Source organism: Phyllobates terribilis, unplaced genomic scaffold (genome assembly GCF_046119375.1).
Source record: "Phyllobates terribilis strain yellow unplaced genomic scaffold, ASM4611937v1 Scaffold_11__3_contigs__length_659146591, whole genome shotgun sequence".
Lineage (NCBI taxonomy): Eukaryota > Metazoa > Chordata > Amphibia > Anura > Dendrobatidae > Phyllobates > Phyllobates terribilis.
The window spans coordinates 480,928,748-481,072,926 of record NW_027362771.1 but is presented as its reverse complement, the minus strand read 5'-3'; the positions used below and the strand labels follow the sequence as shown (position 1 = coordinate 481,072,926).

Below are 144,179 nucleotides of genomic sequence, written 5' to 3'. Positions count from 1 at the left end.
GCCTTCCCCAGTTGTTTGATGCCTTCCCCAGTTTGATGCCTTCCCCAGTTTGATGCCTTCCCCAGTTTGAAGCCTTCCACAGTTTAATGCCTTCCCCAGCTGTTTGGTGCCTTCCCCAGTTTGATGCCTTCCCCAGTTTGATTCCTTCCCCAGTTTGATGCCTTCCCCAGTTGTTTGATGCCTTCCCCAGTTTGATTCCTTCCCCAGTTTGATGCCTTCCCAAGTTTGATGCCTTCCCCAGTTTTTTGATGCCTTCCAAAGTTTGATGCCTTCCCCAGTTTGATGCCTTCACCAATTTGATGCCTTCCCCAGTTGTTTGATGCCGTCGCCAGTTTGTTGCCTTCCCCAGTTTGATGCCTTCTCCAGTTTGATGCCTTCCCCAGTTGTTTGATGCCTTCCCCAGTTTGATGTCTTCCCCATTTTGTTGCCTTCCCCAGTTTGATGCCTTCCCCAGTTGTTTGAAGCCTTCCCCAGTTTGATGCTATCCCCAGTTGTTTGATTCCTTCCCCAGTTTGATGCCTTCCCCAGTTTGATGCCTTCCCCAGTTGCTTGATGCCTTCCCCAGTTTGATGCCTTCCCCAGTTTGATGCCTTCCCAAGTTTGATGCCTTTCCCAGTTGTTTCCTGCCTTTCCCAGTTTGATGCCTTCCCCACTTTGATGCTTTCCCCAGTTTGATGCCTTCCATAGTTGTTTGATGCCTTCCCCAGTTTGATGCCTTCCCCAGTTGTTTGATGCCTTCCCCAGTTTGATGCCTTCCTCAGTTTGATGCCTTCCCCAGTTTGATGCCTTCCCCAGTTGTTTGATGCCTTCCCCAGTTGTTTGATGCCTTCTCCAGTTTGATGCCTTCCCCAGTTTGATGCCTTCCCCAGTTTGATGCCTTCCCCAGTTGTTTGGTGCCTTCCCCAGTTTGATGCCCTCCCCAGTTTGATGCCTTCCCCAGTTGGATGCCTTTCCCAGTTGTTTGATGCCATCCCCAGTTGTTTGATGCCTTCCCCAATTTGATGCCTTCCCCAGTAGTTTGGTGCCTTCCCCAGTTTGATGCCCTCCCCAGTTTCATTCCTTCCCCAGTCTGATGCCTTCAGAGTTTGATGCCTTCCGCAGTTTGATGTCTTACCCAGTTTGATGCCTTCCCCAGTTTCATGCCTTCCCCAGTTTCATGCCTTCCCCAGTTGTTTGATGCCTTCCCCAGTTTGACGCCTTCCCTATTTTCGTGCCTTCCCCAGTTTGATGCCTTCCCCAGTTGTTTGATGCCTTCCCCAGTTTGATGCCTTCCCCATTTGTTTCATGCCTTTCCCAGTTTGATGCCTTCCGCAGTTTGATGCCTTCCCCAGTTGTTTTATGCCTTCCCCAGTTTGATGCCTTCCCCAGTTTGATGCCTTACCCAGTTGTTTCATGCCTTCCCCAGTTTGATGCCTTCCCAAGTTTGATTCCTTCCCCAGTTTGATGCCTTCCCCAATTTGATGCCTTCCACAGTTGTTTGATGCCTTCCCAAGTTTGATGCCTTTCCCAGTTGTTTGATGCCTTCCCCAGTTTGATGCCTTCCTCAGTTTGATGCCTTCCCCAGTTTGATGCCTTCCCCAGTTGTTTGATGCCTTCCCCAGTTTGATGCCTTCCCCAGTTGTTTGATGCCTTCCCCAGTTTGATGCCCTCCCCAGTTTGATTCCTTCCCCATTCTGATGCCTTCCCAGTTTGTTGTCTTACCCAGTTTGATGCCTTCCGCAGTTTGATGCCTTCCCCAGTTGTTTGATGCCTTCCCCAGATGTTTGATGCCTTCTCCAGTTTGATGCCTTCCCCAGTTTGATGCCTTCCCCAGTTTGATGCCTTCCCCAGTTGTTTGGTGCCTTCGCCAGTTTGATGCCCTCCCCAGTTTGATGCATTCCCCAGTTTGATGCCTTCCCCAGTTGTTTGATGCCTTCCCCAGTTGTTTGATGTCTTCCCCAGTTTGATGCCTTCCCCAGTTTGATGCCTTCCCCAGTTTGATGTCTTCCGCAGTTGTTTGGTGCCTTCCCCAGTTTGATGCCCTCCTCAGTTTGATTACTTCCCCAGTCTGATACCTTCCCAGCTTGATGCCTTCCGCAGTTTGATGTCTTACCCAGTTTGATGCCTTCCCCAGTTTGATGCCTTCCCCAGTTTCATGCCTTCCCCAGTTTCATGCCTTCCCCAGTTGTTTGATGCCTTCCCCAGTTTGACGCCTTCCCTAGTTTCGTGCCTTCCCCAGTTTGATGCCTTCCCCAGTTGTTTGATGCCTTCCCCAGGTTGATACCTTCCCCATTTGTTTCATGCCTTCCCCAGTTTGATGCCTTCCGCAGTTTGATGCCTTCCCCAGTTGTTTTATGCCTTCCCCAGTTTGATGCCTTCCCCAGTTTGATGCCTTCCCCAGTTTAATGCCTTTCCCAGTTTGATGCCTTCCCCAGTTGTTTGATGCCTTCCCCAGTCTGATGTCTTCCCCAGTTTGATGCCTTCCCCAGTTTGATGCCTTCCCCAGTTGTTTGATGCCTTCCCCAATTTGATGACTTCCCCAGTTTGATGCCTTCCCCAGTTTGATGCCTTCCCCAGTTGTTTGATGCCTTCCCCAGTTTGATGCCTTCCCCAGTTTGATGCCTTCCCCAGTTTGAAGCCTTCCACAGTTTAATGCCTTCCCCAGCAGTTTGGTGCCTTCCCCAGTTTGATGCCTTCCCCAGTTTGATTCCTTCCCCAGTTTGATGCCTTCCCCAGTTGTTTGATGCCTTCCCCAGTTTGATTCCTTCCCCAGTTTGATGCCTTCCCAAGTTTGATGCCTTCCCCAGTTTTTTGATACCTTCCAAAGTTTGATGCCTTCCCCAATTTGATGCCTTCCCCACTTGTTTGATGCCGTCGCCAGTTTGTTGCCTTCCCCAGTTTGATGCCTTCTCCAGTTTGATGCCTTCCCCAGTTGTTTGATGCCTTCCCCAGTTTGATGTCTTCCACATTTTGTTGCCTTCCCCAGTTTGATGCCTTCCCCAGTTGTTTGAAGCCTTCCCCAGTTTGATGCCTTCCCCAGTTGTTTGATGCCTTCCCCAGTTTGATGCCTTCCCCAGTTTGATGCCTTCCCCAGTTGTTTGATGCCTTCCCCAGTTTGATGCCTTCCCCAGTTTGATGCCTTCCCCAGTTTGATGCCTTTCCCAGTTGTTTCCTGCCTTTCCCAGTTTGATGCCTTCCCCACTTTGATGCTTTCCGCAGTTTGATGCCTTCCATAGTTGTTTGATGCCTTCCCCAGTTTGATGCCTTCCCCAGTTGTTTGATGCCTTCCCCAGTTTGATGCCTTCCTCAGTTTGATGCCTTCCCCAGTTTGATGCCTTCCCCAGTTGTTTGATGCCTTCCCCAGTTGTTTGATGCCTTCCCCAGTTTGATGCCTTCCCCAGTTTGATGCCTTCCCCAGTTGTTTGGTGCCTTCCCCAGTTTGATGCCCTCCCCAGTTTGATGCCCTCCCCAGTTTGATGCCTTTCCCAGTTGTTTGATGCCTTCCCCAGTTGTTTGATGCCTTCCCCAATTTGATGCCTTCCCCAGTTGTTTGGTGCCTTCCCCAGTTTGATGCCCTCCCCAGTTTCATTCCTTCCCCAGTCTGATGCCTTCAGAGTTTGATGCCTTCCGTAGTTTGATGTCTTACCCAGTTTGATGCCTTCCCCAGTTTGATGCCTTCCCCAGTTTCATGCCTTCCCCAGTTGTTTGATGCCTTCCCCAGTTTGACGCCTTCCCTAGTTTCGTGCCTTCCCCAGTTTGATGCCTTCCCCAGTTGTTTGATGCCTTCCCCAGTTTGATGCCTTCCCCATTTGTTTCATGCCTTTCCCAGTTTGATGCCTTCCGCAGTTTGATGCCTTCCCCAGTTGTTTTATGCCTTCCCCAGTTTGATGCCTTCCCCAGTTTGATGCCTTACCCAGTTGTTTCATGCCTTCCCCAGTTTGATGCCTTCCCAAGTTTGATTCCTTCCCCAGTTTGATGCCTTCCCCAGTTTGATGCCTTCCACAGTTGTTTGATGCCTTCCCAAGTTTGATGCCTTTCCCAGTTGTTTGATGCCTTCCCCAGTTTGATGCCTTCCTCAGTTTGATGCCTTCCCCAGTTTGATGCCTTCCCCAGTTGTTTGATGCCTTCCCCAGTTTGATGCCTTCCCCAGTTTGATGCCTTCCCCAGTTGTTTGATGCCTTCCCCAGTTTGATGCCCTCCCCAGTTTGATTCCTTCCCCAGTCTGATGCCTTCCCAGTTTGTTGTCTTACCCAGTTTGATGCCTTCCCCTGTTTGATACCTTCCCCTGTTTGATGCCTTCCCCAGTTTGATGCCTTCCCCATTTGTTTCATGCCTTCCCCAGTTTGATGCCTTCCGCAGTTTGATGCCTTCCCCAGTTGTTTTATGCCTTCCCCAGTTTGATGCCTTCCCCAGTTTGATGCCTTCCCCAGTTTGATGCCTTCCCCAGTTTGATGCCTTCCCCAGTTGTTTGATGCCTTCCCCAGTTTGATTCCTTCCCCAGTTTGATGCCTTCCCCAGTTTGATGCCTTCACCAATTTGATGCCTTCCCCACTTGTTTGATGCCGTCGCCAGTTTGATGCCTTCCCCAGTTTGATGCCTTCCCCAGTTGTTTGATGCCTTCCCCAGTTTGATGCCTTCCCCAGTTTGATGCCTTTCCCAGTTGTTTCCTGCCTTTCCCAGTTTGATGCCTTCCCCACTTTGATGCTTTCCCCAGTTTGATGCCTTCCATAGTTGTTTGATGCCTTCCCCAGTTTGATGCCTTCCCCAGTTGTTTGATGCCTTCCCCAGTTTGATGCCTTCCTCAGTTTGATGCCTTCCCCAGTTTGATGCCTTCCCCAGTTGTTTGATGCCTTCTCCAGTTTGATGCCTTCCCCAGTTTGATGCCTTCCCCAGTTTGATGCCTTCCCCAGTTGTTTGGTGCCTTCCCCAGTTTGATGCCCTCCCCAGTTTGATGCCTTCCCCAGTTTGATGCCTTCCCCAGTTGTTTGATGCCTTCCCCAGTTGTTTGATGCCTTCCCCAGTTTGATGCCTTCCCCAGTTTGATGCCTTCCCCAGTTGTTTGGTGCCTTCCCCAGTTTGATGCCCTCCCCAGTTTGATTCCTTCCCCAGTCTGATGCCTTCCCAGTTTGATGCCTTCCGCAGTTTGATGTCTTACCCAGTTTGATGCCTTCCCCAGTTTCATGCCTTCCCCAGTTTCATGCCTTCCCCAGTTTCATGCCTTCCCCAGTTGTTTGATGCCTTCCCCAGTTTGACGCCTTCCCTAGTTTCATGCATTCCCCAGTTTGATGCCTTCCCCAGTTGTTTGATGCCTTCCCCAGTTTGATGCCTTCCCCATTTGTTTCATGCCTTCCCCAGTTTGATGCCTTCCGCAGTTTGATGCCTTCCCCAGTTGTTTTATGCCTTCCCCAGTTTGATGCCCTCCCCAGTTCGATGCCTTCCCCAGTTTGATGCCTTCCCCAGTTGTTTGATGCCTTCCCCAGTTGTTTGATGCCTTCCCCAGTTTGATGCCTTCCCCAGTTGTTTGGTGCCTTCCCCAGTTTGATGCCCTCCCCAGTTTGATTCCTTCCCCAGTCTGATGCATTCCCAGTTTGATGCCTTCCCCAGTTAGATGTCTTACCCAGTTTGATGCCTTCCCCAGTTTCATGCCTTCCCCAGTTTCATGCCTTCCCCAGTTTCATGCCTTCCCCAGTTGTTTGATGCCTTCCCCAGTTTGATGCCCTCCCCAGTTTGATTCCTTCCCCAGTCTGATGCCTTCCCAGTTTGATGCCTTCCCCAGTTTGATGTCTTACCCAGTTTGATGCCTTCCCCTGCTTGATGCCTTCCCCTGTTTGATGCCTTCCCCAGTTTGATGCCTTCCCCAGTTTGATGCCTACCCCAGTTGTTTGATGCCTTCCCCAGTTTGACGCCTTCCCTAGTTCCATGCCTTCCCCAGTTTGATGCCTTCCCCAGTTGTTTGATGCCTTCCCCAGTTTGATGCCTTCCCCTGGTTGATGCCTTCCCCAGTTTGATGCCTTCCCCATTTGTTTCATGCCTTCCCCAGTTTGATGCCTTCCGCAGTTTGATGCATTCCCCATTTTGATGCCTTCCCCAGTTTGATGCCTTCCCCAGTTGTTTGATGCCTTCCCCAGTTTGATGCCTTCCCCAGTTTGATGCCTTCCCCAGTTGTTTGATGCCTTCCCCAGTTGTTTGATGCCTTCCCCAGTTTGGTACCTTCCCCAGTTTGATGCCTTCCCCAGTTTCATGCCTTCCCCAGTTTCATGCCTTCCCCAGTTGTTTGATGCCTTCCCCAGTTTGATACCTTCCCAGTTTGATGCCTTCCCCAGTTTGATGCCTTCCGCAGTATGATGCCTTCCCCATTTTGATGCCTTCCCCAGTTTGATGCCTTCCCCATTTGATTGATGCCTTCCCCAGTTTGATGCCTTCCCCAGTTGTTTGATGCCTTCCCCAGTTTGATGCCTTCCCCAGTTTGATGCCTTCCCCAGTTTGATGCCTTCCCCAGTTGTTTGATGCCTTCCCCAGTTTGATGCCTTCCCCAGTTTTTGATGCCTTCCCCAGTTTGATGCTTTCCCCAGTTTGATGCCTTCCCCAGTTTGATGCCTTCCCCAGTTGTTTGATGCCTTCCTCAGTTTGATGCCTTCCCCAGTTTGATGCCTTCCCCAGTTGTTTGATGCCTTCCCCAGTTTGATGCCTTCCCCAGTTTTTGATGCCTTCCCCAGTTTGATGCCTTCCCCAGTTTGATGCCTTCCCCAGTTTTTAATCCCTTCCCCAGTTTGATGCCTTCCCCAGTTTGATGCCTTCCCCAGTTTTTGATGCCTTCCCCAGTTTTACGCCTCCCCCAGTTTGACGCCTCCCCAGTTTTACGCCTTCCCCAGTTTTACGCCTCCCCCAGTTTTACACCTACCCCAGTTTTACGCCTTCCCCCGTTTTACACCTTCCCCAGTTTTACGCCTTCCCCCGTTTGTCGCCTTCCCCAGTTTTACGCCTTCCCAAGTTTTACGCCTTCCCCAGTTTTACACCTTCCCCGGTTTTACACCTTCCCCAGTTTGTCGCCTTCCCCAGTTTGTCGCCTTCTTTTCTTGGTAAAAACTGTCATATTGTCTAGATAATACAATTAATGACAGTCATTCTTTAATTAAGACATGCATCTTAACCCCTTAACGACTTATGATGGGCTATGTCTATGAATATGCTTTCTGCCCTTGATGTGGACTTGATGGCTGTGTTATTCAGCCATCATACGCCTCTAAGAGCCCGCTCGCAGTTGTTAACCAGTTAAATGCCGCCATCAATCTGTGACATTGGTATTTAATGCATACCGGTATGGGACGCACCGTTCTATCTCCTCATCTGCGTTCGGGCAACGCAAATAGTGAAGATCCCTGTGTCTATCATCACTATACTCCTCTGAAAGCCAACCTGCAGCTGGCATTCATAAGAAAATGTGATTTATGCTACAGTGCTGGCCAAAAGTATTGGCACCCCTGTAATTCTGTCAGATAATACTCAGTTTCTTCCTGAAAATGATTGCAATCTCAAATTCTTTGGTATTATTCTCTTCATTTAATTTGTCTTCAATGAAAAAAACACAAAAAGAATTGTCCTAAAGTCAAATTAGATATAATTCCACACCAAACCTAAAAAAGGGGGTGGACAAAAGTATTGGCACCCTTTGAAAAATCATGTGATGCTTCTCTAATTCGTGTAATTAACAGCACCTGTAACTTACCTGTGGCACCTAACAGGTGTTGGCAATAACTAAATCACACTTGCAGCCAGTTAACATGGATTAAAGTTGACTCAACCTCTGTCCTGTGTCCTTGTGTGTACCACATTGAGCATGGAGAAAAGAAAGAAGACCAAAGAACTGTCTGAGGACTTGAGAAACCAAATTATGAGGAAGCATGAGCAATCTCAAGGCTACAAGTCCATCTCCAAAGACCTGAATGTTCCTGTGTCTTCCGTGCGCAGTGTCATCAAGAAGTTTAAAGCCCATGGCACTGTGGCTAACCTCCCTAGATGTGGACGGAAAAGAAAAATTGACGAGAGATTTCAATGCAAGATTGTGCGGATGGTGGATAAAGAACCTCGACTAACATCCAAACAAGTTCAAGCTGCCCTGCAGTCCGAGGGTACAACAGTGTCAACCCGTACTATCCGTCGACGTCTGAATGAAAAGGGACTGTATGGTAGGATACCCAGGAAGACCCCACTTCTTACCCCGAGACATAAAAAAGCCAGGCTGGAGTTTGCCAAAAATTACCTGAGAAAGCCTAAAACGTTTTGGAAGAATGTTCTCTGGTCAGATGAGACAAAAGTAGAGCTTTTTGGGAAAAAGCATCAACATAGAGTGTACAGGAAAAAAAAAGGCATTCAAAGAAAAGAACACGGTCCCTACAGTCAAACATGGCGGAGGTTCCCTGATGTTTTGGGGTTGCTTTGCTGCCTCTGGCACTGGACTGCTTGACCGTGTGCATGGCATTATGAAGTCTGAAGACTACCAACAAATTTTGCAGCATAATGTAGGGCCCAGTGTGAGAAAGCTGGGTCTCCCTCAGAGGTCATGGGTCTTCCAGTAGGACAATGACCCAAAACACACTTCCAAAAGCACTATAAAATGGTTTTAGAGAAAGCACTGGAGACTTCTAAGGTGGCCAGCAATGAGTCCAGACCTAAATCCCATAGAACACCTGTGGAGAGATCTCAAAATGGCAGTTTGGAGAAGGCACCCTTCAAATATCAGGGACCTGGAGCAGTTTGCCAAAGAAGAATGGTCTACAATTCCAGCAGAGCATTGTAAGAAACTCATTGATGGTTACCGGAAGAGGTTGTTCGCAGTTATTTTGGCTAAAGGTTGTGCAACCAAGTATTAGGCTGAGGGTGCCAGTACTTTTGTCCGGCCCTTTTTTGGAGTTTTGTGTGAAATGATCAATGATTTGATTTTTGCTTCATTCTCTTTTGTGCTTTTTCCTTGCAAGCAAATTAAATGAAGAGAATAATACCAAAGAATTTGTGATTGCAATCATTTTCAGGAAGAAACTGAGTATTATCTGACAGAATTGCAGGGGTGCCAATACTTTTGGCCAGCACTGTATATGCAGCAATGCTGTGGCATTGCTGTATGTAGCACAAGCGATCAGATGTAAAGTCCCTAAGGGAATACAGTGAAAAGTAAAAAAAATGTTTTAAAAAATTTGAAATAAATAAAAAATATATAAAAATTCAATTCACCTCCTTTTCCCCCTCAAAATTAAGAAATAAAAAAGCAAAAAATGACAAATATTTGAATCGCTGCATTCGTAAAAGGGAAAAAAAATAAAATGCCAGTATAAAAGGTTTTGGCTGTTGCAGGAACAGAACAAAATGTAATAACCGGCAATTAAAACATAGTATATACTCCAAAATGATATCAATATAAACAACGGTTTGGGGTGAAAAAAGCGAGTCCTTACACAGCCCTATGTCCCGAAAACCGAAATGTTATGGCTTACGGAAAGTGACAACACATTAATTTATTTATTTTTTTTACATATTTCTGATTTTTTTTCACTACATAATTAAAACAAAAACGATGCACGTTTGGTATCTGCGTAATTGAACTGACCTAGAGAATCATATTGTCAGGTCAGTTTTATCGTAAAATCAACGCTGTAAAAACAATTGCAGAACTGCAGTTTTTTGCTATTTGCCACACTTTGCATTTTTTTCCTGCTTTCGAGTACATCATATGATCAAATAGTGCCATTTAAAAGTACAACACGTCCCGAAAAAACAAGCTCTCATACGGCTAGACTGAGGCGAAAATAAAAAAGTTATGGCTGTTGAAATAAGGGGAGGAATAAACAAAAGCGCCAAAACTAAAAATCGTCCGGTTCTTAAGGTGTTAAAGGGGTTTTCCAGTAATGTGTGAAAATAGCAAATGGAGCTTTACTCCCCCCTGCCACTCGAGTCCCAGCTCTTCACTGCTGCCTCTGATCTGTAGTCACAGGCTTCAGGGATGACGTCATGACTCCAGTTCTGCAGCCAATCGCTTGACGCAGTGGCCCATGCCGGCAGAGCTTCTAAGCTCAGTGATTGGCTGTATCAGCGATGTGTGCTGTACTTGAGCCATCACCGTTGCAGCCGGTCAAAAAAGACTGCAGCTGGTCAAAAAAGACTGCAGCTGGCAGCGGTGAAGATCCAGTGCTGAAGCAGCAGGGAGAAAATAAAGCTCTGTGTGTGGTTTTTTTCAACCAATGGTAACCTCCTATACAGTTAAAAAAACATTCCTATAAAACCCCTTTAACCTGACTCCATAGAAAATGTCTACATCTGGGTACTGTTGTCACCTCCTGAATCACAAAATATGCCAAGTGTGAACAACTCTTGTCCCCAAATGAGGACTTGCTGGAGAACAGTTGACCTCAGCAATCAGCAGGTTTTTTTTTCTGGACGAAGTAGCAGCCTCCCCAGGACACGTGTGGTATTACATGGTGCTCTTTCAGAAGAATGGCTTACCATGTATTACATGTTATCTTGAAGTTTTCCAGAACAAGATATTGGATGACAGGTGATGATTTATTACCTACCAGCCATTGTCTTCTTTATCACTCGCTAGTTCTTATAAACATTTGGATGATTTCACATTTTTGTTGGAAGCCCTATAAGGAACCTCCATCGCATCCCATATAGGACGAGTGCTCAGTCAACAACTATTTGGCCATTGTTCACATGACGTAAGCCGATGTTATATACAGCAATATGCAGCAGGACACACAAGATCCAGGGAAATATCCGATTGCCAGAAATGGGGTCAGGAAGGAATTTTTTTCCCCCCCTGAAGTAGAACTCTCCGGGGGGTTTCTTCGCCTTCCTCTGGATCTTTTGGTCGCAGTAGCTGTCAGCTGATCCCCATTGACCACAGCTGGATCTGTGTTCTCCACTGGGGCCAATTTGAGAGTCACTGTGACCATAGTTAAATTTTTTAAAGGGCCAGTAAAGTTTTCATTACAATGTTGCTGTAGCGCTGGCGTCCCTGCCCTCTGCTAGGCAGGGACGCTGCTCCCCTCACCGCTCTGCTGTCAGCGCGCGCTCCGTCCCGGCGTCCTCTCTCCGCTCTGCTGTCAGCGCGCGCTCCGTCCCGGCGTCCTCCTCCTGCTCTGCTGTCAGCGCGCGCTCCGTCCCGGCGTCCTCCTCCTGCTCTGCTCTCAGCGCGCGCTCCTTCCCGGCCCCTGTGCTTAGGGCGCGCGCGCGCGCGCTCCCCTCCTCTTAAAGGGGCCGCGCGCGCCGCCCTAAAGAGTCCCCGGCCAATGGCCGGAGGACTTCATCATATATAAGGCACCTCCTCCAAAATGGAGGTGCCCGAGCAATGTTGTTTGCACCTGTGTCTCACCTGTGCTTCAGCCCTCAGGTCCCGTTGCCAGTTTCCTGCCAGTTACCTGCCAGTTACCTGCCTGATTCCTGCCTGAATACTTGTTACCTGTCTGCCAGTCTGAGGTCCGACGGTCTGCCTTACTACTCCTGTCAGTCTGTCTAAAGGGCCAGCCTGCCCGCTCACCTGGGAGCGCATATCAGCTACCTGCCTGCTTGCCTGAGGTCCGACGGTCTGCCTTACTACTCCGGTCAGTCTGTCTATGGACCAGCTTGCCCGCTCACCTGGGAGCGCTTCTCCGTTATCTGCCTGCTTGCCAGCCCGGAGGCTCCGTTGTCACGTGCTGTGACCACCAGCTATCTCAGAGACTCTTGCCCGCTCACCTGGGAGCGCATCTCCGTTACCTGCCTGCTTGCCAGCCCGGAGGTCCCGTTGTCACGTGCGGTGACCACCAGCTATTCCAGAGACTCTTGCCCGCTCACCTGGGAGCGCTTCTCCGTTACCTACCTGCTTGCCAGCCCGGAGGTTCCGCCGTCACGTGCCGTGACCACCTGTTATTCCAGAGACTCTCGCTTGCTCACCTGGGAGCACACATCTACCATCTGCCTGCTAGCCTACCCGGAGGCTCTGCCATCACAGGTCGTACCTACCCTTTACCCAGAGACTGCCCTGATCACTTGCCGTATCTCCCTGTCCGTTCATCCAGAGACTGCCACCCGCTCCCTTACAAGGGCCGCCCCCTTGTATAGTAGCTCAGAGGTTCCGCCTCCCAGACCCGTTACAGTTTGCTCGGGCCATGGAACCCGGTGGCACCCAAGCTCCCTCGCTCACGGACCTGTGTCATGAACTGTCCCGTCAAAGGTCCCAACAGGAGTCCATCCTGGGTCACCTGCGGAATGTCAATACTCGCCTGGATACTCTGACAACACCACCTGCAACTACGGCCAGTACCATGGTATCCTTTTCCGGACCCCGGCTCTCTGCACCTCCTCGCTTCGGAGGCGACTCCGTCCTGGCTCGGGGCTTCATAAATCAGTGCACCCTGCATTTTGAACTATTGTCCCACCAGTTTAACTCCGACCGAGCCAAAATTGCATTCATCATGTCCCATCTCACCGGGGAGGCTCTGGCCTGGCTAAATCCTCTATGGGAGAGAGGAGACCCCCTGGTGTCCGACTTGCCTGCCTTTCTCACGGCTTTCCGGAAAGCCTTCGACGAACCCGGACGGAGGACCTCATCCGCATCATCTCTGCTACGCCTCCGTCAGGGAAGCCTCACCGTGGGTCAATATGCCATACGGTTCCGTACCCTTGCCTCGGAGCTGGCCTGGGATAACGAAGCTCTGGTATCCGTCTTCTGGGAGGGTCTGTCCGGCCGTATTAAAGATGAACTTGCTGGTCGGGACATTCCTACCACTCTCGATGACCTAATAACTCTTGCCACCCGGATTGACCTACGGTTCCAGGAACGTGCCAAAGAGGTCACCCGTGAAAAGGGGCTTCCACGTCTGGTTCCTACTTTTCTGAAACCCGTCACTCCTTCCGTTTCTCCCCAGGTACACTCTCCTGAGCCTATGCAGGTCGACCAGACCAAGATGGTCAAATCCCGTCAGGACTTTCGCCGTGCCGAGGGGAGCTGCTTCTACTGTGGCAGTAAGGAGCATCGGATCCGTGCCTGCCCGGAGAGGTCGGGAGAACGCCTGTGTCTAGGTTCGCTCAGAGGACTTGATCTAGACAAAAATAAATCCTCTCCATCCCTGCTGCTGTCTGTCTCAATCATCTGCGGGGAGAATCGTTATTCCGAACTAGCCCAACTTGACTCTGGAGCAGCCGGAAATCTTATTTCACTGTCCCTGGTGGAGAAATACCGCATCCCCACCAAACCTCTGGCTGTACCCTTGTCTGTTGTTGCCGTGGATGGGGGCCTCTTATCTCGCCCCATCCAATTCATCACCGAATCCATTACTCTGCAAGTGGGTATGCTGCATTCAGAGAGTATCTCCCTTCACGTTCTGCCTGGACTCTCTCACGCCCTCTTGCTAGGTCTGCCTTGGCTCCAGAGACATGCACCCGTGCTTGACTGGCAAACCGGAGAAGTCCTTCGCTGGGGACAAGACTGTCATAAAACCTGTCTGGTTCCCGTCCATTCCGTCCGTCCCTCTCCTATCCCAGCTAATCTACCTGGACTTCCGATTCCTTATTGGTCTTGTGCTGATGTCTTTGATATGGAGGAGGCAGAGACATTACCACCTCATAGACCATGTGACTGCCCCATCGATCCCGCCAGAGTAATGCAGGTGGCTCCCGTGAGTCTAAATTGTCTCCCTCCTGGTAAGACGTTCGTATCGGTACCTGATCGGGAGAGGATCCTACACTGGGGTCATTCGTCTAAACTAGCTGGCCACGCCGGTCAGAAAAAGACCCTCCAGCTTATTACCCGGCACTACTGGTGGCCTAACCTGCACAAGGATGTTATGGACTTTGTTTCTGCCTGTGTGTCCTGCGCCCGCAACAAGGTTCCGAGACACCTGTCGGCCGGCCGCCTTCTTCCTCTGCCAGCACCTGCTGCCCCCTGGCAGCATATAGCGATGGACTTCGTAACTGATCTGCCCGTCTCTGCCGGTTGTACGGTCATTTGGGTGGTCGCTGACCGCTTTTCCAAGATGGCTCACTTCATTCCCCTGCCAGGTCTTCCGTCTGCACCCGAGCTGGCTAGAGTCTTTATCCGCCACATCTTCCGTCTTCATGGCCTGCCCCGTCACATCGTGTCGGATCGAGGAGTACAGTTCACTTCTCGTTTCTGGAGAGCCACTTGTAAATTGCTAGACGTCACTCTGGACTTCTCCTCCGCTTACCACCCACAGTCTAATGGTCAAGTGGAGCGGATCAATCAGAACCTGACCAGTTACCTCCGGCACTTCGTTAATGCTCACCATTCTGACTGGGTGGATCTCCTGCCATGGGCCGAATTCTCGTACAACAATCACGAGAGCGAGTCTTCCTCCATATGGGAGAGTACCCGGTCCGCACTCCTTCTGTCATCCGAGCGTATGAAAAGGCACGCTGACAAAGGACGTCTGGATCCTCCTCAATTCCGTCCTGGGGATAAAGTCTGGCTCTCGTCCAAATATGTCCGGCTCAAGATCCCTTCCTATAAGTTGGGGCCTCGGTTCATCGGCCCACTGGAGGTTATCAGTCAGATCAACCCGGTGGCCTATAAATTGAAACTCCCGGCCAACTTACGGATCCCTAACTCCTTCCATGTATCTCTCCTCAAACCTGTGGTACTTAACTCTTTTTCTAAGTCTACAGGTACGCCTCTTGCTCCGGTTTCTGCTGAGGACGAGTTTGAGGTAGAGAACATTCTTGCCACCAAAAGGGTAAGAGGAAAGACCTTTTTCTTGGTAGATTGGAGGGGGTTTGGTCCTGAGGAGAGAACGTGGGAGCCCCGGGAGAATATCCATGCCCCTCTCATCCTAGCTAAATTTCTGTCTGGCCTAAAAAAGGGGGGGCCTAAAGGGGGGGGTACTGTAGCGCTGGCGTCCCTGCCCTCTGCTAGGCAGGGACGCTGCTCCCCTCACCGCTCTGCTGTCAGCGCGCGCTCCGTCCCGGCGTCCTCTCTCCGCTCTGCTGTCAGCGCGCGCTCCGTCCCGGCGTCCTCCTCCTGCTCTGCTGTCAGCGCGCGCTCCGTCCCGGCGTCCTCCTCCTGCTCTGCTCTCAGCGCGCGCTCCTTCCCGGCCCCTGTGCTTAGGGCGCGCGCGCGCTCCCCTCCTCTTAAAGGGGCCGCGCGCGCCGCCCTAAAGAGTCCCCGGCCAATGGCCGGAGGACTTCATCATATATAAGGCACCTCCTCCAAAATGGAGGTGCCCGAGCAATGTTGTTTGCACCTGTGTCTCACCTGTGCTTCAGCCCTCAGGTCCCGTTGCCAGTTTCCTGCCAGTTTCCTGCCAGTTACCTGCCAGTTACCTGCCTGATTCCTGCCTGAATACTTGTTACCTGTCTGCCAGTCTGAGGTCCGACGGTCTGCCTTACTACTCCTGTCAGTCTGTCTAAAGGGCCAGCCTGCCCGCTCACCTGGGAGCGCATATCAGTTACCTGCCTGCTTGCCTGAGGTCCGACGGTCTGCCTTACTACTCCGGTCAGTCTGTCTATGGACCAGCTTGCCCGCTCACCTGGGAGCGCTTCTCCGTTATCTGCCTGCTTGCCAGCCCGGAGGCTCCGTTGTCACGTGCTGTGACCACCAGCTATCTCAGAGACTCTTGCCCGCTCACCTGGGAGCGCATCTCCGTTACCTGCCTGCTTGCCAGCCCGGAGGTCCCGTTGTCACGTGCGGTGACCACCAGCTATTCCAGAGACTCTTGCCCGCTCACCTGGGAGCGCTTCTCCGTTACCTACCTGCTTGCCAGCCCGGAGGTTCCGCCGTCACGTGCCGTGACCACCTGTTATTCCAGAGACTCTCGCTTGCTCACCTGGGAGCACACATCTACCATCTGCCTGCTAGCCTACCCGGAGGCTCTGCCATCACAGGTCGTACCTACCCTTTACCCAGAGACTGCCCTGATCACTTGCCGTATCTCCCTGTCCGTTCATCCAGAGACTGCCACCCGCTCCCTTACAAGGGCCGCCCCCTTGTATAGTAGCTCAGAGGTTCCGCCTCCCAGACCCGTTACAGTTGCCTATTGCTATTCCAATAAAAAAAAAATTATATATACTGTATATATTGTGCTTGTGTGGTTTTTGCCTGGATTTCACTTTACACAGTGACAATGATGGGAGTAATCACTACTGTCCTGAATATTCCACAACTAGAGATGGAAATATAAGGGGCTCCATCCACAGAGCGCTGATGTCACAATGGCAACTTCAAAATTACATTACACTTGTTATGGGGTTCAGTCTGTGCTGGGGGCACTAACATTGTATACAGTATGTCCTACACAACATACAACAGAAAGAAGACTGAAGACCAGGACACAGAGCCGCAGAATACAGGAGACACAGGGTCTTATGTAAAAGTGAAAAACAGAGTAAAGATGTTCAACAAGTAGCCAGGGGGCACCAGGACCCAACCAGGAGGGGCCTCACTCATCAATGGCCACTATTTGCACGAAATGGGCCACATAAACCAGCCACATTTACCAACCGTTCAGCAGCCACTTGTTTACATTTGTCCAGCACCTCCGTTGGTCCTTGCAATTATTAGGCCACCACTGAAATTCTTTCCTGGCTATACACACAGACACATTTGTACAAATCATGCCACCATCACCGTACACAACCAGAGTCCTGTTACAGACCAGTGGCCTTTACAAAGTCTAAGTAGGTTTAAACAAGGGTATTGTCTCTTTAACCATGTGCTTGCAACTTGGAACATTCAGGCACAGAGATGCACATGCAGGGAACCCCCTCAAAAAAGGAGGGTGGTACTCTGACATTCCTAAGCAATAAGTTCCCACACAATTAGAGGGGCAAACTGGTAGCCCTTCCTGCAGCACGGTGTATGTCCAGTGGTGGCCATTCAGTCTAAGTTGGCTCTTCAGATTGCATAATGATAAACAATCTGAGGGCCACATCATTTCAGGAAAAAGATCTCACAAGGGCACCGCACCTTGAATTGTGAAGAACACAATAATGTTTTCCATTCAATTCTATTGTGTTAGATTCAGGATATATTAAAAAAAGAGTCTGGTCCCTAGATGCTATAAAATGAGGTCACTACAACCTCAGGTGAAAAACAACACATGACGAATTACAGCGGATCATCATTTATTTACCAAAAATAGACTTAAATGCAGAAACAGTGTGTCAAAAATTAAAGGGGTTTTCCAGTGAAAACAAGCTCCTACAGGAACCTTTATCCCCTTTAGAATGGTGCGGTGTTGCATATTCTCAAGTGCTGCTCCATTCAACCATATGAGGCTGCCATGCAATGCGCTCAACTTTTTGGGCAGCCCCATAGAGAATAAAGAGAGTGGCGATCGGACATCTGACCTGCTTCTCCATTTTGTAAAGAGGATAAAAAATTCCCTATTCTTCCAATCGTGCAGGAACCAGGGCTAGGCTAACGAGTGACCAGTAAGTAATCACCTATCCTGGTAATAACTGGGTTGTCCTGTGAAAATAATTTACCTCATGAATCAATAGCTTGTAGAACCACCTTTACCAACAATAATTTGAAATAATCATTTTCTATATGACTTTATCAGTTTCGCAAATCATTCCAAAGGATTTTTGTCCTATTCCTCTTTACAATATTGCTTAAAGTGATTGTCCCAATAGACAAAAAGTGCTGTTTAATCACTATGTAATGGAAAAGTAAGCATTTTCACAATTGGATGTGTTTACAAAAATGTTGCCGTGCACAGATAAACTTACAATGGTGCCCCTGCTATATCCTGTGTAACGGTCTCTGCTTGACCATGTAGTGGCGCTATAGCTGCTGGTCGGCATATGCTGCTTGTAATGATCCCACAGAAGGAGGGAAGATAAGTGAATATTCTCTACTGATGCCGCTGGCAGAGGCTGTGCCATATTTATGCTGTTATTTCTGTCTGCAGGTTCCTCTCATCTCAGTAGCATTCCTACATGGAATATCAAAGGACCTTTGAATTCACCTAAATAAATCACACCAGTGCACAGTAGCCAGACATACGTGCTGTTTTTATCTCTTTATTTGTCCAGCCACCAGGTGCATAATGACAGTGGTCGCAGAGGGTGTAACCGTGACCGGGCCCGTACTGGAGAGGGACCCATCGATGGCAACACCCACCTCAGCTGGATGTGCTGTCCACGGACGCACATTCAACTGAAGAGTATTGCAGTGCAGGTGTAAGGTGCCCCTGCTGGCTCTGGCACCCTACAGACAAGGTGTATGTGCTGCTGTGTATGTGGTGCTTTCCACTTACTTCAGACCAGCCGGTCGCATCTGTCTCCAGGCATTTCTCTTCTGGAACCAGGGCAGCAATAAATTCAGAGGACACGAGGTTCAGAACAATAACTGGGACTTTACTTGGGGAAGAGGAATATGTACAATATTTACAGGCAGATATAATGGATAAGGCCCAACGGGTTGTCAATCATCTTTCCCACAGGTACTTGATACAACTTCAACCCTGGTTCCCAATTTAGGTGAAGCGTCTCAATTGCCTTATTCTCTAGCCCTAGAGAGTCTTCCTCACCAATGATAGCATATCCGGATCCTAGTTCTCCCCACATCTTAGGTTTGAGTCCTGACTTCTTTTGCACCCTGCAGACAGAATGTGCCCTCGGGTCCTCAATGACTCTCTTGAGTTTCCCAGGCCAGCTAAGGGGAGGGATTCTTCTCCTTGGTGATCCACTGTCGAAGGTATGGGGCTCACGTCTGCCCTAGCAGCCAATACACCGAGGCTGCCTTTACTGTACCAAGTACTATCTCTCACTGAATTAATCACTTCCTGCTTCTGGAAACTAACCAGAGATTTTCCTAACAAGCCCATCCTCTATGGGCTGTCCTCAGACACAAATAACTCTCTCTCACTGTCCTAAATGCCTGCAATCCTGCTGGCAAACTTAACCTGTCATCTGCATTCGGGACAGTGGCATCTTGTGGCTGGCTACCAATAGTACAGCCCACAAGGAAACATATCAGAGACAGAGCATTTATTCACATCCTGTGCTCAACCATAGCACTGGGTTCCCTCCCCCTCTACTGCGCTGGATTATCACAGCTAACCCCTTAACTGGACCTAACTGCAGCCCAGAGAGATCTAACTGTCGGGAACATACTCTTTAACCTTTTTAGTGCCAGAGGGAAGCTACTTCCTTCCCCACTACTACACAGGGACCATCCAGCTGCCTGCGCTGCCAAAGATACTGCCTGCAAATCAGATGCCGGCAGCTGACATTGGCGTCATAGCAGGCACGCCGATGTCAGCTGCCGGCCTCTTTGCTGGCTAAAGACGAAGATGCCGCACGTCGAGGGATCGGAGGAAGGTGAGAAGAATATTTTGTTTTTAAGCAGATGTTAGAACCCTCCTGTTAGTTTTTGCTATCTTGTGTTTTGCGGTCACTTGACCAGCTGCCTATATATTCCAGCTCCGCCCTTCTGGCTTTGCTGGACTTCAGTGTTGTTTTGACTGTCTCTCTAGCCTGGTGCTTTTGTGCCTATCTCTCTCTAGTTTGCTTGGTCCTCTGGGACCTCTAGTACTTTTTGTCAGTTTATCTTTTGCTCTGCAACAACTTCTGTTAGGAAGTGTCCCATTTTTGTCCCAGTCCTTAGTTCCTTTAGGGACCCCTCCCTTTCTCTATAGGTCTAAATTCAGACTAGCCAAGGACGAAGGCGGGTCTGTTCACAAGGAACAGGTTGCCCGCTACAACGTAGGGGCTCAGCTTAGTCTTACTGTAGGGACAGCTCTCCCCTTCTTTCCTTAGCCTATGTTGCAGATCATAACAGCAGAAGCTGAGGGGAGGGCATACCAGAAAGGAGCCCAGGATGAGGGATATATATACCAGGATGCAGGACATACTGTATATACAAGAAAGGGACAAAGGATGGGGAATATATATACCAGGATGGGGGACATATAAACCGGAAAGGGGCACTAATTATACATCTCACGAATATCTATCTATCTAACCATATCTATCTATCTATATCTTTGTACATCTAATAACAAAACAAGGAGAGCCAAAAATGCATGAGTCAAGAAAGCATGCAAAAACCCATACAAAATCGCAAAGAAAAACTCGTGAGTTGAGGAGCCGGATTCATGTGGAAATTAACCTGCCTGACAGGCTGAACAAACACTGATTGTGGGAACATACCCTAAAAGTGTAGTAATACTCTGACAACATTGCTCCCAGCAACGACCTGGGAATCAGAGATGCGTCCAGGCGTCCTCCCCAAGCTGTTCCCATTCCATTTGAGCGCTGTTTCCATCGATTTCAGTGATTTTCCTGCCACCCCAAGCCTTTTGTTAGGATCTTCTGGACAAATGCTTGAGTTTCCCATTGACTTCCATTATACTCGGTACTCGAGTCGATTCCGTCCGAGAGTCGAAACTGCTCATTTCGAGTACCGAGAACTCAAGAATTTTAGTGCTCGCTCATCACTAATAGAAACCACTGATACTTGCTGTTCTCTGCACATGGCCTGTGCAGACTCTTCTCAGAGAGAGATTCTTGCCTGTCTTGCCTGAGGAGTGATGGGAGAGGGAGTGTCACATGACGGTTACTCCTCCATCATTGCTTTCAACCAGGGCCAGCTCCAGGTTTTCGCGGGCCCCGGGCGAAAGAGTCCCAGTGGGCCCCTTTAACACATATCACCATTCATGATGCACAGAGAGTAGAGAGAAGCACAGAGAAATATAGGTATACAACACAGGGCCCAGCCTGTCCCGTCATCCTTCACATATGCAATGACTCGCCCCCTGGGCCGCGGGGCACCCGGAACCGGGCTTCTGTGTGATGCTGGGGGTAGTAGTGGCAACCCGATCCCGTGGCTCAGGGTGGTCAGACCAAAATGTGGCAGTCTATTTATCAGTGTTTTGAATGTCCGACTATGCCACCCGTGGATTGCGGTCAGGGATGACCGCCGCTGCGAGGCAGACCACTGAGGCTGATGTTGGTGTGTAGCACAGGGGTAGGACAACTCCCCACGGGAAGAGTGTAGCCTCAGGGCAGTGTAGGTGAATGCTGGGGGTGATAGTGCAGGCCGCAATAGTAAGAGTTCAGAGTCCGCTTCAAACAGTCCAGGGTCTTTATTGCAGATGTTATTACTGACCCAACAGGAGTACCGGTTAGGAGTGGGCCTGGGTATCTGAGAGCATTCGGGCGAGCCCCACTGGTCACGGTGAGTGTGTAGGCCTACCGTTCTCTCTCTATGCTCTTGCTGACTATCCCCCTTTTCGTGGTGTAATAGCCCACGTCCCTGAGCTGGCCGTGTACTTTACCTGTATGGCTTGCGACTCGGGCCTTGGGTACCTTTGCTTCTCCTTGCTGTACTGGTCCCTCTGTGTGGCGAAGCCTCCAGGCTTCTTAGGCCAAGGGACCTGAAATCCCTCACGCGTTGGTTCTCTGCTGCTGGGCTTGCAACCCTGACAGCCTCGGACCCCAATGTCCGGTGGTGATTCTCTCAGCCAGGACCGGCTCTCGTCGCCTCTGTCCCTGGCTCGCAGTCTCTCCTCTGCCTCACGGACTCCTCAGCTGTCCCTTCCTCTAAGGAACCCTTCTGGTCACTTCAGAAGTGGGTCCTGGTCTCTCTAACCCTGCCCCAGTTCCAGCTTTTATAGGGGCAGCCTGCTCCCCCTACTGGCCTGGGACAGGAGGTGCTGCATGCTAATGGTCCCTGACCAGGGGACCTCCCTCCTGCTCTCAGACACAGCCTTTAATATTTGTGGCATCCAGGCCTGGGGTGACACACAAACATGCACACACACACACAGTACGCAGACATGCGCGCACGCACAGTACGCAGACATACGCGCACACACAGTACTCAGACATGCACACACACAGTATGCAGACATGCACACAAACAGTACGCAGACATGCACACACACAGTACGCAGACTTGCACACACACAGTATGCAGACATGCACACACACAGTACGCAGACATGCACATGACACGCCCCCTGGGCCGTGGGGCACTCGGAACCGGGCTTCAGTGTAATGATGGGGGTAGTAGTGGCAACCCGATCCCGTGGCTCAGGGTGGTCAGACCAGATGCTGTGGCAGTCTATTTGTAGGTTTTAAATGTCCGACTACGCCACCCGTGGATTGCGGCTATTATGAACCGCCGCTGCAGGGCAGTCCACTGAGGCTGATGGTGTGTGCAGCAGAGATAGTATAACTCCCCACGGGAAGAGTGTAGCCTCAGGGCAGTACAATAGGATGCTGGCGGTGATGGTGCAGACGCAGCAAAAATCACACAGAGTCAGTGATGCAGTCCAGGGTCTTTTACTCACAGTTGTTATCCGAGTCACATCTGCCGGCAATGACTGCCCAAGCCGTGCTGCGTCCACCAGGTGAGGAGCTCGGTCAACCCCCAGGCAATTCAGGAGTATGGCACAGGACCCCCTTTTCTCCTTTCTCTGGCCTCTCGTGCCCCCACCAGTGACCACACTTCTGTCCAGCTGCCTCGGGCCTTCTCTTGGTGAAACCTGTCGCCGGTTTCCTTGACCCTATGTGGTGCCTTCCTAGTGGGTGTAGCAGGGGGGGTCGCACCAAGTGATGATCACGACCTCCGGTCTTTGGCTGAGGGATAATTTACCTCCACCAACTTGGGAATCCGGTACCCTTATTCTGCCTGACCCTTCATCCGATATCTCGTGGGTTTTTAGGGTCCCTTCTGCCTTCTTGTTTCTGGAGCCTTTCTACTCCTCTGTCTCTTCTCCTTCCTTCCTTCTCCTTCTTCTCTTCTCCTCTCTGGCCCCGGCCTCTCTCTCTAGGCCTGCCACGTGGAGCTGAGCTCAGGCCGAGCCTGTCAGCTCCCTGTCAGCCCTCTCTGGCTGATCTTCTTCTCTGACTGAACACACTCCTAAGATGGCCCCCACCTTTTATCTGCTTTACTGTGTCTGAGCTCAGGTGACCTGCAACCAATGAGCTCCTTCCTATGCTCCAGAAACCGTCCCCTTCTGCTCCTACATCACTGGGTTCTCTCCCCCCTCCCCACTCCAGCCAGGGACATAGTCAGTGTGCCTACAATAAATGGGAGCATCTGCGAACTGTCCCCCGGAAATGAGGAGTGTGTGTATGCAGCTAACTGAGCCCTGGTCCATACTCCATCCTTACCCGGGAGTGGAATATCACACCTCTGGTTGAGGTGCAATACCCCTGTAGCAACCGAACCCTCGGGGCGCTACACACACACAGAGTATGCAGACATACACACACACAGTACGCAGACATGCACATGCACACGCACACACAGTACGCAGACATGCACACATACAGTACGCAGACATGCACACGCACACACACAGTACGCAGACATACACACGCACAGTACGCAGATATGCGCACAGTATGCAGATATGCACACAGTACGCAGACATGCATACATACAGTACGCAGACATGTACACGCACACAGTACGCAGATATGCCAGCACACAGTACGCAGACATGCGCAGGCACACACAGTAAGCAGACATGTGCACACACACACAGTACGCAGACATGCACACATACACACCGTACGCAGACATGCACACATACACACCGCACGCAGACATACACACAACAGTACGCAGACATACACACGCACACACAGTACGCAGACATGCACACACACAGTATGCAGACATGCACACACACAGTATGCAGACATGCACACACACAGTATGCAGACATGCGCACAAACACAGTACGCAGACATGCACACATATATTACACAGACACGCACATACACAGATACGTTAACATACAGGCATACATACAGTACAGACCAAAAGTTTGGACACACCTTCTGATTTAAAGATTTTTCTGTATTTTCATGACTATGAAAATTGTACATTCACACTGAAGGCATCAAAACTATGAATTAACACATGTGGAATTATATACTTAACAAAAAAGTGTGAAACAACTGAAAATATGTCTTATATTCTAGGTTCCTCAAAGTAGCCACCTTTTGCTTTGATGACTGCTTTGCAAACTGTTGGCATTCTCTTGATGAGCTTCAAGAGGTAGTCACCGGAAATGGTATTCCAACAATCTTGAAGGAGTTCCCAGAGATGCTTAGCACTTGTTGGCCCTTTTGCCTTTACTCTGCGGTCCAGCTCACCCCAAACCATCTTGATTGGATTCAGGTCTGGTGACTGTGGAGTCAGGTCATCTGGCGTAGCACCCCATCACTCTCCTCCTTGGTCTAATAGCCCTTACACAGCCTGGAGGTGTGTTTGGGGTCATTATCCTGTTGAAAAATAAATGATGGTCCAACTAAACGCAAACTGGATGGAATAGCATGCCGCTGCAAGATGCTGTGGTAACCATGCTGATTCAGTATGCCTTCAATTTTGAATAAATCCCCAACAGTGTCACCAGCAAAGCACCCCCACACCATCACACCTCCTCCTCCATGCTTCACGGTGGGAACCAGGCATGTAGAGTCCATCCGTTCACCTTTTCTACGTCGCACAAAGACACAGTGGTTGGAACCAAAGATTTCAAATTTGGACTCATCAGACCAAAGCAAAGATTTCCACTGGTCTAATGTCCATTTCTTGTGTTCTTTAGCCCAAACAAGTTTCTTCTGCTTGTTGCCTGTCCTTAGCAGTGGTTTCCTAGTAGCTATTTTACCATGAAGGCCTGCTGCACAAAGTCTCCTCTTAACAGCTGTTGAAGAGATGTGTCTGCTGCTAGAACTCTGTGTGGCATTGACCTGGTCTCTAATCTGAGCTGCTGTTAACCTGCGATTTCTGAGACTGGTGACTCAGATAAACTTATCCTCTGAAGCAGAGGTGACTCTTGGTCTTCCTTTCCTGGGGCGGTCCTCATGTGAGCCAGTTTCTTTGTAGCGCTTGATGGTTTTTGCAACTGCACTTGGGGAACTTTCAAAGTTTTCCCAATTTTTCGGACTGACTGACCTTCATTTCTTTAAGTAATGATGGCCACTCATTTTTCTTGACTTAGAATTTGTATTATGGCAAGAAAAAAGCATCTAACAGTCTATTCAGTAGGACTATCAGATGTGTATCCACCAGACTTCTGCACAACACAACTGATGGTCCCAACCCCATTTTTAAGGCAAGAAATCCCACTTATTAAACCTGACAGGGCACACCTGTGAAGTGAAAACCATTTCCGGTGACTACCTCTTGAAGCTCATCAAGAGAATGCCAAGAGTGTGCAAAGCAGTCATCAAAGCAAAAGGTGGCTACTTTGAAGAACCTAGAATATAAGACATATTTTCAGTTGTTTCACACTTTTTTGTTAAGTATATAATTCCACATGTGTTAATTCATAGTTTTGATGCCTTCAGTGTGAATGTACAATTTTCATAGTCAAGAAAATACAGAAAAATCTTTAAATGAGAAGGTGTGTCCAAACTTTTGGTCTGTACTGTACATATTTGAACACATTCTGTAAAACAGATATAAATATATATACCCAGTCATACACACAAGACACATTAGAAATATATTTAATATGGGGATTGGGAAATCTGGTGACAAGCCTCACTTACCTGCCCCCAGCCTGTGTCCCGTCCAGCAAATCAGGCATGTGACTGTGCAGGTCCGCCGGCGTGTCTTTTGCTGTCAGACACATGTCCCTGGACCATCAGGGGGGCCCACTCGCTGTCGGGGCCCAGACCCCCTTGGGGCAGCAGTCGGTATCAGGGCAGCAGTCAGTATCGGGGCAGCAGTCGGTATTGGGGCAGCAGTGAGCAGCATCTCCGCAGGGCGCAGGAACTCCGGTGTTAGAATCCCGGCACTTCATCGGGGCTACCCTCCTGCTCTGCTGCTCTAGCATTGGAGGCCCCCTCCTGCTGCGCCGCCTCAGCATCAGGGCTCCCTCCTGCTGTGCCGCCTCTGCATCAGGGCCCCCCTCCTGCTCCGCTGGCAGTGCTTGAATGCCAGCACATGGCCATGCGCATTGCGCTGTGCGGCTGTGTCTGATAGTAATGACGCGGCAGGGGTGACACAACACACGAGGACAATTAAAGGTGCAGTGTCACGCCTGCCGCGTCATTATCATTACTACCAGACACGGCCACGCAGTGCACTGCACGCGGCCATGTCTGAAGTGCCGCCATTCTTGCTGCAGCGCCAGCGCAGCAGGAGGGGGGCCCCGATGAAGAGGCGGCGCAGCAGGAGGGGGGCCCCGATGAAGAGGTGATGCAGCAGGAGGGGGCCCCCGATGAAGAGGCGGTGCACCAGGAGGGGGCCCCCGATGAAGAGGCAGCGCAGCAGGAGGGGGCCCCCGATGAAGAGGTGGTGCAGCAGGAGGGAGTCCCGATGCAGGGGCAGCGGGGGTACACGGTGCAGGCGACTGCTATGGGGCCACCCTGGCTCATGGGCCCCATAGCAGTTGCGTGGCCTGCTGCCATTGGCAGTACACCACTGCCTCGGACCCACCATCAGTATTTGGTCACTATTCGGTCAGTATTTTTTCCTCAGGACTGGGAGACAAAACCAGGAGTGGGTGATAAATGCAGAATTGGTGACTTGTTTCTATTATACCTTTTCTCTGATTGTTCCTCACCTGGTTTTGGCCCCCACTCCTGAGAAAAAATACTGACCAAATACTGATAGTGGGGCCGTGGTCTTAAAGCGTAAGTAGCAACCAACTAGGGATCTGCTCTTCATATACCCTGCTGTGCCATCTGACAGGTCTGTCAAAATCAAGCTTTCACTTTTGGCCATTAGTCCTGAAGTCGGGCCAGGACTTTCATATTACTCTTGTCTTAGACTGACCTACATTCATTGCTTGAACTTGCTTGTCTTCATATTTAGGCTGTGGTCAGACGGCCGTATGTTCTCTAATGCGAGAGAATCTGGACAATTATGCTAATGATACTTATCAGAGTTTGAGCCTAGTGTCAGTTTACTGTGATCCGATTCTTTCACATGAGAGTATCGCAGCACAGGCGTGGAGAAGACGGAGAACTTAATTTCTCCATCTTCTCCATTGTCTTTCTCCACATAAATCGAACTACACTTGGATGATATCCGAATGCAGTCTGATGTTTTACATGCACCCATAGACTTGTATGGATGTACTCGCAGCATACTGAAATTCATGCTGCAAATTAGCATGAGAAAAAAAGTGCTATCGGCACTGCCCCATAGTATAACATTGGCCATGTGCTATCCGATAAAACATTGGATAGCACTCAACCATGTTATACACTCATGTGAGCGAAACCTTAAAGTGGAAAAAAAAAAAAATTCCCACAATATTGGCAAAATTGGTTGTCCAGAATAAATTTATATTTCATCATAGCCTTGCATATATTTAAAATTATAAACAAAATGATTACAAGTGATGCCTCTACCCTGCTGACACACTGCTAGATTTTTATTTTATGATACACTATCACTAAAGCAACCTTCAGACTACAATACAGAGAGTGATAGGGCAGGTAAACCATGGCTCCCTGTTCTTCCGCAGAGTTTTATTGTATCAGCATGCTCTGCATGCCGATACAGTTAAAGGTGATGATCTGTCAACATGTTTTTGCTATGTGTCCTTAGGAGAGCATGAGGTAGCAGCTGAGACACTAAATTCTCCAATGTGTCTTTTATTAGGCTGTGTGCTGTACTTTACTAACATGAAGGTTTTATTACTAGATTATCACTGCCCTGACCACAGAGCACAGGAGCACTGGTCTGACCACGTCCCCTCCTATGATAAGCAGCTTACTGTCAATAGACAATTTACATATAGAGCCTGGTGTGGACAGGGTTAGCTTTCTGAGCTCTGTTTTATGCTACATATAAGATGTCTGATTGTATCACAACTGCTACACCCAGTAATCTAAGTGATACTTCATTGGAATCAAGATCTCTTTTCCATCCTTATGCTGTTCTTAGATGAGGTAGCAAAAACCAGCTGACAGATTCCCTTTAAGAGTGATAGTTGCTCTGAATTGATCACACCGCATGAGGGGGCCAAGGGTGACCACCCCCTCTTGCCCCACTGCAGCTACACTAGTGAGCCTGAAAGATCAGAGAGAAGCTCTGGAAAGGGCACACAAAATAGGGAAATATAGTCTGGTAAGGGGTAGGTATAATCATTCGTAGCACTCACCTAAAGGTGTTGTGTGCAGACACAACACCTTTAAAGGCGTGGAAAGCCGTTGCTGCCCCGTGGCTGGAGGAAATGGTTCTTTCAGAGATATATGGCAAAAATGGAAGCTGACACGTTTAGGCGAGCTGCGATGCGGGAATAAAAAGCATTGGGATTCCAAAATGGTTTTTATCAATACCAACGCGTTTCTGCGCCAGATCGGCGCCTTTCTCGAGGTATAAAAACCAAGTGAGCAGGGTACAGCAATTGTAGGCATTAAATAGGAGAAAATGGCTCCAAAAAGCATAAAGAACACCCCTAAAAAGGGAGAGGGAGGAAGTAAGAGAAAAAAAAAGTTTTGACACAGAGAAGGTAAAGTGGTTAATAAAGTGAGAAGAAAAAAAAATAGGGAAGGAAAGGCGTGCAGGGAATAAAGTTGAAACTTGATCGAGCAGGTTGATATGTAAGATATAAAGAAAAGCGATAAGATATGAATTGTGAAGGAAGATAAATATAGAGTAATTAAAAAATTATAAAAAATATTAGATTAGATCTTGTTCTCAATGTGGGATGGACTTACCTGATGTCAGAATATTTAGGTGTGTAGCTATATGGGAATCCAATGTGAAGTGGAGAACAGAAAAGGGAAGAAAGGAAAAAAAAAAACAACTTTGTTTGTGTTCAGAGGAAGTGCTCCAGAGTTTCTGAATGGGGTTATAAATAGTGGAGACTGTGTGCAAAAATAAAATTAGTGTAACTGTGGTGAAAGTAATTAAAAATATAAAAGTACAGGAAGATATATCTAGTAAAAATTGCGACAAAGCTGCTCAATATCAAAAAGGCGTACAGAAGTAGTGTATAAAATAACAATATAAGATATATAAAAATAAGGCTACTATATTTTTCTGTGATGGGTTGTGTACCCCCCTCATAAAACCAAAGAGTTTTTGCACTAGTATGCATAAATGAAAACAATTAGAGTATATAATATAATAATAAAATGAGAATATTGTGTGTTAAAAGATAATACATAAAAAAGGCTCTAGCAAAAATAATCCAGAAACTTGTCAAACTCATATGAAAACTTCTGTGATCTCATTAGGTCCATGAGGCTTTAAGGTATACAACCTATAGATCCAATAAATGTCCTTCTTTTTGAGGATCTCCATCCGGTTTCGGGGCTTCAGGGGGAGTAAACTCAATTGGGACAACAACAGACATCATATATTGCTCCATACAGTATAATGGGCCCCATATATTGCTCCATACAGAATAATGGGCCCCATATAATACTGCATACAGAATAATGGGCCCCATATAATGCTGCATACAGAATAATGGGCCCCATATAATGCTGCATGCAGAATAATGGCCCCCATATAATGCTCCATACAGAATAATGACCCCCATATAATGCACCATACAGAATATTGGACCCCATATGATGATGCATACAGAATAATGGGCCCCATATAATGTGGCATACAGAATAATTGACCCCATATAATGCTGCATATGGAATAATGGACCCCATATAATGCTGCTTACAGAATAATGGGCCCCATATAATGCTCCATACAGAGTAATGGACCCCATATAATGCTGCATACAGAATAATGGACCCCATTAATGCTGCATACAGAATAATGAGCCCCATATAATACTGCTTACAGAATAATGGGCCCCATATAATGCTCCATACAGAATAATGGGCCCCATATAATGCTCCATACAGAATAATGGGCCCCATATAATGCTGCATAGAGAATAATGGACCCCATTAATGCTGCATACAGAATAATGAGCCCCATATAATACTGCTTACAGAATAATGGGCCCCATATAATGCTCCATACAGAATAATGGGCCCCATATAATGCTCCATACAGAATAATGGGCCCCATATAATGCTGCATACAGAATAATGGCCCCCATATAATGCTGCATACAGAATAATGAGCCCCATATAATGCTCCATACAGAATAATGAGCCCATATAATGCTCCATACAGAATAATGGGCCCCATATAATGCTCCATACAGAATGGGCCCCATATATTGCTCCATACAGAATAATTGAGCCCATATAATGCTGCATACAGAATAACGGGCCCCATATAATGCTCAATACAGAATAATGAACCCATATATTGCTCCATACAGAATAATGGGCCCCATATAATGCTCCATACAGAATGGGCCCCATATATTGTTCCATACAGAATAATGGACCCATATATTGCTCCATACAGAATAATGGGCCCCATATAATGATCTATACAGAATAATGGATCACATATAATGCTCCATACAGAATAATGGACCCCATATAATGCTCCATACAGAATAATGGGCCCCATATAATGCTCCATACAGAATAATGGGCCCCATATATAACTCCACACAGTACGGGCCCCATATAATGCTCCATTCAGTATGGGCCCCATATATTGCTCCATACAGTTTGGGCCCCATATATTGCTCCATTCAGTATGGGCCCCATATATTGCTCCATTCAGTATGGGCCCCATATATAGCCACCTACAGTATGGACTCCATATATTGCCCCATTCAGTATGGGCCCCATATATAGCCACCTACAGTATGGACCCCATATATAGCTGTGGCGCCCCTGAGAGTTCGACCGCCACAGGGATGCTGCACTTCTCTAATGGAGTGTGGTGTTCCTCCTCTGAGGTAAGGCCAGTGTGATAGTTGTGACCCAACCTTTGCATCCAACACCACATTTCTCCACCAGAGGGAGCTGGTATGCACTAGGTGCTGCTCCCCTGGTTATAGGGAGACTGGGGAACCAAGAGTTAGGGGAACCAGTTAGTGGGTGAGGGTGGAGGACTTACAAGTTAGTTACACTTTAGATTTCATATTTAATAGAAAGCCATCTTTGATCTTGGTGTGCTGTCTAATACTGTGTGTAATGTGACCTCCCTCCCGGAGCGCAGATCCTGTGTGGGCCTGCGCCGGCAAGGGACAGAGCCCTCGTACCCTGGCCTTGGGACGAGAGGTAGGTTGTAGACAAGGGATGTCTCAACCCAGCCGAGGACCAGGATCAAGAAGGCCCGGAGCTTAAGAGTGTGGCTCCACAGCAAATGGATCCCAGGCAGGATGCAGACGGAGCAGTGTACGCCACCTGTCCTCGCCAACCTGATATATTCAGAGGGACTCCGGCTGCAAGAGGGGTACCGGCCCCCGACACCCGACCTTGTTACTCTACGTCCTGGACGGGAAAGCCCGGTTTGGCCCAGAGGATCCCACCGGGCTGCCCCCGTGCCCTTGTTCTGAGAGGAGTTCAGAGGGAGACCGGGCCTATTTGCACACACACGGACAGGAAAGGAATTGGTCTGTAGTTCAGGAACACTCTGCTGTGGGGTCGCGACTGAATGCTGGACTTACTCGGACTTACTCGGAGGTTGTCGGACACCCGTCCCTGGTGAGCGCAGGACTCCGTGAGGAGCAGCGAGTCGCCTTCCTTTGCCATCTAAGTGAGTAAAGCCTTGGAAGTTCACCCCTATGGCCTCCGGACTGTTATTTCTGCGCCACACCGCGAGACGCGGCATCCTTTCCCCTCTACTACTACCCCTATCCTCCTGTCTCTCTGCCCTGAGGCCTTGCTCCGCCTGTGGGGAGTAGTAAGAACTTTGGCCGCGGTAACACCATGCCTCAGCGGACTGCAGCGGCGCTGGTGGCCCTTCACCAGGCACCACGGGTGGCATAGTCGTTAACCAACCACTCACCCCGGATAAGCCCTCACCATCTCCTTTTTAATGTGACGGCCCTGAGCACGGGTCGGGTCCGGGCCACGGCTGCATCCCATCTCTCCATCACAGGACCCGACCCCGAGTTCCCCAACACCCAGGATGAATTAAAAGGGCTTATACCGGACGTACTGAGGCGTCACATAGCCACATACAGTATGTGCCCTATATATTGCCACATATAGTATGGGCCCCATATATAGCTCCATATAGTATGGGCCTGTGATCCAGTGGTGTCTGTCTTTTTAGGCGTGCATAAAAGTGCAGTCAGCCACAGTTTTGTGCACTTCTGAAAAGGACACTGCTGAGCCAGACGGAGTCCAGACTAACTCTGGTGCCTCATTATAGTGAATGGATCCCTCAGGAGTTTCATCAGAATCACGTCATTTGGAGATTTAGATGGAAACCCCGATGTAAGTGCTCAGCGTAAAGCGCAGGATAAACGTGATACAAAATGTTATGTAAAATGTTCTCAACAAAAGCTTCAAATCAATCCACAAAAAAAGCAAGTCCCCACTCAGGTCCGTCATCTGTCAATGGAAATATAGGGGGCTTCCACGTTACTGGTAGTACAAAGTCTTTGTACTACAGAATTATATGTCCCAAATCCTAGTGCCTAAACCACATTTAGTGTCCATGTTTTTGGCAGCGTTATAATTGCCAAAATAGGATCACTTGAGGGGGATTCTGCTCTTCTAGCACGTTGGGTCTCTGTATATGGAGTCGGCAAACTATTCTAGGAAAATCTGCGCACCAGGAGGCAAATAGCGCTTCTTCCGTTCATACAGTACAGCCACATATGGGGTATTTCCACGTTCAGCAGAAATTGTGTGACAAATTTTCATGCCATTTTTACCCATTTCCCCTTGTGAAAATGTAAAATCTGGGGCAAAAACAAATTTTTTTTGTGGTAAAAATATAATTATTCTTTCTTCATGTTATAAATCAGGGGCGGACCTACCGCTCGTGCAGCCCGTTCATTGAACGGGGGCCCCGAGGGAGAGGAGGCCCCTCCAGCCTCCAGCAGGGCCGCCATCAGGGCATGACTGTCCTGACTCCAGTATGGGGCCCGGCCGGTTGGGGCCCCCTCGGAGCCCCGTTGGGGCCCCCCTCTAGTGCGTCTTCTCATGGGGCCCCCGCAGGGTCGGCGTCAGCACCCGGTACACCAGGGCAAATGCCAGGGCCCTGAGCAGGCGGGGGGGCCCCTCACGGTCGGGCACCCCGCGCGCTATGGGACCCGTGAGCAGAGGAGAGCAGTGTCAGCGCCCGCTCCCCCCGCTTGCTCAGGGCCCCGGCACCCGGCACAATGCTTACCCCTCCCCGTGACTCCGCAGCAGCTCCTGCATCCTCCGCGGCTGCTGCACTGTGACTTCTCAGGTCAGAGGGCGCGGTGACGTCTTTACACCGTGCTCTCTCCTGAGCAGTCACAGCGCAGAGCGGGATGAGGCCGGCGACGCTGGAGTCCGGAGCAGCTGCAGCAGGTGAGACGTGAGGAGAATATTTGATTTTTTTTATTATTGTATGGAGGCCTGTGGCAGTATAAGGGAGGGGGGTGAGGTGGGGGTGTGTGACATCCTGCATGGGGCATTATAAGGGGGTGTGACATCCTGCATGGGGCATTATAAGGGGGGTGACATCCTGCATGGGGCATTATAAGGGGGGGGGTGACATCCTGCATGGGGCATTATAAGGGAGGGGGGGTGACATCCTGCATGGGGCATTATAAGGGAGGGGGTGTGTGTGACATCCTGCATGGGGCATTATAAGGGAGGGGGGGTGTGTGACATCCTGCATGGGGCATTATAAGGGAGGGGGGGTGACATCCTGCATGGGGCATTATAAGGGAGGGGCGTGTGTGTGACTTCCTGCATGGGGCATTATAAGGGAGGGAGGTGTGTGTGACATCCTGCATGGGGCATTATAAGGGAGGGGTGGCTGTGTGACATCCTGCATGGGGCATTATAAGGGAGGGGGTGTGTGTGACATCCTGCATGGGGCATTATAAGGGGGGGTGACATCCTATATGGGGGGGGACAGCCTGCATGGGGCATTATGTGGGGGGAACAGCCTTTGTGGGGCATTATGTGTGGGGAACAGCCTGCATGGAGCGTTATATGGGGGCCAGTATTCTGTATGGAGCGTTATATGGGGGCCAGTATCCTGCATGGAGCGTTATATTGGGGCCAGTATCCTGCATGGAGCGTTATATGGGGGCCAGTATTCTGTATGGAGCGCTATATGGGGGCCAGTATCCTGTATGGAGCGTTATATGGGGGCCAGTATTCCGTATGGAGCGTTATATGGGGGCCAGTATCCTGTATGGAGTGTTATATGGGGGCCAGTATTCCGTATGGAGCGTTATATGGGGGCCAGTATTCTGTATGGAGCATTTTATGGGGGGCAGTATTCTGTATGGAGCATTATATGGGGGCCAGTATCCTGTATGGAGCGTTATATGGGGGCCAGTATTCAGTATGGAGCGTTATATGGGGGCCAGTATTCTGTATGGAGCATTATATGGAGGCCAGTATCCTGCATGAAGCATTATATGGGGGTCAGTATCCTGTATGCAGCGTTATATGGGGGACAGTATCCTGTATGGAGCGTTATATGGGGACCAGTATCCTGTATGGAGCATTTTATGGGGGCCAGTATTCTGTATGGAGCATTTTATGGGGGCCAGTCTCCTGTATGGAGCATTTTATGGGGGCCAGTATACTGTGTGGAGAGATTTGCTGGTTTCTGAGCTATTGTGGAATTTACAATAGATATCACTCATGTAATGTAAGAAGTGAAATCTTTGCATTGTACTATATATATATTTCTCTTCGGTATCTGTGCATCATGAATCGTGGTATGTGTTAAAGGGGCCCACTGAGACTCTTTCGCCCGGGGCCCACAAAAACCTGGAGCCGGCCCTGGGCCCCCGGCCCCATGCTGAGCGCTAAGCGCCGGGACATCTCAGCGCTGCTTTCCTCTGTGTAGCAGTGCAGCGCTGCTGCGGCAGTGCCTTCATGATTCCCCTGACTCCCGGTCATGTGACGGCGCCGTCACATGGCCAGAAGTCAGGAGAACCTGGTGGCAGCGACGTGGACGAGCGCCAGGATTCTGCAGGGATCGCATGGGGGTAAGTATAACAAGTCTTATTTTTTTTAAATACAATTAATTAACTAGTAGTGGGGGGAATCAGAGATGCACGGGGGGAAGAGAGATGCACGGGGGGCGATGAGATGCACGGGGGTGGTGAGATGCACGGGGGGCGATGAGATGCACGGGGGGGTGAGATGCACGGGGAGATGAGATGCATGGGGGGGTGACAGCTGCACATGGGGGGATGAGAGCTGCACATGGGGGGATGAGAGCTGCACATGGGGGGGATGAGAGATGCACGGGGGGGATGAGATGCACATGGGGGGATGAGAGATGCACGGGGGGGTGAGAGATGCACATGGGGGGGATGAGAGCTGCACATGGGGGGGTGAGAGATGCACATGGGGGTTATGTTTACATAACTTTGCTGCCCTATGAAGGGCGGGGGGGGGGCAAAAATTTCTTGCACAGGGGCCCACTACAGTCTGTGTCCGCCCCTGGTATAAATTTCTATGAGGCACCTGTGGTGTTAACATGCTCACTGCACCCTTAGATGAATTAATTGAGAGGTGTAGCTTGTAAAATGGGGTCACTTATGGGGGGTTTCTGCTGTTCTGGCACCTCAGGGGCTCTGCCAATGTGACATGGCACCCGCAAACCATTCCAGCTAAATCTGAACTCCAATATGGCGCTTCTTCACTTCTGAGCTTTTCACTGTGCCTCAAAAGTAGTTTTTGACCACATATAGATGCTCACCACACATCTAGATACATTCTTTGAGGGATCTAGTTTCCAAAACAAAATGGGGTCACTTGTTATAGGGCCAGCTCCAGATTTTCCTGGGCCCCAGGCGAAAGAGTCTCATTGGGCCCCTTTAACACATGCCACGATTCATGATGAACAGATACGGCAGAGAAATATAGATATAGTACAATGCCAAAGATTTCACTTCTTATATTACATGAGCGATATCTATTGTAAATTCTAGAATAGCTCAAAAACCAGAGGACAGTGCAGACCGGACAGTATAGTCCTCCATACAATATTATTATGGCACCACTAAGTCCTCCATACAGTATTATGAGCCCCATATAATGCTCCATACAGAATAATGGACCCCATATAATGCTCCATACAGAATAATGAACTCCATATAATGCTCCATGCAGGCTGGGCCCCATATTTTGCTCCATACAGAATACTGGCCCCCATAAAATGCCCCATGCAGGATGGCCCCATATTATGCTCCATGCAGGCTGGGCCCCATATAATGCCCCATGCAGGCTGGGTCCCAAATAATAAGTGGCGCCCCTGGGGGTTCGATCGCCACAGAGGTACTGCATCTCTTTAATGGGATGTGGTATCTCTCCTTCGAGGTAAGGATGGTGCAGCTGTCAGGACCCCACCTCTGCATCCAACACTACACTTCTCCCACCTGTAGGTGGGGCTATAGGCACCAGTGTGCTGCCCCTGCCGGGATAAGAGGAGATGGGGGAACCAAAAGCTAGGGGGAACCATGTAATGGGTGAGGGTGGAGGACGCACATGTAGGTTACACTTAATAATTCATATTTAATAAACGGCCATCTTGGGCTTATGGTCTTTTGATTGTCATCTCCATCACTGAATGTGGCTTTCTGTGTGAACCTGCAGCTGATGGGGACACGGTCCTTGTACTCTGGCCTTGAGTCGAGGAGCGGGCAAGAGTTAACGGCTGTCTCTACCCAGTCAAGGTCCCTACCCAAGAAGGCCTGGAGCAGAGGAGTCTAGCTCCACCGCAAAAGGATCCCAGGGAGATGCAGACGGAGCGGTATACGCCACCTGTCCTCGCTTTTCTGGCCTAGTCAGAGGGATTCCGGCTGCAAGAGGGGTAACGGCCCCCGACACCTGACTTTGCTACTCCACGTCCTAGTCAGGAAAGCCCGGAAGGCTCAGTGGATCCCACCGGGTAATGGACGGAGCGGAGTTGCCACCCGTACCCTTGTTCTGTGCGTAGTCCAGAGGGAGACCCGGCCTTTCTACACACACACACACGGACAGGAGAGGACTTAGTTTGAAGTCTAGGAACACTCTGGTGCGGGGTCCTGACTAAAGCACCTGAACGACTCGGAGGTTGTCAGACCTGGTGGCCGCAGAGCCCCGTGAGGAGCAGGGAGAAGCCTTGCAGCTGCATGCTCTATCGTGAGTAAAAACCCTGGAAGTCGACCCCTATGGCCTCCGGTCTCTTTATTTCTGCACCGCACAGGACCAGAACTCCTCCACAACTCCCTCCATTCGCGTCTCTGCCCTGAGTCCTGCTCCGCCTGTGGGGAGTAGCACCAACTACAGCTGCCACTACATCCCGCCTCAGAGGACTGCAGCAGCGCTGGTGGCCATCACCAGGTACCACAGGTGGCGTAGTCGATAGCAACCACTCAACCCTGATAGCCCATTACTTTTATGTAACGGCCCTGGGCACGGAACGGGTCCTGGCCACGACTGCCTCCCCAACATCTGACCCGGCTCCGAGTGCCCCAATTCCCAGGGAGGGCTGCGAGTGTCACAGGAGCATATACCAGGATGGGGGGGGGAGCATGGACCAGGATGTGGGAGCATATACCAGGATGAGGGACCAGGATGGGCCCCATATAATGCCCCATGCCCCATATATTGCCCCATGCAAGCTGGGCCCCATATATTGCCCCGTGCAGGCTGGGCCCCATATATTGCCCCGTGCAGGCTGGGCCCCATATATTGACCCAGCAGGCTGGGCCCCATATTATGCTGCATGCAGGCTGAGTCCCATGCCTCCTGGGCCCCATATAATGCCCCACGCCTCCTGGGCCCCATATATTGCCCCATGCCTCCTGGGCCCCATATATTGCCCCATGCAGGCTGGGCCCCATATATTGCCCCGTGCAGGCTGGGCCCCATATTATGCTGCATGCAGGCTGAGTCCCATGCCTCCTGGGCCCCATATATTGCCCCATGCAGGCTGGGCCCCATATATTGCCCCGTGCAGGCTGGGCCCCATATTATGCTGCATGCAGGCTGAGTCCCATGCCTCCTGGGCCCCATATATTGCCCCATGCCTCCTGGGCCCCATATATTGCCCCATGCCTCCTGGGCCCCATGTAATGCCCCATGCCTCCTGGGCAGTAGACATGTGGGAAATGTTATTTATTAACTATTTTGTGTGATATTTCTCTCTCATTTAAGGGCATAAAAATTCAAAGTTTGAAAATTGTGACATTTTCTAAATTTTCGCCAAATTTCTGATATTTTCACAAATAAACGCAAGTCATATCAAATAAATTTTACCACTATCATGAAGTATAATATGTCACTAAATAACATTCTCAGAATCAGTGGGATCCGTTCCAGAGTTATTATCTCATAAAGTGACACTGGTTAAATTTAAAAAATGAGGCCTGGTCATTTAACCCATGAAAAACACCAGTTACTTATTCAAATCTGTGAAAATTGGCTATTTTCCCACTTTGATGCCTATTCTGATGCCCAGAACCCATTTAGGTCAGGATAGAGTAACCTGAATTTGATGCGGGCCGTCACTAGGTACAGGTGCATCTCACTAAATTAGAATATCATGAAAAAGTTAATTTATTTCAGTTCTTCAATACAAAAAGTGAAACTCATATATTATATAGAGTCATTACAAACAGAGTGATCTATTTCAAGTGTTTATTTCTGTTAATGTTGATGATTATGGATTACAGCCAATGAAAACACAAAAGTCATTATCTCAGTAAATTAGAATAATTAACAAAAAACACCTGCAAAGGCTTCCTAAGCGTTTAAAAATGTCCCTTAGTCTGTTTCAGTAGGCTCCACAATCGTGGGGAAGACTGCTGACTTGACAGATGTCCAGAAGGCAGTCATTGACACACTCCACAATGTCCCAGAGTTCCAATTTTCATTTGGAAATCAAGGTCCCAGAGTCTGGAGGAAGAGTGGAGAGGCCACAATTCAAGCTACTTGAGGTCTAGTGTGAAGTTTCCACAATCAGTGATGGTTTGGGGAGCCATGTCATCTGCTGGTGTAGGTCCACTGTGTTTTATCAAGACCAAAGTCAGAGCAGCCATCTACCATGACATTTTAGAGCACTTCATGCTTCCCTCTGCTGACAAGGTTTTTGGAGATGGAAATTTCATTCTCCAGCAGGACTTGGCACCTGTCCACACTGCCAAAAGTACCAATACCTGGTTTAAAAACAACAGTATCACTGTGCTTGATTGGCCAGCAAACTCGCTTGACTTTAACCCCATAGAGAATCTATGGGGTATTTTCCAGAGGAAGATGAGACACCAGACCCAACAATGCAGACGAGCTGAAGGCTGCTATCAAAGCAACCTGGGCTTCCATAACACCTCAGCAGTGCCACAGGCTGATCGTCTCCATGCCACGCCAAATTGATGCAGTAATTGATGCAAAAGGAGCCTGACCAAGTATTGAGTGCATTTACTGAACATACATTTCAGTAGGCCAACATTTCGGATTTTAAAAATATTTTTCAAACTGTTGTTAGAAAGTATTTTAAATTACTGAGATAATGACTTTTGTGTTTTCATTGGCTGTAAGCCATAATCATCAACATTAACAGAAATAAACACTTGAAATAGATCACTCTGTTTGTAATGACTCTATATAATATATGAGTTTCACTTTTTGTATTGAAGAACTGAAATAAATTAACTTTTTGATGATATTCTAATTTAGTGAGATGCACCTGTATGTAATTGACTCGCCCCCTGGGCCGTGGGGCACGCGGATCCGGGCGATAGGGGAACGATGGGGGTAGTAGTAGTGGCGGCCCGGTCCCACGGCTCAGGGTGGTCAGGCCAATGGTAGTCTGCTATGCGCTCCAAGTAATGTCCGACTACGCCACCCGTGGATTGCGGTTATTAGGAACCGCCGCTGCAAGGCAGTCCGCTGGGGCTGATGATGGGTGCAGCTGAGGTGATGTGACTCCCCACGGGAAGAGTGCAGCCCCAGGGCAGTGTAGTGGATGTTGGGAGTGATGGTAGTGCGGGTCCCGGTGCTGATAGTGCTGGAGGCGCGAAGGAGCACACAGACAACAAGTTACAGTCCAGGGTCTTTACTCACAGTTCGTTTGTTCCAGGTCACTTCGGCCAGCAGTGACCGCCCGAGCCGTGCTGCGTCCACCAGGTGAGGGGCTCGGTAAACTCCCAGGCAGTTCAGGAGCATGGCACAGGACCCCCTTTTATCCTTCCTCTTGGCCTGCCTCACCAGTGACCCACTTTTGTCCAGCTGCCGCGGACCTGTGCGGTTAAACGTGGGCCCCGTCCTCCGCTGTCCTATATGGTGCCTTCCTAGCAGGTTTGATGAGGTGTCGCACCAATATATGATCACGACGACCGGTCTTTGGCTGAGGGTTGTTTCTCCTCCACCAACTTGGGATCCGGTACCCTTAATCTGCCTGACCCTGCACCCTGGATTCTCGTGGGTTCTTAGGGTCCCTTCCACCTTCTTGTTCCTGAGCCCTTCTGTTTCTCTGTCTCTCCTTCTTTGCAGTTCCTTTCTGTTTCTGTTCCTTTCTCTTGGAGCTGAGATGAGCCAGAATCTCAGCTCCCCTTCACCTCCTCCTCGGCCTCTTCTCCAGGCCCACTTCTCCTTCTCCTCTCAGGCCCCGGCCTCTTCCCTAGGCCTGCCTCTGGAGCAGCACTCAGCCTGAGCTGCTGCTCCCTGTCTTCTCCTTTCCACAGACGAACCTAGATCTAAGATGGTGCCCACCTTTTATACCTCCCTCTAGCCATGAGCCCAGGTGACCAGCAACCAATGGGCTCCTACCTACACTCAGGAACCGCCCCCTATCTGCCCCTACAGCACTGGGTGTTCCACCCCTCCCTCCCCACTCCAGCAGGGACATGGTCGGTCGTGCCTGCACTTATGTCTAGTGGGAGCACCGTTGAGCTGTCCCTCGGAAATGGGGTGTGTGTGCTGTATGCAGCTAACTGAGCCCTGGTCCATACTCCATCCTTACCTGGGAGTGGAATATCATACCTCTGGTCTGAGGTGCAATACCCCTGTAGCGGCCGAACCCTCGGGGCGCTACATAATGGTGGAGTGAGATCAGTGGCTCAACGTCATTTAACCCCTGAAAAACACCAGTTACTTATTCAAATCTGTGAAAATTGGCTATTTGCCCACTTTGATGCCCAGAACCCATTTGTGCCAGGATAAAGTGACCTGAATTTGATCACTATGTATGTAATGGTGGAGTGAGATCAGTGGACCTACATCATTTAACCTGTGAAAAACACCAGTTACTTATTCAAATCTGCAAAAATTGGCTATTTGCCCACTTTGATGAATGTTCTAATGCCCAGAACCCCTTTGGGCCAGATAGAGTGATCTGAATTTGATGTGGGCCATCACTATTTATGTAATGGTGACATGATATCAGTGGCGCAACGTCATTTAACCCTTTCAATACTGCCCTTTAGTGCCCATTTTGATGCCCATTTTTGAGTCAGTTTTATAAATTTTGTAGCTGCTTTTAAACATATTCATATCAGGGCACCTCACTGCATTGTATTTTATTATTGCATTTTTTTTTTTTTGTTGTTAAACCTGTAAAGAACAGAAAAAAAGAAATTGCCTAATAAGACACTGACGAATAAGAAACCATCATTAGCCCCGAATAAGAAGCTGGACAAATAGGAAACCTACTGCAGGTTAGTAGAGTTATGAATTTGCCTGGCCGCTGTACTGAAAGGGTATGGTTTGAGTGCTTTATCCCCTTCCTGACATTGCACGTAACACTATGTCCAATCTCATGCCCCCGTATTTGATGGGGGCTCATGTGTTGAGTCTGCATCACTTGCAGGGGAAGCACTGGTCTCTGTGCGCCATGTAGTCATACAACACACACTGACAGTGTGCTCTCCTGCCTGCTCATTACTGCTGATGATCTGAGCCAGAAACAGAGAGTGCACTGTCATTGTGCACATCGCACAGCATGCAGGGACTAGCTCAGTCCCTGAAACGAGTGCCAATCATAGGCGGATTATGAGGACAGAACGCCCTCATTATAATGTTTTCTGCAGAGGCAGGGGCAGGGGGATGGCACTGTACCGTTAGACGCTGGCCGGCCGCATCAGGGAGACAGACACGCCCCCTGCACGCTGTGTGCTGCGTCTCCAGGACTGATGTCACACAGCGGCGCCTGGAGCTGCTTCTCTTAAGCTTGCCGGAGAGGAGTTCCTGCATCAGTGGATGGCGGTAAATAGTAAATACGAGGTCGGGCCCTGGGCAGGATGTCTGGAATCACAGTGAGGAGGGGGCTGCAGGACGCTGTTCCCCTCCTGATCAGTTCACAGGGATCCCTTAGTGTCAGGTCGGCGGCTGCTCTGCTGGGGCTCTGTGTGACTTATTGCCAGAGTCTGACCTTTGCTGCAGATCAGGTCGCGCTGTCAGTGCCAGGTCATCGGCTCCAGTGTCACCAGATCTGCAGGAAAATTCACAGTCCTGCAATAAATCACACTGAGCCACAGCAGAGACCACAGACATCAGCATAGAGGATCCTGCACTGACTGATCAGGTGTGATCAGTGCAGTATATATCCCTGTACAAAAAATGTCATCCAGTATACAGATTAATGTACGGTATACTGTGGTACAGACATCAGATGGGATATAACAATGTGTATAGTATATAACATCTGATATCTGTATCACAGTATTTCGTACTAGCTATTGAACCCATTCTACGCCCAGGTGGTGAGCTTTTTTTTTGGTATATGCTCTCCCATCCTGGCCCCATATCCTGGTATATGCTTCCCCGTCCTGGTATATGCTCCCCCATCCTGGTATATGCTCCCCCATCCTGGTATATGCTCCCCCATCCTGGTATATGCTCCCACATCCTGGTCCATGCCCCCCCCCCCATCCTGGTATATGCTCCTGTGACGCTCGCAGCCCTGCCCTGGGAAGATGGGGGTACTCGGAGCCCAGTCAGATGTTGGGGAGACAGTCGTGGCCTGGACCCGTTCCGTGCCCAGGGCCGTCACATTAAAAGTAATGGGCTTTCAGGGTTGAGTGGTATTTATCAACTACGCCACCTGTGGTGTCTGGTGATGCGTCACCAGCGCTGCTAGCAGTCCTCTGAGGCTGGATGTAGTGGCAGCAGGCGATGTTATAACTCCCCACAGGCGGAGCAGGGCCTCAGGGCAGATGTGACAGGAGCAGGGTCGGACTGGGGTGTCTGGGGCCCACAGGGAGAACTGACTCTAGGGGCCCACCTACAGCCATATGCAAATATCTGTTATCCGCTATCCCTGTTATAGTGGAGCATTGACTGGCGGCTCCTGCACATTTACTGTGCGACACTAACTGGGATGTAGAATTACTGTAGTTTGCATTAAAGGGGTTCTTTGGTTAAAATAAGTTATCACTGATCCATGGGCTCTACAGGATAGGTGATAACTTATTGATCGTTTGGGTCCGAACATTAGAAAACGCACCTATCGGAAGAATGGGGAAGTTTTATCCCTGACAGGATCACGTGGGCCCAGGGTGGGATCTTTTCCATGTGGCCACTGCTTGGCTTGCGCTAATGTCCTTCGTTGTTCATCATTTGCATCGTCTGACGGCTCCCGCACATTCCAAATCTCAAAATACATCTCCTGCAGCACTACACATGTGGTCTACTATGCCACATGTGGCTGTAATAAAATCTATGTAGGTCTTACTACAAGAGAGATGAGGGTTCGTGTGCGGGAGCATATAAGGGACATTGGCGCGGCCAAGTCTGTTGCAGATCCCCGGGAGCTCAGGACGCTACTGCGACACTTCAAAACAGCTCATGGCTGTGATCCACGCACCCTCATGGTGCGTGGCATAGATGTGGTGCGCCTGGGCTCTCGGGGGGGTAATTCCAAACTCTGTCTTGCACAGAAAGAGGCCAGGTGGATCACGGTCCTCGACACCCTGGCCCCGCGTGGCCTCAATGAAAGCCTGACTTTCTCATCTTTCCTGTGATCGGATGCCCTCCTTTCTCTGGCGCTCTCCCTCGGCTTTTTTGATCCTCTAGTCTGTGCTTCCGGGTCTTAGCTTGATTTTAAATTAGTTTCTGGTTTTAATTTATTATTTTTTCCCTATACTTCCAGACCCTATCCTATTTCCTTGTCAAGCTCTGCATCATCCTTATGGACCAGTGTTACCACAAGGACTTTCTTCAATTGGAGTGAAGAATCCCTGAAAGATATTGCTGCCATCCCCCTTCATGTGATGAAAATTATGTGTACTTTGTTAATACCTCTAAAATTGCTTACATTTAAATTATATATGCTATCAAGATTGCTGTCACATGGGAGGTTTGTTTGTATCTGTGAGGGGGGGGGGTCTCCCATTTCCTTTCCTTCCTTTCTTCTCAGGACTGGACATATATTATATGACCCCCGGGTACCCTCACATACTCTTGGGACATTGGATGGTATTTCCACCCTCATCACATTTTCGCCTCCTATGGGAGCCTTTATGCTGCTGGGTTGATACGCGTGTGTTCTGATACATACCCTCCCTGCGCTCGCGCTGGGCTGTCTATATGTCCCTGGCTTGCCTCCAGGGGGCGTGTCTGCAGCGCGCTCCCGGACGCGGGCCTCTGACTTGACGGCCTCGGCACGCGCGATGGGGGGGCGTGGCTCCGGATACACGCTCCGCGGCAGCCCAATCAGCTTCCTCCCTCCCCTCAGTCACATGACTTGAATGGGAGGTATTTCTACAGGTCCTGGATGCGTGCAGGTTAGCGCTGCCTCTTGAAAAAGAACGCCGAAACGCGCGTCGGGGCGCGACTTTACCCGTTGCACTGCTGGGGACTCTCTTGTAGGGTTCTGGGCTCCTTCCATACCTTTGGCTTGTGGTGAGTCTATTTTTATCTATATCATAGGGACCATTGACCTGACTCACACTTTCTGAGTTAGTGCTAGGATACTTTTTTGTATCAGGATTTGGTCTCTCTGTATGAGGCCTTGGCCTCTTTGTACACTTTATTGTATCAACTTTGATGTCTACTGAACATGATTTTGTTCCATGTTATATGTACTCACCGCTGCCTCTCATAACTATATGGACTAATTGACTATTCTATACCGCCCTTCCCCCCAGGGTACCCCCCAGCTTTGGGCACCTTGCACCTTACCCCCTTCTGCTATTTTATACTTTTTTCTACAAGAATTTTGAATGATGTATTTAAATAAAATTGTATTAATTGTTTGCCACTATATTCAAGTGTCCTCCTGTTTTTGTATGTATCTAATTGAGTAGGCATTACGGACGTGGTGCCTGACATTTGGTCTTGGCACCATGTTCTGTTCAGTATGTTACACTTGGCCTGTGTTTTTCTCAGATGTGACAGGAGCAGGGTCGGACTGGGGTGTCTGGGGCCCACAGGGAGAACTGACTCTAGGGGCCCACCTACAGCCATATGCAAATATCTGTTATCCTCTATCCCTGTTATAGTGGAGCATTGACTGGCGGCTCCTGCACATTTACTGTGCGACACTAACTGGGATGTAGAATTACTGTAGTTTGCATTAAAGGGGTTCTTTGGTTAAAATAAGTTATCACCGATCCATGGGCTCTACAGGATAGGTGATAACTTATTGATCGTTTGGGTCTGAACATTGGAAAATGAACCTATCGGAAGAATGGGGAAGTTTTATCCCTGACAGGACACTTATCCCCATTTTAAAATGCAGCGACAGCTGGGACTTCTGACCGCAGCTCCATTCATTCTCTTGGGGGCTTCCAAAAAAGAGCAGCGCTCACAGCCACTGAAGGAATGAATGGATCAGTGGTCGCATCTCACATGCCGCTCCAGTCTAATGGGGAGAAAAGCTCCACATTCTGCCAATTGTGTCCCAGCAGTCAGACCACCACCAATCAATATTATCACTGATCCTGTGGAGAGGTGATTACTTGTTTTCACCAGAGAACCCCTGTAAGTGCATCTCTGCTGCTCTGGTCCAAGTATTTAATCTCTAAAGCCACGGCCCCACTATCAGTATTTGGTCAGTATCCGGTCAGTATATTTTTTTTTAGGAGTGGGAGCCAAAACCAGGTGAGGAACAATCAGAGAAAAGGTAGAATAGAATCAAGTCACCAATTCTGCATTTATCACCCACTCCTGGTTTTGGCTCCCACTCCTGAGAAAAAATACTAACCAAATACTAATGGTGGGGCTGTGGCCTAATGGAAAAAAATCTTTTCCTAATTAATATCAGCAAGAACAAAATGACCGCCATACACAACACAGTTCACTATATCAACACCAATAATACCACATACAAAAGGGACAAATATCGCCACACCATAACTAGATCACATATTACCACCACATAGTGACTGAATAATACCACATACAAGGAACAAATATGGCCACACCATGACCAGACCTCATATTACCACCCCAAAGTGACCAAATACTACAATACTGATCATGAATACAAACCACAATACTAACAACCATGTTATTACCACCAGCGACATTATACACAGGAGCTCTGTATATAGTGTCAGTGTACAGGTAACACAGTGATCACCAGTGATATTATACACAGGAGCTCTGTATATTCTGTCAGTGTACAGGTAACACAGTGATCACCAGTGACATTATAAACAGCAGCTCTGTATATAGTGTACAGGTAATACAGTGGTCACCAATGACATTATACACAGAAGCTCTGTATATAGTGTATACGTAATACAGTGATCACCAGTGACATACACAGGAGCTCTGTATATACTATATACACACGTGGTCAGAATTGTTGGTACCCCTCGTTTAATGAAAGAAAAACCCACAATGGTCACAGAAATAACTTGAATCTGACAAAAGTAATAATAAATTAAAAATCTATGAAAATGAAGAAATGAAAGTCAGACATTGCTTTTCAGCTTCCACAGAATTTAAAAAAAAATTAAACTCATGAAATAGGCCTGGAAAGAAATTATAGTACCCCTGAAAATAATGTGACAAAAGGGACATGTTAAATCAAGTTGTGTCCACTAATTAGCATCACAGGTGTCTACAATCTTGTAATCAGTCAGTGGGCCTGTATATAGGGCTACAGATATTCACTGTGAGGTTTGGTGACATGGTGTGTACCACACTCAACATGGACCAGAGGAAGCAAAGGAAAGAGTTGTCTCAGGAGATTAGAAAGAAAATTATAGAAAAGCATGTTAAAGGTAAAGGTTATAAGACCATCTCCAAGCAGCTTTATGTTCCTTTGACTACAGTGTCACATATTATTCAGAAACTTAAGATCCATGGGACTGTAGCCAACCTCCCTGGATGTGGCCACAGGAGGAAAATTGATGACAAATCAAAGAGACGGATAATATGAATGGTAACACAAGAGTCCAGGAAAACTTCTAAAGAGATTAAAAGTGAACTTCAAGCTCAAGGAACATCAGTGTCAGATCGTACTATCCATCGTTGTTTGATCCAAAGTGGACTTCATGGGAGACGACCAAGGAGAACACCATTGTTGAGAAAAAAAATAATAAAAAAGCCAGACTGGAATTTGACAAACTACATGTTGACAAGCGACAAAGCTTCTGGGAGAATGTATTATGGACAGATGAGACAAAAATGGAAGTTTTTGGCAAGGCACATCAGTTCTATGTTCACAGACGGAAAAATGAAGCATATCAAGAAAAGAACACTGTCCCTACTGTGAAACATGGGGGAGGCTGTTATGTTCTGGGGCTGCTCTGCTGCATCTGGCACAAGGTGTCTTGAATCTGTGCAGGGTACAATGAAATCTCAAGACTATCAAGGGATTCTAGTGAGAAATGTGCTGCCCAGTGTCAGAAAGCTTGGTCTCAGTCGCAGGTCATGGGTCTTGCAACAGGATAATGACCCAGGAATGGCTAAGAGGAAAACATTGGACTATTCTGAAGTGGCCTTCTATGAGCCCTGACCTAAATCCTATTGAGCATCTTTGGAAAGAGCTGAAACATGCCGTCTGGAAAAAGCAACCTTCAAACACGAGACAACTGGAGCAGTTTGCTCATGAGGAGTCGGCCAAAATACCTGTTGAGAGGTGCAGAAGTCTCATTGACAGTTACAGGAATCGTTGGATTGCAGTGATTGCCTCAAAAGGTTGTTCAACAAAATATTAAGTTAAGAAGAGAACCATCATTTCTGTCCAGGCCTATTTCATGAGGTTAATTTTTTTTTAAATTCTGTGGAAGCAGAAAAGCAATGTCTGACTTTCATTTGTTCATTTTCAAAAATTTGTAATTTATCAGATTCAAGTTATTTGTGTGACCATTGTGGGTTTTTCTTTCATGAAATGAGGGGTACCAACAATTTTGACCACGTGTGTAGTGTAAGTGTACATGTAATACACTGACTCACCAGTTACGTCTCTAGGTGAAGTCCTTCATCTTCGCTTTTCTTCTTCATCAGGCACAGTCCGCCATCACTTCTTCCAGCTAGGAATCGTCTCTGCAGAAAATAACACACAGTTACCAATAACTGATCTCTTCTAGAGAATATTCCCACTTTTCCCCCCTGACTTCTACACTATACCAGTTGAATAAAAAAAGCAACATAGTGCCATCCTGCACAGTAACAGGACTCCTCTTTTGTCCCATCCCATGGAAAACAGTTTCCTAAAAAGTAAATTATATTACAGAAGTAATAATGTAATAATAATAATTGGAATCTAAAGTAATAATGTTCCCCACTGGCCACCATAAACTAATAAAGTATGTTCCTCAATCTGGCCCCCAAACAGTAATTAAGTCCCTTGTCCAGCCAGGCACCCCCATATGTCCCTTCTGGCCCCCATATGTCCAGGGTGGCCTCTCCATATATTTATCCTAGCCCACATGTATCGAGCCTGCCCCCCCCCCATATATCCATCTTAGCCCCCTATGTGGCCAGCCTGCCCCCCCCCACACACATATTCATCCTTGCCTCCATGTTTCCAGCCTGCCCCCCCATATATCCATCCTGGACTTCATGTATCCATCCTGACACCCCCCTGCATATATCCCTTCTGGCCCCCATTTGTCCAGTGTCACCCCTCCATATATTTATCCTAGCACACGTGTATCGAGCCTGCCCCCTCCCATATACCCATTCTAGCCCCCCATGTGGCCAGCCTGTCCCCCCATATTCATCCTTGCCTCCATGTTTCCAGCCTGCCCCCCCATATATCCATCCTGGACTCCATGTGTCCAGCCTCCCCCCCATATATCCATCCTGCCCTTCCCCCCTGCATATATCCATCCTGACACCCCCCATGTGTCCATCCTGCCCCCCATATATCCATCCTGGACTCCATGTGTCCAGCCTGCCCCACCCAGTCGGCTCCCCCCTTGTGTGTCCAGCTGGGACCCCCCTTGTGTGTCCAGCCAGGGTTCCACCTTGTGTGTCCAGGCAGGGTCCCCCCTTCTGTGTCCAGTCGGCTCCCCCCTTGTGTGTCCAGTCGGCTCCCCCCTTGTGTGTCCAGCTGGGCCCCCCTTGTGTGTCCAGCCAGGGTTCCCCCCTTGTGTGTCCAGCCAGGGCTCCCGCCTCATGTATCCAGCCAGGGCTCCCCCCTCGTGTGTCCAGCTTGGCCCCCCCTCGTGTGTCCAGCTTGGCCCCCCATCGTGTGTCCAGCCAGGGTTCCCCCTCTTGTGTCCAGCCGGGGTTCCCCCTCGTGTGTCCAGCTGGGCCCCCCCTTGTGTGACCAACCAGGGTTCCCCCTTGTTTGCCCAGCCAGGGCCCCCCCTTGTGTGTCCAGTCAGCTCCCCCTTGTGTGTACAGTCGGCTCCCCCCTTGTGTGTCCAGCTGGTCCCCCCTTGTGTGTTCAGCTGGGCCCCCCCTTGTGTGTCCAGCCAGGGTTCCCCCTTGTGTGTACAGCAAGGGCCCCCCCTTGTGTGTCCAGTCCGCTCCCCCCTTGTGTGTCCAGCTGGGCCTCCCCTTGTGTGTCCAGCCAGGGTTCCCCCCTTGTGTGTCCAGCCAGGGTTCCCCCCTTGCGTGTCCAGTTGGCTCCCCCTTGTGTGTCCAACTGGGCCCCCCTTGTGTGTCCAGCTGGGCCCCGCTTGTGTGTCCAGCCAGGGTTCCCCCCCTGTGTGTCCAGCCAGGACCCCCCCTTTTGTGTCCAGTCGGCTAACCCCTTGTGTGTCCAGCCAGGCTACCCCCTTGTGTGTCTGTCCAGCTGGGCCCCCCCTTGTGTGTCCCGCTGGGCTTCTCCTTGTGTGTCCAGCTGGGCCCCCCCTTGTGTGTCGAGCCAGGGGCCCAGACCATTACACACACACACCTCTTACCTTCCTGCGCTCCCGTGCGGTGTCCTCCTTCTCCTGAGTTGCGCGCCTCCTTCACAGCAGGCGCATGACGATGACATCATACGCCGGCCGGCGAAGGGAGACGCGCAACTTCAGCTGCTTCACAGGGACGTGCGCTGCGGTGGTTCAGGTAATGAACGCCGCGTGCGCGCGTCCCTGCATACACTGTGCCTGCGCTTTTAAAAGGCCCGTGCCCCTTAAAACCGCAGGATTTTTTTTTTTTGCTCTCTTCTCCCCCCTCTCCTCTGCAGCAGGGGGCGGGGCCCACCGGGAAAATTCCCGGTATCCCGCCAGCCCAGACCGACCCTGGACAGGAGGATGGGGAGAGTAGTTAGTCCTGGGTCACTCAGGTGCTGTGTGGTGCAGTGCAGAAATGAAGGAACCAGAGGCCGTAGGGATAGTCTTCCAGGTCTTTTACTCACAGTTCTTTTAAGCAGCGGCAAGGCTTCTCCCTGCTCCTCACGGATCACTGCGGCCACCAGAGATGAGGGCTCAGCGCACCCAAGGTATTCAGGTACTTCGATCAGGACCCTCTGAGTGTTCCTAAACTGTCCCTTTTAACCTCTCCTGTCCGTGTACGTGCAAAGGCTGGGTCTCCCTCTGGACTATGCACAGATATAGGGTAAGGCGGCAATTCCGTTCCGCCCATCACCCGACGGGATCCACTGTAGCCTACCGGGCTTCTCTGACAGAGACGTGAAGAGGCAAAGTCAGATATCAGGGGCCGGTACCCCTCTTGCAGCAGGAGTCCCTCTGGCCAGGCCAGAATGGAGAGTACAGGTGGCGTACGCCGCTCCATCCGTGCTCCCTGGGATCCTTTTGCTAGTGGAGCTGTCACTATAGCTCCCGACCTTCTTGAGCAAGGGAACTTGACCGGGGTAGAGACACTGTTAACTCGTACCCACTCCTCGTGTCAAGGTCAGAGCACGAGGACTGTGCATCTTCAGCACACTGCAGGCTCCTACACAAGGCCGCTGCCAGCTGTGAAGATCACGCTCCATGAATAGGAACTAAGAATCACGAACCAAGAGCCAAGAACCTTGTGCTCAAGATGGCTGGCTATTATATATCAAATTATGTGTGCAAACTAAAAGTGTGTTCTACACCCTCCACCCACTACATGGTTCCCCTAACTTTTGGTTCCCCCACTCGTGATCCTGCTGAGGCAGCACTATGGTGCATACTTGCCTCCCATAGGTCAGGAGTGTGTAGTGTTGAATGCAGATTCAGGGTCCTGACCAGTGCACCTTCCTTACCTGGGTGAGGAGACACTACACCTGCTGACAGGCTGCAGTATCCCCCCTTGTGGCGACCGAACCCTCAGGGGCGCCACATTCCCCCCTGGTAAAACAGAGCACGTCCGCAGCCTGCAAAGAGAGCAAAGCATGGTACAGACTTTTTATAACATTTTTGTAATAACATTATAACCATCTTCCCTTTATGGGAGGTACTTTTTCTTAAACGTCACTAACTGTAAATATAAAGTGCAAAAGTATAAAAGTATAAAACATGAGACAAGGGACATTCAGCATGACCGCAGACGGGTCAAAGTGAGGTAGACGGAGTCAGTTCAGTAGCAAGAGGGACCTGTCCTAAACCCTCAACGTAGGCCCTGGGGTGGCTGCAGGGCATGAAGATCCTGAACTGGACCTCCAAGTGAGCCACTCTAGACAGGTTTTTCTTCTGAGGTCTGAGGTAGAAGATAAGGCATGGTTTTTCATAAAACCAATAGGAAGCACCTAAATAGATGCATAACTTATTTACAAGGAAAGTCTGCCGCCTGCCAGTGTCCACAGGGACGAGTGTCTCTAGAAAAGGGAGTAAACAAAGTAAACAATCAACCTTTTTAAACTTTAACAGCAGCCGGGGGCTGCTTAGTCCATATTTTCCCGCCGGGGAAAGGGCTCATTCCTCCCGACAGAGGCTGACCGGCCCTCCACAGGTGGGTGCGCGGGGGCATCGCTCCAGAAGACTTTATGGATATCCAGGGCGTACCAGCCTCGGACTCCATTGTGGCGGGTGTACGTGACCATTTCGCCCAGGGCGAGGTTTTGGCCAGGGTGTCCCTTTTTGAGCTGGGGCTCGACGTCGCGACGATTGAAGAAGACGTCCCGCTCCAGCCCCGGACTCCTGATGAAGCCCCATCCCGCCTTATGGTGGAAGCGGACCACCTACCCTTCTTCACGGGGGCTTGGGTGGGACGCCTCCCTCTGGCGGGCTTTGGACTTAGCAGCTTTGGCCCGCACTTGAAGCTGCTCGCAACGCACCTCCCTCTGTCGCTGCTCCCAGTCCAGCTGGAGAATTTGTTGGAGGCAGTATTCGCTCCTCCTCTGAGCTTCAGCTCCCGTCTCCTGGGGGAAGCCCATTAGATTGCCCCCCTGGTTGTCCCAGGCCCACTCTTCTGCCGCCGGGCAAGTAACCGTGGGGGCCGGAAGCGGCGTTAGGGGGCGCTGCAGCAGGCCCGAGTGCGCGGACCATTCCGGGTTGGGGCCCGTGGATTCCCATGCGGATCCAGGTTCCTCTGGAATGGGAGGTGAGAGACCACGGAGGTCTCCGGGCATAGCAGCTGGTTGGAGCTCTGCGGAGAAGGCTTCCTCCCAGGATACCGCGCCTGGGAGTTGACACTCTTACCACAGGTCCAGGAGGGGCACGGCTTGCTCGACGGCCGGGGTAAAGTTCTCTGACTCACCCGGCTCTGGACCACAGGCGCCCTCCAGGGCCTCTTCCTCCTGGGTCGCCGCTCCTCTGGTTAGGGCCTCACTCCTCCGCTGCGGCTCCTCCTGATGCCGCACAGCCGCCTCCATGCACCTCCGGGCCAGGTTTCCCGGTCCGGAGCTGGGGATTATGGGAACTCCCGGGTGTAGTAGACTGGCTCTGTCTCCACCGGCGTCCATGGCTGCTCTCGATGGTGGCAAAGCTGGGACTGTAATGGCTGCACCTCTTCGTCCCCTCCTCCTTTTGGGGCGGCTCCAAGGCTGCAGGCCGACAGGCACTCCCTCGGACGTCCCCTCCGGGGTGATGGACACTACCCCGCGGACAGTCTCTAATGGAAGGGACGGTCTGCTCTTTTGGCGCCATTGGGGAGCCAGGCCCACGATGGGAGGTGCTAAGACGCTGTCCTTTCTGCACATTATGGCATCCGTTCTTCTTGGGCGGGCGCCATTTTAAGTGAAAAACGACAGTCTGTGGAAAAAGGCGCGCAGTACCCGGTAGCAATGGGCAATCTCCTTCCGTTGCTGCGGGCACGCAATCCTGCCGACTACGCCAGTGATGTGACGCTCCTAGCCCTGCCCTGGGAAGATGGGGGTACTCGGAGCCGGGTCAGATGTTGGGGAGGCAGTCGTGACCTGGACCCGTTCCGTGCCCAGGGCCATCACATTAAAAGTAATGGGCTTTCAGGGTTGAGTGGTATTTATCGACTACGCCACCTGTGTTGTCTGGTTATGCGCCACCAGCACTGCTAGCAGTCCTCTGAGGCTGGATGTAGTGGCAGCAGGCTATGTTATAACTCCCCACAGGCGGAGCAGGGCCTCAGGGTAGATGTGACACCTCAGGGTAGATGTGACAGGAGGATGGGGAGAGTAGTCCTGGGTGCTGTGTGGTGCAGTGCAGAAATGAAGGAACCAGAGGCCGTAGAGATAGTCTTCCAGGTCTTTTACTCACAGTTCTTTTAAGCAGCAGCAAGGCTTCTCCCTGCTCCTCACGGATCACTGCGGCCACCAGAAATGAGGGCTCAGCGCACCCAAGGTATTCAGGTACTTCGATCAGGACCCTCTGAGTGTTCCTAAACTGTCCCTTTTAACCTCTCCTGTCCATGTACGTGCAAAGGCTGGGTCTCCCTCTGGACTATGCACAGATATAGGGTAAGGCGGTAATTCCGTTCCGCCCATCACCCGACGGGATCCACTGTAGCCTACCGGGCTTCTCTGACAGAGGCGTGAAGTGGCAAAGTCAGATATCGGGGGCCGGTACCCCTCTTGCAGCAGGAGTCCCTCTGGCCAGGCCAGAATGGAGAGTACAGGTGGCGTACGCCGCTCCGTCCGTGCTCCCTGGGATCCTTTTGCTTGTGGAGCTGTCACTATTGCTCCCGACCTTCTTGAGCAAGGGAACTTGACCGGGGTAGAGACACTGTTAACTCGTACCCACTCCTCGTGTCAAGGTCAGAGCACGAGGACTGTGCATCTTCAGCACACTGCAGGCTCCTACACAAGGCCGCTGCCAGCTCTGAAGATCAAGCTCCATGAATAGGAACTAGGAATCACGAACCAAGAGCCAAGAACCTTGTGCTCAAGATGGCTGGCTATTATATATCAAATTATGTGTGCAAACTAAAAGTGTGTTCTACACCCTCCACCCACTACATGGTTCCCCTAACTTTTGGTTCCCCCACTCGTGATCCTGCTGAGGCAGCACTATGGTGCATACTTGCCTCCCATAGGTCAGGAGTGTGTAGTGTTGAATGTAGATTCAGGGTCCTGACCAGTGCACCTTCCTTACCTGGGTGAGGAGACACTACACCTGCTGACAGGCTGCAGTATCCTCCCTTCTGGCGACCGAACCCTCACTCCCCCAACCTGGTATATGCTCCCCAATCCTGGTATATGCTTCCTCATCCTGGTCTCCCATCCTGGTATATGCTCCCACATCCTGGTCAATGCTTCCCCCCCATCCTGGTATATGCTTCCCCATCCTGGTCCATGCCCCCCCCCCATCCTGGAATATGCTCCCCTATCCTGCTATATGCTCCCCCATCCTTGTCCCCTATCCTGGTATATGCTTCCCCATCCTGGTCCCTCATCCTGGTATATGCTCCCCCATCCTGGTCCATGCTCCCCCCCATCCTGGTATATGCTCCCCCATCCTGGTATATGCTTCCCCATCCTGGTTCCCCATCCTGGTATATGCTTCCACATCCTGGTCAATGCTCCCCCCCCCATCCTGGTATATGCTTCCCCATCCTGGTCCATGCCCCCCCCCATCCTGGAATATGCTCCCCTATCCTGCTATATGCTCCCCCATCCTTGTCCCCTATCCTGGTATATGCTCCCCCATCCTTGTCCCCTATCCTGGTATATGCTCCCCCATCCTGGTCCCCTATCCTGGTATATGCTTCCCCCCTCACCCTAGTCCATGCACCCATGTCCGCATAGCGCGATATCCAGTTTCATTTGAATGAATACTAATGTGCAGAGTGTATTCAACAAAATGGCGCCAAAGTACACGCATGCACATACCACGCTGTCCATTTTGTCGAAGACACTGTTCCTATTTGTCTTCACTAAAATAGCGCCGAAAATCGCAGTATGCACAGGCGCCGATTCCGGCGCCACACTCCTCCCCCGGCCTCTCCAGAGATGACAGGACCGAACAGGTATGTGTTTATGGTGCCGGAGATCGCGGTATGCGTTCAGTGCTTATGCCGATCTCCGGCGCCACACTCCTCATCCCTGTCTGGGATGTGGATGTGTCTTTCTGACTGCGGCCAGACTGTGCAGGTATTGCGCTTGCGCAGTCAATAGAGACTTCTGACAGAAGGACACATCCCTGATTATACAATAGATACCAGTCATGTATTGTCATGTAGACTGTACAGGGCCATACCTAGGGGAATCAGGGGGGCATGTGACCGGGGTACAGCCGTCAGGGGAGTGCCTTCAGGCCACCTCATGCGGTGGTCAGAGGTGTCTCCCAGGCAGCTGCATTTTGCATTCGACCTTTCTCTGAACTGGCTGTGGAACCGACGGGAGAGGGAGCTATGTACGGGCTCATATTGTATATAGGGAGCTATGTGGGTGCTCATACTGTATATAGGGAGCTATGTGGGGGCTCATACTGTATATAGGGAGCTATGTGGGGGCTCATACTGTATATAGGGAGCTATGTACGGGCTCATACTGTATATAGGGAGCTATGTGGGGGCTCATACTATATATAGGAGGCTTTGCGGGGGCTCATATTGTATATAGGGGCTATGCGGGGGCTCATACTGTATCTAGGGAGCTATGCGGGGGCTTATACTGTATCTAGGGAGCTATGTGTGGGGCTCATACTATATCTAGGGAGCTATGTGTGGGCTCATACTGTATCTAGGGAGTTATGTGAGGGCTCATACTGTATATAGGGGGATGTCAGCATACTTAATTCTGCTCAATATTAAGTCATACAATTAATATATTTTTATTATTTTGTTAATATTTTTAATATTGAGCAGAATTAATTTCAGCCTATAGGTTCGGCCTCTACAACAGTCACGGTCTCTAATTTCCTTGAGGGGCCACATGAATCTCCCACCGCTGCTCTACTATATATAGTGGTATGTTATGTATAGGGCTGTGTACATAATGGAAAAAAAAATCCATAATTTTCCGTCTACAGATGTGACCAAAGAATCTGTGTGTTAGTCACATGACCAGTCACATGATCTATCAAAGGGAATCATGTGACATGTCACGTGATACATCGGGTACCTGTGGGGGGGGCCACACCTTCCAAACTGCCAGGGGCCCTGACTACTCTTAATCAACCTCTGTTGCCAATGATGACACTTCATGTGAGTTTCCCAGCATGCACTTGAATTCTCAAAGTGTCATCAAAGAGAAAGTAGTAGAACAAAAGAAAGCAGCTTGTGTAGTTAGGGAAGGATAGGGAATGTTTAATTAAAGTATATTATAAAATAGTTTAAATTATGGCATTAAATAAATAGGGATTTAGGATGAAAAATAATTTATATGTCGGACCACCCCTTTCATTTTTGCCATTTTCGTAGAATTGCTCGTTTGTCCTGTGATTGTATGCACCATTAAAGAAAACCTGATACACAATGTTCCTTTTCTAAACAAGTACAATAGCATAAATCTGCCTTCATGTATATAGTTGTCCAACTGCTAAAAAAAGATGTCAGAGGTGTGTAAGTAGTGGAGGAGGATAGGAGTGCAGATATGTGTACTCTTCCTGATGTCCATCCTGGAAAAACATCTGCAATGATATCGAATTTCTGCTCCAGATAAATGTATATCCATAGAATATAGACATATTATGTAAGGAGCAGAAATTCTACATCACTGAAGGTGTTTTTTCAGGATGGACATCAGAAGCCGTAGCAGTACACCTTTCCACTGTTACCACAAGGTGGCGCAGCACTCGGTAGTAAGACTTGAGCTAGCCTACGGTATGTTGCTGCTGATACCACAAGGTGGCGCAGCGCACTTAATGTCGTTGAACAACTACGTGTTCACTCTTACTAGCTGCCCGTAGTTAACATGGCCGCCTGTTAGCCGTCGCTCCGTACTGACGTCAGGGGATTCCGCGCAGTGTGATGATGCGGCACAGTGTCGTGACAGGTAATGTGAGTAGAGCTGCCTGGATTTTGGGTGATGGGGCGGCCGAGACGGTGAGCTGGATGCAAGATGCTGAGTCGCTTGCAAGAACTTAAAAAGGAGGAAGAGACCCTGCTGAAGATTAAGGCGGCCCTGCACGATCAGCTCAACAGGTTAAAGGTCAGAGGGCAAGGGGCATTTATATGTATAGAAGAGGAACAAGAAAACTTGTCATAACGTGAGTCTCCCCTGCTGCCATCCAGATGTAGCATATGGCCAGGCAGTGCCATATGGCAGCCATAACTTTTCCTGTGCCCAGCACCACAGCCACACAGAGGCAGGAGAGGCTTCACAACCACATATAGGAATTAGATGGGATTTTGTGGTGATTTACGAAGGATCTCTGGTGTCACCTGCTGGGGAGCGTGTGTATCCAATATATTATATAATTTGTGAATATGTCAGCATCAGCCTGATGATGGCACTCTACCCCATTTCAGTTACCGCACATTTGGGGACTCACTCATAGTTTGGTAATAAGAAGATCTGCACAGCACACAGAGCACTGAGACCCTATAATTCACCAGTATCTTGTTCTCTAGGTTGAGGAGCTGGCTCTTCAGTCCATGATAAATGCCGGAGAGGAGCAGGATCAGCAGTCACAGGTTGCACAGCCGGAGGCGGTGAGTACATAGTTACGTGCCGTGTAAGAGTACGTGACCTATTCAGCTCCGTTCCTAAGGCCTAATTCAAACATCTGTTAATCACTTACAAGTTATATCAGTGTCTACATGGATACAATACAGGAGCGTACATAGAAATCATGGGACCCCAGAGCAGAAGTTGTAATTGGCCCACCACCTCTCCCCCCCCCCCCCCCCAAAAAAAAAGAAAAACAAACTTAATATTTGGTGGGGGTCACAGAAGAGCATATCTCAAAACTTTGCAAAGTAATTTTCCTCCTAGTGAAGCCCTAGATTGCCCCCATAAAGTATGATGCCAACTATAGTGTCGTTGTCCCCCCCCCCCGAAACACAGTAAGACACCCCCACAGTCAATTCTTCCACACACACAGTATGATGACCCTACTGTACCCCACCTCAACTCCCCTAGCAAAGTATGGTGACCCCAACACAGTATGATCTCCCAACCGTGATCACCACACAGTATAATGGCTACAAAGAGTCCTCCATACAGTATAATGGGCACCACGTCACTCTACTCAGTATGATGGCCCCAATACCACCATCCACACTGTATAATGGCCCACACTAGCCCTCCAAATAGTATAATGGCCCCCACCTAGCCTTCCAAACCGCATACTGGCCCCTACACAACCCTCTACACAGTATTATGGACCTCACAAAAACATTCACACTGTATAATTGCTTGCATACAGTATAATGAGCACCACATAGTCCTCCATACAATATTATGAGCCTCATATAGTTCTCCATACAGTATAATGGCCCCACATAGTCCTCCGTACAGTATTATAGGCACCACATAGTCCTTCATACAGTATTATGGGCCCCACATAGTCCTCCAGACAGTATAATGAGCACCACATAGTCCTCCATATAGAATAATGGCCCCACATAGTCCTCTATACAGAATAATGGCCCCACATAGTCCTCCATACAGTATAATGAGCACCACATAGTCCTCCGTACAGTATTATAGGCACCACATAGTCATCCATATAGTATTATGGGCCCCACAAAAAATAAACAAATAATCACCTCTCCCCTTTCCCCCGCTGCTCCGGTCTCTGCAGCGCGTCTTCTGACCCTCTCCACTGGTTGGCAGTGAGGGCACACTGTAGTGATGTCATCACGCCCTCTGCGCTGAGACATTAAAGAGCTCAGACACAGGGGGAATAGGGGGAAAGATGGGAGAGGGAGCGTCAGCTGACTGCTCCCTCTAACATTATTGTTTTCAATTGTATCGGCATCCAGGATGCCAATACAGTTGAAAGTACGATGGCGAGGGCCGTGCCAGTACTGGCATCTAGCTCCCCGACTTACGGGCCCCATACCGGCTGCGTGGTCTGCTGATAGAACACATACACATTATAGTCTGTGGGGCGGTTCACATATGTGTTTGACTGACAGTCTGCAAAAACAAATCACAGAGACATGCCCGATTTGATCCAAGTCACAGATAAAAATCACCCATACAAATCTATGGATCCATGAAAATCATGAACCGCACACAAATGGCATCAGTGTACAATCCGTTTGCAGTCCATGGTTAACATTGCAGAAGGTAGGAGAAGCTTTGTCATTTTTTTTTTTCATCAGTGAAAATCATTTATGGTAAAAACCAACGCTGTCCAAACACTGATGAACCACGCTCCGTGTTTTAACGTACGAGAAAAAACAGACGTCTGAATCAGACCTAAAGCTTTTTTTCTTTTAAAATCAGTTAAGTGGTCAAATACTGAAGTCATAATCACTAATTCATCTAATTATGAATAATTAAGCGTTTTCCTAATGTGATGCCCCGCTCCTATAGGCATTCCTCTTATGATGAGGCTCCGTTCAGATCACCCATAATGCCATTTGCTGGCTGGGATGGAGGGGGTCACTGCCGTCTCGAGCGCTGGCTGGGATGGAGGGTCACTGCTGTCTCGAGCGCTGGCTGGGATGGAGGGTCACTGCTGTCTCGAGCGCTGGCTGGGATGGAGGGTCACTGCTGTCTCGGTGAGGGGCAATGTCCTTCTACCAGGACTGGTGTAAGGAGGCAGGTTTGTCGGCCTCTGCGCTTTCTCAGTTCTGTTCATACATTTTCTTGATCATTGGGGTCAGGGTCTTGTGATGGCCGCTCCACCTTCACTTTCTTGTCACTTGTCATCAAAATGTAATTTTTTTTCAACTGGCGTAAATGTCACTGTTCTCCTGAATCTGGTGTTGGTTCTTCTTTTACGATCCTGAGCTATGGTCCCTCTTCCCTGTATGTAAATCTAGTCTATTAAGCCAAGTGGGTGTGATTGACTGACATAAACTTTTCTCCGCTGGCAGCTTTATGACCACGACCACTTGGCTTAAAATACAATATTTATATGGAAAGCCATAACTAAGGATCAGAGAGGTGCAGGAACTAAAGAAAAAGAACGCAACATTGAGGAGAACAGCGACATTTAAGTTAAGAAAATACCTATTTATGACAAGTGACAGGTTCTCCTTAACAACTTTGGATGGATGTTGGGTTCGTCATCCATTTGCTCCAAACTTTTAGTTTCAGGCTAGTTTGTTGAGAGTTTGCTTCAATATTTCTTTAAAGTGCACTGACTCTCACCCGAGCTCGTCCAGCCTGACTTGCAGATGGCTTCCATGCTAGATTTATAGCTCATTGGATCTCTAGACAAGAGATCATTTTCACAGGGGTAGAGCAGCTCTACCACTACTTCCATATGTAAAAATGTGCCAACAGGTTTCCTTTAAAGGGGTTGTCCAGACTTGAGACAGAAGTCTGCAGTGACTATGCAGAGAGCTGAATCATGACAGTGTGTGGGTCACGATTTCCCAATGTGAGTAGGCGGTCACGTTACAAGCATGTATGGGACTTGTATATGTGCGGACTAGTCTCATCCTGCTTCTCTAAATTCTCTCCTATGGAGAAAAGCCACATGAGTAGTTGTCACGTGACCACAAGTACATCCTACACATGTAGTCACTTGACCATCCACCGCATCAGGGAATCATGACAGCATGTGCACTACTATAGTGATTACTTTTGTCTCAAGCCTAGACAACCCCTTTAATGATGCCATGCCAGCCTAAATATCTTCTGCATATATTCAGGTTGTTGCAGGAAGCTTAGATGTTTCCTCCTATAAGGAATTTAGCAGGGAGAGGAGAGGGCAGGCGCAGTCCTGGGATGGCACATGGTGCAGACACGAGAATTTAGCAGTTAAGACTCCTTGTAACAACCTCAGTTTGTGGACTACTTGCCCTATCGTTGGTATATTGGACAAGAAGTAGGTGACTTATGTAAATTATCATTTTTCTTTTCTTAAAAATAAAAATCCAGGATTCTATGAACGTGGATGATGAAGTTGCGATAAACCAGACTGAGCTGCAACTTGGCACAATGGCGTACAATGGGGAAGAGGAGGGGGAGGAGGAGGAGGAGGAAGAAGAAGAAGATTCGGACACTTAGAAGATGACCCCAGAAATAAACTGTGTAACCAGAGGGCGCAGATCATGTTCTGTCAACCACAGGGTTAATGACTGCAGTATATTATCTCGCATGTATTCCGTTTTAACTCTTTTTGTCCCGTCCGTTTCAAATCTAATGGTTCTTAAAGTGAAACACAATCTTTTAAAAGCAGTTTTAAGGCCTAACAATCATTGACTCCATAAATGAAGCAGTTGCAGCGTTCATACAGGACATGAATGACTTTGCAAGAAGAGACCCCCATCAGCAACATCTCCGCTTCACAAGGATGTGGTCTGTAAGTGCGGCCATTAGATATGCAGACGGCTACAGTACACTTATCTACCCATTGATGAGAAAGATTTGCTACAGTTGAGGGCATCATAAAATGCACTGAAACTTATCGCTGTGAGTAGTTCGCCAAGCATGGTTAGGTGCTATCACTTTGTGCATCTTGGGGGCTGCCATGTTTAGGGCAAGCCGATCAAGGTGTATACAGTTCATTTATGTTCATCGTTTCTTGTGTCTTCATATGGATAACATAAAGCGCAATCTGTAGCAAAGGACCAATGGCTCCTGCGGCTGTAAATCCTTATACAACAAATGATGCAGCCCAATAGACGGGTACTAATATACAACACCAAGGCATAACTGTGCAATGTCAATAAATGTGTATGAGGATTCTGGTGTGTGCATTGTCTGGTAAATTCTCCTAAATAAAAGGTATTATTACTCTCGAACCAGGAATGGCAACATCTATTTTATTTAATTCAGTCCATCATTATTTTAGTTGTGCTGTATGGGATTGAGAAAAAAAAATTATAGCATTGCTTATTGTGGCCACTAGAGGGAGAAAGAGTAGCTTTCAGGTCTCAAAGTTGGGCTGTGAATTTCTGGCTTCCCCCCCCCCCCATCTTCCTGTTGTACATTTGTGAAGGGAATATGAAACTGGGTGACAACCACCATGGCAGTCATTACAGGTCCAACCTTTATAAATGGGTAACTATGCACCATTTATGATATATCCACTAGGACTGATATGCACCAAATTTGCATGTGGAAAATCCACTGCACATTACAGTAAAAGCAAAGGGGATGAGAGTTTATTAAACCTTATCCACACACTGCAAACAAAAACCTTTGCATTACATGTTTTATATATGTATTAAGGGGGTGAAATGTGTCAAATCCGCAGGATTTCTTCAACAAGATCCACAGCAGCAGTTGGTGTGGCAGATCCGTCTTATGTAGACATACCCTACCTCCGCAGCACTATGTAAGCGCTAAGATGTATGCAGACACTTAATATATGACACCTGGACTGCATTACTGCTATATAGTATATACTTATACAATGCAGGTACTTCGTGCATAAATTGGCCAATTCATGAGAGCCCAACAGCCATGACAAGGCGTACTGTTCTTTGATGGGATCCTAATCTAATATTTATGCCTATTAATGCCTCTCATAGGCTAAAAGCCTACAAAATTAAAGGGCAGGTAGGATCCAGCATTAATTAAAAAAAGCCGTAGGCTAATGGGAGGTGCTCGGTTAAATATGGAGGTAGTCACTACCTCTAATAGTATTCTACAAAAAACTGAAGGACACCTCCAGACAGAATAGAGCAAGTATGAAAACGTGCAAGCTGCTATGACTGCATTTATATAGCAGTAATGCAGTCCAAATGTCATAAATTCTAATTCACATATTCAGTGTTTGCATACATCTTAGCCAACACAAAGGCTGCTGTATGCTTCTATTTGTATATTATGCAGTCAGTAGCTTGCACCTGTTCACACTTGCTTTATTCTGTTTGGAGATGCTGGTCAGTTTTTTGTAGTACCCTAAAAAGTTATGAAATTTGTCTATTGCACTTCATTTTTTTAAAGAATGTACAGGTAATTCATATAGTCCTAGGATCTCTTTAAAGAGCACCTTTAAAAAGTGTCCAGTTTTTGCTCTTTAAGAGAAAAAATTGGGAACTTGTGTCCTGTTGACATGTGCTCTTTAAAGGGAATGTTTTGTCAGAAAATTATCTTTTTGTTTAAATCAGGTTTTCGTGTTAAATGTTTTCCCTAATTTTTTTTTCATTTTTTTTTTTTTACAAAAATGGCACTTGTGTACTTTTCAGCATGTTCACTGGGGCATTGTCCACTTTTCGTTGACACATTCCCTTTTAAGGAAGATTCCGGTTAAGAAGTTATCACTTATCCACACGATGGGTGATAAATATTTGATTTTTCTTCTGATCAGTGGGGGTGTCACCAATTGAGAAGTTAATCACTAGTGTTGAGCGCAAGTCCTCGATACTCAAGTTTGCTTCGGGTGCTCGAGTTCCCACACCCGCATGTTTTGCGGCTATTAGACAGCAAAAAAAAAAAAACATGCGGGGAATAACTGTGTATGGCAGGTAATCCCAGCAGGTTTTCTTCGCTGTCAACAGCCGCGAACGAAACATGCGGGCATGGGGACTCGAGCACCCGCTGAAAACTTGAATAGCGAGCACTTGCGCTCAACACTAGTTATTTATCCTTTAGAATTCCCCTTTAATTACTCTAGCTCACACATGTCAAACTTCAGCCCGTGGGCCAAATCTGGCACACAGGGTCGTTGTATTTGGCCCCCGACATCAGAACTGCCACCCTTATGTGGGGCCCATTATTCTGCATGTTAGGCTATGTGGGGCCCACTATTCTGCATGGAGGGCGATGTGGGGCCCATTCTACTGTATACTAGTTGGCCTGGGACTTTGTCCAAGTTTTTCATTTTGGCCGTCTGTCGGTTTAAGTTTGACATCCCTGCTCTAGCTGAATAATTCTTGTGATGTGACCTCAAATTGATCGTTCACAGAACATCAGCTTGTTACAGATTTGCTCAGACAAGAGTCTTTGTCATAAGTTTATTGTAGTCAAAGATAATACATCTGAGTATTCAAGAGGTACAGGTTATAAGGACTGAAGGCTTCTCATGGAACCAGGCGCTGGCATCAGCCTCCCAGTCATCACTTCGGAGTGTAAGAAGCAGCTTACATACACTCGGTGCAGGACAATAATGAGGATTAGAAGCCTGACACAGCAAAAGGATTCAGAGCGATCACATCACATCACATTCAAATAGAAAATAAATATGAAAAGTCAGGGCAGGTGAAGAGAGGCACAGGCAGGAGGCAGCGGAACGACTGCTGGGATACACGTCCCCTCCTCTACCGGAGCTACATGCAAAGGGATACCATCATTTAATGCTATAGATTTGCCATAGCTTGACTGAAATGCTCCAACAAAAAGGACTCCATTGCCATTGATTACTGCGGTGATTAAGAAAATCTGAAATGCAATATATTATCAATGATAATATTAAAAAGGAGTGGTTTGTACCAAGAGAGATTAAGAGCGGTAACCGGTTCCATGTTCCGGCAGAGAGGAGCGATTTCCAGAAACAAGGCAAATTCCTAGAAGGTGAAAGGCTCTGGGTTATGGCTTTGGACGCTGGTTTTATTGCGGACACCTACCCGCATGGCTCAGATCTCCCGACAGCTCAAGGGTACTGGCTGACGGTGTGGGATTTTATTCTTACCAGTCTCATATGGGACCAATTTCAGCTGTTACAAGCAGTAATATGAACAAAAATACTTTATTTTAGAGAAATATATGTAGATAATTGGTACAAAATAGACATTTGTATCTTTATCTGTTCAAACTCCAAGACTTACAGAAATACGACAGTAAAATGTATATTCTAGACCTTGGTGGAGATTGGTCCTATATAGGACTGAGCCATTGAACCCTTTGATAGGAAATTGAAATGGACAGTTCGTTCCCCTCCTAAACAAAGACTGGAATAATTCTCCATGGACTGAAATCATCAAGTGTACCACAAAGCATCATGGGATAGAAGCAGGGATCCTACTGCAGGTAAAGCCCACAGGAGACACTGGGATACATCTATGCTTGACCCACACCCTCCGGTGAATGGAGGGTGCAGAGAGTGAATAGAAACCGTTTATTTTTGGCACGTTCTGCAGAGATCCCTGCAGGATGGCAGAAGCGGGACATGTTGGCGGTAACACTCTGCCTGGACCAGCTTCTTCACTCATTTCCCTCACACACCGGCGGCATGAGTGGGGGTGCTGGGCTGTTTCAGGCCCATAGTAGAGCACAGCCACCCGGCAAAGTCCACCTCTTCTTGCTCTGAAGTCTTAATGAAGTTGTGAACCTGAAAAAAAGGACGTAGGTTACGAATGGAAAAAAATGATGGGTTATCACAGCCATGATTCTAGAAAGAAATTCTGCTACATTTCACACATCACAATCTTGACATTTCTAAAAACAGGAAGTCGTTACCATGAGCTGTTTGAGGTCCGCTCTCTCTGCTGGATTCTTCACCAAGCTGGAAGAACATAGGGAAATAACTTTAACAAATCAAATAGAATCTAAAGTTATTATTTTAATATATGAGGTTTTGAGTTCTTAAATGAAAATCAGTCCAAAAACGAAGGGGTAGAGTGTGACTCGCCTCAGAGACTGAAGATGAATTCACAAGAGTCTATAAAGTCTGTCTTCTACTCTTTCATTTTAGTGATCAGGAGGAGCAACAGCATCCAGATCCCTCATCAATGAAAACTTCTGACATGTGGCTAGGTTTTGTGAAGCTGCATTTGCTCTTTAAATAAGGGGCAGGTGAAGCTTTTCCTATTTTGTCCCCTGTGCCAGATTCTGCCTGAGATCTGACTGCCAGCAGATGTCCAGAATCCTCGGACAACTCTTGAAATTAGTTTGCCAGATCCAGATCATAATAGTGACAGATCTTTCTGGTCCTGTGCTCTGGAGAACCACTGACCAGGTTCTAAGGGACAATGACAAACATGGAAAAAAAAAGAAGATAGTAGCACCCTAGACTCACAGACCTATCATCCAGCCTGTATTACTGGGAGGGACAGTCCAACAAGAGAAAAGTGTGAAACCAGGTTGCAAACTACATATCAAGGGGTCTATAATAGTGATGTGCAAATGTGCTCGGATAAGGTGTTATCCGAGCACGTTCGAGTCCTAACCGAGTATCTTCGGCGTGCTCGTCAATTATGTTTGCGTCGCCGCAGCTGCATGTCTCGCGGCTGTTAGGCAATATCTGCATGTGTTGCGGCTGTCTAACAAACAAGCAATACCTGTATGAGTTGCGGCTGTCTTAACAGCCACGGCAACGCAAACATATTTGACGAGCACGCCGAAGATACTAGGCTAGGACTCGAGCGTGCTCGAATAACACCTTATCCAACCACATTCGCGCATCACTAGTCTATAAATTTTAAGAATGACTAAAGATTACAGACTGAAATTTAGCCATACCCACAAAATGAAATTGAAAAGGTCAATTAGCTTAGTAAAGGTGAATAACATTTTGAAAAATCCCATATATGTACATTGTAATCAAATTTACAGGCCTAAAAGTCTGTAAGCCTAAAGGTCTCCATGACAATGCTGTGAATGATAGGGATCAGAATAAAAAAAATTGTCAGGACCACCACTTTAGGCCTGCACTTTAAATAATCGTCAAAGAATAAAAGTCAGATACTAACAAAAAATGTAACAATGTGTACCACGACAGTAATTCTCAGACAAACCAAAAGCAGGTCACTTGTGGCCTACATTGAAGTCATGTGCAAATTACGTCCTGCAGCCAAAAATACATCTGTTTTTTCGAGCGATGTTGCAGTTAGTCGCAGGATGCAATGATGACAATCATTACATAAAAATCTCACAATGCAACAATGTGATCTTCATCCTGTGCGACTTGTGCTTAAAAAGGAGATTTTTGTGTACTCACCATAAAATCTCTCTTAGGCTATGTGCCCACGATGCAGAAATGAAGCAGAAAATTTCTGCAGCATTTCTGCATCTCCCTGGCAGAAAAAACGCATGCAGATTGTACATGCGTTTTTCCTGCAGAATACATGCGGATCCACATGAGTTTCCGCATGCAGATTGACAAGCGCTTTCCAGGCGATAGCATCACTTGGAAAGTGCTTGACAACTAGGTCACACTATATAAATCCATGCAAACGGCATGGATTTATATAGTGTGACCGTAAAAATGAAAACAAATAAAGCTATACTCACCCCCGAGGCCCCGGTGTGTGCAGCAGCGCTCGTTCCTGTCTGGTTCCCGGCTGCCGGCATATCGCGAGACAGAGCGGTGAAGGGCCTGCGGTCACATGACTGTGACGTAACCGCAGGTCCTCAAGCGATGCCGGCATTCAGAGAGAAGCCGCCGGACAGGTGAATATAACTTTATTTGTTATTTTATTCTTTTTTTACAGGTAGAATGGTACCCAGGTCTGGATGAGAGTCTCCTCTCCTCCAGAACTGGGTACCATCCGCACATAGAGACGCATAGAAGCCGCTTGTACAAATGTACAGTCGCGGTTTCTATGCAAGTCAATGGCGGGAGTTCCGCTGCGCTTCCGCAAAATTAAATGACATGCTGCGGATTTTTGTACGCAGCATAAACGCTGCGGAAAAATCCGCAGCATGTGCATAGAACATGCGGAATCCCATTGGGGACCATGGGGTGCGGATTACCTAGCGTTTTACAAGCGTTTACGCTGCAGAAATTCCGCAGCATAAACGCTTGGAAAACGCTACGTGGGCACCCAGCCTTAGCCTCTAATTGGGGGACACAGGACCTTGGGTGTTATGCTGCTGTCCACTAGGAGGCGACACTAGGCTTAATCTGAAAAAGATTAACGGTGGCTCCTCCTCTGCAGTATACACCCCCTGACGGCATCAGCCATGTTCAGTTTTGTGCAAAAGCAGTAGGAGGAACGCAACATGGATAACAAACAAACATGCCTATAAGAAGGCAACTATGTAGGAGCTCAAGAAAAAACACCAATATGAGAACTCAACGTAACAACGGCCCCAGACGGGCAACAGGGTGGGAGCTGTCCCCCCCAATTAGAGGCTAAGAGAAAGAGATTTTACGGTGAGTACACAAAAATTTCCTTTACTCTGTCGCCTCATTGGGGGACACAGGACCTTGGGACGTCCCAAAGCAGTCCCTGGGTGGGAAGCAATGGACGAATATTGTGTAGACAGGCCCCTATAATTGGGCCACTGTCACCTGCAGGATACGTCTACCCAGGCTCGCATCTGCCGAGGATTGGGTATGAACCCTGTAGTGCTTGGTAAACGTGTGTAGACTAGTCCAGGTGGCTGCCTTACACACTTGTTGCGCCGAAGCCTGGTGCCGAATGGCCCAGGAGGCCCCTACCGCACGTGTAGAGTGTGCCGTAATACCTGCTGGAAGAGGAGAATTTTTGAGGCGGTAGGCCTCTTGTATGGTGGATTTGATCCACCTAGCAAGGGTAGCTTTGGAAGCTGGCAGACCCTTGCGGCCGCCTTCCAGAAGAATGAAAAGAGAATCAGACTTCCGGAAGGACGCAGTCCTAGACACATAGATACGTAATGCCCTGACAAGGTCAAGTGTATGCAGAGCCTTTTCCACTCTATGAACTGGGGCCGGACAGAGGGATGGCAGTGAGATTTCCTCATTGAGGTGGAAGTTGGACACAACTTTTGGAAGGAAGGATGGAACCGTACGGAGAACTACCTTATCCTGGTAAAAAGCCAGGAAGGGTCGTCTGCAGGAGAGTGCTGCGAGTTCAGACACCCTGCGTAGCGAGGTGATTGCCACTAGGAAAACCACCTTCTGGGATAGAAAGCGTAGTGAGACTTCCCTAAGGGGTTCAAAAGGTGTTTCCTGCAATGCTGTCAGCACGAGGTTGAGATCCCACATCTCTAGTGGTCGTCTGTAGGGGGGAACCAATCGTGAAGCCCCCTGAAGAAAATGTCTTTACTTGTGGCTTGTTAGCAATGCGCGTCTGAAAAAGCACAGAGAGAGCTGACACCTGGCTCTTAAGAGAGCCCAGAGACAGTTTGGCCTCCAGACCCGATTGGAGAAAACCAAGTACCCTGGAGAGGGAATAAGGGAAAGGGGTCTGGTCACGAGAGTCGCACCAGGTAAAGAAAGCTTTCCAGGTACGGTAATAGATCTTCGCAGAGTTTGGCTTCCGTGCTCTGATCATGGTTTCAATGATGTCAGACGAGAACCCTGACTTGGTTAAAACCCAGGTCTCAATGGCCATGCCGTCAAATTGAGGGCCCCTGAGTTCCGAGAACGGGCCCTGTGACAGAAGATCCTAGCGGTCGGGGAGACGCCAGGGGACGTCTGCTATGAGCTGCACGATGTCGGCGTACCGCGTACGTCTGGGCCAGACTGGTGCGATGAGGATGGTTGGAACTACCTCTTGCTTGATTTTCCTCACCACTCTGGATATGAGGGGAAGAGGTGGAAAGATGTACAGGAGCTGAAACTGAGTCCAGTCCTGAACTAGGGCGTCCGCTCCCAGCGACCGCGAGTCGTGTGTTCTGGCCATGAAGTTGGGGACTTTGGCATTGAAGTGGGATGCCATTAGGTTCACGTCCGGAGTCCCCCAGCAATGGCAGATCTGTTGAAAAACTTCGGGATGGAGAGACCACTCCCCCGAGTCCATTCCCTGCTGGCTGAGGAAGTCTGCTTCCCAGTTGTCTACCCCTGGGATGTGGACCGCAGAAAGAACCGAACCTGTGTCTTCCGCCCAGTGGAGAATGTGTGTCACTTCTCGCATCGCCTGGGCACTGCGGGTCCCCCCTTGATGATTTACATATGCCACAGCCGTGGCATTGTCTGACTGTACTCTGATGTGAGAGGCTGCCAGTAAATGATGGAAGGCTCTCAACGCCAGGAAAATGGCACGAATTTCCAAGATGTTGATGGGCATGGTTGCTTCTGTTGGGGACCACTTGCCCTGTGCTCTGTGGTGCAGGTATACCGCACCCCAACCCGTCAGGCTCGCATCGGTGGTCAGAACTTTCCATTGACTCATGAGAAAGGATTTCCCCTATGTTAGCGAGGTTGGTTTGAGCCACCAGTGCAGGGATCTCTTGGTTGACAACGTCAACGTCAACTGAAACTCCGTCAAGGGAAAAAGGATTCCTGTCCCATGACTTGAGGATGGCTAATTGGAGAGGCCTGAGGTGAAGCTGGGCAAATAGAACCGCTTCTATTGCCGCCACCATCCTGCCAAGGACTCTCATGGCAAACCGGAGAGACCGAGGGGGTTTGCGAAGTAGGGTGCGGACTACTATTCGGAGAGTCAGTGCTTTGTCCTTGGGGAGGAGTACTAGACCCTTGAGGGTGTTGAATAACATTCCCAAAAATGTCAGAGATGGACTCGGGGTTGGTGATGACTTTTTTAAGTTGACTAACCAGCCCAAACGACTCAGAATGTCGATTGTGATCGAGACACTGATTTCGCAGTCCTTGAAGGTGGGAGCCTTGATGAGATCGTCCAGATATGGAACGACTATTATGCCTCTGGAGTGCAGGATGTCCATGGTGACTGCCATGACCTTGGTGAACACTCTGGGAGCCGTAGCGAGTCCGAACGGGAGAGCCACAAACTGGTAGTGTTCCTGGTCGATCGCGAACCTGAGAAATCTCTGATGAGCCGGTGCAATTGGTATATGTAGGTATGCGTCTTGAATGTCTATGGAGGCGAGAAATTCTCCCTTCTCCATGGACGTAATGATGGACCGAAGGGACTCCATGCGAAAGGGACGTACCCGTACATATTTGTTGAGCTGTTTTAGATCCAATATGGGCCGTATGCTGCCTCCTTTTTTTTGGACTACGAATAAATTTGAGTAGAACCCTTGGAAGCGCTCGGCCGTGGGGACCGTTACTATGACACCTGCTTGGAGAAGTAATGAAACTGCGTGGTGGAAGGCACGAGCCTTGGCTGGCGGTTTTGGGGGAACAGACAGGAAGAATCTGTTTGGCGGGTTGGAAGTGAACTCTATCTTGTATCCAGAAGACACTAGTTCCCTGACCCACCTGTCTTCTGTAATAGGCAGCCAGAGCTGGTGAAAGAGCAAAAGACGGCCACCTACAGGTGGGGTGTCTTCCAGAGTTCGTGAGTCATGATGAGGAGGAAGTGCGAGACTTTCCTCCTTTAAATTTTGACTAGCCTGCCTTTGATTGCCAGGTCTTGTCCGACTTTTGCGTCGACCTAGAGTTGTCCCTGCGTGGAGAGCGGCTGTTATTCTGTGCTGGTCGCGAGACGGACCAGCCAGAAGAGTTCCGAAAGGATCGGTAACGTGCCTGATTGTGCATTTTGTAAGTGTGTTTGGGCTTCAGTTGGGGGAGAGAGGTACTTTTACCCCCGGTGGCGTTGGATATCATTGTGTCCAACTGTTCACCGAAAAGCCACTGAGGTACGGGAGGTGAGTGAGGGACTTCTTTGAAGCTGCCTCTGCTTTCCATTCCCGCAGCCAGAGGATACGCCGAATGGTGATGGCGTTTGAAGCTATCCCGGCTGCACCCCTTGCAGAATCTAGAGCTGCATGGAGCATGTAATCTGCCACGACTGCTATTTGGGCCGCTTGGTCCGACAGTTCAGGGGTAGATGTTTGTAGGCCAGTTTGTAAATTTTGGGCCCAAGCCAGGATTGCCTTGGCAGCCCAAACTGAGGCGAACGCGGGAGCCAGGGAGGCCCCTGCGGCCTCGAAAATTGAACGAGCCATGCATTCCACCTGCCGGTCTGCTGTGTCCCTGAGGGTTGAGCTATCTGGCAGTGAAAGGAGTGTCTGTGCTGCTAGTCTGGAGACTGGGGGATTCACTTCAGGTGGATCTGTCCACTTTTTGGTGACCTCCTGTGGAAAGAGGTACCGCGCCTCCAGATATTTGCGATTAGTAAACTTTTTCTCAGGTTGTGAGAACTGCTTTTTAAGGATCGCATTAAACTCTGGGTGGTCAAAGAAGACCTTAGGCGGTTTCAGGACTCCTTCAAAGGAAATTTTATGTCCTGGTGTCTCCAGGGGTGGATCGGAGATGTTCAGCACCCGATGGATAGATGAGATTAAATCATCAACTAGCACTGTATTGCCCGGGGGAATAGGGATCAGGGACCCTTCGGTTTCCTTGTCTGAGTCAGAATCACATATGTCTTCCGAATCCTGTGTCTCGCTAAGGCGTCTCCTGCTGGGAGAACCAGAGCGGAGACCTTCTCTGGTCAGGGATGGCTGTCGGGATCTGCGTTGTCTGTCACTGACAGGGGACGGTCTAGATGAACTGGGAGTACGGTGTCTCACACTGGAAGGGGACGACCGTGTGGTATGGGATGACGCAGATGAACGAGACCTGTGGGTCCGCTTGCGTCCTGATCTAGATGTGGATGTGCCCATGCCATCATGTCCCTGAGTGGAACTCTCCCTTTGAGTAGTATTAATAGCCGAGGTATGAGTCTGCAGAGCCTGAATCAATGTGGATGTGAGGTTATCTATAGGCTGCGTCATAGATTGCGACATCTGAGTGACCCATTCCGGTGTGGTATTAGGCACCGAAGTATTGGCAAGGGCTTCATGGGGCTCTGGCATAGCAGTTTGCATGCAATCCTGACAATGAGGATAAGTGCTACCACTAGGGAGAGTATTACTGCAGGCTGTACAGAGTGCATAATAGCAATCCTGCCTGGTTCTCTTGGACTTTGAGCCCGGCATAGTATCCAGGGGTGGCTATGCAGAGGGGGCCAGCGATGCAGAGTGGCTATGCAGAGGGAGCCAGCAATGCAGAGAAAGTTATAGACTTCACAGCCGAGTCGAGACTCTAGCTGTGATTTTATCCTACCTTAGTGTGCTGTAGTGTAGCGCGGGTAAAATCCAAGATCCTGTGTCCCCCGGAGACCAGCTGGCGACCGGTATGTGAAGCGTTAACTTCCTTCCGTTCTCCCTCTGCTGCTTAATGGCCACCGGAGTGTGGAGAAGAAGGGGGGCGGAGCGCTGGAAAGGCGGCAGTATTGCTAGAAAGCGTGCCCTTTCAGTTCGTCTCCGCCCCCTGTATGACACCGTGTAGTGTCATATTGGTCATCCGGGAGCAGGCCAGGGGGCGGAGAGTGGGCGGCGGCTTCGGCTAGGCCAGAGCCGCGGAGTAAATTTAGAATGTATGCCCAAGAGGGCTCCAGGCCGGCGCGGTAGTCCGGGGGGTGGGTGTACCGGATCTGAATCGGACCCCCCCGGTTTTTAATGGCAGGAAAGGCGGTGGGATACTATATTAAGAGGGAGCCCTTAAAGGGTCCTCTGAGGCACCGTAGCGCTGGTGCCGGCAGAGAGACAGAGCTAAAGCCAGCCTGTGTCTCTGTGTGCCCTTCTGCCAGCACTGTCCCCCGGTCCATCAGGAGTCTGCAGCGGAGCTGCGATTCCTGAACGTTGGTGCAGAGCGACAGCTACTGGGAGCTGTATCTTGCTGTCTGCACAAATCCTACCTGCGGTGTCTCAACCTAATACCCCCAGAGGGGGATTAGGGAGGGTGCTGCCGTCACCGTCAGGAGGCTGTAATTCTCCCTCGACCTCAACCCAAGATCAAAAGGAATTGGGGAAGGAGTCTCAACTTCGAACCAGCACTCGAGGGGCTGGGGAAGGAGCGACATGGTAAGGAGACGTCTCAACTTCAACTGTGCACCCCTAGAAGGGGGCAGAGGAAGGAGCCATGCCGGGGGTCTCTCCAGAGACCCACTTATCTTCATCTGTAACTCCGTGAAAAAAGAAAAAATCCGAAAAAAATGGAGTAAAAATCTTTAGGTGTGCCTCCTTGCCACACTAAGCAAAAACTGAACATGGCTGACGCCGTCAGGGGGTGTATACTGCAGAGGAGGAGCCACCGTTAATCTTTTTCAGATTAAGCCTAGTGTCGCCTCCTAGTGGACAGCAGCATAACACCCAAGGTCCTGTGTTCCCCAATGAGGCGACACAGTAATGTAGATTTTTCCCCATTTTTTGTGTGCAGGAATCTTTAAAGAACAGCTTTAAATCACTCTAGAATGGAAAAGCATGCTGTGTGCAGTCTTTCAGCTCTGGAGGACTGTGCTGTATAGGCACCTATGAGACTTTCCAGACATACAGTGAAATTCACTTATATATTATAATAAAGGTACATGGATAACTAATCTATCATGTATACACTTGTCTGTGTAATGACCATGTCAAGAACCCACCATTTATTCACAAAGTCTTGGAATTCTGCACCAAACACTCCACTGGGCAATTTAGGAGGTGGCTGTAAGCGGAGGAAATAAAAGAAAGACAAAAAGGTGCATCATTATATAATCTGCAGTAGAACACTGACAAGATACATCAGAAATACATTATAGGGTTGGTGCCAAGTTTGGATATTAATTTCCCGATCATTGGGGGTCCGAATGCTACGATCCCCACAATCTTGAATGGAGCAGGGGGTCAAGCATGCGCACCCCTGCTTCAAACATTCTCTACGGGATTGCCGGAAATAGCCAAGAGCCATGTTTGGCTAGTGATACTTTCATATTTTCTGCTTTTTGTTTTTTTGTTTTTTTTTACTTCCCTACAACAAATTATTGTAAGGGTGCAATTTGACAGCTGTCCTACCATGTTTTTATGACATGGGCGTATATTTGGAAACAGGGTTAATGCCATATACATAGGAAAATACAAGACTAATTCATACTGGATACAATACTTCTAAATGCTATATATACTCAAATCTAGGTAAGTAGAATACATAGGAGCCATCCACAAATAGACGGATTTAGAAATTAACTTGGAAAATTACCTCGTTCACTATATAATCCAGTAACTCAAAAATGGCCATGGGAGGTCGGCTGTCTGGACCGAAGGCTGCAACCAAACAAGATAAGACGCTTATAAATCATGATACAGGATCATCGCACTGTGTATAGTAGGAAAAGACAATTATGTTAAAATGACACACAATGTATGTTTCACAGGAGTACTACACGGCAGTATATTAAAATAATAGTTTCATTTTAATAGAACATGTGATAGTGATCCGGGTGCTGGTGCTGACCACTGACCAGCGGATAGAATTGTTGTTTTCCAACATATACTGAGATGGAAGGAATATTTTTACCATAATATCATGTCATTGACAAATACCTGACAAGAGCTTATTTTTCCTTTCCCTGGATTAACGCTGGAGGAAAATAAATTGGATTAGATGGATGTGCTATTTTCCAACTCTACTATATAAGGGTATATGCGCAAGTTAAGTATTTAGTGCAGACATTTCTGCATCTATTGGCAGGAAAAACACTGAGCAAAATAGGCATCTTTTTTTTCTGCAGTTTTGACATGTGTTTTTGGTGCAGATTTTTTTCCCCCCCTCATTAGTATGAGTGAAAACTGCAGCAAAAACACTTAAAGAATTGACCTACTGCAGATTTAACTCTGCAAATCAAAAATAAGCAACATGTGTCCAAGACTTCAAGATCTCATTCACTTTGCTGGCATCAGGAAACCCTTCAGGTTTTGTGACAAATCTGTGCAGAAAAAAATGCGATGAATCTTCAATCTCTGCACAGGCCCTTATTATTTGCCCATAGAATTCATTAAAAATGCCAACGTTTTGTACAACAGAAATGCTTCTCAAGTCCCCGAGTGGAGTAGAATTTCTGGAAAGGCGCACGCCACTCAGAAGATGTAAATTCACGAAATGGTGTGCACCTTTTAATGAATCCAGCGAACTGTACTCCAGATAGCCCTTCATTAAGGCTGCCGTGCGCTACCCCAGCCTTAGGCTTAGTGCCCACGATGCAGATATGAAGCAGAAATTTTCCTAAGCATTTCTGCATCTCCATGGCAGAAACATGCATTTTTTACGCATTTTTGCATGCGTATTTGCCATGCGATTTTCCAATGCATTGTATAGGCAAATACGCATGCAGAAACGCACAAGAATTGGTCATGTCCGTATTTTTTCTGCGAGTAAAATCCTCGCAGAAAAAATCCTGAACATGTGCACAGAACTTGCAGAATGTAATAGGAAGTCATGAAATAAGGTGTGCAATGCGTTTCTGGAGCGTTTCCGCGCTGAAAATCCGCACCAAAAACGCATCGAGGGCACACAGCCTTAAAGAGGTTGTCCACTACTTTTACATTGATGGCCTATCCTTAGATTTGGCCATCAATGTCCGATAAGCCGGGGTCAGTATTAGGCTCTTTTACATATCGTTTTGAGCCGGCATCAAAAGGATATATGTAGGCCTTAGTTTCCCATGGTAAAAATATACGGTATATAATTTCGGTATGCTCTTTGTAGACTTCTTTGCACAGGCCCTGGCTCTCAGGTATGTATATAGGAGTACACAGTCTCTCTGTATTGCTTATGTTATACACAGTGAAGGAGGGATCGCAGCAAAATGCAAAGCAGCTGCAGGGGATGGCAAGGATTAATCAGTATTAGAGGGATTTTACCCATATTTGTATTAGATCTATTTAGTAATCTGAATGCAGATGGAAATTCCAATTACTGCTTTACATTAAGGTCCATTTACACTGCCAGATTATCAAGAATGAGTGATCCTAGGAACGCTTGTTTCACGATAATCGTGCAGTGTAAACAGACTGCTGTTCGTTGGGTGAAAAAAGCTTTTGGTTTACACAAAAGATATCAATCTTGGTAGTGAATTGTCCTATATTAACAGGAACTCTGCTGCTGAAAACAATGGCAGCCAATGCACACTGAGCGATCTACTACAGATAGGCAAGTATGCATCTTAAGCCCCCGTCTCACACAGCGAGATCGCTGCTGAGTCACGGTTTTGGTGACACAACAGCGACCTCACCAGCGATGTCGCTATGTGTGACACTTTGCAGCGATCAGGCCCCTGCTGTGAGGTCGCTGATCGCTGCAAAGTGTCCTGGACCATTTTTTGGTCGTTGCTCTCCCGCTGGTCAGCACACATCGCTGTGTGTGACCAGCGGGAGCAGCGATCAGGCTGGTAACCATGGTAAACATCGGGCTACTAGGGGCACACGCGCACCTAGTAACCCGCTGTTTATCATGGTTACGAGCCTGCTAAAGTGAGCGGTAACCTCCCGCTCACTGTAGCAGAGTGGTAACCATGGTAAACATCGGGTTACTAGGTGCGCGTGTGCCCCTAGTAACCCGATGTTTACCATGGTTACCAGCCTGCTCCTGCTTCAGCAGCAGGCTGGTAACCAGGAGCAGGACATCGTGGAAAGATTCTTTCCACGATGTCGCTGCTCCCCTGATCGTTGGTGAGCCAGCCTGTTTGACAGCTCAGCAGCGACCACATAGAGACGCAGCTGCTGTGAGAATCGTATCGTTGTCGGGATCGCTGCAGCGTCGCTAAGTGTGACGGGGCCTTTAAGCGTGGTTGGTCTGTGTGAACAGGCTTTTAAATAACCACCAACCAGCAGTTTGCCAATCTGCGGTCGTTTAATGCTGTGCATCACGCAGTATTTGTAAGCTAAAACAAGGAGTGGGTGAAACAAGCAGAATTAGTGACACGTTTCTATTATACTTTTCCTCTGATTATTCCACTCCTGGTTTTAGCTTACAAACACTGGTATAAAATACTGACCAAATACTGAATTTGTGAACATGTCCTTAGGCGGATTTGGAGAAGATAAGAAAAAAGTGCAGGAACCACTAAGAGCAATACTCACAACTGATGGGGCGTCCTGGTGGTCTGGGACGAGGAGACATATCTGAAGATGCAGTGTCTCCTTCAACGGAACAGCCAAAAATCAGTTCCAACTCCTTGGCATCAGGAGGTGGAATTGGATATCGCCCAATCGCCATTTCCACCAGTGAGAGCCCCATGCTCCAGATGTCGGACTGCACAGAGTAGTGTGTGCCTTGTAGTCGCTCCGGCTAGATTAAGAGAACACAGATGAAGATTATGCAAATTTTATTTTAATTATACACACATTTTTGCCACTTTTTTATTGCTCTAAAGCATTTAAAATAAAAACATGAACTTGTGTTAGCGAACAGTTTTGTGGTCAGTCACTGATTAGGACCACCCATCAGACTCCTAATCCCAGAATAAGCAAAAGATTTACATGGATAAATTACAAGTTACACAAAATATTTTCCCACAACACTATATATCTCCTTCTGCTCTATAACATGGAAGATTAAGCTGTATGTTTAAAGGGGTTATCCGGTCTTAACCTACAAGTGAGGATTCTCTGGTGCCGGCTGTGTGACTGTAATTATGCGATTTGCACTTGTAGTCATGTGCCGACTAGATGTGCAAGGCATTGCTCAATGCAAGTGTATTAAGTGAGGTTGGAAACAGTCTAGTTGGAGTGTGGCTGGGAGGATGCATATGATATACTTGTGGTCAAATGACCGCCATTCCTGGCGCCAACAGCGGAGAATCTTCACTGTGTGCACATAGAGTGACCGCAGACTTGTAGACCGGACAATACCTATAATGTGATGGGTATCCTTTAATTAACCACTTCGCGCCAGAGCCTGTTTTTGCCTTCGTGACCGGGCCAATTTTTTCAATTCTGACCACTGTCACTTTATGAGGTAATTACTCTGGAACGCTTCAACGTATTCCCCTGATTCTGAGACTGTTTTTTCATGACATATTGTACTTCATGATAGTGGTAAAATTTCTTCGATATAACTTGCGTTTATTTGTGAAAAAAATCGGAAATTTGGCGAAAATTTAGAAAATTTTGCAATTTTCAAACTTTGAATTTTCATGCCCTTAAATCAGAGAGATATGTCACACAAAATAGTTAATAAATAACATTTCCCACATGTCTACTTTACATCAGCACAATTTTGGAACCAACATTTTTTTTTGTTAGGGAGCTATAAGGGTTAAAAGTTGACCAGCGATTTCTCATTTTTTCAACAAAATTTACAAAAACATTTTTTTAGGGACCACATCATATTTGAAGTCACTTTGAGGGGTCTTTAGGACAGAAAATACCCAAAAGTGACACCATTCTAAAAACTGCACCCCTCAAGGTGCTCAAAACCACATTCAAGAACTTTATTAACCCTTCAGGTGCTTCACAGGAATTTTTGGAATGTGGAAGAAAACAATGAACATTTAACTTTTTTCACAAAAATGTTACTTTAGACCCAATTTTTTTTATTTTCACAGGGGTAACAGGAAAAAATGGACCCCAAATTTTTTTGTGCAATTTCTCATGAGCGTGCTGATACCCCATATGTGAGGGAAAACCACTGTTTGGGCGCACTGCAGGGTTCGGAAGGGAAGGAGTGCCATTAGACTTTTTGAATGTAAAATTTGTCTGAATAATTAGCAGACGCCACGTTGCGTTTGGAGAGCTCCTGATGTGCCTAAACAGTGGAAACCCCCCACAAGTGCCACCATTTTGGAAACTAGACCCCTTAGGGAACTTATCTAGATATGTGGTGAGCACCTTGAACCCCAAGGTGCTTCACAGAAGTTTATAATATTGAGCTGTAAAAATAAAATTTTCACATTTTTCCCACAAAAAATGTTTTTCATTCCCTAATTTTGTATTATCATAAGGGTAACAGGATAAATTGCACCATGAAATTTGTTGTGCAATTTCTCCTGAACACGCCGATACCCCATATGTGGAGGCAAATTACTGTTTGGGCGCACGGCAGGGTTTGAAAGGGAAGGAGCGCCATTTGACTTTTTGAATGTAAAATTTGTTTGAATAATTAGCGGACGCCATGTTGCATTTGGGGAGCCCCTGATGTGCCTAAACAGTGGAAACCCCCCACAAGTGACACCATTTTGGAAACTAGACCCCTTAGGGAACTTATCTAGATATGTGGTGAGCACCTTGCACCCCCAGCTGCTTCACAGAAGTTTATAATATTGAGCCATGAAAATAAAATTTTCACATTTTTCCCATAAAAAATGTTTTTCATTCCCTAATTTTGCATTATCATAAGGGTAACAGGATAAATTGCACCATGAAATTTGTTGTACAATTTCTCCCGAGTACGCCGATACCCCATATGTGGGGGAAAACCGCTGCTTTGGTGTACGGCAGGGTTCGGAAGAGAAAGGAGTGCTATGTTGGCTGGGATAGGTTACAGACACCATGTCACATTTGAAGAGTCGCTGACATGCCGAAACAGCAGAAACCCCCACAAGTGACCCCATTTTGTAAACTACACCTCTCAAGGAATTCATCTAGGGAAGTAATGAGTATTTTTTAATTTTTAAATTTATACCATTGGGCAGGGAAAAAAGCATAATTATATTTTTACCACAAAAAAATGTTTTACCCTCAGATTTTACATTTTCACACAGGGCAATGGGTAAAAATGGTGCCGAAATGTGTCACACAATTTCTTCTAAAAGTGTCAATACCCCATATGTGGCTGTATCGTACCGCTTAGCCATACGGTGAGATCTGGGGGGGACGGAGCGCTATTTGACAATTGGAGAACAAATTATTGTAGAATAGGCATTTGGATTTGGGAGCACAAAATTTTCTGAATTTCTTTTGGGGGGCAAGGGTCATTTTGCTTTTCCAGAGCCTTTCTGCTACCAGTAACTTGGAAGTCCCTTATATTTTTAACAGATGACAGACCTGAGTGGGGACTAGCTTTTTTTGAGGACTGAGTTGAAGCATTTATTGGGAACATTTTACGTAACATTTATCCGGCGCTCTAGGCTGAGCACTTACATCGGGGTTTCCATCTAAATTTCCAAGTGATGTAATTCAGATGAAACCCCTGCAGGATCCATTCACTGTAATGAGGCAGCAGAGTTACTCTGGACACCGTCTGGCCTCTGTTTAGCGGTGTCCTTTTTTTCAGAAGTGCACAAAACTGTGGCCAACCGCACTTTTATGCACGCCTAAAACAAATGACACCGTAGGATCCCAGGCTAGACGGCGTCCACAGTGGTCTATATCTGCCTCATTACAGCGAATCTTCAGTCATGGGTTCCGGCTGAATCATGTATTTCAGAGATTTACACGGAAACTCTGGTGTAAGTGCTCAGCGCAGAGCACAGGATAAATGTGGGCAGAGCCTTACTGGGATCTTTGGGGACATAATAAACAAATCAGTAGCAGGTGAAGAATTGGTTTTATTTATTTTTTACGCCGTTCCTAGTGTGATATAACTGATTAGATTACTTTATTCTTCGGGTCGGTGCGATTACAGAGATACCAGATTTATTTATTTCTATTTTGTTTTTTGATCGCATTTTTTTCCACTTTTTGTTTGGCGATCTGATGAAAAAGCATATTTTTTTGCTCCGTTTTTTATTTATTTTTATTACGGTGTGCACAGAAGGAGTTAATTAGTGTGACAGTTTTATAGCTCGGGTTGTTTCGGACGCGGCGATACCAAATATGTGTACTTTTTTTGGTTTTGTAAAAATATACGGATTTATTGGTTTAATATTTTATTTAATTTATTTTTATTTATTTTGTGATTTTTTTTTTTTTATTTTTTTTTAACGCTAACGCTCTGCACCGGAATCGCAGCGCTTGCAGGACCCTGGGGGTCCTGAGCGCTGCGAGACCACCCACCGTTTTTAAACGTCGGCACTGCACAGAGCCCAGCAAGCGCCGACGTTTATCTACAGTGGGCGGTCGGGAACCGGTTAAACATTGATGTGTGCATTAAAAAGAATATATTCATGAAGACAACCCTTTCTGCAAATACATATATGTCCTTAATCCTCAAGAGCAAGATCTGCTATCATTTACAAGCTCACAGTTTTAGCGTCTTAGTGAGTGTATGGAAATTTTTCAACTTAAAATCTCTATTCTGTATATATACCAAATGCAGTAGATGTCATTTAACTGGAGCAGGGCTCTTACCTGGTCCTGATCTATGCCACTGGCTCCTCTGAAAAAAAAAAAAAAAAAAACCACTCCCGGCAGGTCCTACTTTACTCTAATAGACTTGGAACAAAGGCGGCAATAGCTTCCTATCATCTATATTTTGGGCAAGAATATGTTCTGATTTTGCATGTCACAGGGATTACATTTTTTGGCAGGTTCCTGTGTTCTGGTGGGGTCATGACCAGGTTCCTATAGATCCCGGTTAGGAAACACTGTTCTGTGCATTACATTCTTGAAAACCATAAAGAATGCAGAGCACAGACCAATCGTTGTCTGACAATACTGATACACGAGTACCAACCAGGGCTGTGGAGTCGGAGTCAGTGTCCATTTTGGTGGAGTCGGAATTGGTATAAAATGGACCGACTCGGACTCCTAAAACATATAATAAATTGGGTACAGTAGTTCAATGCAGGAGTCGGAGGTTTGGCTTACCGACTCCACAGCCCTGATACCAACAAGTGTAGCTGTTACATTGTACTCTATCTCCAAATAACCATAAATTAAAAATTGGAATTCAGACCAGTTCATGCTGTTTCAGAGAATGCCGTAATGTCTATATATTCATAGCAAAGGTAGCAAGCGCCATTATTTTCTCTTATGCCACTTTCGAAGATTTCCAGTGTTGTTAACAGAGAATTTTACCACTGTGATATTGATGATCCATCTTCAGGATAACTTATCTAGATCAGATCAGTGGAGGCCTGGGCACTCCGCACCCCCACCCTACTCTCATCTCCGGCGGCAGCTGGATGTGCACAGCTGTATAGCTGAACAGCACAGCTCCACCAACTGCACAGTGGCGCTCCAGAGAACTGCGGATCAGCTCCTTTTCACATGAATAAGAGCTGATCTGCAGTACCCAGGAGCAGCTACTACACAATTGATGTTTTGCTCTTAAAAACTGTTTACATACAGACGATGTCGGAGCTGAGAATAGCTGATCGGTGGGTTGCCAGATGTTCAACCCCTACTGCTCTTATATTGATCACCTATTAGGAGGATAAATCATCATCATAGTAGCAAAATACCCCTTTAAATGTGCCTGCAAATACAGCATATGCTACAAAGTGTTCGCTATAAAACCTTTGAGGATTCTGCCGCAAAGTGTTAATCTGTATTCTGCAATACATCAGAATGTCTCTGGGAGACATAATGCAAATGGAATACAACCACCCCCACCCGAGTGTATGGGAGAGCTGTTATTACACACACGCATACACAGTGTGGGAGGACGTTCCTTATACTCCATCTGCTGTCAGACACAGAACGTGAGCAAATGGGCTCCAGTGCGCCACACGGCATTAGAAAATGACATAACGCACATATGTAACAGCGCTATTTATACAGTACGGGCAGCAAAAAGACTGAAAAGTCCATATATGAAATTAGACATTGACACTCACAGACATATATGATCTTGTCCCCACAAAAGAATTCGCCATGGAGTCGATGAGTTGTCCGCTGACTCCAAAATCGCACAGTTTAATTTCACCTCTGGAGTTCACAAGAATATTAGATGGCTTCACGTCTGCAACAGAGTGAAAGGAGACTTAGGGAGAGCAGGGGAAGAGTAATATGACTGGTACAGCTGGCGGGTGGCAGGGAGCAGACAGCTGTAAGGGGGCTGCCAGCGTCCGCTCCCTCTGCATGTAAGCGCAGTCTTCAGGGTATTATTCCTCTAACAATACCTCTCAGTTACCAGGAGACAGATGCTCTGAATGCTTCTCCCATGGGGGCAATTAAAGAACTTGTGGATTAACCCTACTGCTACATGGAGATTCAGACTTCTTACTAACAGCCTCCCGCTGTCCTTGGTGAAGCATCAGAAGGAAGCGCCGTACAGTGATCAATCTGGTCTCCAGTCATCAACTGGGTGCAAGTAACCTGTACGGATACGCCTGAACGACGCCCGCTCTCTCCTCATGGGTAGAAGCCAGATCTCATACTAATCTGTGCGACGCAATATGGTGACTGTATGCCACATGCCTTATGAAAAAAAAAACTAAATTCTTGAAATCCTGCCCTTTCTTATTTACATCTGATACTGAGAAATCTGGTTAACAACCAGTATGACAAGAACTATTGCTACAGTGGACATTTCGACTTAAAAGTCACGTATCTGACTAGTTCTCCAGGAAGCGTTCTCCAATAGTATGATTGCATTACTAGAAATGTCTGTCAATAAGAACCTAGGAAAGTTATGTAATCATGACACTTATTGGGACTCAAGAAAAAAAAAAAAAAAGTGTCCATGCGAAACGGGTACAGTGCAACCATAAGTTGTGATGCAGATATATCATGCAAATTGCTCTTTAAAAGAGGCGAGATAAAATCTGGTTTCATTGTTACTAAATCTGAACTTAATTGAACTTACTATTGTGCCAAAGGTGGAGATTTTGTATTATAAAAGTACAAGTTCCCCTTTCACCCTCCTGGCAGCTCTTCTTCTGCGCTGGGTTTGACACATTCAGAATCCTGCTCTCTCCACCCTGTGTGATGGCACATGACCGAGTGGCCATCGGCTCAGCTCATTAGCAAAGTCAGCCCCCCTTCTCTGTCGCAGCTTAAGCTTAGACAAAAATGGGAGTTTAGCTATAAATAAAACAAAACTGGGTCTGACAGCCAGCCTCCTCCATACATGTCACAAACTGACACACAGCGAGGGAGCCGTTTAATTACAATGTTCTAAGATTCCTAGTTGTTGATTTTTTAATGAAGTCATTTTTATTAAAACTCCAAATACATATTTTCCATATTCAATTATCATAACATCACAGTACAAATTCCAGAATAGAAAGGCTCAACTCTCTTATCCTCCCTTAAAGGGGTTGTCCGACGATCAAAGTACACTTTAATTAGTACATCTTAGCATGGGATCACAGCTGATTCTTTATGTAAGGTAAACAAAAGCTTTTAAACAGGCAGTGAAAGGTTTGTTTTTTTCTTACAGAAAACAGCATCTGTGATCCTGTGCTGTAATGTCTGTATACTCTTTTGCGTCCTCCCCTGCCCAGGAGATGTGGTATGATCAGACCATGTTCCTAAATGGTCAGACACAGCCATTACACAGTACACAGCAGGGGCACATTTATAAGATTGTCTCAGCACAGGAACATTTTTTTAATACATCCAATTGTGAAACTTATTTTTATTCCAAGATCCATTGATAAAATTGTACTTTGTTCATGGGAAAACCCATTTAATCCAAATTTTCCAAAGAGAATCATCCCAATATTCCAGAGAACTATTTTCATTTCCACAGCAGTTCGAAAAAGGATAATAGGGGAAAAGGGAAAAAATGGGGGAGGAGGGAGAGGTTATCAAGTAGGAGATATCATCATATATAGCCTATTCCTAAGGAGAAGACTCGAGGGTAGCCAAACAAGGACTCCATATCTTTTCAAATTTATAAATCAAGTTATGTTTAAGATCGATTTCTTTCCAGCCAGATTATTTTGTTTAGCATTCGCTTTAAACTTCCCAATAGATGAAGGTTGTGTGTCTAACCAATAAAATGCAAGAAGTTTACGAGCTTGGAATAAGATGTGAAAAATACCTATGGATAAGGGAGAGTCGGGATCCACTCTATCTTCAAGTTATCCCAAGACACATATACGGGAATCTGTGAACAGCGTCACCCCATACACCAATCTCTGAGAGAAAGCACTTTCTAAAAAGAGCCAGTCTACATTCCCACATCATATGCATGAAATACGCATCATGAATCCCACACCTATGGCATTTTTCATCTTGGCAATATTCTATCTTGTATAGAAAGCTTGGAGTTTTGTGCACTCTGCGAATTAATATTTGCGAGAGCCTCTCGACCTCACAGGATGGTAATTTGGGAACAGTTTCTAAAATCTCTCTCCATTGCTCACCGATCTAGGACCTACATCCGCCTCCCATTTAGAATGAGCTGTCAGTGGGTGATTATCCAATTGGGATGACAATAGATACTTATATATAGTGGCGATTAAACCCTTTGTATGGCCTGTGGAAGCAATAGTACCTATTAGGGGATGATGTTGTATTCTGAGGTCTATCAGACCTGATTGAGCTGAAAGAGCATGTCGGATTTGTACATGTTGGTAAAAAGTGCACATGGTAAATGAAATTCCACTTGAAGCTGTTGAAAACTTTTGAGAACAGAGTTTGTAAATAACTGTTCTATCGCCCAAATGCCTTTTTTACTCCCAATAATAAAAAATAAAAAAAACCTTCAGCTTAAACACCTCATCCAGAGTTAGATATCACCACAGTGGTTTGTATTTGTATTCAGTGCATCCTGTGATACCCATAAATTTCTTTCCACAATCCCATACTTTATATGCCAATGCCAGTGTGGTTGTAAAAGGACCTCGCTCCCAGGAAAAAACCCAGTCTCCAAAATACAAATGGGTGCAGCGCATTTCATATTTTGCAAAAGAAGGGCACTTTTTACCCATATCATCTCTATTCAGGTATTCATGGAAGTGCTGTAACTGGGATGCAATCAAACACAGCCATGGATCGGGAATAGCCAGTCACCCTCATCCTTATTAAGCCATATCCGTTTTATTTTTCAGTCAATTTAACTAAATGAAGGTTTGCTTTTTGCTAAAAGAGTGGTATTTTTAATGTGTTGAGTGCTGCACTTTATGTACATGCTCAGTAGTGAAGCTCCTTCTCTACAGATCAGAGAAAAAAGGCGTTGGGAAGGAATGCCTGCACTCATCTCAGAACGGCTAGAGTAAACAGGAAAACAGGAGTAAGGCTGCGTGCCCACTATGCGTTTTTTAAGCATTTTTGCCACAGCGAAAACGCTTAAAAAACGCTTGGTAATACGTGCCCCATGGCCCCCAATGATAATCCGCATGTGCTATGCACATGCTGAGGAAATTTCCGCTGCGAATTATCATTGCGGAAAAATACGCAGCATGTCCATTAATTTTGCAGGCACGCAGCATAATTGCCGCCATTGACTTGCATTGAATCGCATAATATCCGCATGAGCACATGCGGATATTAAGCGATTCAATGTGCGGATGGTACCCGGGTTTGGAGAAGAGGAGACTCTCCTCCAGACTCAGGTACCATAGAACTTGTTAAAAAAAGAAATTTAAAATAAAAAATAAAAGATTATACTTACCTTCTGATGGCCCGCGGTCTTTTCTCCTCTGTGTCCGGTCTGTTTGGCTCGCGGTGGTGTGAAAGGACCTTTCATGACGTCATTTAGTCATGTGACAGGTCACGCGACTGCTGACGTCTGTGGTCGCGTGACCAGTCACATGACTAAATGACGTCATGGAAGGTCCTTTCACACCACCGCGAGCCGTACAACAGACCGGACGCAGCGGAGAAAAGACCGCGGGCCATCAGAAGGTAAGTATAATCTTTATTTTTTACCATTTTTATTCTTTTTGTAACTATTAACTTGGTCACACTAAATAAATCCATGCCAGTTGTATGGATTTATATAGTGCGACCAAGTTGTCAAGCACTTTTCCTAGTGATGCTAAAAATAGCTTGGAAAAGCGCTTGATAACCCGCATGCAGAAATGCATGCAAAGACGCTTGACAAACGCTTCTACCTGGCAGGAAAAACGCATGGAAAATCCGCATGCGTTTTTCCTGCCAGGGTGATGCGGAAAAAATCTGCAGCATTTCTGCATCGTGGGCACTTAGCCTAAGGCAAGTAAATAGCTCAATTATTGTATCACAATAGTGATGAAAAGCCTGATGTTACCATTTTACTACAGTAAATGTATCACTTAAAATGAGCCATGGATGAGGGAGTCAGAGTTGGAGTCTGGGAAATTGAGGAGTCGGGAGGTTTGGCTTTCCAACTCCACAATCCTGTTCCTTACATCAGGGGTGCATTATCTTTTTGAGTCAGAGAGTCAGTTTGACAGATGACTTCCAAGGAATTCAACAAAGCTTATTGTAGAATATGTCACAACTGTCATGTTTTCCTGTATAGGAATCAGAACCACAGCCCTACACCAACTGGAACAGTTATCACTGATTGGAAAGTGTCAGACTGTGCAAGAACATTCCCATAGAAAGCGCACATCCGGTCGTCACACGCTGCGTCTAAGACAGTTCCTCTTTATCACTGGAAATACCCTTCTCCACATTTCTCCTTCCTGAGCAGAATATATAGTATGGTTACAAATATGCAAATGTTTTTTCCTTACCCCGATGCATGATTTTATGCTTCTCTCTCAGGTAAGTCAGGCCTTTTATCACCTATTCAAAAATATGATCAGTGTCAAGTTAGTAACACAATATCATGTTCACATTACACAGTACTAATCCCTTAGTCTGGTCCCAAAAGAAATTCCCTTTAAATACCATGATTTAACACCTGTGTCGAAATGTGAAAAATCTATACGGCTATATGTTACAAGCATCCTATAAGAAGGGCACCTTTGTCTCCATACTACAATATTTACACCTTAAAAACTCTATATACATTAAAGACTATGGTCTTCCCCGATTCCCCCATATACAAGAACACTCCGCTTGGCAGAACGCTTCTGCATTCCCTATGAAAGAGCCGCTGCCAGACTCCTCTCTCTCGAGGACAGTCAAGGGATCAGCCTTTGGAGATCCAACAGGTCAGATCCTTCTCTCCTCAGACATCATCTCTTGGGGAATAGTCAGGGGACCCCCATACACATTGGATCGTTGTCCGATTCCGCCAATATAGATGGGTTTGGCTGATGTTGTGCACAGTGGCCTTTACACTTTAACAACTCAATATTACTATATACTGAAAAAGGATTAAAAGCTGAAGTAAAAAAAATAAATAAAAAACACACAGGCAGCATCCATCTTGTGTTTCTATCAGAAGTAAGAGGTATAAATTGTTTTAAGGTCTGGTTTACTATAAAAACACAGTTAGGAAGTATTGCCATGTAGGATCTGCAGAGCCTTCTGTTTTGCAAAGTTAATTTTCCAACCAAATATAACAGGATCGACTAAAGGAGCCACAGAAGTGGACATAGCTTAATATATTAAGTGATTTCATAATACAAAAATTTCAAAACAAATATAATATATATTCCCTTTAATTCATCCAGTCCAGATCATACAGTAGTACGCTTTACACTCACTTCTTTGTAGAGTAATGCCTATATGTGATGAACTACAAAACTGATACAGACACATATCTGCTGATCTGCTAAAATATATACAGTAAAATAACAGTGGTGTAACCAGTCTAAATCACACTGCAGCTACCTATAAAGAAGAGCAAACAATAACAAAGTCGGTTTAGTGAAATATTGATGAGATGCAAATTGTATATGGACAGAGATAACTTTTGGATACTCACTGCAATGCTGACTTTTCCCAAAATTTTTTCTGGAATTTTTCCAGCTTTCTTCAGCACCTGATCCAGTGATCCACCATCCTTTATGGGAAAAAAAGCACAGCATCATCTACATCTAAAAGGTCACCATTTAAAACTACACCGTCTAAATATATTGTACCCAGCAAATAAAGGGTATGTTCACACTGTCAGGATGAAAAACTAAACAATATGGTAGATTTTTCTGTGTTTTTTAAGACTGTTTTTGCGCATGGGGAGATTTTTCTGTTGCTTTTTTTTCTCACGGAAACAAAACAGCACTATGTGCATTATAGGCTTCAATCCCCATTGCAATAAATAGGAAGCTTATTTAAGGAGGAATTGAAACAGTTTTTCATTTTGATTTTGGAGCAGAATCTGTTCCAAAATCCATGTTAAAAACTCCCTGTGAATATACCAAAGGTCTTGGCAAATATAGAAACAAACTGAAAAATAAAACAAACAATTTCTTTGCAGTAAGGTCATTGAGACTTATGAAACTTTCTTCTACATGATGCTGGAATAGTTAAAAGAGGGGCTGTTTTGGTGCCTCTGTATGCAGATAGGACTTTAAAGGAGGCAATCATTAGATGCCCAGCCGGTCTAGCCTAATTGATGGGAGAGTCCTATTGATTAGATGAGACAAGCTGAGCATTGGATGTTCCCGTGTCTTCACACACAGTATGTCACAAGGGGCAGAGAAGAGAGGTGATGGACAACCACTTGAAAGGGTTGTCCGGTCTTCCCATGTGACTGCAGACTTGTGAATCCTCACATCATGCAACACTGAGGATTCTCCGGTGACAGAAACGGCGGTTATGTGACCACAAGTATGTGATATGTGTACTACCAGCCACATTCCGACTAGGCGGTTTCTGGCCTCGCTAAATGCAAGTGTATTGAGCAAGGTCGGAAACAGTCTAGTCAGAATGTGACCGGGAGTATGCATATCACATACTTGAGGTCACTTGGCCACCATTCCCAGCACTGGCACCGAAAAATCCCCACAGCGCACATGTGGTGAAGATTCACAAATCTGCACTCACAGAGCGACTGCAGACTTGTACACTAAGGCCAGACAACCCCTTTAAGGGGAACTTGTCACCGAAAAAAAAAAAAAAAAGGCTATCGACCTGCAGATATGGGGTTAATCTGCAGGTTAAGAACTTTATTCCCCCTGTCAGCTAGATATTTCCCTAAGCCACTGCCCCACTATCAGTATTAGGTAAGTATTTTTTCTCAAGAGTGGGAACCAAAACCAGGTGAGGAACAATCAGAGAAAAGGTATAATAGAAACAAGTCACCAATTCTGCATTTATCACCCACTCCTGGTTTTGGCTCCCACTCCTGAGAAAAAATACTGACCAAATACTAATAGTGGGGCCGTGGCCTAAAAGTCACAATTCCTTTGCCCAGATTCTTCACTGGAGCTAGAGACCTTAGCACCTGAACATACCCTTCTTGTACAGGAACTGTACATTATTATCTGATCATATAGACCCCCACAATTCCAAGAAAGGAGGTCCTGAGCCCTGATTTCTTCTCACTGCATACGCCATAAAACTGCATTCAATGTCTACAAAGCTGACGGAGAAAAGCAGGGCCCTATACTCAGCTGTCAGCCCTTTAGACTTTGAATGGAGCAGCCCCAGCCATGTTTGACCACCTCTCCGAATCAAACTCGTCCTCACTGTTCGCTTACATTAATGAAGAATAAGGAGCTAATTAACAGTACCCCCAGTGATCAGATAATTATCACCTCTGGGCAGACGTGATGAACGTTCATTGTGTTATAAACCTTTTAAAAACTGAGGGTCCATTAGCACTGCAAACCCAGCAGTTTAGAAGGTCAGATTTGCATCGATTAGTTTAGGACGTTTTCTTTAACTTTCACCTTATACATTACCTGCTGTGATGTGGGCAACCTATTTGATTGATACCAATTGGGAAGGATTTTTTTCCTCTATATTGCAGACAATTAGGAACTACACTCCATGGCTGTTTTTTTACTTCCTTTTCATCAACAACACAGGATGAATTAGATTTGACTGATGCCTGCTATCAACCTTACTCACCAAGATACTATGTAACTTAAGACATTTCTGCTCTTTATTCTAAATAAATGATTATGGAATATTTTATTTAATAATTTCCCAATCAGCATTGCTTAATGTTCAGGGCCCCACTATCCACCCATGAAGCCGTACTCACCATATGCTCCATGCAGATACTGATTTCTCCATCACTGTAGAATGCCCCATAGAAGCCCACAATGTATGGGGAGTTACACTCGTGCAGAACTTGTAGCTCTCGAATAATCTGGTTTCTAATTGCCGGCTTAATCTCCAGGTGAATTAGCTGTAAGAAGAAATAACTTGATTTAAGAAAACCAAGGGGGGCCATAGAGCAGCTGCTTCAGTAATCATGGTGCAGTACTGATTGTAAGGGACAAAATGCCAAAATCTTTTACAACAGCATAATACCATGTAGCCCCATTATTATTGCCTTGTCATCTCCTAAGAATATTTAGGCTCTTGCACACAACCATATTAATAGGGGTTGGTTGTTCAGGTATAAAAATATTACTGTCCTATCCATCAATATGAGACCAACATACAGCACCTTCCAATCAGCTGAAAACTGCTCCGGTAACTCGATGGGCGATAAGACAGCAGTACTCTACAGCAGACTCATGAACTCAATCCTGGAAGACCCCTTTAATATGTTTATTACATTGACTAAACCATTAAGGAAATGGCAATGGCTCACCTTTCTAGCCATAATAAGACTAGATGGCTTGTGTGAAACTTTAAAGACCACACCACCATTCCCAGCGCCAAGTTCGGAAACTTTTTCAAAGTCATCATCTTTAAGTTCTCCAACTTTTTGCTTCTGAGTGAGAAAAGCTTCCAGCCGCTTCCTCTGCTGTTCATCCAATTCTAGCTCCTCTAACTTCTTCTGAAGGGCCTCAAGGTTTGTTCTGAAAATACAAAAAGTAAAAATTTATGAACCCAATGAGAACAGTAAAAAAATTTTGAAAGCTAGAGAAAGGTATTCACTTCAGTTTATACTTCCATCAAGGGCTGCTCTTTTTTATTTTTAATGTGAAAAGCTGACATCTGGCTAGCAGATATCCAGATGACCAGCTCAAGGTGTGAATGGCTGAGGTGGCAAGGCCCACTTTAACCATCAGCTAATCGGCTCCTTGTGATAACAGAAGTGGTTGTCCAAACTGGGGATCACATTCATGGTTAAAGGGGTTTTCTGGTCAAAAAGGGACAGGTCATCAATATTAGACTGATGGGCATTTGCTACCCGACACCCCCATGATCAGCTGTTATTTGCTCAAGTGGCTACCAGATGTAAACACTTTGAACAGAATTGCAAAGTTAGTTTCATTCAATGTGTAGCTGCTGAATCCGTTCTGCAGTACCTGGCAGCGGCCGCTACATAAGAATGGGGCTGTATTTTGCAGCTCAGTTCAAAAGGAGTGATACATAAAAGTGTTTACGGCAGAAAACCAAGTAAAACACTTTATATAGTCCTAAAATTTTTGCGCAATGCTTGGTTGTTGCTTAGTGTTTACATCAAGTGGCCGCCTGAGCAAATAACAGCTTACCACAGAGGTGCTAGGTGTCAGACCACCACCAATTTAATATCAATTACCTATACAGTCAACAATATACTGTGACCGGGCAACCCTCTAATACCCAGCACTAGATCTTATTCAATCTAACAGGATCACACGTCTGCGCTTTAAAACAGAAAATATCTTTAGAGTAGTGGGAGCTCGACTTTTCTGATCCAAAGCGCTATCTGTCTTGCATAGGTTTAAAGAATTCTCAAATAACTGTACTCTATGAAATTATTATTCTGAATAATCTTTTAAGACTTTTTTTTATTGTGCTATTCCACTTTAATTACTCTTAGAACTATACAAACTGAATGACAACTGTGTGTTACCATTCTTTTTGTCAAAAGCTATGTCCTTACACAATCTTATACTGCCAACTCCCACTTAACAAATTTATTCATTAATTTTTAATGGGAATAATAAAAAGAAGAACACAATGTAGCATAGTCATAAAAGATGCTTTACAGATCCACATTAATAACATTCTTGTTGCCAGCAGCCACCACTAGAGGGAGCTAAGAAGTTAATCGAATACAGACTAAACTCATTAATAAAACAGAGGACCAGTCAATGGCTCAAAAAAAAAAAAAAAAGGAGTTAAAAACCTTGTAAAAATCCCTGCGCTCCCCTGATTCTGCCGCTTATTTCCGTTTTGCGATAAGTCACTCCATTACATAGATATTCACATTTTTTTCTGTTCCCAAATACCATGTGAATTCTCCGCTTGGCAGTCCAACTAGGCATTTCTTCAGCGTCTTCTCAGGGAGCGTGCGCTGTCACTCTTTCCTCCCAGACGCTGACAATCACAGCTCAGCAGCTGACGCAGCAGTCTATCAGTTCCAGATGATGCCATGCCGTGGAAGGGAGGGGTGAAAGTGCACGCCTCCAGATAAGACTCTGAAGAAACGCCCAGTTGGACTGCAAAGCAGAAATTTCACATAGTGCGCTGGAGAAGAAACAAATATGAATATCTCTAGAATGGAATGACGCAGTGCAAAACAGAAAAAAGTGCCAGAATCAGGGACGCTCAGGGATTTTTAGGAGTCTCACTTTTTTGAGCAAGTGACAAGCCATCTAAGTTTCCGGTAATGGTGATCACAGGAAACCAGATTATTTCTTTTATTTTATTATTTTTTTTTAGCCATGTCTATTCTTTGAAGCATTGGTTTCAGAATAGCATAAGACTAAATTCACAAATCCATTTCTGATTTTATAGCAGTCAAAAATGGAATTGTTTTTCTTCCAAGTGTAATCACTTTTGGCTCAATTTTGCATCCGTTTTTAAAACTGAATTAGGTAACCTGTCTGAGCCCGTTTCTTTTCACACTTAGTAATGGATCAGTATAAAAAAGAAAAAAAAAAAAAAAAAAGAAGATTAAAAACAGATTTCTTGCATTTTCATCCATGTTTGATGGATCCCCCCCCCCAAAAAGACTTGAAAGGCTGAGTCTGATCATCAAAGACGGATGAGAATAAGCCATGCACGGTGTTTAACGGAATGAACAAACAGGTTCAAGTAGCAAAAAAAAAAAAAAACACGTTTCCAATAAACTATGTGCGTTGATCGTCTTAAAAATGGTCAACATAAGAAAAGCGGATGAGTGAAAGTAGCTTTATGGTCCATTTAGATGAGCCAATACGCTAAGAATGAGCGCTTGTAGGAAGCTCCCGACTATCAACCCGTCTAAACAGGCCAGCATTTTGCTCGTCCATTGGGTTAAATAATTTTTTAGAAAGGTCATTGGCCTGTGTAAACAGATCAGTAGACGACCGGCTATATACAAGCCGATCATCAGTAGACAAATGTTTAACCACCTGGATCGTGCCATGTTAACCCGCCATTACTCGGATCATTATAAAGATATAGTAATATATTAGCACAGAATTTGGGACCTAAAAAAAAAGGACATGATCTTAAAATGTGAACATTGACATTATGCACAGATTACTAAAAAGGTAAAAAGCAGTTTGTCGCAGTCGCTATGGCCCCAATTCATCAGGGCTGGTGTTTTGTACACTAGTCTTGATAAGCCGGGCACTGGAGTAAGAGGTGTTCGTCTTAAGCAATTTGGTGCATCTCAGCTGCCGTGTGTGCAATTGCAGAAAATGTACTCCAGTTAGGGACTAGAGTGCATTTCGATTATAATAACTTTGATGGCTGCTCTCAGCTAAGCCGCCTGCCCATGAAGCTCTGCCCACTTTTCAATAAGTAGGCAGAGCTGGCTGGAACTAGCGTAACAACGTCAAAATTGTCGACATTTGCAACATTTCAAATAATTTCATACTAGAATGCTATAAAAAATTGTTGGATGAATCAGGACCTAAGTGTCGTCTACCACACTTACATCTATTAAACAAAATTTTATTTTCGTAACTCAAAAAGTACAACCTAAGATGAGGATGTGCAGAAGTGGTATTCATTTCACAGATAAGGGCCTGAATTTAGCCATGTCAAATATATCAGAAAGAAAAAAAATGAAGACGCCAAGAGCTGTCATTTATTACTGCACACAAGATGTCAACAGCCATCACCCGACAGACGTTGTCAGGAATAGTCTTCCACCTGCATTTTTTAATCATGTACAACAATATCTCTCAGTTTCCAGAGCAGATATATATCAATCTATTTAAAAAAAAAAAAAACACTCACTTGTTCTGAGCCCATACGCCCCATTATATCAGATCTATATTCAGAGATGTAAAACCTCATTCATCAATACTGTCTAACAGAAGAACCAGACGCGTTGCTCATAGCAGCAATGATGTATTTCTCATTTACCGTTAAATAAAAGCGGTGCTCCAATCCGTTGCTATTGGCGTAAATTTTTATGGAAGACAATTGTGATAAATGAGGCCATTTCTGCTTGTGTATAGTATACCAGTACTTACTACAACCAGACAAATCTCAGCCAGTTCACAAGAACTCGTCACATTATAGAGTGTATTAGACATCGGACATTCCAAAAAAAATTCTCTATATTGTGTTGTCAGCCACATAAGGCCCAAGACCCAGCTACATGTCAGTGCCAAAGAAGCAGCTCCGCTCAGGCTAGCGGCCATACCATAAGTCAAGCCATGGTAGTGCAGAAGGGCAGTAATAGTAATTCCCCCAAAGTAACCGATCCACAGAAGGTTGGGTAAAGGCCTCTAGTAGCGGTGATCGGGCCCATTGAGGAGCCATACAAAATTCTTACAAACCTGCTTTTTCAGGGGGTTGCACCAAATACTCCCTTCTCCTCCAAGCCAGTTATCTACATTGGAGCAAAACATTGAAACCACAACAATATGTGTGAGCACTATTATGAGTCTTGGGTGGCCTTGTGCAGGGGGTCATCATACTAGAAAATGCCTTAGTTGTCCCTGCAGAAGTAACATGGAAGGACAAGGGTCACAATAAATCTTTCTTCCAGACTAACAGTAAAATGTTTAGTTTTGAGAAGGTGAAAAGATTTTCTGCTTAGTTACCACTAAATAGTCATATCTACGCAGGTACAACAAATTGGAGAAATAGAAATAAATTACATAACTGGGTTGTATAATTTACCAGAGATAAAACCACTAAACTATTTTCTAATATACTTTCATTAAAATTCCCTATTCTTCCCTAACTACGGTATCTAACAACTTACTTTTTTATGATGCTTTGTTTGAGAATCCCAGTGCTTTCATCAGTGACGCTTGTTTATTAGCAGCTGGGCTAGCCCCTGCGCGATGTGCACAATGACAGCGCTCCCTCACCGGCTCAGATCAGTAGTAACGAGCAAGCAGGAGAGCACACTGTCAGTGCGCGTTGTCAGACGAATACCCAGTGTGCAGAGACAATCGTCACCCCCACAAGTAACATCACATGCTTGTCTCTGCGTACCGGTTATTTGTCTTACAAGGCACATTGACAGTGCACTCTGCTCTGTTGCTGGCTTCAACTGCTGATCTGAGCAGGCAAGAGAGCGCACTCTTATGGTGCATATTGCGCAGGGGCTAGCCATGCGCCTGAAACGAGCATCACTAATAACACTTAGTTTCAGGGCAGGGGCGGCGGCAGTGACCGCAACCTCTGCCCCCTGATGTCGCTTTGTTTGAGTATCCCAGCATGCACCGGGATTCTCAAATGAAGCTTCATCAAAAATGAACTTGCAAACAAAAACTAAAAAAAGAAGTTAGTATAGCTAGGGAAAGATAGGGAATTTTTAATTAAAAGTATAATAGAAAATAGTGGCATTAAATAGATAGATGCTGCCTGGAAGATAACTCTGCCTCCACAGATTATTATATATCAAGGGGGAGTTACCAGTGTGATGTGTGATGGCTGCTCTCTGCTCTCCTGATCTCACTGCAGAGCTGTGTGTGATTATACCCAAAACATCTGAGGGCTCCTCTCAGCTTCCATCTCACAGGCAGACAGGGTTGTAATAGTGTTACAACAAAGCAGAGCTCAGAGTGCTGCAAAAAAATGTGTTTGCAAGAAGACCAGGTTAATTTCTCCTGCTCTGTGTTAGTTACTTGTCTCACACTGGTAACTCCCCCTTTACATAAAATAACCTCTGGAGGCAGAGTTATCTTCCAGGCAGCGTCCTCCCCATAGCCTGGAAGAGATCATTTTTATATAACAAAAATATGGCTTTCTCTGGAATAAGACATCGGATCGCAAATATCAAGGTATCATTTTATTCAGCTTCCTATGACCTAAATGGTCATATAGACGGCTTAGAAGGGTTGATCCTATGGACAGATGCCCTTTAAGACCACGGCCCCACTATCAGTATTTGGTCAGTATTCAGTCAGTAATTTTTCTCAGGAGTGGGAGCCAAAACCAGGAGTGGGTGATAAGTCACCAATTCTACATTTATCACCCACTCCTGAGAAAAATTACTGACTGAATACTGACCAAATACTGATAGTGGGGCCGTGACCTAAATGTAAATGTCCCCTGTGACGGTGCTGCGGATGGGAAAATTGATAAGTTGTTCCCAGGTTTCCTCACAGATTACAAACAATCATTAGGCGTTCAGGCAGAGAAAAATATGCAATCACCTTATTTTCAAGGGACCAGAAACCAGAATTTTCAAAGAAAAAAAAAAGAAGAGGGAAGGGAGGAGGAGTATTTGGGTTTCTGGCCTATAAATTTGTGGCTGGTTGATAAGTGTGATTATTGCTCTACAGCACACGTCAAACTCTGGTCCGCGGCCAAATCTGGCCCACAGATGGAGGACTATGTGGGGCCCAGTATTCTGCATGGAGGACTATGTGGGGCCCAGTATTCTGCATGGAGGACTATGTGGGGCCCAGTATTCTGCATGGAGGACTATGTGGGGCCCAGTATTCTGCATGGAGGACTATGTGGGGCCCAGTATTCTATATGGAGGACTATGTGGGGCCCATTATTCTGTATGGAGGACTATGTGGGGCCCATTATTCTGTATGGAGGACTATGTGGGGCCCATTATTCTGTATGGAGGACTATGTGGGGCCCATTATTCTGTATGGAGGACTATGTGGGGCCCATTATTCTGTATGGAGGACTATGTGGGGCCCATTATTCTGTATGGAGGACTATGTGGGGCCCATTATTCTGTATGGAGGACTATGTGGGGCCCATTATTCTGTATGGAGGACTATGTGGGGCCCATTATTCTGTATGGAGGACTATGTGGGGCCCATTATTCTGTATGGAGGACTATGTGGGGCTATTATTCTGTAAAGAATGATAAGGAAAAACTCTCAATTGTAGACATTTTTTTAAAATAAATATCAAGTTTGGCCCGCGACTGGCCAAGTTTTTAATTTTGGCTCTCTGTGTATTTGAGTTTGACATCCCTGCTCTACAGTGATTGGGTATACGGTGATTTACAAACAGGGCAGCCATGTAGTACAGACACCAATAATCAATAGTAATGAAGAGAATCGCAGCATAATACAAAATCATTACCGAACAGCCTGCATGACCAAAAGTACCGCAGTAATTAATGATTGGATCACTATCCGATATGATAACTGCAGGCAGAAAACAACTTCTCAGGCATGTGTCATCTTCTGACCACAGTAATGAGCACGGGCGATGCGGAATTCAGCACTTTCTCCAGAACAAGAACTGGACCTGATCCAGTCATAAGCTGACAAAGGCTTCATGCTGTGTCAGAGCCCCACGCTTGTCCTATATCTACGCCAAACGTATCCATCTGTTTGCGCTTCATTTACCAGACTGATGCCAAGAGGGCCATTTTGGTCTTTGTCGAGAGACAGTCTGATTGCACTTTCAAATACAGTGGACCAATGGTGGAAAAACACACACACACACACAAACACACAAACACAATATATATACAGTGGTGTGAAAAAGTGTTTTTCTCCTTCCTGATTTCTTATTCTTTTGCATGCTGGTCACACTTAAATGTGTCAGGCCACAAAACAAATTTTAATATTAAACAAAGATAACAAGTAAACACAAAATGCAATTTTTAAATGAAGGTCTTTATTATTAAGGGAAAGAAATCCCTCCCTACAGGGCCCTGTGTGAAAAAGTAATTTCCCCCTAAACCTAATAACTGGTTGGGTCACACTTAGCAGCAGCAACGGCAATCAAGTGTTTGCGATAACTGGCAATGGGTCTTTTACAAGGCTCTGGAGGAATTTTGGCCACTCATCTTTGCAAAATTGTTGCAATTCAGCCACATTAGAGGGTTTCCGAGCATGAACAGCCTTTTTAAATGTCATGCCACAGCATCTCAATCTGATTAAAGTCAGGACTTTGACTAGGCCACTCTAAAGTCTTAATTTTGTTTTTCTTCAGCCATTCAGAGGGGGACTTGCTGGTGTGTTTTAGATCGTTGTCCTGCTCCATAACCCAAGTGCGCTTGAGCTTGAGCTCACGAACAGATGGCTGGACATTCTCCTTCAGGATTCTTTGGTAGCAGAATTCATGGTTCAATTTACCATAGCAAGTCTTTCAGGTCCTGATGCAGCAAAACAGCCCCAGACCATCAGTCGACCAACATCATATTTTACAGTTGGTATGATGTTTCTTTTCTGAAATGCTATTGTGGCGCCCAGCTGCGCTTGGTACCACAGATCCTAGAGGGGTGTATAGAAGGATTCCTCCACAAGAGGCCCCCACAGCATACACACACCTCCACCTTCCACCTCAGACCACCAGAGGGAGCCCGTTAGGGATATATAAAGGGAAGGTGGAGCCAGGCAGAGCAGTGATTCAGCAGTTCCTGCTCAGACACAGAAGGAGTCAGTGCAGTCGAGCCAGAGCCTAGCAGTTCCTGCAGAAAGAGTTCAGTATAGTCTGTAGAGTGAGTCCAGACTAGAACTGACAGAGCTCAGGATAGAGAGCTAGGAGTGTGCTGACACTCTGAAAGCGGCGAAGAAGAGCAGCATCCCGGCTGCAGTGTGTGTAGCCTAGTGAGGGCCCGAGCGGGGCCAAAGGCAAGTGGAAGAGAGTAACATAGGGGGCAGAGGAGCTTTACAAGCTCACCCCAGAAGCATATACCGGACACCGGGTCCGAGTCTACGTGGATCTTTATGACCAGTAGAAAACAACCGGAACCCCTGGCGAACTACATGTCCCAGGATCACCAAAAGCTGATACGTACCAGGGTCAGGAATCACGAAGACCCCAGAGAATAGGGAGAGTGATCTCCAAGAGAAGGCCCTATCACCAAGTCAGCAGGTGCAGAACAGAAACCAAGTTAGGCCTAGCTCCAGGCAGGTCAGAAACTTACTACAGAGAGGCAAGAAACAGGAGGCCCTACACCCGCTCACTGGGGAGAATCCGGACGTGCACCCCTCACCCTACAGTGCTCCGGGATACGCCTGAATTTCCATTAGTAAAAGGTACTGAAGTGACTTTCGTGTGTGCTCCTATTCTTGCTCTGACCCAGCTGGGTCCTCTTTGTCCTGCATCCCCCCTCCTATGCTGCCCTGAGGCCCTGCTCCACCTGTGGGGAGCGATACCATCTAAGCTGCCACAACACCGGCCTCAGTGGACTGCTGCAGAGCTGGTGATCCTCACCAGACACCACAGGTGGCGTCACGAACATTTACAAAACTATTATCCCAATATGCATTCCCCTTTTTTCAGTTGTCCGCCCTGGGCCACGGACCGGGCCAGCCACCGTGATACCCCCCAAGCTTCTGAAGGCATGGTGCCGAGTACCCCAGAGCCCCGGGGGCGCGACACTATGTTACTTCTACACCAGATGTAATGGGACATACTCTTTCCTAAAAGAAAATTTTTTTGTCTCGTCAGTCCACAGAGTATTCTCCCCAAAGTATTGGTCGATCATCAATTTGTTTTCTGGCAAAACTGATACGAGCCTTTATCTTTTTGCTCAGCAGTGATTTTCATCTTGGAACTCTGCCATGCATGCCATTTTTGCCCAGTCTCTTTCTTATGGTGGAGTCATGAACACTCACTTTAACTGCAGTTCTTTGGATATTGTTGTGGGGTCTTTTGTGACCTCTTGGATGAGTCGTCGCTGTGCTCTTGGGGTAATTTTGGTCGGCCAGCCACTCCTGGGAAGGTTCACCACAGTTCCATTTGTGGATAATGGCTCTCACTGTGGTTCGCTGGAGTTAGAAAGCTTTAGAAATGGCTTTATATCCTTTTCTAGACTGATAGATCTCAATTACTTGGTTTCTCATTTGTTCCTGAATTTCTTTGGATCGCATCATGATGTCTAGCATTTGAGGATCTTGTGGTCTTTTTCACTTTGTCATGCAGGTTCTAGTTAAGCGATTTCTTAATTGGGAACAGGTGTGGCAGTAATCTTGTCTGTGTGTGGCTAGAGAAATTGAGCCCAGCTTCCCAAAGATGTGATAAACCACAGTTAAAACATAAATTAAGAGGGGGGTAATCACTTTTTAACACAGGGCCCTGTAGGTTTGGATTTATTTTTCCCTTAACAATAAAGACCTTCATTTAGAAACTGCATTTTGTGTTTACTTGTGTTATCTTTGTCTAATATTTAAATTTGTTTTGTGATCTGAAACATTTAAGTGTGACAAACATGCAAAAGAATAAGAAATCAGGAAGGGGGCAAACACTTTTTCACACCACTGTATATATAATGTATCACACACATACATACAGCTGACAAAATAAGTAGAACTTCATTTATGTATATCTAGTGTTTGATTTCTTTGCCTGTGTGGATTGAATGGGTTGTTACCGACATCTGGTGAGAATTTCATGTCACTAGCACCTTTAGAAATATATTTACTTAGAAAATTGGTGATGGACTTAATTCTTATTTCACCCACTATACAAATATAGCACATGACCAATGTTATACACTGGCATTCAGTGACACTCTAGTAGGACACATGGCCTGAATAATGCAAATCACTTATAGAAAAATAATGAATAAACTCAACAATATGCTCTCAGTGAATTTGAATAGGATGTTCTCCATATAAAAATGCATTTTTACATAAATCTTATGTAAATGACAAAAGAAAAAAAAAGAGAAACAATGGTAAGGCTTCATACTGTTCTTAGCTCGTAGCTCAGTGCTCAGCAGACTGGTTCTAGGGATGAGCTGCCTGACAATTTCAAGAAGAAGGCTATAAAAGGTAGCCTATCCATATGAACCAGACTAATATACAATCATGGTCGAAAGTGTCGTCACCCTTGAAATTGCTCTAGAAAATAAAGCATTTCTCCCAGAAAATTACTGCAAATACACGTTTTGTTATACACATGTCTATTTCCTTTGGTTTCACACCCTTTGTAATAAATAACTGCAATCAATCACTTCCTACTGTACATCCATCAGCAAGCTTCTTACACCTCTCAACTGGAAGTTTGGAGAACTCTCCTTTTACAAACTGCTCCAGGTCTCATTTGAAGGCGCCTTCTCCCAACAGCAATTTGGAGATATCTCCACAGGTGTTCAATGGGATTTAGATGCGGGCTCATTGCTGGCCACTTCAGAACTCTCCAGCTCTTTATTTCCATCCATTTCTGGATGCTTCTTGAAGTATTTTTGGGGTCATTGTCCAGCTAGAAGACCCATGACCTAGGATACAAACCCAGCTTTCTGACACTGGGCACTATATTGCGACCCAAAATCCTTTGGTAATCTTAAAATTTCAGGATGCCTTGCACATAGTCAAGGCACCCAGTGCCGGCAAAACAACCCCAAATCATCTTTGAACCTCCACCATATTTGACTGTGTTCCTTTCTCTGTAGGCCTCATTCAGATTTCGGTAAACAGTAGAATGACATTCTTTACCAAAACAGCTCTATCTTGGTCTCAGCTGTTCACAAGACACTTTCCCAGAAGGATTTTGGCTTACTCACGTACATTTTGGCAAACTGCAGTCTAGCTTTTATATGTCTTTGTATCAACAGTTGGGTCCCCCCTAAGTCTCCTGCCATAGCATTTCATTTCATTCAAATGTCGACGAACAGCTTGTGCGGCCACTGATGCACCCGGAGCTTGCAGGACAGCCTGAATTTCTTTGGAACTTGATTGGGGCTACTTATACACCATCCAAACTATCATGCGTTGCAACCTTTCAATATTTTTTGCTCTGCCCTCCACCTGCAGCGAAATTAGCTACAGTGGCATGGGTTGTTAACTTCTTGATTATGTTAAGTATTGTGGACAAAGGAACATCAACATCTCTGGAGATGGACTTGTGACCTTGAGATTGTTGATATTCTTCAACAATTTTGGTTCTCAAGTCCTCAGACAGGTCTCTTCTTCTCTTTCTGTTCTTCATGCTTAGTGTGGCACACACAGGCACACAATACAAAGACTGATTCAACTGCTCCCCTAGTTATCTGGTTTCATGTGGGATTTTCATATTGCCCACACCTGTTACTTACCACAGGTGAGTTTGAATGAGTATCACATGCTTGAAACAAAGTTGTTTACTCACAATCCTGGAAAGGTGCCAACTATTCTGTCCAGTCCATTTTTGGGGTATTGTGTGAAATGATGTCCAAATTGCCTTTTTTTTGTGTTGTTCCAATACACACAAAGGAAATAAAACATGTGTATAACAAAACACGTGTAATGGCAATAATTTTCTGGAAATTTCAAGGGTGCCAACACTTTTGGCCATGACTGTATGTAACTTAGGCCAAGCTGCTTTGCCCTTCTCTCCACAGTCAGTCAGTGGGAACCTGAAATCAGAAAATTACCTATTAAGATAATCCCAGACTCCTGCAGGGAATTAGGTGACAATTACAATGATGTTTTAGCTATAGTATGAGTGTAGTGGTTTTGCTATAATTATCAAGTAAAAACTTGCTTCCAAGAGTAGAAAACCGTTACTCTGAGTCATCGGGACGATACAGTATACTGCTGGGTCACCGAGTCATGGTTTGAAGAAACGCCTTCTCGCTTTCATTTAATCGCTCCAGCCAGGTGACGTCAGCGCCGATGTTTTTTGCAATCTAGCACAGACACTGGCATGATCTGGGCTCAGAACGCCTGTCATGCTGCGCAGTGAGCTTTGTGGGGATGATATGTATACACCTTGGCTCACTGCGCAGCATGACAGGCGTTCTGAGCCAAGATCATGCCAGTGTCTGTGCTGGATTGCAAAGACGACGGCGCCGCCGATGTAATCTCGCTGGTGTGACCAGTCTAAAAGAGAAGGCGTTTCGTCAAATCACTCGGCCAGTAAACCGAACTGTATAACTCCAGGTAATGTTTTTTTTTTTTACTCTTGGAGGCAAGTTTTTACTTGATAATTATACTGTTTAGCTAAAAACATCATTGCAATTATCACGTAATTATCTGCAAGATTATCTTAATAGGCAATTTTTTTTTATGTCATGTTCCCTTTAAGGGAATCTCTGCAGATTAAATGGCACAGCCAATATCAGTTAATCATCCAGTAGCATAGCAGGGGGTGGGTGGTTACACTGGGCGTATAATTCTAAGAGGCGCAAAATTTCAAAATAAAAGTAAAAAAAAAAAAAAAAAAAGTAGCTGTAGCATTCTAAGTGCCAAAGATCCAGGGAAGTGCACAAGCCCCCAGCTTCTGTCAGGGCTGTGGAGTCGGTAAGCCAAATCCCCGACTCCACGAATCCCTCATACATGGCTCATGTCTAGGTGATAAATTTACTGTAGCACAGATTCATTTCAGGTAAAAGTCTAGACCCTTAGATCAGTTATAGGACATTTCATAACTTTACCAAATTCTTATGAAAAAATATTTCCCACAAACTGCATTGAACTACTGTACTCAATTTATTATATATTTTAGGAGTCAGTCCGTTTAATACCGACTCAGACTCCACCAAAATGGGCTCCGACTCAGACTCCACAGCCCTGGCTTCTGTGCCCAGGATATCTGGGTAAAGCTGATACAGATGGAGCCACGGGCTCCCTGCCCTACCACTCGCCATCATGTTGCAGGCCTAAGGCCCCCAAGACATTACTGCATTGTGCTGCCTGTGCCGACCAACTCTGTGTACAAGAGAGAAGGAGGACTCGGACACTCGGATTACGGTAGCAAAATATTTTTTTTGTTAAGGGTAGCACAAAGGTGCATTATTACTTTTAGAGGGAGCATCATTAATTTTTAAGGGACAACTAAGGGGGCATTATTACTAGGTCAATATTTGCCTTGGGCATTGGCAACCAATACTACGCCACTATAATCAGCAGACAATCCATGGAACTAAAAAGGAAGTTCCACTTTTACAACCAGTTTGTAAATCTACATTGCCAATTCCCTGACCCTAGTGTGTGAGTGCCCTGGTTCACCAGACTGCCACTTCTGTCCCCATGTGCCGCTGACAATCCATCAGAGGAATGTCCCGGGGATTACCGGATGCCATCAACTTGTACAGTATTTCCCTGACCCCAGTCTAGATGTTTGCAAAGCAACCCTGACAGTTAACCCCTCAGTGAATCTACTCCTATCATACTGTAAGATATTATATCATGCATTTCCTCACGTTTCCGACATTTAATTGCGTGGGCACAGCGTGGGTCGTTTCATCTTTTTATTCTTTACATGCACATAGCTGTATTAACTCTTTCTGTGCATTCACCTTGAAGAAATAAGCAGCCCAAATTAATGAAACTTTTGTGTTGCATTTCCAGTTTGCACCCTGGATTTTGGGGACATAAAACCATTGTTCTGCATTAATTGCCTTCGTTGGATTTCCTCATGTAAAGACAAGGTCCTGTCTATAGACATCGGAGCGTTAATAGATTCTGTAGGCGGCAAGACGTTGCAAAAGTTGTATTTATACAGATTCGGCTTGTTTCCAATGCCTCTGTTGCTAAGCAGCATAAATAACAAGTACATCCTTACAATACAGCCCCCTAATCAAACACACCTCCCCCACTATCTGCTTGCATGGATCATTCAGTTGCTCTTCTCTACAGATACATACTGCAGTGTAAGCCTGTCCGCATGCAAGGCAATTGCACCATGCTGCTGCAACAAGTAATGTGTATTACACTAAAGTTTATGCAATACCATATGGCAAATTGCAGGGTTTTTTCCCCTGTAGGCCTTTTGCTGTGCTTTTTTTACCAATAAACTTCAATTGGTAAAACAAAAAATTACTTTAAAAGCAACAAATAAAAGCTACACTGTAAATACAGCAAAGATTGTTTTTTTTTTTATAAACTGTATTAAGCACAAACAAGATAAAAGTAATATTTAAAAGAGGGATTGCAAAAACATATCAAGATTTGAGTATTTTTATCTCTCAAGGCCGATAACAAGAATCTAAAGCAATGGGTCAGTGATACACAGCCAACCTTGCCCACAGAAATCTGTAAATCAACCTTTCTTCTTTAGAGCAGATCTGTCATCAAATTATGGTTTCTGGTAAAGGGAGCCTGTCGTGATATGCATGCACTCCCGTCTGTGGGCAGCATGGTACAGAGCATTAAGCATGCACTCCCGTCTGTGGGCAGCATGGTACAGAGCATTAAGCATGCACTCCCGTCTGTGGGCAGCATGGTACAGAGCATTAAGCATGCACTCCCGTCTGTGGGCAGCATGGTACAGAGCATTAAGCATGCACTCCCGTCTGTGGGCAGCATGGTACAGAGCATTAAGCATGCACTCCCGTCTGTGGGCAGCATGGTACAGAGCATTAAGCATGCACTCCCGTCTGTGGGCAGCATGGTACAGAGCATTAAGCATGCACTCCCGTCTGTGGGCAGCATGGTACAGAGCATTAAGCATGCACTCCCGTCTGTGGGCAGCATGGTACAGAGCATTAAGCATGCACTCCCGTCTGTGGGCAGCATGGTACAGAGCATTAAGCATGCACTCCCGTCTGTGGGCAGCATGGTACAGAGCATTAAGCATGCACTCCCGTCTGTGGGCAGCATGGTACAGAGCATTAAGCATGCACTCCCGTCTGTGGGCAGCATGGTACAGAGCATTAAGCATGCACTCCCATCTGTGGGCAGCATGGTACAGAGCATATGCATGCACTCCCATCTGTGGGCAGCATGGTACAGAGCATATGCATGCACTCCCATCTGTGGGCAGCATTGTACAGAGCATATGCATGCACTCCCATCTGTGGGCAGCATTGTACAGAGCAGGCGAGTAAAGCAGATTGATGAACAGAACAACTTGTATTTCATTGATTTACATCTCTGCTATTTTTATGTTCAGAAGTCCAGTGGATGGTTCTACTTATTGTCTGTTTTCTGTGTAAGCACAAGCATATAGGGCTGTCAGTCACTTTCAGGACCGCCCACTGGACTCCTAAGAATAAAAAGAGCAAGGGTTTAAAGAGAATCTGTCAGCAGGTTTTTGCTATATAATCTGAAGACAGCAGAAGATAGAGGGTGAAACACAGAATTCAGGAATGTGCCACTTGTCAAAGTGCTGTTTACAAATTGTGAAAGATTTATCAAAGATTAACATTGCTGGACTAATCCGGCAACTAAGCACCTCACCGTCTATGGACTTTGTACATGAAGAGCCAGGTGTGGGCAGGGTCAGCTGTGGTGTGGGTGGGGTCAGCTTTCTCAGCTCTGCTTCATTTTAAATCTAAAAGCTCTGATTTTGTGATAACAGCAGCACCCTGTAATCTAAGTGATACATCGTTGTATTCAGCTTCTCTTTGCCTACCTCAGGCTGCTCTCAGATGAGGCTGCAAAAACCTGATGAGATTCCCTTTAAATCAATAAAAGACAAGTTAAATTTAATATTTTGTCCTCTTTCTCTACTTTTGCTCTATAAAATTCAGGTCTAACACTATATGACAGGTTCTCAACAATAAAACCAAATGTTATACAAAAACACTGCACCATTTGGGGTAGTACAAGTAGATTTATAGGATCCTTTTCCAGTGGCTATGTACAAACTTCATAGCCATAGGACCAGAGCAGTGAGAGCCTCCTACTACCTGCAGCATCCCCAGTGCCTCTTCTGATTTAGTAGGCCCTGTAACATCATTACATTACAGCACGATACAAGCTTTAAGCCCGTGGGGCCTACAAATCATAAGAAGTGTAGAGAACGCCATAGGTCAGTGCTGGCGAACCGGTGGCACGCAGAGCCCTCCCTAAGGGCAAGCTCGCCATCACCTCAGCGCTAGTGCTCCTGGACTGAGCCCAGCGGGCGAGGACTTGGAGCCCGCCGACGCCAGCCCCTACTTCAGCTAGATGTGCGTTCTCAGACGTACATCTAGCTGAAGTGTATTGCAGCGCACAAACTTGCCAGGCCCTTGAGCTGCAATATACGCTCTGCTGGGCAATCAGAGGCCAGCAGCTGACGTCAGCATTCATATGACTGGGCGCATGGCAGTGACATCATGCGCCCCAGTCACTTGCAAACTGGAGTCAGCAGCCAGCTTCAGAATACGACGCGGCGGGGACAGGAAGGAAAAAGGAAGGCGGCACAGGCAGGATGGGGGCACATATACACCGGGGGGCGGGGGGGGGGGCAGGGAAGCATATACCAGGATTTGAAGACCACATACAAGGATTGGGGCAGCATATTCTTTATATCTGAAGTCTCACACCCCTGCTCCAGTCTGTGGCTGCTCTATGCTGCCCCCGCCTGCTCTCTGTAGGAGTTGTTGTTTTTTTCTAAACTAAAGCAGTGTGGGCACTTGGTGATAAATAAGTGGGTTTTGGGTTGCAGCTTGGGCACTCTGTCTCTTAAAGGTTCGCCATCACTGCCATAGGTAGTAGAAGGTTTGCAGTACTCTGGTCCAACGGCCAATGATTACAATGTTTCTGCTGGACTAGGGTCCTGTAAATCTTTTTGATAAAGAATTAGACTCAGTTATTAGATTGCAAGATTTATGAGTGAAGATGGAACTGAAAAGAAAGTTCCACACTCACAAATATTCTGATTTTTTTTTTTTTGCTTGATCTCATATGGATATATGGTAACACACTACAGCACTATATAGTCTGATCTTGCCGTCATACTGCCTTCTATCTGTATGAAGGCAGAATCAGACAACAGAATCCCTTTAATTATAGCTCCCAATGCTAATCCCTTCCTCTCAACCTTCATTGAAGGCTTTTCTAAATCATAAGAGTGATGTGAGGCCCTGAGCTCATTGGTACATAATCCTGCAGTCATACCCCATTCTATCAGTACTCTACTACTCGCTTACTTACTGAACTTTAGTAGATGAATGGAATAGACTAGGACTACAGGATTTGACTGTAGGGTTTGTTTGTGATTTGTTACCATAGAGACACACAGGTCTGCATAGGAGCTGTAGACGTAAAATAAAAGTTTTATAATTAAGACTATTGTAAGGCAGCTCTATTCATCACGCTGGGGGTACTCGATTCATCGGGTCAATTAAAGCACTCATGCAACGTCTTTCCTGGATTTCACAATCCAGCAGTTTATTATTTATCATAAACCGCTCATAACCGAGTCCATCTCAGTGGCTCGCCGACATATTACACATATAATGTCCAAGAGTCTTTCCAGTGACAGATATGTCCACTTGGCTCCAGATACAGCCTTCAGCAAGGTAACAATATAAATGTCCACATCAAACAGCGTTTTTACCTTTGCCGGGTTTTAGCTGCTTCTGTCAGCTCTGTTCTGCCACCGCTGTGGATATAAGGCTTCCCAGATGGGCCTCCGGGCCTCGTACCTTCAAAGGCTACTGGTATCTCAAAACACAGGGGAGATCCAGCCTCTGCCTTCCAGGCTAGTGGAGTCCCACACAGGGACCAGGCCTCACCAGGCCAACGGTGTCCCACACACAGGGAACAGACCTCACGCCTTTCACACTGTCTCAAAAGCACCAAGATTTATATATCCTCCTACAGGACCTGTGCTGATGTCACAGTCATGTGATCAGTCCTTCTGTGTGCACAGGACCTGAGCTGATGTCACAGTCATGTGATCAGTCACCTGAGGGAGAGGAACACACCCTGGACCATTACAGTAATGCCGCTGCATTACACTATATACAAAGTTGCTTCAGTTTGTATTTCTGATGCATTTGAGCAATAAATGGTTAAAAAGGAAAACATAGCTTTTATGTCAACAAGTTCAAAATAATTTTAGCAGATAAATTTACTGTAAAATCAACAGGACAGGTGCTCAGAGGTATACACACCTTACAGATATATAGACATAATTACCGTAAGTGTCTTATAATTAGATAGCAGAAACTCAGCATCCAGAGGGATTCATAAAGAGGAGGGTAAGGTGAAGACGCAGGTGTCAGGTATGGAAGAAACAGAAAAACAAAGTCCTAATACCAAGTACTCCACTGCTATGTACTCTGCCGTATCAGTGCTCCCCGCTGGTCATTGTTTACTTGGCTTTAGCAGTGTTTTAATGAGTATAAGGAATGGCTGAAAAAGTAGCATGTTCCAGTCCGCAGGTCATCACTGCAGTCAAGGAAATTGTGTCCAGAGGGGGAAGGCAAGAGGGGCAGCGTTGGATTGGCAGGGAGATGAGTTATTGGTCTTTTATTCTCCCCTCCTACATTTGCTGAATGATTGCAAACCGTGTTTCTTTGTGAACCACAAGAAAACAGGTCCGTTTTTTTCTGCCAGCAGGGATGATAAGGGCCAATACAAGTCTATGGGTCCGTGAAAAACACGTACAGTGCACAAGTGGCATCTGTGTACAGTACATGTTTAACACTGTACATATTTAACATTGCAAAGTATAAGAGAAGCTTTGTAATTTCATTCTTTCTTCATCTACACCGGAAAAAAACTGATCCAAAACACTGATGACAGAGCTACTGTTTTTTCCGGTACCGGTTTGATACTGACTTGTGAAGGGGGTCATAGATCGCATCATCAGTAAGATAGCGAGCGCTGTAAGTGTAAGGGGGAAGACTGGGGTGTAAGTACTTTCAGAACAAGGGATCCGGAACTGCCGGGGCTGTGCCTCTGGTTGCAGGGGGAAGACAGACTGCAAGCTCAGGGGTCAGGTGACCGGGAAGCTGGGGGCGTGTCCAGAGCCAGAGCTCAGGGGTCAGGTGACTGGGAGCTGGGGGTGTGTCTAGGAAGAGGGAGAAAAAGGAGTTTTGCGCTGGAAAGCAGGCAGTTGACAGTTGGAGTCAAGTCCGACTAGAGGGAGAAGAGGCGCAGGGTCCGTGAAGCCGAGCAAGTGAGGTGCAGTGTTATGGACTAGGGGCTCAGAGGGTCAAACCAGAGACCGCCCGCTGCCGCCAGAAGACAGAGCATTGTTTAGGCGGGGAAGCCAGAAGAAAATAACACCGGCATCAGCCTTGTGGGGAATATGAGTCAGCTAAGTGTAAAACTGCCGATTACAACCGTCTCGACTCTGCTACATCTAGCCAAACTGTGGATTGTCAGTTATAGCCTTTTACCTGCTACTCCCCTTGTTATCCCCATATTTGCCCTGTTACTCCCTGTGTGGAGATTGACCCTGTTATAATAAATCCCCCCCCCCTGATTATTAACCCCGTACTGGCTACTCTGTTTCTGTGTCACTGCATCTAAAGTACCTGTGTCACATAAGCACTGGAGAATCTTTGTCATTTATTAATTTTTTCATACGTGAAAATCACTGATGAACCACTGGTAGTAAATACTGAAACAGTGAACAAACACTGATGAAAATCTGATTAAATACACTGATAACACTCAAACGATTTTTTTTTTTCATAAATCAGAAACCATGGACGTCAGAATGAGGCCTAAAGACAGTAACCTAGCAGCAAGAGCAGGACGCTGCCCAGCACGGACCGAACAAGGACTCAAGAAGAGGGAGTTAGAAAAAGGTTCATACTGCAAAGTCCTGTTTCTGTTGAAAGTGAAGGTACACTTTAAAAGGATCTGTCTGGTATCAAAGAGTTAAAGGCTGAGGGGATATGCCTAGGATAAATCATCAGCGTGTAACTGGCATGTGTCCTACCAGTGGGATCCCCGCTGATCAGAAAGGAGAAAGGGTTCATCGTATCAAACAACACATTGATGCAAATGAACACATAGTGAATATTCCTACGATATTGGTTACAAAATTAATGGAATTTGCAGCACTTCAGTTTATAGCAAAATTGCTCCAAAATATGGTACAATATAAACAGAAATCAGATTTTACACCATATGCCCTTTTATCAATAGTCTTAGGACCTCCCATTTATACAAAATGTCAAATTATGCCAGTATACCCCCAATTCTCTCACTTACATGTATGAAGGCATCAGTAAATTTGCAAAAAAGGTTATATATCTACATATACACACAGTCAAGGCTGAAAGTATTGGCATCCTTGAAATTGTTCTAGAAAATTAAGTATTTCTCCCTGAAAATTATTGCAATTACACATGTTTTGTTATACACATTTATTTCCTTTGTGTGTATTGGAACAATACAAAAAAAAAAAAAAACAGGGAAAAAAGGGCAAATTTGACATAAGTTCCCACAAATCCCCAAAAATGGGGCAGACAATTGTTGGCACCTTTCCAAAATGATGCTTGTTTAAACTCTCCTGTGGCAAGTAACAAGTGTGGACAATATGAAAATTACACCTGAAACCAGATAAAGGTGGGGAAGGGGGTGAGGAGTTGAGTCAATCTTTGCATATTGTGCCTGTGTAAGCTACAATTATCACGGAGAACAGAAAGAGGAGAAGAGAACTGTCTGAGGACTTGAGAGCCAAAATTGTTGAAAAATATCAACAATCCCAAGATTACAAGTCCATCTCCAGAGATCTTGATGTTCTTTGGTGCAAAGTGCGAAACATAATCAACAAGTTTACAACTCATGACACTGTAGCTAATCTTCCTGGATGTGGATGGCAGAGGAAAAATTGATTAAACGGTTGCAACGCAGGATAGTCTGGATGGTGTATAAGGAGCCCCAATCAAGTTCCAATGAAATTCAAGCTGTCTTGCAGGCTCAGGGTGCAATGGTGTCCGCGTGAACTATCCGTCGACATTTGAATGAAATGAAACGCTATGGCAGAAGACCCAGGAGGACCCCACTGCTGACACAGACATAAAAAAGCTAAATCGCAGTTAGCCAAAATGTATGTGAGTAAGCCATAGGCTGTGTGCCCACGATGCATTTTTTAAGCGTTTCCGCAGCGGCAAAAACGCTTAAAAAACGCATGGTAGAAGGCCTGCCATGTTCCCTAATGATAATCCGCATGTGCTGTACACATGCTGTGGAAATTTCCGCTGCGGATTATCATTGAGGAAAAAAAACGCAGCACTACCAATTATTTTGCGGAAGTGCTGTGTTTTCGCCGACATTGACTTGCATTAGAACGCGCCAATTCCGCAAGACTGCATCTGTACTTGCGTAATTGGCGCGTTCTAATGTGAGGATGGTACCCGGGTGTGGAGGACAGGAGACTCTCCTCCGAACCCAGGTACCATTAAAAGCTGTAAAAAAAAAGAATAAAATAAAGATTATATTCACCTTCCGATGGCCCCCGGCCTCCTTCCCTGTGCTTGCCTGCAGATCGCGCAGGACTGAAGGACCTGCGGTGACGTCACAGTCATGTGACGGCAGGTCCTTCAGTACAGCGTACCGCGATCTGCCGGCAGTCAGCACAGGAGCGCAGCAAGACTCCGGGGACCATCGGAAGGTAAGTATAGGTTTATTTTTTATTTTTTGACATTCCCTCGGGTCACACTATATAAATCCATGCCGCTTGCATGGATTTATATAGTGTGACCAAGTTGACAAGCACTTTCCAAGTGATGCTAAAATCGCTTGGAAACCGCTTGTCAATCCGCATGCGGAAATGCAAGTGAAGAACGCTTCATTTCTGCATCTCCCTGGCAGGAAAAACACATGTACAATCCGCATGCGTTTTTTTCTGCCAGGGAGATGCAGAATCGCTCAGGAAAAAATCCTGAGCATTTCCGCATCGTGGGCACATAGCCATAATCCTTTTGTGAAAGCGTCTTGTGGACAGATGAGACCAAGATAGAGCTTTTTGGTAAAACTCATCATTACCAAACGAGTTTGGGTTGCAATGTAGTGCCCAGTGTCAGAAAGATGGGTTTGCGTCCTAGGTCATGGGTCTTCCAGCAGGACAATGACCCCAAGCATACTTCAAGAAGCACCTAGAAATCCCATTGCTTAAAATTGCTGTTAGGAGAAGGCGCCTTCAAATATGAGACCTGGAACAGTTTGTAAAAGAAGACTGATACAAAATTCCATTGAGAGGTGTAAGAAGCTTGCTGATGGTTATACGAAACCACAGTTATTTATGCCAAAGGGTGTGCAACCAAATATTAAGTTGAGTGTGTCCGGCCCATTTTGGAGTTTTGTGTGAAGTTATGTCCAATTTGCCATTTTTTCTTCTGTTTTTTTTTTTTGTGATGTTCCAATACACACAAAGGTAATAAACATGTGTATAACAAAAATGTGTAGTTGAAATAAAATTTCTGGGAAAAATACGTTATTTTCTGGAACAATTTCAAGGGTGCCAACACTCTCGGCCACGACTGTATAAACATTTGACTTCATTCATCCTGATTGTTTATCTCCATAAAGCCCTGCTGTCACCCGGTATGGATCAATAATCAAGGCCATTTTTTTTCCTCTTGGCATGTTTTATGAGGCCTGAAGAGACGTATGGAATGAGTAATGTGTTGACTAAAATGTGACTGCTGCAAAATCTTAAAAGTGTATCTGTCGCTACAGGTAACTTTTCAGAATAAGCTCTTGTGCACATGAAGAATAACACTCTTTCTGGCCATTATGTGGCTTGTGTTACGTCATTTTCAACAGTTTACCCTCTGTGGGCTTTATCCAATTTCCAATTCTCTCTGACCTAGCTTATGTGATGTCTCCTCTACATAGCGCACACACAGAGCTATATTCCTGCTCTTTTTTCTTCGTAGCACACAGTATGGAGGAAATTACACAGTATTAGTGAGCTGTGTGGCTGTGAATCCAGCATAAAGTGAAATAAATTTGCTAGAAGCTGCAGCACGATCTGCCTGATCTCTCACTGTGCTGAGTTATCATCACTCCTCCTCCCTCTCCATAGAGCACACGTGAAACCCTGGTCCGCAGGAGGAGTATAACTGGCCCGCGACGCCGGCTGAAAGAAAAGACGTCTGACGTCTCAGTGCAGAGGACGCTGTGCCAAGCAGTGGGGTAATGATAAGAGGTCAGTATTTTTATGCGGGGCCCATTATACTGTATGGAGGTCTGTGTGGGGATTTCAGTTGGAGAATCATGCTATGATGGGGTCACCATACTTTATTGGGGGGGGAACGGTGGAGTACAGTAGGGTCATCATACTATGCATGTTGAGGGTACTTTTGATGAGTTCACTGTGTTGGAATCATACGGTGTTTGGGGGCACTTTTTTGATATCTCACTTTATTATCTGTATTATTCAGTTTTTTTTTCCTTTGTTATTACTTATTAGGTCATTGGGCCATGTGCTTTTTACTTTTCTTACATAACATATATTATTTCAATATGCTAAGATCTATTCATTAAAATGTACTTTGTTCGTGGGACAACCCCTTTAAATTTGTTTCCTTATGAAAAGGTTTGTTATATTTCATGATAAGGAATAAGTTCCTCAACTGTAGTCTTTTTTTTTTTTTAAATAAATATCAAGGTTGGCCCACGACTTTGTCCAAGCTTTTAATTTTGGCGCTTTGTTTATTTGAGGTTGACATCCCTGATTTAGAGGGTATGTGTACCTTTGAATGTCTTCTGACATGTCAAGAAATGTTAGTGGTGGGGGTTCAATGAGGTGACCGGAGGACCTGCTACAATCTACAGTTAAGACCCAATTACATGGGCCAATAATTGGACAAAAGACTTTAGTAGAATGCTTGTTCCCAATCTAGGACTGGGCTGTCATGCTGCATGTTGGATTACCACAGTAACTGAGCGCACTTCAGTGACATCACGCTTCCTGGCCTTATAGGCCGGCTCAGGCATCTGGACATCAACTGAGTATTAAATGGGCTGTCCGGTCTTAGGCTACAAGTCTGCAATCACTGTACGAGACTGCAGACTTGTGAATCCTGTGGACGAGATAACGATTTGTACGAGTGGCGTCATCGCCTCCCGGCTTCAGAGGTGCATTGCGTATGACAAGAAGCAATCTTCTAAACTTCCGGACATATGCATTACGCCTCTGAAGCCGGGAAGTGTACACCCGGCTTTAGAGACGCAGTGACGGTGCCTGAATGAACAGCGAACGTGCGCAGATTTGCATGAGCTGGTCATGAAGCCGGCTCATGCAAATTATGTTATCATTCCCACTGGAAAGAGGACTGACTAGTCTGGGCAACTAGCGCCCCATCGACTAGTTTACAGGGCTGTGGAGTAGGTAAGCCAAACCTCCGACTCCTCAATTTCCATGTCACCGACTCCACGACTCCCTCATACATGGCTCATATTTAAGTGATAAATTTACTGTAGCACAGATTCATCTCCGGTAAAGGTCTAGACCCTTTGATCAGGAATAGGACAGACATTTATAGGACATTTCATAACTTTCCCAAATTCTTATGAAAAAATATTCCCCACAAACTGCATTGAACTACTGTACCCAATTTATTATACATTCTGGGAGTTGGAGTCAGTCCGACTCAGACTCCACAGCCCTGCTAGTCAAAGCCCTGATTAGCATAAGAAACAGGGACAATATAAATGCTTTTTTTAAAGCATTTATTTAACTGAATTATGTTATACAAGGATGGTTGGGGAGGGCGTTTAATCACATATAGCTGTATGCTGCTGGGTTGGAGGGCATGGGGGATCTGACAAGTTCCCTTTTAAGGCCGGATAACCCCTTTAGGGTAGTTGGATCCTCAACACCACTTTACTGGGCTCTGCTACATCGTGTGTGCGCGTGCGTGTGTCCTGACCAACTCAGCCCTGCCTCAACATCTGTACTACACTGCATAGTGAGTCTCTTGACTAATTAAACTATGCTACATCACTGGGCTCTGCTACTCCACCACTGTTTCCTGACCTACTTGAATCAACTTCAACACTCAACTCTGCCGATCGTCTCTCCATAGAGCTACCAGTTATACCCAGCTCTACTAGATCAGCCTTTGACCTCCCTGCGCTGAATCTATTCCTTCATAGCGGACTACAACTCAATTCTTCCAGTAGCCATCCAGTCTCTTCACCTCTGTTGTTCCCATCAGACCACCCTGCTGCACAACAACTGCACATCACCAGGTGAGACCTAACAATTGTCCTGTGTAGACAATGCAAAACACTCTTTTGTTGGCTAATCTCATATGGCCTAAAAATAATTCATGGTATGCAGCACATTTACCTATGGAAACCTGCCGCCAACAATCTGTATGGGGAGTGAGAAATTGTATTAACGATCGCATTTAATCGAGTGTTGATTAAATTGGTATAATGTTGTTGTGCCGAAATCTGCCTGATGGCTAACAGGCTTTCCCCCATTTACTGCTAATTGAAACTGGAAGGGCACATCACATGTTCTATCCTTCAACCACAGGCTAACTTTCAAAGTATGTGTAAAGTGCTAGGGGGCTTCTGTGCCCCCTCAATCTGTTGGTTCTGCTTTGACATTTACTTGGGGTATGGTTCTCCAAAATCAAGCTGGTGCTTCTTGTCTGACAGGAAGAGGAAGCATTGAGATTGGCAAGAGACGTGTCAAAAAGGCTCCACCAGACAGACGGAGGCCAAAAGAGTATCCCTCCTATCCCCAGTCTAGCTGGTGCCGTATGCTGCAAAAACAAAAGGAATAGAATACTGTGATCTATGGGTATGTGCACACGATGCAGAAATGCTTAGGATTTTTTCCTGAGCGTTTCTGCATCTCCCTGGCAGGAAAAAACGCATGGGGATTGTACATGCGTTTTCCTGCCAGGGACATGCGGAAATGAAGTGGTCTTCACTTTCATTTCCGCATGTGGGTTGACAAGCGCTTCCCAAGCGATTTTAGCATCACTTGGAAAGTGCTTGTCAACTTCACACTATATAAATCCATGCAACCGGCATGGATTTATATAGTGTGTGAATGTCAAAAAATAAATATATCCTTACCCTCCGATGGCCCCCGGTGTCCTGCTTCCCTCCGTCCCGGCTGCCGGCAGTGTAAGACTGAAGGACCTGCTGACGTCAGTGTCACGTGACCCGTCACATGACTCTGACGTCAGCGTAGGTCCTGCATTCAACCGGGAACTGCCCGGGAAGCCAGGAGGACACAGCGCGGGACGCCGGAAGGTAAATATATATATATTTTTTATTTTATTCTTTTTTTTTTAAATGGTACCTGGGTCTGGATGAGAGTCCTCTCATCCAGACCCGGGTACCATCCGCACATTAGAACGCATGGAATGCTCATCTACATATACAGTGATGAGGATTCCATGCGTTCTAATGCAAGTCAATGGCGGCGAAAAAGCAGCGTTTCCGCAAAATTAATGGACATGCTGCGGATTTTTGATCGCGTTTACGCTGCGGAAAAATCCGAATCATGGGCACAGCACATGCGGATTTCCATTGGGGAACATTGCTGCCCTTCTACCATGCGTTTTTAATGCGTTTCCGCAGCTGCAGAAACGCCGCAGAAACGCATTAAAAATGCATCGTGTGCATACAGCCATAGGGTCATCCTGAAAAGTAAAAAATATTTTATATATATATATATATTTTTTTTTTCTTTTTTTACAATGGGATCCTAGACTGTCACGAGGTTTTTAAGATGCACCAATTTCACAGATGCCATAATATAGAATGAGAAATTAATTTCAGGTTTGTTTTTTTTCTTTTTTCTCAACTGCTGTAACAATCCAAAAATGCTTTATGCATCTGCCGCAAGTATATGCGTTATTTCTGATTCTTAGAACTTTTTCCGCACAAGCCCCTATGTATTCACCTATTGTTAAGACAAGCATAGCCGGCCAGGTGGATCAGTGTAATCAGACCTGACCACTGTTATACTGGAAAGACACATTGCAAGGATTCTTGCTGTAGCTGGGCAGCATACCAGCCCTCAACCTCCTCACAGATTCATTTCAGCCTAAAGATCCGTGCTAGCATGACAAGCAAGATCCACCGCCTGCTGTGTTCTACAAGGAAAGCAATTTGGAGTATCAGAGAATTGACCCGTCATGTGTATATAGACTGCTGGGATAATGGAGGGTCCCAGCTCAGCATGTCTGGACACTTACAGACCTGTAGCCTCGGCTCCCAGCAGGAGGAGGAGACCTGCACTCTGCACATTCCTGGCATGTCCCAGGGCTCCCTCCTCACCTTCCCAGCCAGACACACCCAGACAGAAGGGAGCACCCCTTACACCAAGCACCACTGGCCCAGCAAAAGCAGCACACGGCCTCAAGAGCTGCATTTTGTATAGAGGATATTAACTTTTTCCTCTAGTATATTCTGACTTCCACAGCAGTTTGTTTGTTATTGATCTGGGTGTCAACATTAAACTGATCAAAATCCCTTTTCAGGGTACATGCTCACACCCCTGCGCAGAATAACACCCCTTTAATTGAGGAGTTCTTTAGGCTGGGCATTGAGTATTTGGTACGGATTTCTAAATTGAAATCTGCATAGTTTCTGAGACAGAAATCAGCTTATTTTTCCACCCTTATTAATTCATTTATATGTGCATTCTTTGCAATCGGAAATGCTGTATAATGCCAGCCCAGCAGATTTCAGGGTATCCATTCAAATGATGAGTAGATGGGTAAAAACCACATCGCACGGCCACGTTCACACGTTCAGTATTTGTAAGCCAAAACCAGGAGTGGGTGATAGAAACACGTCACCACTTCTGTATTTATTATACTTTTCCTGTGATTGTTTCACTCCTGGTTTTGGCTTATAAATACTGATGTAAAATACTGACCACATACTGAACAAATACTGAACGTGGCCTGTTCGTTACTGCAACAAAATTAGACATGCTGCAGCTTCTAAAAGAAAAAAAAATGCAGATTCTACAGCAAAAGCATATGGATGAGATTAAGGTGAAATTAATCCACTTTGCTTGTAGCATAAAATCTGCACTAAATACACAGTGTGTGAACTGAACTTTAAATTCCCCTATATTGACCCTGAAGTAGCAGTGGCACATATCCGGATGCGGCTCTCTGCAGGACACTTTCTTTTTGGCCCCTTAGACTCATAGGTATGATATTTCTAAGGAGTGCGAAGGGGTCATGTGATCCCTCCGAGTACTAATGATTGGCTGGTAAGTCTCATCACAGCACCATGGCTCCTTCTGCCCCTTCCTTTGGCACTCTACAACAGGTTAGCACACTGGTCCCCAACCTTTCTTACCTTGCCAGCCACATTCAGCCATGATAGAAAGTCACTAGCCACATCCACCTCAGCAATGACATTCAGCTCCCATTTCCCCCCATTATTGGTATAATAACAGCTAAAGCTTCCCTATAGAAATCACATGGAGGTGGTATACTTACACCTCAGGGTTACCACCTTAGTAATCGCACACAAAACCACAGTGACAGATATGGCACATCTACTGACTGCCAGTCTAAATGATGGGCTGCCATCCGTGCCATCTTTGGGGCCTCTTCCCTTCCACTATATACATTACTGGCTTTACTAGCAATTGAGAGCTATATATCCAGGACCTGAATACATGGGCCTTTTGCTCCTCACAATGCACAGGTCCACCTGCTTTGTGGGTGATAGCGGCCCCCCTACCTCTTGGGCCCAGTGATATGTCCGCCCCGATATAACATGCAACCATACCCCAGTAGTGACTGTACATGTCCACTATGCCTGCACCACATGCCTCCATGATGCAGACACCCGTAGACCTGGCATGGAGGGGGCACTGCCCTGCAGACACTAGTCCTTGTGCTCCGTGCATCAAGTGTCTCCTCCACTAGAGGAAAAGTCAGGAATGCAAATGGCAGGAAATGCAACAGGACAATGACTCACTGGTAGAAGCAAGTAGCAGAGGGCAGTGCCATCCTCCCACCCTGCCCACGGTCACTTACTCTGCTGATGGGGTCCCGTTCACAGTGGTCCCATCAGGGGTGGGGTTCAGCTGGATGGGTCCGGGCTTCCTCTTGGGCATGTTGCTCCTTGGTGTGAGGCGCTGCCAGCAGTCAGGTAGAACGGCGGTGCTGTACTATGCTCGATGCCGTACTGTGCTCGGTGCTGTGCTGTCACTCTCCTTCCTTCTGCATTCAGGGGGAGTGCTGCGTGTTACCTTCAGTCCCTGCTATCAGCAGCAGCCAATGGGAGGAGCCCACAGACAGACAGAGGGACCGCGGAAACACGTCATGCGAGGTAGAGCGGGGAGCAGGCGCGCCCCCTGGTGGTGCAGGAGCGGCGCGTCAGTCTTGCTAATGGGAAGTTGCAGCGCTCACATGCAGACTAGCGGCCAGAAAGGCTTCACATGGAGGCGGGCGCTGCTCCAATATCCTATGTATGGGTGCTGTTATCTGACAGGAACTGTGGGTGTTGGATTTTGCAGCCATTTCATTTGTTTGATTTAGTTGTATATCCTATTCTTGTTATTCCTCTATCATCCTGGGGGTCCAACAGCGGAGACCCTCCCAGAGCCCAAGACTGGGCCAGGGCTAGTACTGCTGTCAGGGAGGAAGAGGGAGAGGGACAATCGTCACTTGTCAGAAGGATTAGCTGCTAATAAGCTGATCACAGCCTGGTATCCTGCTGGGACCTGCTGAGCTCACAGGGGAAACCTGACACTAAGGCTGTGTGCCCACGTAGCGTTTTTCAAGCGTTTTTGATGCGGAATTTCCGCAGCGGAAACGCTTGTAAAACGCTTGGTAACCCGCACCCCATGGTCCCCAAGGGGATTCCGCATGTTCTATGCACATGCTGCGGATTTTTCCGCAGCGTATAGGCTGTGTGCCCACGTTGCATTTTGTGCCCACGTTGCATTTATGAAGCAGAAAATTTCTGCTGCATAAATGCAAGTCCTCTCCCGGAAAAACGCATGCGGAATTCCGCACGCGTTTTTCGCGCGTTTATCATGCGTTTTCCACATGCGGAATTGCCTTGCGTTTTATATGCATTGGACTAAGGCAATTCCGCTTGCGGAAACGCAAAATTAAATGACATGCTGCGGATTTTTGAACGCGGCATAAACGCTGCGGAAAAATCCGCAGCATGTGCATAGAAGTTGCGGAATCCCATTGGGGACCATGGGGTGCGGATATACATGCGTTTTTCAAGCGTTTACGCTGCGGAAATTCCGCAGCATATACGCTTGAAAAATGCTACGTGGGCACACAGCCTTATGAAGCAGAAAATTTCTGCTGCATAAATGCAAGTCCTCTCCCGGAAAAACGCATGCGGAATTCCGCACGCGTTTATCGCGCATTTTTTGCGCGTTTATCACGCGTTTTCCACATGCGGAATTGCCTTGCGTTTTTTATGCATTGGACAAAGGCAATTCCGCTTGCGGAAACGCAAAATTAAATGACATGCTGCGGATTTTTGAACGCAGCATAAACGCTGCGGAAAAATCCGCAGCATGTGCATAGAAGTTGCGGAAACCCATTGGGGATCATGGGGTGCGGGTTACCAAGCGTTTTACAAGCGTTTCCGCTGCGGAAATTCCGCATCAAAAACGCTTGTAAAACGCTACGTGGGCACACAGCCTTATGCTGCGTTCAAAAATCCGCAGCATGTCAATTAATTTTGCGTTTCCGCAAGCAGAATTGCCTTTGTCCAATGCATAAAAAACGCAAGGCAATTCCGCATGTGGAAAACGCGTGATAAACGCGCGAAAAATGCGCGATAAACGCGTGCAGAATTCCGCATGCGTTTTTCTGGGAGAGGACTTGCAGAAATGAAGCAGAAATTTTCTGCTTCATTTATGCAACGTGGGCACATAGCCTAAGGCTAAGTGCCCACGTTGCAGAAATGCTGCAGATTTTTTCCGCATCTCCCTGGCAGGAAAAACCATGCGGATTTTACATGAGTTTTTCACACCAGGTAGAAGCGTTTGTCAAGCGTTTTTGCATGTATTTCTGCATGCGGGTTATGAAGGTCTTTTCCAAGCGATTTTAGCATCACTTGGAAAAATGCTTGACAACTTGGTCACACTATATAAATCCATGCAACCTACATGGATTTATATAGTGTGACCAAGTTAATAGTTGAAAAAAAGAATAAAAATGTTAAAAAAAAAAAAACATTATACTTACCTTCCGATGGCCCCCGGTCTTTTCTCCGTTGCGTCCGGTCTCTTGTACGGCTCGCGGTGGTGTGAAAGGACCTTTCATGAAGTAATTTAGTCATGTGACCGGTCACGCGACCGCCGATGTCATGGACTAAATGACATCATGGAAGGTCCTTTCACACCACTGCGAGCCGTACAAGAGACCGGACGCAGCGGAGAAAAGACCGGGGTACATCGGAAGGTGAGTATAATGTTTATTTTAAATTCTTTTTTTAACAGGTACCATGGTACCCAGGTCTGGATGAGAGTCTCCTCTCCTCCAGACCAGGGTACCATCTGCACATTGAATCGCTTAATATCCGCATGTTCACATGTAGTACTGCGGATATTAAGCGATTCAATGCAAGTCAATGGCGGCAATTACGCTGCGTGTCCGCAAAATTAATGGACATGCTGCGTATTTTTCTGCAATGATAATCCGCAGCGGAAATTTCCACAGGATGTGCACAGCACATGCGGATTATCATTGGGGATCATGAGGCACGTATTACCAAGCGTTTTTTAAGCATTTTCGCTGAGGAAATTTCGCTGCAAAAACGCTTGAAAAACGCATAGTGGGCACACAGCCTAAGTGTTCAATTTCTCTGCAGCACCTCCACAGTGGAAATTAAGTATTACACAATGCCTAGTCAAAATATAAAGTTGTCTGTGTACAGTCCTGGCCAAAGTTTTGAGACTGACACAAATTTCATAAAGTTTACTTGTTTAGTGTTTTTAGATATTTTAGTCAGATGTTTCTATGGTTAATGAAGTACAATTATAAGAATTTCATAGGTTTTAAACTTTTAGACAAATACAGCAAATTTATGTTTCTCAATATTTTCAATGTTGACCTTTATTTTTTTAAAACTTCTGCCCTTCGCCCCTGGCAGATGGATATCAGTTTCTGGGCCAAATCCTGACTGATGACCGACAATTCTTACTTAGGGTAAGTGCACATGTAGTGTTTTTGATGCGTTTTCGCATCGTTTTTTCGGCACAGAAGACATCAGAAACGCTTGCCAATCAGTCTGCCAGCTATTGCAATGGCAATCCTGATGTGCTGTGCACATGATGCAGATATTTCCACTCAGAATTGCCATTGTGGAAAAAAATGCAGCCTGGACTTTCTATGCACCGTTTCTGCAGCGGATTTGCTGTGTTTAAATTAAAGTCACCTCGGTTGGCTGAGGAGGACTACTACTCCCCTCATCTGACCGCCACTCCCTCTGATAAAAAAAAATTCTCACCTGTCCGGTGCCCCCCGCTGTCCTCGCGATGTCTCCCAGCGATCTCATCTGGCCAGCGGTGCACTGCCGGTAGCGCGCGCTCTCCTGGCAGTGTACATCGCTGCGCTGCCAGGACCTGTGGTCACGTGAGCTCTCAGCTGAAGATCACCGCAGGATTTAACACATTCAATACATTCTAGTGGTCAAATTTCTGTTGCGGAGACTAGCGACTCCGCAAGAGAATTTGACATGCTACGGTCCAGAAAGACGCGCTGCATGTCAGTGTCAACTGGTGATTCTCAGCCTCTGATGCACGCAGAGTGAACATGGGATTTCTAGAGATCCCATCCACTATGCTGTAACATCTGGACGCTGCGGGTTTGATGCTGTATAAACGCGCAGCGTCAAACCTGCAGCAGCTCCTGATCGTGGCCACGTACCCAAACTCACCCGCAGCTTGTCAATTTCTGTAGCGGACACGCTAGTCTTCGCTGCAGATTTTGACCGATTGAAGTGTCATTATATGCGGTGGATTCACATGTACCGAAAAAAAAGCGGCATCAAACATCGCGTTTTGGATGCAGCAAAAATACACTGCGTTCAAAGCGCTGCTTGTTGCTGTTCGGGGGGATGTAGAGGCTAACGAAACAGCTGTGAGTTGTTAATAATAGCCATGGACCAAGTTTGCCTAATGACACCTTCCTAGGCTAAAAATAGCAGCTCACAGCTGCCCCAGAAATTACATGAATGGGAATGCTAATGAAGATTGGGTGAATGGGATTAGCTGACACCTAGCTCTTTTGTTTGGTGATCACAAGGTGCCAATCAGACCCTTTCATCACCAAACCTAATTAAAGTAAAGTAAAGAGTTAAATAAACTCACAGACTGGGAGTAAACACATTTTTTGAAATACAAGACACATTCTTAATTCATTTAAATTAACCAATATACTCACCCTAGCTCTGACAGTAATCCAAGGGTTAAAGCAGTGTCTCACCAAATAACTTTATTTAGCTCCAAAAAGCATTCATTTATGTACAAAAACGCTTCAAAAAGCGCATAACAAAAGCTTAAAAAAACGCATAAAAAAATGCTTTGTGAGGTAGTGATATTGATCATGTTGAGGAGCACTCACTTCACCGGGTCAATTAAAGCACACAAGCAACGTTTTCCAGTAAACTTGCGTCCAGCAGTTTATTACTCATCATAAACTGCTTATAACATAGTCCATATCAGTGGCTCGCAGGAATGTTACATACGTAATATCCTAGAGCCTTTCAGTGTCAGCTGTGCCCGCTTGGTTTCAGATACAGTCTTCAGCAAGGTAACAACACTAATGTCCATATCAAGCCCCGTCTTTTACCTTTGCCGGGTCTAGCTGCTTCTATCAGCTCTGTTCTGCCAAAGCTGTGGTTTAAGGCTCACCAGACGTGGTCTCCAGGCCTCGTGCCTTCCAGGGCTAATGGTGTCCCAGACACAGGGATCAGGTCTCTTGCCTTCCTGTGTTTCAAAACCACCCGGATATATATCTCCTCTGTGCGCACAGGACCTGTGATGATGTCACAGTCATGTGATCAGTCACCTGAAGGGGGGGTACGTGGTCAGCCAGAACACACCCCCTCATACATTTTGGCAATGCCGCAAGCCGCTGCATTACATATCCTCTCCCTCTTGTTCAAGCCCATGATATTGAACACACGATATACACAATCACATTATAACCCACGGTTCACACAGAGTCCATGTACTTGACGTTTGCGCTGCTCAGCCCCTGGAACATTAGTCATCAACATTAGCCCATTACTTAGGGACCTACCATATGTCATTGTCACTAACTTCATCAAGTCACATTTCCGAGTCGTAACCTTGTCAGACCTCCCTCGCTCCCAGCGGTCAATACAGCAGTGCGACTCACATGCCCTTGTATCTAAGGTCAGGTCCGACTCCGTAGTGTCTCGTACTCTATTGGGTCGTTTGTATGGGCCTCTCAGACCTGAGTTACTGGAGGACTCACTACCTCTAAACCCACGCCCACTATCCTCAGGACATCTTGAAAGGTCTCTAACTGCTGTAGCCGTTCTATTATTTGGAGGGCCCTTTCTCTGTCTGGTCTCACAATTTATAGACGGCTGCCATCTTCTGCTGCTCAGGGTACGCTGTCTTTCCATTCGCAGTCTAGCGAGATTCAACTGTTCTACCTCTCGCAGGTAGGTCACTCGGTACTCCATCAGCATTCGTATATATGCAAGATTTTATTCCGTTCCTACAGCGGAGAATGACTCCATGCCGTCTTCATCCGGTATCCAGTCCTGATGATCACGTGGACTGCTTACTTTCATCACACCAGACTTCTTTACCATCATTTTCATGGCTTGGCCATTTCTCCCAATGAGCTTTCTTACCAGAGCTTGAGGCACCCAGATGACTTCTTCCCGCAGACTTTGAGCTTTTCTCATAAGCTCCATTTGTCTAATGGCTTGTTCCGTCTTCAACCGGACAATCCGCTTCGTGCAAACACATCGTCAGTGCATGTCACTTAGGACAGCCACCCTCTTCACTGTGACTTCGGTTGTGGACAGGACCACCACCTGTTTAGCTTTTGAGGTCGAGTACACCTTACAGGCTCCCACGGCCTTCTTAAACTCTTCATGCACTGACTCTCTGGTGCATTCTTCTCTCAAATCTTCGGGTACACCTATGAAGCACTTGTACCGAGAAGTTTCTGTCTCACCAGTGGTCTCCAAACGATCATCTGGCTCAGGTTTCAGGGACAACTAGCTTTCAGATTCTTCACCCTGTATGCTTCCCCTGAGCTGACTCACAGCTATGAACTCAAGAATTCTCCTCTTGACAACATCCATCCCATACTGATCTTCTTTTAACACTTCCTTAGCTCTCCTCAGGTCCACCTTCTCATGGTATAAAGGATTAAGCGCAACTTGTTTGCCCTTTTCTTTCTCCAAGGTGGCCTCGTTCACTGATTGGTACTTTGCCAGGCGCCCTTTGAGCTCGAAAATTTCTTCCTCTAGCTCAGCTACTCGCCTCTCAGCAGCCCATCTCTGAAGCTCTTCCTGCTTCAACTGCTCCTTTATCAGCAGAATTCTCACAGTCCTCTCTGTCTCCAATGCGCCCACTCGGCTCTCGACAGCCAGTCTCTCAAGCCTATCTTGCTTCAAATGGGCTTGTAGCATCTCCTTGAGCTCCTTGATCTCGGCTCTTAAATCCACCGAATCATCCAAGCTCGCATTATTCGAGGAGGTATTTGCTTCATACCTCCCTTCTCCAGTGGCAAACTACTGACTCTGGTCTGTGGCTTCTCCGATAGACTCCTCCATTTTTTTCCGCTCAGCTTCCATCCTGCCGATTCTATCTTTAAGGCACGTCTCTGCCCTCTGGAGATCATCACAGAACGTCTACAGCTCCTTCACCTGAGCTTCCAGTCCTAGGATCTTTCTGCGGAGATCATCATTCTCATCACAGGTGTCCTGCAGAGTGGTCTCAATCACTTGGCACATGTGCTCTGCATCAGCGTTATCATCCTCTAGTTTTTTCTTAACCTTGAGGAGATCCTCATAGTCTCTCTTGGTTTATTGCAGTTCCCTATTGAATTTTTCATGCATCTTTTCAGGGCAGATAGCTCCTGGTCTCGCCGGTCCTCCAACCGCTCCTTCTCCTGCATTAGAGGCTTTACTTGGTCCTGGAATTGCTGCAGCTCCCTCATGTGTTCATCATACTCCTTCTTCGATTCACACAGCTCCCTGTTGAACTGTTCGCGCAGTTGTTCTAGGTCTTGATCACGTCCAGAAACTTCATCCTTCAGCGCCCCTTTTAAGGCAGATAGCTCCCTATCCCTCTGGTGAAGACTCTCTGCATCCACAGAGCCTTTCTTCACTTGGTTCAGCTCTGACTGCACCAGGGAGAAACGATTTTTCATCTCGTTCAGCTCATCTTCAGACTCCTCTTTCTCAAGCTTCAACTGCAAAACCTCCTCCTTGGTTTTGCGGAGGTCCTCTTTATTTTTCTGGAACATTTACTTCCATTGTTTGAGTTCCTTGCTGCCTTCCTCCAGTTCTCGCTGCAAGTTCCTCACAACCTGGTTTATTTTCTGCCGTTCAGTCTCCAGGCTCAGCTGGTCCTGGGACACGTTCTCCATATTTTTCCTTAGTTGCTGCACGTCACTCTGATACTGCTGCCTGACAGGCTCCAGCTCTTTGTCATGATTGGCCACCTCCTCTTCCATCCTGATCTCCTCTGCTTCTAAAGGAGGATCCACACTGGGAATAAAAGCACACAGCATTGCATTTTCTTTATTTACCCTTTCAGCAAAGGCTACAGGAGCAACTTTTTTGTGGCCCTTGCACCTTCGACGACGAGAGTGGGACTTTCTCACCTCGTTTAACTCCTCCTGACTTTGCTCTCTTTCTACTTTTGTAGTGTCACCGTCAGCTGTGGGGTCTGTGTCACTCCCCATGGTGTTGTGGACCAACAAGTCACCTCCCACTTTGATGTCAACCCCTTCTACTGGAGCTACCCAGATATCAACGGTCGAATTGTCATTTTTAGGCGGTACCAACACACGACCAGTCACCAATTCTGGTTTTGTATGCTCCAACCCCTTTTGAGGCTCTGCGCCCTTTTGGACAACCACACCTGTAGGGGGTACTTTAAAAAAAATCCCTCAATAGTCTTAGGACCCAGTTCACAACATATCTTACTACCTCCCTGGGCACTCTGGGATAGTACCGGCGCCACAGGAGAACTCAAGGAATGGTCCGCTGCCACCATTCTGTAAGGTGCCAACAGCTCCTGCCGTTCCTGTACCATGTCCTGTTGTTGTTTCTCAAATACCTGCTGCTGCAATTTTAATACGCACTTTAATCGCTCAATAGCTTCAGTCTCATTTGCTGCTCCCTTAACAGCCATCTTTATCAGCTCCTGCATTTCTTCAGGATACTCTATTTTGTTGAAGAGCGTTTGCAGCCGGTCATCTAACCCCTTCTCCATTCCGTCTGGGGATACTGCTCCATTCATAGCCATCACGGTACGCTGTTCACACCAGACACTTCACACCGCTCTCCCCGGAAAAATTTTCGTGGCCCCACCAAGCCACAGCAAACCAGGTTTGAGTGCGACAACAATTTTCGTAACCCCGCCAAGTTAAAGCCAGATGCTTGCATCCATGTTCGTCGTCCTGTGCCGTTACCCCTTGCAACCAGGCTGCAGTTGCCCGCATTCTCTAACCAATTGTGAGGTAGCGATATTGATCATGTTGAGGGGCACTCACTTCCCGGGTCAATTAAAGCACACAAGCAACGTTTTCCAGTAAACTGACGTCCAGCAGTTTATTACTCATCATAAACTGCTTATAACATAGTCCATCTCAGTGGCTCGCAGGAATGTTACACACGTAATATCCTAGAGCTTTTCAGTGGCAGCTGTGCCCTCTTGGCTTCAGATACAGTCTTCAGCAAGTAACAACACTAATGTCCATATCAAGCACCGTCTTTTACCTTTGCCGGGACTAGCTGCTTCTATCAGCTCTGTTCTGCCAAAGCTGTGGTTTAAGGCTCACCAGACGTGGTCTCCAGGCCCCGTGCCTTCCAGGGCTAATGGTGTCCCAGACACAGGGATCAGGTCTCTTGCCTTCCTGTGTTTCAAAACCACCCGGATATACAGTACAGACCAAAAGTTTGGACACACCTTCTCATTGAAAGATTTTTCTGTATTTTCATGACTATGAAAAATGTACATTCACACTGAAGGCATCAAAACTATGAATTAACACATGTGGAATTATATAGTTAACAAAAAAGTGTGAAACAACTGAAAATATGCCTTATATTCTAGGTTATTCAAAGTAGCCACCTTTTGCTTTGAGGACTGCTTTGCACACTCTTGGCATTCTCTTGATGAACTTCAAGAGGTTGTCACCGGAAATGGTCTTCCAACAATCTTGAAGGAGTTCCCAGAGATGCTTAGCACTTGTTGGCCTTTTTGCCTTCACTCTGCGGTCCAGCTCACCCCAGGTCTGGTGACTGTGGAGGCCAGGTCATCTGGCTTAGCACCCCATCACTCTCATTCTTGGTCATATAGCCCTTACACAGCCTGGAGGTGTGTTTGGGGTCATTGTCCTGTTGAAAAATAAATGATGGTCCAACTAAACGCAAACCGGATGGAATAGCATGCCGCTGCAAGATGCTGTGGTAGCCATGCTGGTTCAGTATGCCTTCAGTTTTGAATAAATCCCCAACAGGGTCACCAGCAAAGCACCCCCACACCATCACACCTCCTCCTCCATGCTTCACGGTGGGAACCAGGCATGTAGAGTCCATCCGTTCACCTTTTCTGCGTCGCACAAAGACACGGTGGTTGGAACCAAAGATCTCAAATTTGGACTCATCAGACCAAAGCACAGATTTCCACTGGTCTAATGTCCATTCCTTGTGTTCTTTAGCCCAAACAAGTCTCTTCTGCTTGTTGCCTGTCCTTAGCAGTGGTTTCCTAGCAGCTATTTTACCATGAAGGCCTGCTGCACAAAGTCTCCTCTTAACCCTTTCGCAACCCTGGGATTTTGCGTTTTTGCATTTTCGTTTTTTGCTCCCCTTGTTCCCAGAGCCATAGCGTTTTTATTTTTTGGTCAAAATTGAACGGCTCAAATTGTTAGCGGACACCATGTTGCGTTTGGAGAGCCCCTGTGTGCCCAAACATTGGAGCTCCTCCACAAGTGACCCCATTTTGGAAACTAGACCCCCCCAAGGCACCTATCTAGATGCATAGTGAGCACTTGGAACCCCCTGGTGCTTCACAAATTGATTCATAAAAATGAAAAAGTGAAAAAAAAAAACACTTTTTCATTTTTATGAATCAATTTGTGAAGCACCTGGGGGTTCCAAGTGCTCACTATGCATCTAGATAGGTGCCTTGGGGGGTCTAGTTTCCAAAATGGGGTCACTTGTGGGGGAGCTCCAATGTTTAGGCACGCAGGGGCTCTCCAAACGCAACATGGCGTCCGCTAACAATTTGAGCTGATTTTCCATTCAATTTGTTAGCGGACACCATGTCGCGTTTGGAGAGCCCCTGATGTGCCTAAACAGTGGAGCTCCCCCACAAGTGACCCCATTTTGGAAACTATACCCCTCAAGGATTTTATTAAGGTGTATAGTGAACATTTTGAACCCAGAGGTACGACACAGAATTTGATAACATTAGGTCATCATATTGAATAAGTTGTCATTAGTCTTGAGCGCAAGTGCTCGCTACTTGAGTTTGCATCGGGTACTCAGGTATGCACCATGTACTGCGTGTGCTCGAGTGACATGCTCGAGTCCCTGCCCCGCATGTTTCACGGTTATTAGACACCCAAAAAAAAACATGCGGGGATCGCTCGTGCATGGCAGGCAATCCCCGCAAAGTTTTTTTAGCCGCGAAGCATATGGGACGGAGACTCGAGCATGTCACTCAAATACCCACGATACTCAATGCATACCCGAGCACCCGATGCAAACTCAAGTAGCGAGCACTTGCGCTCAACACTAGTCGCCATATCGTCATCTTTTTTTCTTACTTTTGAAAAAAATCCCAACCCCATCACAACCCTAACCTCAAGCCCAGCCCTAACCCTAGCCCTAACCCTAGCCCAACCCTAACCCGAGAGTTTATTTTTTACGCCGTTCCTCGTGCGGTATAAGTGATTAGACGACTTTATTCTTCGGGTCGGTGCGATTACAGTGATACCAGAATTATATGGGGTTTTTATGACTTGACAGCTGTCACACACTAAAAGACGCATTTTTTGTAAAATCTAGTTTTTGCATCGCCATATTTTGAGAGCTATAATTTTTCCATATTTTGGCAGACAGAGTCATGTGATGGCTTGTTTTTTGCGGAATGAGTTGACGTTGTTATTGGTGCCATTTTCAGGCACGTGACATTTTTTGATCGCTTTCTATTCTGATTTTTGGGAGGCAGAATAAACAAAAACCAACAATTCAGGAATTGTTTTTTTTGTTTTTTTTTATTCTGTTCCGCGTGTGGTAAAATTGATAAGGCAGCTTTATTCTTCGGGTCAGTACGTTTACAGCGGTACCACATTTATATCGTTTTTCTATGTTTTGCACTTTTACATAATAAAAGCAATTTTATAGAAAAAATTATTTTTTAGCATAGCTTTATTCTGAGAGCTATAACTTTTTTATTTTTCGGTTGATGGAGCTGTATGGCGGCTTGTTTTTTGTGGGACGAGATGACGTTTTCAGCTGTACAATTTTTATTTATATTCGTCTTTTTGATCGCGTGTTATTCCATTTTTGTTTGGCGGTATGATGATAAAGCATTGTTTTTTGCTACTTTTTTTTTTTTTTTTTTACCGTGTTCACTGAAGGGGTTAACTAGTGGGGCAGTTTTATAGGTCAGGTTGTTCCGGACGCGGCGATACCAAATATGTGTACTTTTATTGTTTTTTTTGTTATAATAATATTTATTGATGGGTACATTATATTTTTATTTTTGGTGGATTATTTTTTTTATTTTTTTTTTTATATATTTTTACAATTTTTTTTTTTTTTTTTTCACTTTCTAACAGTTTTTACACTTTTTTACTCTGTCCCGCTATGGGACTTTCACTTTTTTTATTCTGATCGCCTGCATGGTACAGGAATGCAGCACCATCCCTGTGCCATGCAGGCTGTCAGCTCTGGACAGGGAGAAGATAGTTTGGAGATGCACTGCGCATGTCCAAACAATCTTCCTGTTTTCTGGTGACCCGGATGTTGTCATGACGACATCGGGTCGTCATGGCAACATCCTGGAAGCCACGGCAGACAGCGATGGAGGCCAGAAGAGGAGGTGAGTATTGCGATCACCTCCCCTTGCCACCGCAATGCTGCGATCGACTTTGATCGCAGCATTGCGGGGGTTAATGTGCTGGGAGCGGTGCGGGACCACTCCCTGCACATAGTACCGGGTGTCAGCTGTGACACCGGGCGGCAATCTCGCCCACACAGCCTGTGTGCGCGCGTGATCGCGATGATGTACTAATACGGCTCTTGCTCTTAAGTCCCAGGGCACAGACGCATATTAGTACGTCTAATGTTGTTAAGGGGTTAACAGTCGTGGGTGGATCGGGATTCCACCTGCGGCTGTTGCAGGCACATGTTAGCTGTAATAATCAGCTGACATGTGCTCGGTTCAGTGCGGGCTCACCGCCGGAGCCCTCACTGAACCGGGGGATTAGAGCCTGTGCGTACTAATACGTCACAGGCTGTAAAGGGTTAACAGTTGTTGATGAGATGTGTCTGCTGCTAGAACTCTGTGTGGCATTGACCTGGTCTCTAATCTGAGCTGCTGTTAACCTGCGATTTCTGAGGCTGGTGACTCAGATAAACTTATCCTCAGAAGCAGAGGTGACTCTTGGTCTTCCTTTCCTGGACCGGTCCCCACGTGAACCAGTTTCTTTGTAGCGCTTGATAGTTTTTGCAACTGCACTTGGGGACACTTTCAAAGTTTTCCCAATTTTTCGGACTGACTGATCTTCATTTCTTAAAGTAATGATGGCCACTCGTTTTTCTTTACTTAGCTGCTTTTTTCTTGCCATAATACAAATTCTAACAGTCTATTCAGTAGGACTATCAGCTGTGTATCCACCTGACTTCTGCACAACACAACTGATGGTCCGAACCCCATTTATAAGGCAAGAAATCCCACGTATTAAACCTGACAGGGCACACCTGTGAAGTGAAAACCATTTCTGGTGACTACCTCTTGAAGCTCATCAAGAGAATGCCAAGAGTGTGCAAAGCAGTCATCAAACCAAAAGGTGGCTACTTTGAAGAACCTAGAATATAAGACATATTTTCAGTTGTTTCACACTTTTTTGTTAAGTATATAATTCCACATGTGTTAATTCATAGTTTTGATGCCTTCAGTGTGAATGTACAATTTTCATAGTCATGAAAATACAGAAAAATCTTAAAATGAGAAGGTGTGTTCAAACTTTTGGTCTGTACTGTATCTCTTCTATGCGCACAGGACCTGTGATGATGTCAGTGTCATGTGATCAGTCACCTGAAGGAGAGGTAAGTGGTCAGCCAGAACACACCCCCTCAGACATTTTGGCAATGCAGCAAGCCGCTGCATTACAGCTTCTAAAATGCACCAAAAACGCGGAGATGCAGAAACGTGGCAGAAATTTCTGCTTCAAATCCTGAACGTGTGCACATACCCTTAATTAGTGTTTCACAATTTCTATGTTTTTATTTGTCCACTCACTTTTTGAGGATTGACCCCAGGTTCTCCATGGAATTGAGATATAAGCAGCTTCCTTGCCAAGGACCTAAACATGTCAATGTTTTGTTCACAAAACCATTTAGTTATCACATTTTCATTTTTTTGACTTTTATTGGTGCTCAATCACCAAATTCCTCCTAGATCGCTGGTGTTGGAGGATGGCTAGATCCCATTCTTTATTCATGTTAGTGTTCCTTAGGCAAATTGTGAGTGAGTCTACGCCATGGATGAAAAGCAACCCCGCACATGAATGGTCTCAGGATACTTTATTGTTGGCATGACACAGGACTCATGGTAGTGGTCACCTTTTCTTCTCTATACAATCATTCTTCCAGAAGTACCAAACAGTCTGAATGGTGTCTTCATCAGAGAAAATATCTTTGCCCAATTCCTCCGCAGTACAATTTCTGTACTTCCTACAGAATGTCAGTCTTGTATTTGATGTTTTTCTTGCCGAAAAGTGGCTTCTTTGCCACTCTTTTTGAGACCTGGTCAACCTCCAACAGCCTTCTCCTTACTGTGCGTACCGATGCACTGACACCTGCCTGGAACTTCTATGATGCCCAAAGCCTTATTCACAGCATTTGAACTTCTTGCTCCAATAAATGGTTGATTAAGGAGCAATCTTAGAAGTAGCAATGTCCTTGCCTGGAAAGCCCTTTTGATGGAAAGCAATGATAACTTTACATGTTTCTTTCGATGTAGCCATGGTTAACAGAAGATTCAAATGATATCAAAGCACCAGATCCTTTTTAAACCAACCAGTTGCTTGTATAATTCAATTAGCATGGGTGGGTGATAATAAACCTTTCTTCTGCGCTAACAAGAAGATCACTGAAATAATGTAAGAGGGTCATTTTGTGGCAGGGCTAAAATTTAGCTGAAATGGGGGTTTGTGATTAAGTTATTTTTCATGGATGGAATGACTTTGCAGTTTATCTGATCACTTTTCATAACAACCTAGAGTAAATGCAAATTGGTACTAAAAAAACTGAAGCAGCAAACCGTGCAAAACAAATGTTTTGTCAGTCGAAAAATTTTGGCTATGATTGAAATGCAGGACAAACAATACACACAAGTTGCCCTAAGTCAAAAGATTTCCCTTTAATAGTCAGAACTATATTAATACTTAACTTTAAATAAAAATGTATTAAAGGGAAAAATATGTATCTTATATCGTGTATTTATAAGTGGAAAAGTTAAAAATACATATAGACTGAGGTTTTGCTTATGTCTCTGATGATACTGACTTTCAAAATTTACCAGAAATCCTATTCAATTATTTGATGCATGGCATTATCATAAAGGAGTTGTCTGGTTTAATTATAAAATCTTCAGATTGCCAAATCGTGACTGTGTGGAATGTGCACACTGTAACGAATTGTGTCAGTTCACATTCATTCTGCGATTTACATAGTTGCAGTCATGTGGCAACTAGTTTCAGCCGGCTTCTCTCATCGAATTCTCTTCTATTGGGAGAAGCTGGAGATTAGTTGACATGTGACCGCAAGTATACAAATCGTATACATGTGGTCATGGGACTACCAACTCACACAGGGCATTTAGGGGAATTGTAACAGTGTGCGCATCGTACACTGTCATGATTCAACAGTCTGCAGTCACATAAAATGACTGCAGACTTTTCTTCCTAGAACGGACAACCCTTTTAATATGTAGGATAGAACTCTCTAAATGCAATGCATTATTGATGCAGATCGTTTTATTGTAATGTGGTATTATTCACTTTTTATTGTTCATTTATATTTGCATTGACAATCTTTGACAATTGTAATGCAGCAGCTTGCTAGCATTACTGTAAATGGTCCAGGATGTGTTTTACCTGACCATGTACCTTCCCCTTTAACTGACTGGTCACATGACTGTGACATCACACAGGTCCTGTATGCACAGTAAAGGTCTGTACACATGACTGTGACAGCACACAGGACCTATACACACAGCTGACTGATCACATGACTGTGACATCAGCAAGGTCCTGTCAGTTTGTGTGTGTGTGCACAGGATATATAAACCCTGGTAATTTGAGACAGGTGTGTTCGGTGTGAGGCCTGTGCTCCATGTGTGTGGGACACCGTTTGTGAGAGGCCTAGTGAGGCCGAGTGAAGCCTGGCAGCCTGAAAGGCAAAGACTGGATCCTGTGCGGATGCTAGTGGCCTTGGAAGGCAGCGGCTTTGGAGTGAAGCCTGGATCCTGTGTGGATGCCAGTGGCCTTTGAGGGAGAGCCGGCTTGGTGAGGAGTCCTGAAAGGCAAAGCCTGGATCCTGTGTGGATGTCAGTGGCCTTTGAGGGAACGACGGCTGGAGACCCCTACCTGGGAAGCCACAAAGCCACAGTGGTGGCAGATTAAATGGACTGCAGCAACTAAACCCGGCAAAGGTAATACACTTTGTTTCATGGACTGTGTTATGGACATTGATAATTTATTACCTTGCCGTAGGCTGTAACCTGGAGCAAGTGGGCCTGTGTGTCACTTGGCTCGTGAATATTATAGATATGTGTGTCGGCGTGCCACTGAGTTGGACCCAGTGAACTGTGGCTTATGAAGTAATAAACTGCAGCATTGTGAGAAAAATGTAAAGACATTGCACGTGTGCATTGATTGTCGCAGCGAAGCGAGTATCCCCCATTATGATGACTAGCGCTGCCTTACACAATTTTGTTTATTATTAAAAACAGTAACATTCTAAAGACAATAGAACTATCTTTCATTCACTAACAATTAGCATGTCTGCTGCCGTTAGCAGTAGCCATGAGCGGCTGCAGTCTGTTTACTGGGCCTCTTTCTCCTACGGAATTCAGCTATTCATAAATTACACCCCCGCATAAAATGCTATTTAACAATTCAAAAGAACCTCCCCCAACTTGTTTTGTTCTTATGGACTTCATCTTGAACTTACACTGAAATGTACAGTACAGACCAAAAGTTTGGACATACCTTCTCATTTAAAGATTTTTCTGTATTTTCATGACTATGAAAATTGTACATTCACATTGAAGGCATCAAAACTATGAATTAACACATGTGGAATTATATACTTAACAAAAAAGTGTGAAACAACTGAAAATATGTCTTAAATTCTAGGTTCTTCAAAGTAGCCACCTTTTGCTTTGATGCCTGCTTTGCACACTCTTGGCATTCTCTTGATGAGCTTCAAGAGGTAGTCACCGGAAATGGTCTTCCAACAATCTTGAAGGAGTTCCCAGAGATGCTTAGCACTTGTTGGCCCTTTTGCCTTCACTCTGCGGTCCAGCTCATCCCAAACCATCTCGATTGGGTTCAGGTCTGGTGACTATTGAGGCCAGGTCATCTGGCGTAGCACCCCATCACTCTCCTTCTTGGTCAAGTAGCCCTTACACAGCCTGGAGGTGTGTTTGGGGACATTGTCCTGTTGAAAAATTAATGATGGTCCAACTAAACACAAACCGGATGGAATAGCATGCCGCTGCAAGATGCTGTGGTAGCCATGCTGGTTCAGTATGCCTTCAATTTTGAATAAATCCCCACAGTGTCAGGGTTAAAACTTGACCAGCGATTTCTCATTTTTCCAACAAAATTTACAAAACCATTTGAAGTCACTTTGAGAGGTCTTTATGACAGAAAATACCCAAAAGTGACACCATTCCAAAAACTGCACCCCTCAATGTGCTCAAAACCACATTCAAGAACTTTATTAACCCTTCGGGTGCTTCACAGGAACTTTTGGAATGTGGAAGAAAAAAATGAACATTTAACTTTTTTCTCAAAAATGTTACTTTAGACCCAATTTTTTTTTATTTTCGCAGGGGTAACAGGAAAAAATAGACCCCAAAATTTGTTGTGCAATTTCCCCTGGGCACGCAGATACCCCATATGTGGGGAAAAACCACTATTTGGCCACACGGCAGGGCTCGGAAGGGAAGGAGCGCCATTTGAATTTTCAATTGTAAAATTTGCTTAAATAATTAGCGGACGCCATGTTGTGTTTGGAGAGCCCCTGATGTGCCTAAACAGTGGAAACCCCCCACAAGTGACCCCATTTTGGAAACTAGACCCCCCTGGGAACTTATCTAGATGGGTGGTGAGCATTTTGAACCCTCAGGTGCTTCACAAATTAATCCGTAAAAATGAAAAAGTATTTTTTTTTCCACTTTTTCATTTTTACGAATCAATTTGTGAAGCACCTGGGGGTTCCAAGTGCTCACTATGCATCTAGATAGGTGCCTTTTGGGGTCTAGTTTCCAAAATGGGGTCACTTGTGGGGGAGCTCCAATGTTTAGGCACACAGGGGCTCTCCAAACGCAACATGGCGTCCGCTAACAATTTGAGACGATTTTTCATTCAATTTGTTAGCGGACACCATGTCGCGTTTGGAGAGCCCCTGTGTGCCTAAACCGTGTAAACCCCCCACAAGTGACCCCATTTTGGAAACTAGACCCCTCAAGGATTTTATCAAGGGGTATAGTGAACATTTTGAACCCAGAGGTACGACACAGAATTTGATAACATTAGGTCATCATTTTGAATAAGTTGTCATTAGTCTTGAGCGCAAGTGCTCGCTACTTGAGTTTGCATCGGGTACTCAGGTATGCACCATGTACTGCGTGTGCTCGAGTGACATGCTTGAGTCCCTGCCCCGCATGTTTCACGGTTATTAGACACCCAAAAAAAAACATGCGGGGATCGCTCGTGCATGGCAGGTTATTCCCGCAAAGTTTTTTTAGCCGCGAAGCATATGGGGCGGAGACTCGAGCATGTCACTCAAATACCCACGATACTCAATGCATACCCGAGCACCCGATGCAAACTCAAGTAGCGAGCACTTGCGCTCAACACTAGTCGCCATATCGTCATCTTTTTTTCTTACTTTTGAAAAAAATCCCAACCCCATCACAACCCTAACCTCAAACCCAGCCCTAACCATAGCCCAACCCTAACCCGAGAGTTTATTTTTTACGCCGTTCCTCGTGCGGTATAAGTGATTAGACGACTTTATTCTTCGGGTCGGTGCGAATACAGCGATACCAGAATCATATGGGGTTTTTATGATTGACAGCTGTCACACACTAAAAGATGCATTTTTTGTAAAATCTAGTTTTTGCATCGCCATATTTTGAGAGCTATAATTTTTGCATATTTTGGCAGACAGAGTCATGTGATGGCTTGTTTTTTTGCGGGATGAGTTGACGTTTTTATTGGTACCATTTTCGGCCATGTGACATTTTTTGATCGCTTTCTATTCCGATTTTTGGGAGGCAGAATCAACAAAAACCACCAATTCAGGAATTGTTTTTTTTTTTTTTTTTTTTTTATTCTGTTCCACGTGTGGTAAAATTGATAAGGCAGCTTTATTCTTTGGGTCAGTACGTTTACAGCGGTACCACATTTATATTGTTTTTCAATGTTTTGGCGCGTTTACACAATAAAAGATATTTTATAGAAAAAATTATTTTTTTGCATCGCTATAACTCTTTGATTTTTCGGATGATGGAGCTGTATGGCAGCTTTTTTTTTTGCGGGACAAGATGACGTTTTCAGCGGTACCATTTTTATTTATATTCGTCTTTTTGATTGCGTGTTATTCCATTTTTTGTTTGGCAGTATGATGATAAAGCATTGTTTTTTTGCTTCGTTTTTTATTTATTTTTTTTACCGTGTTCACTGAAGGGGTTAACTAGTGGGACAGTTTTATAGGTCAGCTCGTTTCGGACGCGGCGATACCAAATATGTGTACTTTTATTGTTTGATTGTTTTTTTTCATAATAATATTTATTGATGGGTACGTTTTATTTTTGGTGATTTTTTTTTTTTCTCTTTCTGACAGTTTTTACACTTTTTTGCTTTGTCCCACTCTGGGACTTTCACTTTTTTTATTCTGATCGCCTGCATAGCATAGGGATGGAGCACATGTGCAGTCAGGGCTGCACAGTGAGAAGATTGTTTGGTCGTGCACTGCGCATGACCAAACAATGTTCCTGCTGCCTGGTGACCCGGATGTTGTCATGACGACATCGGGTCGTCATGGCAACACCCGGGAAGCCGCGGCAGACAGCGCTGGAGGCCGGAAGAGGAGGTGAGTATTGCGATCACCTCCCCTTGCCACCGCAATGCTGCGATCGACTTCGATCGCAGCATTGCGGGGGTTAATGTGCCGGGAGCGGTGCGGGACCGCTCCCTGCACATTGTCACAGCTGACACTCGGTACTATCAGCTGACACCCGGCGGCGATCGCGCCCGCACAGCCTGTGTGCGCGCGCGATCGCGATGACGTACTAATACGGGTCAGGCTCTTAAGTCCCAGGGCACAGACACGTATTAATACGTCATGGGTTGTAAAGGGGTTAATTGTTGCACCTGGGAGCCGGGGTACGGGTTGCTAGGAGAGATGGGAGGGTCCAGCAACCCACATACCTCACCTCTGTGTGTGGTTACCAGCCTATATAATGGAGGCTGTTGTTTGGCACATGGTCTGTGTGTGTGGAGGGAGAAGGCCTCCAGTGTATGTTTTATTATGTTAAAAGTGCATGTTATGTTTTATTACATGTGAGGAATGTGTAAGAAATAGACATTCCTCACATGTAATAAAGCTGTCAAACAGTTGCAAATCATGCACATGGGAGCGATTTAACATCATCACCGAGCTGCTATAAATACTCGGAGCTCGGCCCGAGCATACTCGGCGAAAGGGTTAATAGAACATACTCGCTCAACACTAGTGATGACCCATTGTTGTCTAATCAGTGCTGGAGTTTATTACAGTTTCTGTGTTTTGCAGAACAGTCCCAGATTTGTTTCTACGCTCTGCTTTTGCGTAAAATGTCCATCACTGCCCCCATGCCTCTGTAACATCTCCTCCTGCCAGGGTGGAGAGAATTGGTGAAAGGGTGTCACATAGTTTGTTCCTCCTTCTTTTCTGTAAAAGGAGGGCTGCATTTCATATAGTGCAGTATCAGTTTGAGGCTCAATTCAGATGTCCATATATCATGTTATGAGTACAGACTGTGAAGCTTGGACTGGCCTACAGGTTTTCTGACCCGAAATTGACAGCCTCATATATGCACCATACCTCCCAATCGTCCTGGATCCCCGAATTTGGGGAGCTCTCCCACTATCTTGCTGTAAATATGGCGGTATGTCAAAACGTCAGCTCTATTTGATTTCTTAGGACACAGACACTGCTATATGCACAGCTCAGGAACAGTTGTACCTGAGCTGTGCATGTGTGGGGGGCACTTTGGGGACCATATGTGTAGCAACACTAACGGGTTTCACTAGGAGTAATATTGGTGGGTCCTTAAGGAGGGTGAGGTTAACATACTGGCCTAGAATAAAATAAAAATTTCCGTGGCACAGTATGTGTCCCTCTTTCTTATCTTTCAAAGCTGGTAAATATGTTTTTGAGGCTGTCGAGTTTGGGTCAGGAGACCTGTGCAAATTCGGCGATAGGACCTGCAGTGGTCGGAAAGTTATTCCCTATGCTTAGGATAAGGGATAACTTTTAAACTTGAGAACATCTCTTTAAGGTATGTTCAAATTAACTTATTACTAGAGATGAGCGGTGTTCGACTAGAACTGTTCGCCAATCTCAAATTCGAGCTGTCTTGGGCGGTGTTCGAGTTGTTCGACGAACCCGAACGATTTGGAAAAAATTCGGCTGTTCGAGGTTCTGTTCGATAACTGTTCGTGCACCAAAAGCGTGTCCTGCATGTCTGGCGCTATTTAGAGCACCAATCATGCAGGGATTGTCTGCCACTCACTGTAATGCCACAGCCATGGTGGTTGTGGCATTACAGTGATTGCCCAAATCGATGGGAACAGTGCTCACAGTGAAACATGAAAAGCCGGCAATTCAGCAGCGGCATACACCGGTACCCGACAATTTAGAACAGAAAGAATAGAGAATCACACATAGATTAGATAGATAGAAACATGTCAGTCACACATATAAGAAGCACAGTGACAGTGTTGCTTACTGTACTTGTCATTTAGTGTAAAGGATTAATCAAAAAAAATAATAGTGTTTTCATGCACCGTCTCTTTAAAAAAGCCGGCCGGCAATTCAGCATCTGTACCCGACAATTTAGAATAGAAGGAATAGAGAATCACACAGAGATTAGATAGATAGAAACATGTCAGCCACATATATACGAAGTACAGTGACAGTGTTGCTTACTGTACTTGTCATTTAGTGTAAAGGATTTATTAAAAAATATAATAGTGTTTTCGTGCACCGTCTCTTTAAAAAAGCCGGCCGGCAATTCAGCAGCGGTACCCGACAATTTATAACAGACAGAATAGAGCTTCACACATAGATTAGATAGATAGAAACATGTCAGTCACATATATATGAAGTACTGTGACAGTGTTGCTTACTGTACTTGTCATTTACTGCAAAGGATTTATTAAAAAAAATAATAGTGTTTTCATGCACCGTCTCTTTAAAAAAGCCGGCCGGCAATTCAGCATCTGTACCCGACAATTTATAACAGACAGAATAGAGCTTCACACATAGATTAGATAGATAGAAACATGTCAGTCACATATATAATAAGTACAGTGACAGTGTTGGTTACTGTACTTGTCATTTAGTATTAAAATAAAGGATTTATTATTAAAAAAAATTGGCGTGGGGTTCCCCGTAATTTTAGTCTCTAGCGGAGGTTAAGCAGACAGCTGGGGCAGATGTTTGAAGCCTGGGAAGGGGGT

General features: G+C 46.2%; 2 protein-coding genes and 1 long non-coding RNA gene across 3 annotated transcripts; 2 read left to right on the top strand and 1 right to left on the bottom strand.

The window, feature by feature from the left end:
• The first annotated feature begins 41,959 nt into the window (after window positions 1-41,959).
• LOC141165248 (uncharacterized) lies at window positions 41,960-45,139 on the top strand. The gene is made up of 2 exons (XR_012251113.1): window positions 41,960-42,141; window positions 44,027-45,139. It is a non-coding gene; the product is annotated as an uncharacterized lncRNA (long non-coding RNA).
• A 12,354-nt stretch (window positions 45,140-57,493) lies between these two features.
• SNAPC5 (small nuclear RNA activating complex polypeptide 5) lies at window positions 57,494-62,362 on the top strand. The gene is made up of 3 exons (XM_073650862.1): window positions 57,494-57,700; window positions 58,123-58,203; window positions 61,556-62,362. The coding sequence occupies exons 1-3, from the start codon at window positions 57,611-57,613 to the stop codon at window positions 61,682-61,684; spliced, it is 300 nt and encodes a 99-aa protein (XP_073506963.1). The 5' UTR covers window positions 57,494-57,610; the 3' UTR covers window positions 61,685-62,362.
• Window positions 62,363-64,567: 2,205 nt separating this feature from the next.
• MAP2K1 (mitogen-activated protein kinase kinase 1) lies at window positions 64,568-122,067 on the bottom strand. The gene is made up of 11 exons (XM_073653448.1): window positions 121,764-122,067; window positions 92,520-92,730; window positions 91,962-92,108; window positions 89,736-89,813; window positions 88,594-88,645; window positions 83,818-83,942; window positions 78,239-78,446; window positions 75,360-75,424; window positions 74,767-74,828; window positions 66,023-66,068; window positions 64,568-65,894 (listed from the first exon to the last, which is right to left on the bottom strand). Exons 1-11 carry the CDS (start codon window positions 121,841-121,843, stop codon window positions 65,781-65,783), a joined length of 1,188 nt encoding a protein of 395 aa, XP_073509549.1. The 5' UTR covers window positions 121,844-122,067; the 3' UTR covers window positions 64,568-65,780.
• Between the last annotated feature and the right edge of the window lie 22,112 nt (window positions 122,068-144,179).

What these genes read in the sequence shown, in the direction of transcription:
- SNAPC5 (XM_073650862.1), top strand. Translation starts at nt 57,611, where the DNA reads ATGCTGAGTCGCTTGCAAGAACTTAAAAAGGAGGAAGAGACCCTGCTG. An exon ending in ATCAGCTCAACAGGTTAAAG is followed by an intron (nt 57,701 to 58,122) that starts GTCAGAGGGCAA and finishes CTTGTTCTCTAG; the next exon opens with GTTGAGGAGCTGGCTCTTCA. An exon ending in AGGTTGCACAGCCGGAGGCG is followed by an intron (nt 58,204 to 61,555) that starts GTGAGTACATAG and finishes ATAAAAATCCAG; the next exon opens with GATTCTATGAACGTGGATGA.
- MAP2K1 (XM_073653448.1), bottom strand. Translation starts at nt 121,843, where the DNA reads ATGCCCAAGAGGAAGCCCGGACCCATCCAGCTGAACCCCACCCCTGAT. An exon ending in AACGGGACCCCATCAGCAGA is followed by an intron (nt 92,731 to 121,763) that starts GTAAGTGACCGT and finishes TTGTATTTTCAG; the next exon opens with AACAAACCTTGAGGCCCTTC. An exon ending in ACCAGGACGCCCCATCAGTT is followed by an intron (nt 75,425 to 78,238) that starts GTGAGTATTGCT and finishes GTTTGGTTGCAG; the next exon opens with CCTTCGGTCCAGACAGCCGA.